This window comes from Sarcophilus harrisii, chromosome 3 (genome assembly GCF_902635505.1).
Source record: "Sarcophilus harrisii chromosome 3, mSarHar1.11, whole genome shotgun sequence".
Classification (NCBI taxonomy): Eukaryota; Metazoa; Chordata; class Mammalia; order Dasyuromorphia; family Dasyuridae; genus Sarcophilus; species Sarcophilus harrisii.
The window spans coordinates 248,639,778-248,781,140 of record NC_045428.1 but is presented as its reverse complement, the minus strand read 5'-3'; the positions used below and the strand labels follow the sequence as shown (position 1 = coordinate 248,781,140).

The 141,363-nt window shown below is 33.2% G+C and overlaps 1 protein-coding gene across 4 annotated transcripts; it reads right to left on the bottom strand.

The window, feature by feature from the left end:
* Positions 1–20,053: 20,053 nt before the first annotated feature.
* Positions 20,054–107,164, bottom strand: LOC100919856 (amine oxidase [flavin-containing] B). 4 transcript variants are annotated; one of them, XM_031959381.1, is made up of 16 exons: positions 106,962–107,164; positions 90,027–90,103; positions 78,420–78,514; positions 76,211–76,348; positions 49,622–49,726; positions 46,738–46,829; positions 41,299–41,440; positions 39,327–39,476; positions 36,721–36,880; positions 34,315–34,411; positions 33,414–33,467; positions 31,227–31,284; positions 28,409–28,506; positions 24,077–24,188; positions 21,707–21,769; positions 20,054–20,936 (listed from the first exon to the last, which is right to left on the bottom strand). In XM_031959381.1, exons 3-16 carry the CDS (start codon positions 78,510–78,512, stop codon positions 20,787–20,789), a joined length of 1,512 nt encoding a protein of 503 aa, XP_031815241.1. In that variant the 5' UTR covers positions 78,513–78,514; positions 90,027–90,103; positions 106,962–107,164; the 3' UTR covers positions 20,054–20,786. The 4 variants fall into 4 exon arrangements, with proteins under 4 accessions (XP_031815241.1, XP_031815242.1, XP_031815240.1 ...); XM_031959382.1 differs by lacking the exon at positions 106,962–107,164 and adding an exon at positions 106,789–106,924; XM_031959380.1 differs by lacking the exon at positions 90,027–90,103.
* Positions 107,165–141,363: the final 34,199 nt, after the last annotated feature.

The window sequence follows — 141,363 nt, the reverse complement described above, 5'->3', positions numbered from 1 at the left end:
CTGAAAAATGATGCTCACTCTTACTGGATAATTAATTCTTGGTTGCAACCCAAGGTCCTTTGCCTTCCAGAATATGGTATTTCAGGTCCTCCAATATTTTATTGTAGAAGCTGCCAGATTCTGGATAATCCTGACTTGCTCCTTGTTGTTGTCTGAAACCCCCAATTAAATACCAAATCAGAATTTCTGAAACTCAAAGAAGAAATTAATAAAATTGGAATTAAGAAAACTATTATGAAGAGTTGGTTTTTTTGAGAAAATAAATACAATAGCTAAATCTTTGGTTAATTTGATGAGAAAAAAGGAAAGAAAAAAAAAAAACAAATCACCAGGATCACAAATGAAAAGGATGAAATTGCCATCATGAAAAAGAAATTAAAGCAATAATTAAGAGCTATTTTGCCCAGCTGTGTGACAGCAAATTAGACAATCTAACCAAAATGGATGAATATTTACAAAAAGTGTAAATTAACAGAAAAAGAATTAAATCACTTAAATAGTCCCATTTTAGAAAAAGCAATTGAAGAAGACATTAATGAACTCCCTAAAAAAAAAATTCCAGGGCTGTTGGATCCACAAGTGAATTCTACTAAATCATTTAAAGAAAGATTAATTCCAATACTATGTAAACTATTTGAAAAAATAAAGAATCTTGCCAAAATTCCTTCTATGACACAAATATGGTACTGATACCTAAACCAGGAATAGCCAAAACAGAAATAAAATTACAGACTGATCTCCCTAGTATATTGATACAAAAATTTTAAATAAAATATTAGCAAAGAAACTATATCGACTTGTCATCAGGATAATTCTTTAATTCCAAATGGGATTTATAGCAGAAATACAGAGCTGGTTCAATTTCAGGAAAACTGTTACCATAATTGACCATATCAATAACAAAGCCAACAATAATTATATGATAATCTCTATAGATGCAGAAAAAGCTTTTGACAAAATAAAGCATTCATTCCTTTAAAAAAAATACTAACGAGCATAAGGATAAAGTGATCTTTCCTTTAAATAATTAGCAGTATCTATCTAAAACAGGTTGGATGCATTCCCACCTAAAAGATCAGGGGTGAAACAAGAATGCCATTATCACTACGATTATTCATACTAAAAATGTTGGTTTTAGCAATAAGAAAAGAAAAAGAAATTAAAGGAATTAGAATAGGCAATGAGGAAATAAAAGTATCACTTTGCATCTGATATGATGATACAGAGAATCCTAGAAAATCATCCATAAATCTACTTGAAACAATAATAGCTTTGGCAAAGTTACAAGATATAAAATAAACTCACACAAATCATCAGCATTTCTATTTATTACTGACAAAGCCCATCAGCAAGCAACAAGAGAAATTCCATCGTAGACAAACTAAAATATTTGGTTGTCTACCTGTCAAGGCAAAACCAAGGAACTATAGGAACACTATTATAAAAATTTTCATACAAAGTCAGATCTAAACTGTTGGACAAATATTAATTTTCCATAGATAGGCCAAGCTAATATAATAAAAAACAACAATTATACCTAAATTGGTCTGCTAGTTCAAAACTGCCAAAAAATTTTTTTCATTTTTTTTTTTTAATTTAATAGCCTTTTATTTACAGGTTATATGCATGGGTAACTTTACAGCATTAACAATTGCCAAACCTCTTGTTCCAATTTTTCACCTCTTACCCTCCCACCCCCTCCCCTAGATGGCAGGATGACCAGTAGATGTTAAATACATTAAAATATAAATTAGATACACAATAAATATACATGACCAAACCGCAAAAATTATTTTATTGAATTAGAAAAAATAATAACACAATTTATCTGGAAAAACAAAAAGTCAAGAATATCAAGGGAATTAATGAAAAAAGTAAAAATTGGCTTAGCAGTACCAAGCTTAAAACTATATTATAAAGCAAAAACCAATTGGTGCTGGCTAAGAAATATAGTGCTGGATCTGTGGAGTAGATCAGAGACCCCGACAATAATCAAGACCTATATAGTCTAGTGTTTGATAACCCCCCCAAACTCCAGATTCGGAAATACATCGCTATTTGACCAAAATTTCTGGGAAAACTAAAATATGTCAGAAACTTGACATAGATCTGCATCTCATACTATACCAAAATAAGATCAAAATGACTACATGATTTGGGCATAAAAGATGATGTCATACGTTAATTAGGAGAGCAAGGTAATTTACCTACAAGATTTTTAGAGAAGGGAGGAATTTATGAACAAAGAAGAACTAGAGAACATTATGAAAGGAAAAATGGCTAACATTTCTGAACTACTGAATTTGAGCTTCCTTTCATAACTACATTCCTAATTTTTATTAGGGTTTTTATGGGTTCTGTCTCATCATCCTGATTTTTTGCTGATCCTTGCTCTTCAAGGAATTGGTTAAAGAAGCACCTGTTACAGAGAAATAATGCCATGTGATAGAAATAACTCTGTTCTCTAAATTATTTTAGGCCCACCCTCCCATTCTAAACAGCATAATTTTATTTCCCAAAAACTGTGGCATCCCTTCTTTGGGTTTAGTTTTCTCCATCTCACCCTCACCACCATTCTATCTTCTGTTTTTGGCAATTTATCCTAAAAACTATTAATACTCTTTTAAGGATTGTAGCCTCCCACTCCACCAGTACTTCCTTCCCACTCCCTGTACTTTCATATGAAATTCTTAATGAAGTCTTTATCTCCCAATATAGACATATATTTCTCTTTATGAGCATGGTGGTCAGTAGGATTATCTCTACTGCTCATAGTAAAGTAAAAACTTTTTTCCCTTCAGTCCTTTAATTTCAAACTCTCCATTCTTCAATCTCCTATTCTCCCAAATTTTATTTTCTGATAGAAATCAAACTGTTACTATTTACCTACAGACTTTATAGAGGTTGATCATCCATTGTCATATACCTCACAATTTCCCTCTCTCCATTTATGTACTTCCCTACTTTGCTTTTCTGTTCCATAAAATACCATGACACTTTTGAGGTAGAGTAGGAGACACCTTAAAGAAGGGATTTAATAATGTGGAAAGCAAAAAATATATCCAATTAGTAAATAACACTAGGAGCCACTATTTAAAAAAAAAAAAAACTAATGAAATGAAGTTACTTAATCTGATTCTAAAAAAAAAAAAAAGAGGAAAACTAAATATCAAAAATTTTAAAACTCATAACAATTGAGAAAAAGTAAATTATTAGAAACTACTTTTCCTGATTATATATTATCAAAAATAATAAAATAGAATATATGGAATAATACTTGCCAAAATATAAAATTCCCATATTAGACTATTTAATACAGTATCTAAAAAATGAAATTAAATAATCCAAGAACTAATTCCCAAAGAAAAACTCCAGAACCAAATGGATTTGCAAATGAATTATAGCAAATATTCAAAGAACTAATTCCAATATTGCATCAACTGTTTGCAGTAATAAGAAAAAAAGTGGGGGAAGGATTCTGGGAGGATGGCAAATGTCAGAGTAGGCCAGAATATTCTAAGCTTTTCAGATTTCCCTCAGAAACAGGACAAAATTTTTCTCAGGGCAAACATAGAGCATTAAATACAAATAAGAATTGAGGCAGAATAGATGTCTTCCTGGGAAAATCAGTAATCTGAAGAAAGATACCAGCAAATTGTTCTTTTAGTTCTATTCACTTCACCCTGCATCAGTTTATTTAAGCCTTCCTAGATTTCTTGAAATCATCCTTTTTATCATTTCTTATAGTACAATACTAAGCCATTAAATTTATATATCATAATGTTCAATTTTGATACTTTGCTACCTCAAAAAGATGCTAGAAATAGTTTGGTACATTCTCAGAATTTGTTTACCTATTTGCTTTTATAAGCATTAGACCTACTCAGCCAAAAATGACTCCATATTGGTGTTCTATTACAATATGTTTATAATTTTATGTTTTATTTCATTTTCCCTCTCTTCTTTTTAATCAGATTGTCTAGAGGAATCAATTTTAATCATCTTTTCAAAGAACTGTCTTTTAGTTTTTATAATTATTTTGGTTTCCAGTTTGCTTATTTCTCCTTTAAGTTTTTAATAATAGAGTTTATTTGTTAGCTTTCTAGATGCATATTCAGTTCTCTCCTTTTATATTTTTTAAAATGTATATTAGTAGAGAGATGCATATTTCCCCTTGCTGATTGTTTCAGCTAAATCCCACAAATTTTGATATGTTGTTTCATCATTATTATTTTCTTTCAGATAATTGTTCATTGTTTGTATGATTTATTCTGTAATCCACTTATTCTTCAGAACTTTCATAACTAAGCCTCCATTTGAGCCTGTGCTTCTTTTGCTTGTGCATCTTCAAGTGAATCTTGTTTTTATTGTATTAAGTTCTGAAAATTACGTTTTTATTAATTTTTGCCCCTTTGCATTTATTTGCAATATCTTTGTACCCTCATATGTGACAAATAAAAATTCCATGTGATATTGTGAAACATGTATATTCTTTTGCAGTTCAATTTCGAAAATAGCATTAGTCTTTTAACTCTTATTATTCCAGCAAGGGATAGGTGAGCATCACATACAATAAAATGGATACATTTTATTATTTAAATTTAAAAAAAATATTTGCAAAGTAAATTAAACATCACAGAAATTATAGTGGAAATAGTTAACTAAGAAAATCTTTGCAACAAGTTTTTCTGATAAAAGCCTCATTTTCAAGATAGTTAACAAATTGATTCAAATTTCTAAGAATAAAAGCTATTCCCCAAATAGATGGTAAGAAAGATTATGAAGAGGTAATTTTTAAGGTAAGAAATTTAAGATATTCACAACTATATAAAAATGCACCAAGTTACTCATAATTAGAGAAATGAAAATTAAAACATTTCTGAGGTTCTATATCATACTCATCAGAATAACATGATGACAAAAAATAAATGTATTGCTATTGGAGGGACTAGGGAAAAATAGAAGAGTAATGGGAGGGAGAGATTAATAAAAAGAAAAAAAAATATTATCAGGCACCAGAGCTTAAGTGATTCAAAGGCCATGCTTTTCACATCAACCTCAATATTAACACTTGTCTAGTATTCAGTAACAGAACAATAACCATTCAACAAATGTATAAATATGAAAATGTTCTATACATCACCAAAAAACCCCGTGCATTTGCAGATTTACAAGTTAAAACAAAGAGAAAAAATAATATGCAAAATCTTCTTTACTGGATCCCAAATTAAGAAATCCTAATAACTGATTGGTATGCTTTAAAGGTTTCACAGATGATTCTTCAAAAACAAAAAGAAAAAATGCATAGTACCTTTTTAAGTTTAATTTACATTAAAATTTTTTTCTACTTTCTCAGTCAACAAAACAATAAATTAAGCCCTGATTTTGTAGCATTTGCTAATTTCTAATCATTAATGTACACACTGAAATTTAACATTTGTCTGTTCTACAAAATCTTTCAATAACTCAGGTACTGGATGAATATCTCTTTGCAAATGTGAAGAGTGTAAGATAAGCATTCCACATGGAATATATTTACACAAAGATGCACCATGAAGGCAGTAGCAGGGAGAATTATCCTTGGAAGACATGATGTTCCAGCCATCTTAGCAATGTTTTAAACTTATTAATGTCTGTATGACCCACCATTCTCCATGAGACACTGACATTTTTATTTTGAGGGGAGTAGGAAAAGGTTTCTAGGTGGATATCTATTTTTTCTCTTGGTTATCTTCCAGTAGTGTAGTTACATTTATATCAGTTTCCCTCAAATATCTCTGATCTCAGGGTTCCTTTTATTGGAGGGTGTTCAAAACAAAATTGCTTTCCTGATCACTCTAAAGAGGAAAGATGCCCCTTAGCTTACTCTGACTAGTTCAGCTCTTTTATATCAAATGTTAGTTATGTAAGACCATATTGCTAGACTATAGCAAAGAGGTGTTGTATGGTTTGGGCAGAGGCAGAATAGATATGTATAGCCTCTTCTTCCTCCACAATTTTGTAAGGAAGATTCCTTCTAGATGGGGAATCAGGAAGCCAGAGGCCGCCACTGTGCTTTCCTCAGAGAGAAAGGATAATGACCTAGAATTATACTCATTTGCTCCTTTGAATATTATTAGTCTAGAGGATGTGATTTTCAAGTTCAATCTAACTCTGATCATTATTTCACCAATGGGGAAAGCAGGACCCCAAGATTTATCCTAAAGGCTTGATTTGTTTTCCATTAGATACCAGTTCCACATGAAGACACACAGAACAATTAGACAAGAAATCCATTTATCCAAATTGGTAACAAAAACAGAAATCTGAGAAAGTGTACTTGTTAGAATAAGACAGGCAAAAGAGGATAAAGGAGCCCTACCATTAGGAGCAAGGTAGCTCAGCTCAACAAAAAGATATAGAGACAGTGAGAGACAGAGACAGAGAAAAAGAAAGAAAGAGACGGAGAGACAGAGACACACATACACAGAAAGAGAGAGAGACAGAGACAGAAAGAGAAAAACAGAAAGACAGAGAGATAGAAGGAGAGAGACAGAGAAAGAGACACAGAGAGAGACAGAGAGACAGGAGAGAGATAGAGACAGAGACAGAGAGAGACACAAGGAGAAAGACAGAGAGAAAGAGAGACAGAAGGAGAGAGAGACAGACAGACAGAGAGAGAGAGAAGCGCTACATTTCACTCAAAGAAAAGTTTCCTGAGGTCTCCAGTATAGCAAGTTGGCATTAGGAGCACAATGGAAACTTCCAGCGTCTCTCAAGTCTTCCCACTATTTTTTCCTTCAGTATTCTGAGATGGGATTGTCCTTTTCTACTTTCTCTTCCAAATCTGGAAACCAGAACGTCTGAAGTCCAAAAAGAATCTTAAAAAGACTGAAAGACTTTCCTCTCTCCTCATCTTGCCAACTCCTCCCAATCCTTGTCTCATACCAATGGGCTTTGGAACTGAGATTATACAAGTAAAACCACTGACCCAAACAAAAAGCTTAAGCGGAAAAGAAATGATACAGATTAAACATGCCAGTCACAAGAGTAACTATGTTCTTTAGAGAGAAGCAGGATAAGATTTCAGTTCAACTGAGAATTCTCAATCTCACTTAAAAGACATCCCTGGGAATATACCACCAGGGATATTATCCAAATGGCTCCTTGAAAGTTTTACAGTATGGTGATTTGTGTAAAAATGTAAAACTTTCAAGGAGCCATTTGGATAATATCCCTGGTGGTATATTCTCAGGGAAGTCAATGCAAGCATTGCATTAGTCCTGGAAGTTAAATATGTTGTCAAATGTGGTCAATCATTTGATTTGTTTTGCTTAACTGTTTTTTGTTTCAAAGTACAAAGTACAAACTAAGTTCTATTCAGATCTATTCAGTGTAGTCAAAATAGTTTTTTAAAAGCATTAATAAAAATTATTTTTAAAATGCTATTTTTGGATACTTTTCTTAGTTTCCTGAAATATCCTGTGTATATCATTGTATTTCTCTTTATTAAAGCTTTTTATTTTCAAAATATATACATAGTTTTCAACATTCCCCCTTGCAAAACCTTGTGTTGCAATTTTTCCCCCTCCCTTTCCTTCACTCTCTCCCCTGGACAGTAAGTAATCCAATATATGTTAAAGATATCATTGCATTTCTAAGGATGGACAAGATCCACATTGATTTAGAAAGATGTTGTTATGGAGTTTTGTGTCTTCTAATAAATATTGGTTGAATAAATTAAACAAAAAAAATAAGAAGCCTGACTCCAAAGGTAGAGATGAATTGATCTTTATTGCTTGTAAAATCCAATTTGGATGTTCATTGTTGTTATCAGTTCCATCAACCTTATGCTGTTTTTCCATCTTCTTTGGCTTTTTCTAGATGACTTTCTTCCTGCTAATCTAAAAACCTATTTTCAAATTAGCCTACATCATTGTATTTGGAATCCTCCAACAAGAATAAATCTACCAAATATTTGTTAAACAGAGCACCATCTACTGGTTAAAGAATATAATTTCTTTGTTCATTTAAATTTGTTCAAATCCTGTTTTTAAGGTTTACTACTCATATAAATTTAACTCTCCTTAGCCCTTATTTTCCTTATCTATAAAATCATGGAGTTAGATGAACTGGCCTAGGTTTCTTGTAGCTCTCAACAAATGATTCTGTTACCTTGACTGAAGATAACTTTTTACCTTTTCCTTATTTGTAGTGTACTTTCTAGAGCCCCCAAATTGGTCTTAGTGGAGAAGTGATGGGGCAAGATTCAGGTGGATGCTCAAAGATGGAGTCTTTTTATTTCAAGTCCTCTCAGCCCCTAAATACTTTGGTACGCATCCCTTACTTCAAGTAGAACATAGATGATCACACCCTTCCTGACTTCTCAGGAAAGGAGAAAGCACCAAAGGGGGGTGGGGAGCCAAACCAGACGTTGTCAGCAGGTTCCCTCTGGGCTAAAGGGTCTTATACCTCACCCAAAGTTCCCCCACTATCTGTGGCCCTCTATGCTTATTGTTCTCACATTGTAGTGGAGACCAAAACTTAAGTCGGAGCTTTAATTGCATTTAGGGAATAAAAGTAGTATACATAATATGTACTGATTCACATTGATAAGACTATTGTGCAAAGTCCATTCAACTGTTCAACTCAAATAGTAACACTGATCAAACTCAACAACCATTCTTCACCTTTAAATGTGAATTCTTGTCAAGGAATGTTAAGGATTTCCCTGAACTTGTCTTTTTGAATTGCCCTATTTTCCAGAAATATTAGCCCCAAAGTATACAGGAGGTCTTGACTGTGTCATGGATGAAGGCCATCCTAAGCTGACATAATGTGTTGTTTGCATCCCAGGTTGGACCCTCCCTGATCTTTGGTAGTTAAGGCAGACACCAGTCAGTCTGCACTAGGCTGAGAAATTGTATAGCTGGGTCTCTTGTAGATAAGCAGACCCTTCTATCTTCCTGGTCTCACAGTTCCTAAGGGAAAAGAATGTGGCTCCTGCTGTTACCTTGTTCCTTCCCTGTGGGAGGGGCTTTATCTTTTCCCCACCTTTACTGCACCTTTATTACCTTTTCTCTCCCTTTAGGTGGAGATTTGTGTTATATATTCTATCCTTTTTCCTACTATCATAAATGTGCGAACTTACCTATGGATTGTCAACTCTTTGGGTCCCACATTCAAGTTTGTTATTGCTTGTAATAAACCTAGTCCTCAATTGTTTTTTGAAATTATTCTTCCCTGTTTATACTCTTCAAGGACAAACACCATTTTTCTTTCTGTATCACAGGATTCAGTGCTTGTATATATATATATATATATATATATATATATATATATATATATATATATATAAAGCTCATTGCAGATGATGGGAATTTTTGAGTTATTTTAGGAGAGAGAGAAAACAGGTAAGAGGATCAAGGTTGGTTTTTTTTTTGCCTTTGGTATAATAAAACATTATTTTAAATTTTCATTTATTTAATTTTTAATTTAGGGAATAAAACAAGCATTTCCATAATATGGTATAATAAAAAAAGATGATTGCACATGACACCGCAAATCTATTTGTTAAGGACCACGCCTAAGTGAAGGAACAGGTCAATTCTTTGAGAGCCTCCACAGCTGTGGATCATAACATCTGTACTTATGCAGATGTTCCTTGTGAATTGGGAATGAAATAAATTAAAGGCAAGAGTGAAGAAGAGGGAGGTTAGAGAACAACAACTGCCTCTCAATCTCTTCCTATCCTCCTCCTCCTCCTCCTCTTCCTCCTCTTCCTCCTCCTCCTCCTCCTCCTCCACCTCCTCCCACATGAAGAGATCCATTCTACAGGTCTGAGTTAGACCTCCAGTAGCCACTGGCAGTGGCTCCCTTATCACAACATATTGTGTACAACTATCTTTCTCTTTTAAATATATAATACAGTTGTCATGTAAATTTCCTTTTTTCTTTTAAAATCTATGTGTTCTAAAATATTTATAGTAGCTCTCTTGGTAATGGCAAAGACTTGGAAAATGTAGGAATGCTTATTAATTAGGAATGGCCAAACAAGTTGAGATATATGATTGTAATAGAATATTACTGTGCTATAAGAAATGATAAGCTCAACGAGCTTATAAAAACATGGGTAGATTTCATGAAGTAATGAAGAATTAAATGAGCAGAACCAAGAGATTATTGTATACTGAAGCAATAATGTTGTTTTAAGAACAACTTTGAGTTAACAAATTATTTTGACTCTTATAAATACCCAAATTTGTATCCAAAGAAAGAACTGATAAATACAAGTATGAGTAGAATTTTACACACACACACACACACACACACACTTATGTTAAACATATTTACACATTAGTCATGCTATGAAATAAGAATCATAATAAAAGAGAAAAACCGACAAAGAAAAAACAAAAAAATGAATTTTTGACAAGTAAAAACAGTATGCTTCATCTGCATTCAAACTCCATATTTCATTCTCTGAATGTAGATGGAATTTTCTATCATAAGAAACTGATTTTCATGAGAGCAAGGATTGTCTCTTTCATGGTTTTGTTTTGTTTGTATCCCCAGCTCTTAGCACAGTATAACACATATATAAATACATTTCTTTCATTTCTGTAAAAAAATTAAGATCTGATGGCAACCAGCTTCTTGAAGGCAAAGACTATGTTTCTTTCTTTCCATGCCCAGTAGCTCCACAAAGTTAAATGTCAGGAATTTAATAAATATTTGTTGATTTAAATTAAATTATATAATTCTGCACTATATAAAGAAAATCAACCCAAGGTATAAAAAGGGGACCAATTAAAAAAAAAAACACCTTTCTTTTCATAAAGTTGAACCAGTTCTGCTGGCTGGAAAAATGACTGAGTCTGAGCCAAGAGCATGAGAGGACAGGTCATATTGACTTTTTATTCAGATCTGGAAAAAAAAAAAAAAGTATCTACAATGAAGATAATAGCTCAAATCACCACTTGCTTTTTTGAAATAGTCTTTTTTTCCTTTCTTTTTCCTCCATTTAGACACTTTTGTCTACTCACACTTCTTTTCCTCTCTTAATCCCTAGTTATCTTCTTTGTTTCTGCTTCACATACCCTGCAGAAGAAAGCAATGGTGAAAAGAGACAGGGAATTCTTCCATATCCCAGTCATGTCATATGGGACTGAATCTCCCAAGGTAATTCCAATAAATTTTCATTATCAGAAATACATTATAACTTTTTTCCAGTAAGAGAATTGATATTGCATCTAGAAAGAATGTGAAAATTGTAAGAGCTTTTCCTATGGTTTCACTTAATCATTCCTGTGACTCCCCAGATCCAAACTCACTTCATTAACTACCACTGCCCTACATATGTGGTTCTTTCTCCCTTTCTCTTTATAGATATACTGTAATATATGCTCCTTCACGGCTTATTTTTATATATATTTTATATTTATAGTTATATCACTTTTATATTTGACTCTCTAGTTCCTAGTACAGGGCCTGACATTTAATAGGTGCTTAATAAATGCTTTTTCATTCATTCACTCATCTATCTATTCATTCATTTATTCTGCCATTTTACTGTAGGCTAGAGTTTAAACAAGGCTCTCAGAGCATATTATGCTCAGAAGAAGTTTAGGGGACAGAAAGTTAATACAGTCCAATGTTCCAGTGTCAAGGCCTATGAATTGTGAGACATTCAAGCTAAAGAGCAAAAGCATCAGTGCCACTCAGTGTTTTGCCTTCCAGGGAAATAGATTGTCAAGGAAAATAAACAAGCCAGAGTGCTCAGGAAGAAAAGGTTAAAGATTAGAATGTCAATAAAACCAGAGGAACAGGCCAAAGTGATCACAGCTGGAGGCTAAAACCTGTAATCTCATTTTGCTAGAATGATATATGGCTTGTCAGTGATGTTTCTTATTCCTGGTAGATAAGATAACACTGCTAAGTGATAGTCATAAAAAGAAGGCAAACTTGGGTAACAAGAATACAAGCTTGCATATAGTAGAATTGCATTGAGATCATTGGTGTGAAAGGAAAATGTCAAATTCAGTAAATTCTTCACAATACATGTTTTAAATAGAATACTTCATTGACTAAGATTCTAGTCTTTTTTCCTCACTCCCATGTAAGGTACATTGAATCATTCTATCTGACCAGAATAAACATTTTCTATATTGTTAATATTAGGAAAAGAGGAAAATACTCTTAGTCTTTCAATGAATTTAATTAAGCCTAACAGAAGAGGTAGAAAACTGGCTTTGAAATCATTGACCTTTCAATAGCTTATAAATCTCACAATCTTTAAGTTGTAGAGGAATTAAGGAATTGCCTTGGTTGATTTACCTAGGGGAAGCATGGTGCAGTGGGAAGAGAATTGAGGTTGGAAGGAGAACCTGGAATCTGAGAAGCTGGATTCAAATCTATCTTTTGATGTTTACTACCTGTGTGACCTTAGACAAATTAGTCAATCTCTCTCAGCCTCAGTTTCTTCATCTGTAAAATGAAAAGATTGGAAGAACTGGCTTCTCGGGATGGTTTTATGTCTCCATCTATGATACTATCCTAGGATTAAGTCAGAACCAAAAAACAGAGCAATAAAAATAGGACAATACATCATGTTAGATCCTGATTAGTATCATAGATGGTAGTATCATAGGATACTATCCTATGTTTCCTCCATGTTAGATTCTGAGATCAGGGAGCTTAACTTTGTTTACAGATTACTTCAGAGCTATGTTCTATTTACAGTCATTTTGTTTAAGAAGAGAAAAAAGAACTTGTTGATTGGTAAGTGTTGATCTGTTGATTGCAGTCTTAGGGAACAGGTAATGATAAGGGGTTAAGTTATGAGTTGGAAGGTGGGAAAAGGTTAGACATTTTTAGTAAAGTATAAAGAAAGAAGAGAGATTGAGTTGTGTGGAACCAGTCCCTGATCCCCTTTTAGAACTTTCTCTAGTTGACAAATAAGTTTTTCCCATTGAAGCTGGGTCTAAGCAAATGTCTTATTCAGAGATAGTCTGTTCTTTATTTATTTCTCTTAGGAAGGTATTGAAATTTGTGCTGCATTATTTGAATGAGCCCATTGTTTACAATCTTTCTTGTCTTCTGATAAGTGTCAACCTGTCTGTTTGGAAAGGTGACATGGACTTTTAAAGTGAAAATATGGAGCAGAAATATGAAGTAGTTTTAGGAGAGCATAATAATAAAAGAAAATTATAAAAAGAATTTAGGATATGTTATAAAATTATAAATTGATCTGAAGAAGTCATAACATAGACATCCATCACAATTTACAGAGGTTTGCCATTTATGTGAAATAGCTCACGGGCTCAAACAAATATAATTAGGCAAGGCAGAGTCATACTGATTGAGCAACTTGATTTTGGGGGAACATGACTTTTGAAGTCTTAAGGGAACAGAGGACTGATGAAAGGGACAGGATCTAGAGAATAAGGGGAGGAATTAGGAAGGAGTTTGATTATCTAAAAATATGCTGCAGGAATAAATGAAGTTTTTCTTAAAATGATCAGTAGCATCTATCTAAATTCATCACCAACCATCATATGTAATGGGGATACCAATAAGATCAGCAATGAAATAAGGTTGCCCAATATCACCATTACTATTTTTGCATCATTACTACTTTGCAGATAATATGATAGTATACTTAGAGAATCAACTAAAAAACTAGTAGAAGAAATTAATAACTTTAGCAAAGACTCAGTATACTAAATGAATCCACATAAATCATCAGCATTTATATATGTTATCAACAAAGTCCAGCAGCAAGAGATAGAATGAAAAATCCCATTGAAAATAACTGTAGTGGGGCAGCTATGTAGCATAGTAGATAGAGCACTGACCCTGGAATCAAGAGGACCTAAGTTGAAATCCAGAAAAGTCTGAAATCAGACACTTAATGCTTCTTAGCTGTGTGACCCTGGACAAGTCACTTAACCCCAATTGCCTTGCGGAAAGGAGAGGAGAGGAGAGGAGAGGAGAGGAGAGGAGAGGAGAGGAGAGGAGAGGAGAGGAGAGGAGAGGAAAAAAAGAAATTTAAAAAATAATTACATATAACATAAAATATTTGGGAGTCTACCTGCCAAGACAAAGCCAGGAACTATATGAACACAATTATAAGCATGCAAATAAAGTTAAACCTAAACAACTGGAAGAATAACAACTGCTCATGGGTAAGCCGAGCTAATATAATAAAGATGTCACATTTACCTAAATTAATCTATTTATTCAGTGCCATACTAATCAAAGTGCCAAGAAATTACTTTATAGAACTAGAAAAAATAATAACAAAATTCATCTGGAAGAACGAAAGGTTAAGAATTTCAAGGGATTAATGAAAAAAAAAAAATGCAAACAAAGATGGCCTAGCAGTACCAGACCTAAAACTATATTATAAAATAGTCATCATCAAAAATATTTAGTACTACTATTGTCTAAGAAGTAGAAGAGTGGATCAGTGGAATAGATTAAGTTTACAGGACACAATAGTTGACTATAATAATCTATTGCTTGATAACTCTAAAGACTTCTTCTAGGATAAGAACTCACAATTTGATAAAAATTACTGGGAAAATTAGAAAACAATATGGCAGAAACTACACATTGATCCATACCTAACATCCTATATCAAGATTAGGTAGAAATAGGTTCATGATTTAGACATACAGAGTGATACTCTAAGCAAATTAGGAGAATAAGGAATAGTCTACTCTTAGATCTGTGGAGAAGAAAGGGATTTATGGCCAAAGAAGAATTAGAAAACATGAAATGCCAAAAGAATAATTTTTATTATATTAAATTAAATTTTTTTATGCAAACAAAGCCAATGCAACCAAGATTAGAAGGAAAGCAGAAGACTGGGAATTTTTTTTCATCTAAGGGTTCTGATAAAGGCCTCATTTCTAAAAAATAGTGAGAATTGACTCAATTTATAAGAATATAAACCATTCTCCAATCAATAAATGTTCAAAAGTTATTAACAGATAATTTTCAGATGAAGAAATTAAAGCCATTTCTAGTCATATGAAAAAATGCTACAAATTACTAGGCTTTTTATTAAAACTTTTTATTTTCAAAATATATGGATGGATAATTTTTCAACACTGACTCTTGCAAAACCTGTGTTCCAAATTTCCCCCTCTTCCTTTAACCCCTCCCCAAATGGCAAGTAATATAATATATATTAAACATGTTAAAAATATAGGTTAAATGCAATATATGTATACATATTTACAATTATCTTGCTGCACAAGAAAAATCAGACTAGAAAGGGGAAAAAATGAGAAAGAAACCAAAAGGCAAGCAAACAACAACAGAAAGAGAGAGAATGCTGTGTTGTGGTCACACTCTGTTCCCACAGTCCTCTCTCTGGGTATAGATGACTGTCTTCATCACTGAACTATTGGAATTGGTTTGAATCATCTTATTGTTGAAAAGAGCCAAGTCCATCAGAATTGATCATCTTGTAATCTTGTTGTCATGTACAATGCAAATCAATATTGTCTAGAGAAATCAAATTGAGACAACCCTGAGATACCTCTGAATTGTACTTCTTCACAGCTCTCACATGGACTAAGATGACAGGAAAAGATAATGAAAAATATCGGAGGAAATGTGGAAAACCTGGGACACTACAACATTGTTGGTGGAGTTGTAAACTATTAAACTGTGCATACCCTTTGTCTTTTCTTTCTCATTTTTTTCCTTTTTGATCTGATTTGTCTTTTGTAGCATGATAAATATAGAAATATGTTTAGAAGAATTATACTTGTTTAACCTATATTAGATTACTTACTGTTTAATGTAGAGGGAAGGTAAGGAAAGAGGGAGAAAAATTTGGAACACAATGTTTTTCAAGGGTGAATGTTGAAATGTTGAAAACTATTTTTGAATAGCTTGAAAAAATTATTATAAAAATTAAAAGAAGTTGGAATAGAAAAAATAAAGAATGCTAACCAATACAAGCTTCAGGGGTTGGAGACAGGATGGATGGATTAGAATTTCTAACAATAGGAAGGCAGATGAGCTCCAGTTTGTTATCATTATTCCTTATTAGAAGGATCCAATGAATTATATTAGAGTTCACATCATTTTGATCCCATCTTCTTGTCCTTTGCACTAGCTGGTAACCACACATGCTTTCATCCCCATTTCTTAACTCTAAACTCATTTCCCTATGATGTGGCTATGGGGGAGGAGCTAAGATGCAAGGGTTCATACCTTTTTGGAAATGTGTACTCTTCAAAAATGTCTTGCTCATGTTACAAAAAGTTGTCTCTAAAAGCAGTAGGTAATTTGAAATTGTATCTTAGCTTCTCTCAATTCCTTGTGGCCTTGAGGTGCTTAATAAAATCATTTAATTTTCTCTATCTGAGTTTGCTTCTTTATTGAGGGCAAATAAAAAGGCCATGTTGTTAAAAGAAACTTTAAAAAAAAGAGCAGAAAAAGGAAAATTTGTCCAGTTAAGGGATGGGACCTTGAAAACGAAGATGTGCATTAGTACATATATCTTGACTGATCTTTCTGAAGAGACCTCAAGTAAAAATGCAATGATTCAAAATTGGAATGAGAAGATTTACTATTTACCCACTTCACAAAAGGGAAATCACAATCATTCCGCATTCAGAGGACAATGTTCAAATTTTCTTTCTATTTAGAATTGAAATAGAAACTCTGAAGAGTATTTTGACTAAGTCAAATAAGTCTAGCCATGGTCACAAAGATTCAAAAGGCAAAATGGTATAAAAAAAGTCAATGGAATATTTCATTTTTTCTCTGTCTCTATGGTTTCTAAAGATATTTGAAGACACATGTCATTGTAAATTGGGTACATTTCTGAAATTTAATTATTTTCTCTCTCATAAATACAATGAATTTTATAGTGATTTGAAATCATTGACTATAGGTTTAAAATTTACTTTTTTTCAAAACTGACCTTTGCAATCACAAAATATGGACATTACAAAAAGGTAACCTCTTTTTGAAAAAAAAAATATATATATAATGAGATTCAATGTGCTATAGAATAGGAGGCTTAAATTAATATTTTATTGAAATACTTTATGGTAAAAAGGGCAATTGTGATAACATATATGTCTCCAGTATCCTTAAATTGTAGTATATACTGTGATGTCTGCAAGCTACCATCCTAAATCTTTTCTCACTTTCTCAACCAAACTTCTTTTAAAAAATGTTCTCCCTTAGACCCAGTAAAATCTGGCTTTTGACTTTATCTGAAGTTACTTTATCTTTGACTGAAATTCCTCTCTACACAGTTGCTTTAAAAAAATCTCTATTACCTAATCTAATAATTTCTTTTTAATCCTCTTCAATTTTTTTTTGATCTCTCTGAAACATTTGATACTGCTGGCCGCAACTATTTCTCCTGGATACTTTCTTTGGATTTTCATGAATGGTTCTGTCCTGGTTTTCTTCTTACCTGTTTATCTGAGGTTGCTTAGTTTCCTTTACTGGATTATCATTCATATCATGCTCCCTAACTCTGGTTGTGACAAAGCTGTGTATTGGGCCATCCTTTGTTTTCTTTGTATAGTCTCATTGGGTGAGTTCATTAGATTTAATGTGTTCAATTATCAAGTGTATGGAGATGACTTCTAGACTCATGTCCAGAGTCTTTTTTGGCCTATCCCTGAACCTATACTACCAATTCTTCCTTGTTCTTGTTGTTGTTGTTGTTCTTCTTCTCTTCCTTATCCTTTTCTTTTTCCTCTTCCTTTTTTTGGCAAGACATTTGAGGTTTAATGACTTGTTTAGTGTCACACAACTACTTTTTTCAAGTGTGTGAAGCTAGATTTAAACTCAGATTCTCCTGATTCCAAAACCAGTGCTCTATTCACTGTACCCCTAGCTGTCCCTTCCCCAACTGATTCTTGAATATTTTAATCTAATATCTTAGAGTCATTTCAAATGCCATTACCTTGACCTTCATTCTATCCCTTTTCCACACTTCCTAATGACTGTTGAGATCACTACTATCCTTCTAGTATTGCTAACTCAGTGTTGAGATCCTCAAGCCATTTCAGTGGCCAGATAGTGCCAATATTATCTCCATAACATCTCTCTAAATTGCTTCTCCTCTCTACTTACATTATCTGGGAACTGGTACAGGTCCCCCTCATGCCTGGACTATTGCAACAAGTCTCCCCTCCATTCTCCACACAGTTATTAAAATGTTTTTCTTAAATTACAGGCCTCGTTATGCTACTCCCTACCTAATTAACTTCAGTGACTCCCTAATGCCTTTAGGGTCTTTGTTGCTTTCCTTGGTATGTAAAACCCTTCAAAACTTGGTCCTAACCTTTATTTCAGTCTCATATATTAGTCCTGCAAAGCTCACTGTGGTCTAGCCAAACTATTCCTCATATACAACATTCCATGTTCCATTAGAATGCTAATTCATTAATATGAATTATTTCATTTTTTGTACTTGTATTTTCATCTAGCATATAATATAGAGACTTGCACATTTTCAATCGTGTCTCTTTATGACCTTTTCTTGGCAGAGATACTGCAGTGATTTGCTATTTCTTTTTTCAGCTCATTTTACAGATGAGGGAACTGAGGCAAAGAGGATTAAGTGATTACCATAATTTATTCAGCCATTTCCCAACTGATGAGTCTTCTTGACTTCAGACCTGGTACTTTTCCCATTGCACCCATTGTTCATCTGAACTCAATAAATACTTGACTAACTGCACTAACTATCCTCCATGCTTAGAATGCATGTCATTTTTTTTTAAAGTCCTTGCTTTCCTTCAAGCTCAGCATAAGAACCATTAGAACTTTTTCCCAACCCTGCTTCTCCTCCACCCCAATGATTAATGCCCTGTCTCCCAAAACTACCTTGTACTTATTTTATATGTCTGCATATATATACATATATGATATGTATATACATATATGTGTGTTTATATTACATATATTATATATAAGCCTTTTATTTTCAAAATGCATAAAAAGATAGTTTTTAATATTTACCCTTGCAAAATCCTGTATTCCAAATTATTCCCCTTTCCTCCCATCCACCCCCTTTCCTTAAAAAACATGTGCAATTTTTTTAAAGAAATTTCTACATTTCCATGCTGCACAAGAAAAATCAGATGAAAAAGGAAAAAAAATGAAACAGAAAAAAGCAAGCAAACAACAACATAAAAATGAAAATACTATGTTGTGATTTGAATTCATTCCCTATAGTCTCTTTTTAGATGCATAGCTTTCTCCATCACAAATCTATTAGAATTGATCTGAATCACCTCATTTGTTGAAAAGAATCGAGTCCATCACAGTGGATCATCACATAATCTTGTTGCCATGTACAATATTCTCTTGGTTCTACTCAGTTCACTTAGCATCAGTTCATATAAATCTTTCCAGGCCTTTCTGGAATCCTGATGATTGTTTCTCATAGAACAATAATATTCCATTATATTCATATACCATAACTTATTCCCCAATTAATGAACATCCCGTTTCCAGTTTTCTACTACAAAAAAGGTTACTGCAAACATTTTTGCACATGTGAGTTCTTTTCCTTTTTTATGATCTTTTTGGGATACAGACCCAGTAGAGACATTCCCGATCAAAGGGTAGGTACAGTTTGATAGCCCTTTGATCATAGTTGCAAATGGCTGTCTAGAATGATTGGATCAGTTCACACACACACACACACACACATATATATATATATATATATACCTCTTATTTTCCTAGTCAGAATTTAAACTATTTAAAATCAGGGATATATTTATATCCCCAACACTTGGCACAATGCTGGCACATAATAAACAAGTAATAAAGGCTGGCTGATTGACTGATTTGCTAGCTTAATATTTGTGTTGTGGCAAATAGTTCAATCATTGATTAGTTGGGAAAAACCTAGATGATAGCATTATTTAGTATCCTGTGGAAACTCAACAAAAATAATCTTTTAGGTGTTTACACCAACACTCATGGCCTTAGGATACTTCTGATTTGAAAGAATAAGAGAAATTTACGATTCTTATGTACATCATGTATATAAAAGAAAAGAAAAAATAGCACATGTATGCAGTGAGCACTTTTTATTGAATGACCTAATTAGCATTGATGATTACAATAAACATTTCATAAATCGAAAGAAATAGAAAGCAATGTATCCACTCTCAGCCTGGAGAGTACACAGAGGAAAATTAGAGGCAAATACAGAGAATAACATTTAAGTAGTATGAATCAATACAGTACACAGTATATAGGCACCCACTGAACATATGAAAGAGTATACTAGTTAATTGGGATTATTTACTGATAATGTTTTAAGTCAAAGGTTTCACAGAATGAGGACTGAATGTAGAAATCAGGAGAGATTTCTCACTGTAGGAGATCACCTTTTTGGGCCTCAGTTTCTCAGAATAAAGTAGTTCATTAGATGTAGTCTACTATTCCTTTCCATTCTATGGTTCTTTGAGAGAAGGTGGGAAAAGAAGGAAGAATTAAGAATTAAGCAATTAAGAAATTGCTTTTAAGAAATTAAGCGATTAAGAAAATCACAATGGTCAGAGATAGTGAGAAGCAGCACAGTAAGTGAATTTTCTTGGCTAAAGTGTGAGAATAGTAAGCAAAGAAACTGATGAGATAGATTTGATGGGAGGCTTTAAAAGTCAGATAGAAGACTTGATAGTATGACAGATTTTGCAATTAAAACAATAACCACCACCCACTAATTCACTTTCTGAAATGGGGAGTCTAAGTGTTCTAAGTTTCCTCAAAAAAGTATGCAACATTATCTGGGGGCTTCTTCATTTTCTGAAGAAGAACCCTTTATAGGAAGAGATAAGAGCAGCTGCTGAAGAGAAGGCTAAAGAAAATCCAATCAGCTTTAAAAGTCCTGGCACAGAAGGCAAGTTCCTTTCCAAGAAGGTGGTGGTGATTGGCAGAGTTGGCACATCCTACATGAAAGAATATGAAAGTTACTGCTAGCATCAAGAAAATTATTTCAGGAAGGTAGAGTTCTTCTCTTTAATATAAAACTAAAACTTGTTTTTCTTAGTTGTCTCTAATAGAACTTTGTTATCAATGCATTTTATCTAGGATCAGTGGTCCTCAAAATGTAGTCCAAAGAATTGTTGGGGTCTCTGAAACTCTTTCAGAGGGTCTACAAATTCAAAATTATTTTTTATTTCTAATATAGTAAATAACTATAAATATAACCCATGTGAACAAAAACTCTTTGAACAGATCGATTGTTTTTTAACAACATGAAGATACTGAGAACAAAAGTTTGAGAACCACTGATCTAGGTGCTCTTGTGCTTGATTATGTTTCAGACTGTACCACTTCCTGAGGCAGATTTAGACAAGTATATGAGTATTTTTACTTTTTCATACTTCAAAATCTGCCTCTGGGTCTTGATAAATAAGTCTTATTTCCTTATTCATGCTTTGAATGATTGTACAAGCACATACTGATGGTTCCTTTCTTCACATTTACCAAAAGATGTCCATTTATTATGGGAAAAGGAATCTTTTTCAGTAAAACTCTTCCCAACTCTAAAATTCTGTGAATTTTCTGTGCATGAATAATTTTGTGGTTTTCATAATATTTTCTATGTGGTATTCTTAATTATTCTTTTTTTTTAAATAAATGAGATTTATATTAATGTCATCAGACATTATCTGAAGCTACTGGTACTAACTGTTCACTATGAAAAATCACCTACCTCAGATTCTGGTTCTGACTGCCAGATTTCATCTTCTGGAATTTTCCCCATAGCATGTAGAACCTGAAATTTACAGAGAGCATTTCCTGGTAAATCCTACTAATTTAAATTTAACTTGTAAATTTGCATTAGAGGGGAAAAATGAACTTTCCACTCTTCCTTATCCATCCTCTTTTCTTTCTCTCCTCCACAGTAAAATGAAAGAGAGCCATCAGGTGGTCAGCTAAGCACTGAGTAATATGTATCTTTCTACTTTCCTTAGTAAAGCAGAGAAATGATGTTCATCTTAGTTGCATCTTACTATTTCAAAGGCAGGACCTCAATAAAATGCACAGATAATGCAACTCTACAGATAAACTATAAATAATTGTGTGATTTATGAAATGATTGTAGTTTCCTCCCCCCAAGAGTGAGGACTTAAATTACTCTTCATTTCCCATTACTCTTTCTTTTTCTTTTTTGAAAAACATGTCTTAAACTGGAGACCAATGTTATCTGTGCATTTAATTAGTCATTTCCTGGCAGAAATTGAATTTCCTTGGCTGTTGGTCTGGTTTTCTTTCTTTTCTACTCCAAACAGGTACCTTCTTTGATTGGGGCCTGCCTGGGCAGTAATCAAGACAGAGGAGGAAACATATATTGTAGAAAGAACTCCGGATGTGTAGTATTAAAAGACACAGGGCTTCAAATCCTATCTCTGTTATAAACTTTGTGACTTTTGGAACTCAACTGAACTTCTCTGGGCCTTAGTTTCCTTATTTGTAAACTGAGTTAAGTTGATTATTTCCAAAATCCTTTTAAATTCTAAATTCATATGAGCTAATGCTTCATGTATGAGTTACATGTCTTAATGATGGACAGAGTTGTGAGTCTTGGTCCAGAAAGTTACCTGTAACCATTTAACTGCTTCTGTTCCCTTCCCTACTTGTTCCCACAGGTGCTAGGAAAGGAACATACTTGTGTATTCAGAATTCTGGAGAATGTGTCTGTGGATTTGCCTTCCATATTCTGGGGCTGGGTTTTTAACAGTGTTACAATCTGCTAGCTTTTGGCAATATAATACAGAAAAAAGATACATTTGTGTTAATGCATACACACATATTTGCGGGACTAGATCTATGATTTCACTAGTTAGGGGATTCTTGGGAAGGAAATGCCTTCCAACAATGCAAATCAGCAACTATTATGTAACTAAGTCTTAAACAGTTGCCTAGATAGCTACGTGGGATAGTGGATAGAACACTGCACCTGGAATCAGGAAGACAAGGCTCAAATTGGGCAAATCATTTAACTTCTGTTTGCCTCATTTTCCTCATCTGTAAAATGGATATTATAATAGCACCTGCTTCTCAGGGCTGTAGGAAATATCAAGTATGATAGAATTTGCAAAGCACTAAGCATAGTGACTGGCACATACTATGAAGTATATAAATGTTAGCTGTGATTATTATTTTATGACTTTCTCAAAGTCACATGTTATGTGTCAGATGAGGAACTTGAACAAAGATATTGCTCACTTGAGACCAATTCTCTATCTATTAATCTGTACTGTTCTCTGCCCCATAAGTGACGTTTTTAGATGACAAAAAATACCTTTTACCCTACATTGTGACTTAAAAATATGAATATGAGAATTTGGTACATCACATTTTGAAAGCTTCCACCACCTTTTTTATTTGTGGAAGATAAAAAGTTGTGTGGTATGTTCAGGGTCATTTTTTAGAATTTTCAATCATGCTGAGACCAGAATGAGTACTAGAATAAGTACTAAAAGGAAGTGTGCAAATGAAGCTATAACTTTTTCAAAAATGAAGAAAAGTTTAAATTTTGAAATTTTGGGCCCTTCAGATCTTTCATTACTTTGGCCTCTTATTTTTAGCATTTTCTTGTGGATAGTTTAGTTCTAGTTTATAGATTTTTTTCATCTCAGGAATTTATTATAAATAGTGTGGCTTATCTCTAAAAGGTATAAAAGCATGATATGATTCTTTCTGTAGTTACCTCATGATACTTGGAAATTATTGACTTACTTTTAAATCTCTTATGCATTCTGCTCATATGAAAGTTGAGGCTCTGGTTAAAAAAAAATCCGGTGGCCATGGGATTAAACAGAGAGTTTTGGATACATACATGTATGTGTGTGTATATATGTCTATGTGTGTGTATACATATAGTTAAAGTTGATACAACTTTAAAAATGTAAAATGTCTTCAAAAAAGTAAAATGTAAAAATTGAGCTTATTGTTTTTGTCTGATATTTAAAGGTTTTTGTTTGTGTGTGTGAATGTTTGTTATTGCTGATAAGTTGTTTAGAAAAAAAAACTAAAATTAATTTAGTTTTAAAAATAGACATTGGGTTCCTTCCCATACCTCTCTGGCTGCCCTCTCTCCTGCTTGCACTGCTCCTTCCATGTATCCACTCCAGTGGGTAGCGGTCTCTGTTCCAGCAAAATAAATCTTGCCAACTGACTGGCGGAGAACCCTTGAAACCAAATTAGAGAGAGAGAGAGAGAGAAGAAAAAATTACATTAGAATTCCAAAATAAATCTTCTTCTTATAGAATAAACTACATTTTAAGTTCATTTTCTTTCCTCCTTCTCTTCCTTCTTCCCTCCCTCTTTTCTTCCCTCCTTCCTTTGAAAGTGGTGATTAGTTAACATTAGCCTCAGTCTCCTAAAAATCAAAGAAAATATATCAGCATGCATTTAATAGCCAGTGAAAGTCAAACTCTTGATAGCTTTTGAATCTATAAGCAAATAATGTTCAGATCCAACTCTGTCATTTAGAGGACATTGCTCTAAATTTGAAGCCTGGATATTCTGGGCTTTCCATTTAAGCTCCTATCTCTCTGTGGCTTAGCAAGTTAATAAACCACTTTATATTTTGGTTTCTCCATTAGTGAAAATGCAATATAAATCAGGCCTGACAATTTCAAGAGGATGTTTTTAATATTGAAAGTGAATTATCTGTGGACTCTCTGTGTTCAATTGATCTCTTTCTACCAAAGAACATGTAAATAAGAGAGAAAAATTACTTTCTAGTTTATTCTGCTGGTGAGCTATACTTTGTTGGCCTAACACACCCAGTTAGGCCCCATTCATGTTTCCTTATGGTAGAATGAAAGTGAATGACCCCATCTTTGACTCAAGGGAACCAGGAACATATTGACAGCAGAGTTGCACTATCAGCCTTTGACTAGAAGTTTCCAGATGCTCAGATGAGGCCCTAGGTTCTTGCCTATACAACTTAACAGTAACTCACATCTGTCCCTTTCTTTCAACCTTTTTGGTGGCCACTCTGGTCTGAATTTTCATTACCTTTTGCCTGGTCTATTGCAATAGCATCTTAACCATTATTCAATTCTATTCTCTCTCCTCTCTAATCTCTCTCACACACAATTATAGAGTAATCTGTCTGATACACAGGTCTCTAAATTATCCTGGGTCTCATCTCTTACCTGAACTTCTGCCATATATCATCAACTACTTACAGGTCAGTTTTGGCTACATGTCCCATAGACACATCCAAAATGGATCTCATTGTCTTCCCTCTGAAATGTGGCCCTCTTCCTTGAGTTCCCTCTTTCTTTCAAGGGTATCACCATAGTCCCGGGATAACCTCAATCATTCTCAACTCTACTCTCTGTCATCCCTTCCCCATCCAATTAGTTGTTATGTCTTATCAGTTTGATCTTACATTTCTTAAATCCATCCCATTCCTCTACCATAATACCAACACCCTAGCCTAAGCCCCCCTCACACCACATCTCACCGGTGAATGCTCCTCAGATTATAGAAATACTTGCCTGTCTCCATTCTCTCATTTCTCCAATCTATTTTTTCTCTTTGTCTCTCTCTCTCTTTCTCTGTCTCTGTCTTTCTTTTTCTCTATCTCTCTGTCTCTCTGTCTCTCTCTCCCTGTCTCTCTGTCTCTCTCTCTGTCTCTCTGTTTCTCTCTCTCTCTCTCTCTCTCTCTCTCTCTCTCTCTCTCTCTCTCTCTGTGTGTGTGTGTGTGTGTGTGTATAAGATCAGTAAACTGATATTTCTGAACACAGAACTGACCATGCCATTCACTTGCTCAAGAAATTTTAACTAGCTTTTTGTTGCTCCTTGGATCACTACAAACTCCTCTGACTAACATTTAAAGTTCTCCAACTTATCTTTTCTAATTTATTTCACATTATTTCCTTAGGCAACTAGGTGGTACTATAGATAGAATGCTGGACCTAGAATCAAAAAAATTTGAGTTTAAAAATTCCCTCAGACATTCAGTAGCTGGGCAAGTCACCTTTGATGAGGTCAGAGCAGCAATTTCTAGTCTGAAATAAACATGTACAAAATTCACAGTGGCTATTTTCTTTGTCAAAAGGGACATTTATTTAGAAGAAGATGTAAAAGAAGAAGAAATAAAAAGAAGAGGTAAAAATGAGGAGGTAAAAAAAGTACCAGGAGTGGTAAATATGAAATAGATTTGGGAGAGCAATCAAGGAAGGAGTTTGGAAGAATCTATTAAAGGAATATGCCATTCATTTGGTTAAAACCAAAGAGAAATTTAACAGGCTAATCAGAGTTAGTTATAGTAAGGAGAAAGATGCCATTAAAGGGAAAATGTTATAAGAGAAAGAGAGGCAAGAGAGACAGAGACAGAGAGAGACATAGACAGAGAGAGAGAGAGAGAGAGAGAGAGAGAGAGAGAGAGAGAGAGAGAGAGAGAGAGAGAGAGAGAGAGAAAGAGACAGAGAGAGACAGGGACAGAGAGACAGAGAGAGACAGAGAGACAGAGAGAGACAGAGAGACAGAGATGGAGACAGAGACGGAGACGAAGACAGAGACAGAGAGAGTCTCAGAGAAGACTTGGTCATACCTAATAATATCTAGATGGGGTTTTCTCAGATATGGGGGAAAAATAGGCTCAAAGTCCATATCAACTTAACTTCAATTTGCCTCAGTTTTCTCAGCTTTAAAGTGAGAAAAAGAATAGCACCCAACTCCCCAAAGGTGATTGTATCAAATGAAATATTTGTAAAGCTTTTAAAACATTGATTGGCACAAAACGGCCTTATATAAATGCTATCAGTATTATTATTTTACAAACTTATATTTGAAACAATATTCTTGGTACATGAAATTGGTACATGCTCTTACAATGCATTACACAGAGAAGGCTCTGCTAAATGCTTGTTGAATGTAAAGCAAAAACAAACAAAATCACCCTTCAATGGTTTACCAGTGATTCCCAGAGTGTTCCATATTCTGACTCCAATCTTCTAGCTTTATTTTTTATGATTTTCCTTCATGAACATGAATCCTGTTCTATTGTTCATCATCCCTTAGTCTCCACCCTTTTGTGCTTTTATACATGTTATCTCTCAAGCCTGAAATGGAAATTCTTACCTTCCTTTAAGATTTGATTTAAACAGCACATTTTCCAGGAAACCTTTCTTGAAACCTTCATCTATACTTGATCCATTCCTTCTGGAAACTTATAGTCTCCCTTATAACATTATCTGTTTGTTCCCCTTATAACATTATTTGTTTTATCTCATCTGTTAGATTATAAACTTCCCAAGGGCAAAGATGACTTTTTATTTAATTTTAAAAATTCCCTTCACTTAACACAGTGCATTCGCATGTAATAGGTGCATCATTTGTTGAAGTGAAAATAGACAGTTGTATCCTGTAAGTAAGTAGCAAATTAAAAACTAAGAAGTCTTCACGTCATAAATCATTGAGTTTCTTTTCATATTAATATTCATGTGGACATTTTAATATATGCCATTTTGAAGCTACTTGCTAATTATGGGAATTATTATTCTTGCAATATCATGTTGGCCTGAGAACCATCCTTGTAAATAAGAATACATGCTGCCATTTGACAGAACTCAATTCCTCACCAGCCCCCCAAAACATAACATGGGGAAGTTTTATTTAAAAGAAAAAAAAACTCACTTTGAGATCTGATTAGCTTCAGTTTCCCTGACCTAACTTCCTTTCCTGCTTTGCAACCTACTCCATACCCTCTGATCCTTAGCCAACATGAATAAGGTCCAGGACAAAGCTGTTTGGGGTTGTGATTAACAATGGTTTCTTTGATGTACTTCCCTAGTCATCTAGCTGCAAGAAAAATCCCAGGCACATGGAGTCTGGGGCCTCCCACACTTACTATGTGCTTAAGACCATGCAAGTCACCATAGGCTCATGACTTACTGACCAGAGGTATTTCCAGAGGGAAAGAAGGGGGGCCATATCCAGAGAATCTAAGAATACTGGATTTTTCTTGCTATGTATGAGGACAAAGTAAACTTCCTTTGTTAAATTTTCAAAACCTTATGACAGTACCTCATTCTGTCCCAATCATCAAACATCAATTAAGGATGCTGTAGTTAGAACTATACTTTTGAACATGGGACACATGAGCAAGGTACAGAGAGATGTCATCTATTTTAGTGAAGAAATTCCCATATAATGATGAGATTGGGTATAGAACCCACCATCTCCTCAATAAAAAAGACAGAGACTGAGATATTATTGCTTTTTATAATAAAAACACATCAATAGAAATATAATGGTGCTGAATTCCATTTACTTAATGTAGAAAAATAGAACTTAAGACACTGAATATTTATACCAACCAAAAGAGATTTTTTCTTAATTCATCCCAAGTTTCTACAGTTACAGCTTTGTATAAATTCACATACAGTACCTCCCATACTGAGTCATTATCCCTGGTGGGAAATAAGTGGTGTAGCAGCCTCCGGAGTATTGTTCCTCACACCAGTTCTTTTCTTCGTAATGCACTGGCTGTAAGACAATTAGGGCAACTTGAAAGAAAGTCAAAGGAAGACAATACCAAATGCTACATTAGCTTCTTTCCTAAACAACCTCATCTTAGAATCTCAGAGCTGCTATTAGCCTGCTGTTATAGGATTTGACTTAGAGGACACCAATCAGCAATGTCCGAGTATAGGGAAAAACAAAAACAAAAAACTTATTAAGAATTCTAACTTTGTAAATTAGAAAACATGTAATGCACTTATATTTGATACATTCATAGATTATAATTCCTATTTAGATCTCCTAAATTTCCATATCTCTTTTTACAAGTTTTCACTTTTAGTGCCTATTTTCTTGGAAAAATGGATTCTTTAAGAGGTGTTTACTCTTTAGCAGATCTGGATCTGAAAGCTCAGAAAACTGGGTCAATCTGGGGAAAAGGTATATCCACTTATGGGTATGTGAATAAAGATTAGAGAGAATTCTGCCCTGGTTATGAAGTGACACAGCCTCTTTGTGTGGAGCTTAGTTGGAAAGAAATATGAAAACAAAACATCACATTTCTTCTGGAGACAGAGGCCATTCATATTTTGAATCTATCTTACCATTATAAATGATATTTGTAACACAGTGTGGCATTATTGTGTTCACTTTATCAGTTTCATTTGGCAAGTTTTACACAAAATTTGTTTCAGAGAGAAGTTAGAATAAGCTGCCACCAAAAGCTGACAGAATCTTGTGCAAAACCAAAGTCATAGTTCACACTTAAATCTAATTCATGTGCATGTCAAGACATTATCCTCATGATGTCATTGGTGTTCTTCCAGAATGAAGGATGAACAACAAACAAAAGTAGTTTACAGTAGATCTATTCCATGGCTGTGATTTATTGGAACATAAAGATGAGACTGTTCTTTTTCTTTTTATAAAAATAAAATGTTGTATGAAAATGGGAAGAACAATGAGATTAGAGCCAAGGAGCCTCAGGTTTGAGTCGTGAATTTGTCACTAACCACCCAACTGACTATGGAGAAGTCATTTTCTCTACTTAGATATCAGTTTTCTCATCTGTAAAATGAGAGATTTATATGAGATAATCTCTAAGATACCTTCTAGCTCCAGATCCCATGCTGTTAGAGTACTTTTGGGAAGGCACATCTGAATATTTTGTTTATATTATTATTATATGATAATATTACATATAATATTATGTTTATATGCTAATTCTTGGATTTATAGTCTGACAGAAACTAAACTTAAAAAGATTAAAAATGGCATATTATTTATAAAATAATTAAGCCTAGTTCAAATTCATAAAGCTTATTAAGTTTGGTAAAATTCTTTCCCTATGATAATTCTGGTAAAGTGTCAAACTCAAGACTTATCCTTTGACTCTCTGACTCCTGATCTAATGGTCCTCTCATCAGACCACATGTAGGCTTTTGCTATAGGTCTTACCTGTGTCAAAAAAAGCAAAAAAAAAAATCCCCTAGTACACATCTAATGGATATAAAAGCTGCTTGTTATCAGTATCTAAACTAATTTGTTAGTTCCATAAGACCAGGTAAATATCCCATTCTTTTTTGATTCCCCCTTAGAACTTATCATAGTTCCTTGCAAATAGTTGACCTAAATAAAGATTTGTTGAATGAATAAATGAATGAATGGACTGGATTGTATATAGGGTACTTTGGTTAAATTTTTTTCCCATGGTTTATTTTTATGTTAATCTCTATGTTTATTTATTTAAAACTTCACAGACAAATGGCTTTTGTAATCACTTTCAAAAGGTGATAAAAGACACGTCAAAACTTTTCAAGATGAATGGTCTGGTGAATATACCCAGAACACTAATTAATACTTAAAAGCTATAGAAAGTGAACAAAGAAGATGTTTTTGCTGTTGCTTATGAACTCTACATTAGGGCCTTTTGGCTTATAATAAAATGTACTAAAAAAGAAGGCAGAACCTAAGAGCCTTTGAATTTTAAAAAGGGAAAAAAATCCTCTCTTTGAATTGTTTCCATGGTTACTCAAAACACAGCTTTCTAAAGCTGCTTCAAAGGAAAAAAAATGAGGGAAGCTGAGACAAAGGTAGTTAAGCAGGACCACCCTCTAGGTAGATAGACTGGGTAAAACACATTTTGTGTTTTGCTGCTTCTCCCACCTTTTTATGCCGGTAAAATTAGGATAAAATAAACACAGAGATTGTTTTAGAAAAGGAAAAAAAAATCACAAAAATATCAAAAGTCTTTATATATGGAAGCTGGGTAAGGGCAACCATCTTATCTGTTTTACCTGGGTGGCAATGGCTTTGCTGGAAATTGGAAGTTTATAGCCTTATTTATAGACTTATTAAGTGTGATCTTCAGGTTATCTACTTTTCCTAGTGTTACCAACTCCTTTCTTGTTATTTCTTGTTAGCTACTTCCTTAAGGACCTCTTTATTTGAAAAGAGTAAGGTCCGCCTGAAACTGAGGGTTTTGGGCAATTGTCTCATTTACCAAACCTGGCATGAACAGTAAATATATGTGTGTGAGATCACCAGCCATCCAGGAACTCATTCAAGAAATACATCATTTGTTAGTCCTGATGGACAAATCACACATATAATGGAAGAAATCACATTTTCTTTTAACTTGTTCCTTTCATAGGACATAGTTAATCATATCAACATTGGCTTACTGCATCCCTTTTATAAGGGAGGGAAGAGGATTTGGTTAATTTTGTAGGAAGTATTGGACTTACTTTGAGTGCTTCTTTTGATCCCAAAACCTTTGCATAGAGTTCACAGATTTTCCTCTTCCTTCAAAGGAAAAAAAAACAATCAAAAAAGCACTACCTTAAATTTTATTTCCCTTCTCTTATCTTTCATTCGGTTTTCTTATTCATTGTTATTTTATCCTAATTTGGCCAAAAGGGTCATGAAATGACTTTTATTTTTGTTGATTATTATTAATAATAATGAAATGAATTTTATTTTTGTTAATTATTATTAATAATAATAAGCTACTAATAAAGAAAATGAAATGCTCAAACATTATAAAGGCAAGTTTTCAGGTCGCTGGAATCATTAAACAGGTAAATTGATCACTTAAAGTTGGCTATCAACCAATTCAATAGTCATACAGTACAATATTAAGGAAGGGATAATGGACTGGGACTCAGAAGACACTGCTTTCCATCCTAGTCCTTCTACTTACTAGAAGTGATTATTTCCTCATCATTGGGAAAAATAAGGACAAGTCTTTAATAGTCTTTAACTCATTGCTGAAAGGATTAAATACAATTATGTAACTAAAGTGCTTTGTAACCATAAGCATTAGATAAATATAAATAATATAGAACCTTAGAATTGGTCTAGTTTTCCTATTTCACTAGGGAGGAAAATGAACCCAGAGAGATGAAGTAAGTACGTCTCTTGATTTCCAGCTCATTATACTTTCCATGACATATTGCCTCTTAGAGAAAAGAAATGTCACTTCTTTTACATGGCAAGAAAGTGGAAATTATTAGACCTTTTTGTTCTCTATTATTAAATATTATCTTATTATTACAAAACTCCTCAAAGGAGGGAATTATTACCACTTCCATTTTATAGTTGAGGAAACAGACAGAAGTTAAGTTTCTGGCCCAAAATCACACAGCTAGGTAAGATTTGAACTCATGTCTTCTTGACTCTAGTGGCAATGTTCTATTCACTGTGTCACTTAGCTGCTTTTAAGTGACATACATCCTGCTATAATGTATATGCTGTGGATAATTTGTTCTTTGAATAGTGTCAGTATTGACAAGTTTGGGAAAAGACTTTGACCAGAAGAATTTTTCTGATCAAGAATATTTGAGATAATACAGGGTGTTATGCTTTCTTTACCTACTTGGATAAATCTTATAAGAGTAGCAATTGCCTCCAATAAATTTAAAGAGTATAACATAGTAAATGTTCATGAAGTATCTGTCCCCTTAGAAATGGAAATGAAGAACATTCTTATTTAGGTGAGAATAAGAAAAGAATAGCTAGGAAAAAAAGTACCTGATATGTATTTTTTAAAATTACTCATTGGCTTAAATTTTATTAAGTTAGATGAAAAGGCTCATACTTAAATACAATTTTAAGAGATATTTCTATACTTGAAAGTACTAGTCAATGTGTAGCACTAGAAATTATGGAAAAACAAATTGAAAAGGGGAAGATATAAATGAATATAACTTAAGGATCACTGATTAACAAATTATTTATCAGCAGCAATGTACAAATAATACTTCAGTAATAAATTAGATTTCCAGAATAAAATCCCAACATCAGGTTTTATAAGTTTCTATCATCCTGATAATATTACTGTTGTTATGAGGGGCAGCAAGGTAGTACAGTGTATAAGAGTGTCAGGCTGGGAGTTAGGAAGATTAATCTTCCTGAATTCAAATCTGACTTCAGACATTTACTAACTGTTTGATCCTGGACAAGTCACTTACCCCTGTTTGTCAGTTTCATCATCTATAAAATGAGCTGAAGATGGAAATGGCAAATCACTGTTTCTTTGCATCAGAAAATGCAAAATAGGGTCATAAAGAATTGGACATGACTGAATGACAACAAAAATCATCCCATTAATAAACATATTCTTGTGCTATTTATTCTGTATTTGTCACATTGCTTTGTATTATCCAGTGTTTTGGTTTTATCTTCCTCACTATAGTATAATTTAATTAGGGTCAAGGATAATTGACTCATTAATACCTTAAATTTTTTTAAGGTAACTTCTGTAGAATGAATTGGAAGATCCATTTTTTAATGTTATTTTCTTAAAGTGACTTCTTTGAACTCAGTAATTAATAGACAACTAGTATTTGTTGGATGTTGTGCACATTAACTTTAAAATTCACAATAATTCACAAAAATCCATAGGCTATTAAATAACAAGCTTTATTTCTTACCTTTCTTCTTTGGTAAGATGTGCCAGTTTTCTTGCTTTGTGGGCAAGAATAAATCTAGAACATTAAAAAATAGAAAAATAGTATGAAATAATCTTTTCTCTTGCCTTGTTCACATAACTTTAAACATTCATAAGCATTCTGATTTAAAAGACTGACAAGAATGTGCCAAATTAATTTATTTTGTTTCCATGTCTCTCTTATTTTCAAGTTGTTCCAATTCTAGACACTGAATGCCACTTTCAATCTTGAGAAATTCTGAAGGATAAATAAAATTACCAATTTGTCAGCAGTCTAGGTCAGTGTAATATTGTTTTCCTCCAATTGTCATGGAATGATAATTTCTTATCAAAATTCCCCATCTAGTACAGTTAGTATTTTCTATCTTTAAAGCAAATCATTATTCTAATACTTTCAACTAGAAAACCTTCCTATAAACTTTCCTATGTCTTTCTAAACCCAAACCAAAATAGTAAGTTACAGACGTAATTTCAAAATGTTAATAGAATTCTACTTTTAAAAAAATACTAATTTAGTGGACATTTTGAAAAAGTAATAATGCCGATTTATGTAATGTTACATTTGAGGAATCATTTTCTTGGGTAATAAAACATTTCAAAATTATTTTTATTATTATCAATCATTTAGATATAAAGAGTAATATTAGGGAAGTAAATCAGGAGAGGATAGAAAAAAATGTAGCAATCAGATCTATGAATAAAGGAATATTTTGTGACCCATAAAATACAAAGGGAATTACATAAAGTAAAAAAAAGCTATTTTTGATTACATGAAGTGAAAAGGTTTTTCTACAAATAAAAAGTGAAGAAAATAAAATTAAAATATCCTTCATTACCATAAATGATTGGACATTATAAAGAAATGTCTTATACTTCATTCTTACCCTGTTATGGCAGCATAAGAACCATCAGGCTTGGTTTCATCTAAAGTGTAAGCAATTGGAGCTTCTTCATCTTCAATGATCATGGTTCCACAGTAATCTTGGCAAGCCAAAAAGAGTAGAAAGAACTGAATTTTCCCATCAAATCATTTGTAGGATCAATAATACAACACTACTATCACCATCTGAGTAAAATTGTAGTTTATTGTTTGCACTATAAAAGTAGAAAGGTCAGATATATGCTTTGAAAGGAAAATAACCGACAGATCATTTTCCTTTTTTATTTCTGAAAATGAGGCTACAGACTTGAGCAAAAAAAGAGGATAAAAGAATATAGCACTGTGAATAGATGTAGGACTGCATTTAATAAAATCTTGTTATTAATTCTGTTTCAAACATAATTTTGGTTCTTTTTTATGTACATGATAAAACTAAAATAAAAATGAAGATTAAAGGAAAAGCATTTTAAGAGTACTGCAAAATGGAAACAGTATAGTGTATCTAAAATCACTCAGACAATTTGCAGGCTTTAAATTTAATGGTTATTTTCTTTGCAATTTCCCTCCAAGAAATAAATGACAAGTATTTGTACTAATTTTTTCAATGAATTCTCAATTATCTGAGAGACATTGAAAATATAGATAATAGAAATCTACCAGTAGTATAAATCTTCATAGTGATGGATCTCCCCTGACAGTTCACAAAATAGATGTCAGATCTATAAAGTGGTGATACTGAGATGTGGTGAAGATACAATTTTAGAATCTGAAAATTCTAGAATATGTGCTAGAGATAAGCTCATGATGAAAGCTCTACTTTATTCAACAAATTGAAGTAAAAGAAATGAGAAAAATATAACAATAACTAATATTTTATAGTACTTTGTGATTTTCAGAGGGCTTTAAACATCCATTATATCCTTACAACAATCCTGAAGGTAGTTTTATTAATATAACAACATTACAGATGAGGAAACTGAGACACAGAGAGGTTTAAGAAAGTAATGAAGAAAATATTAATAAGTTAATTAAACTTAAAATTGTAATGTATAGGCATTTTTTCAAAGTTAGTTGTTAAACATTTTTACCAGCACACCTTGGTATATTAAGTATATATGTATGTAAAATATATTCAAAATTAAGACAAAATGGGAAGAAATGTTATTAATTAGAAGATGAGGAAAAATCTGATATAGGAGGAAGAATTTGGACTGAGTTTTAGAGGGTGAACTAGATTGTCTCTAAGGTCCTTTCCTTACCTGTCATTATAGGATTCTACTAAATGAAAAGACTAGTTTTATTCCCACACTCCCCTCTCTATCTACACCTTGTCTTTAGCTGGTCACTTTAGAAACCAGTTCCTTATTATAGAATCACTTTTAATCTTCCTCACCATACTTTCTGCTAGAATGCCACTTGTAAGTAAAAATGCTGATTAATAGGATTTGTTTCTTTTCTTCTCACTTATCCATTGAAGTGAATTAATTAACAGATGAATAAAAGAAAAGGAAAACTAAGGAATACAGGTAACTGCTTCTCAGTTAATGGAGCTAACTACTTTTTTTTTAATAATATTTTTATTTTTCCTCAATTTTACATGAAATAATTTTCTCATAGACCCACCATGCTTTAATGAACTAGTTCCAGGCAGTAACTCTCAAGAATTATTCTAAATACTAGTTTTGAAAACAAGACCTGGGTTAAAATCCTGAATGCCTCTTAACAGCTGTGTAATCTTGGACAAACAACTTTTCTTTTACAGATCTAAGTTTCCTCATCTGCGAAATGAATGCATTGGATTAAGTGATTTCGAAGTTCTCTTACAGTTTTAATGATACTAAATTCCATTTCCCTCAATCAGTCTTGGACATCATCTTATCTATTTAGGTAAGTCAGGGTGTTCCCTAACTCATTAAAATTAAAGATAATGAATAACCATAAACTACTGCCCTCCTTTCCCTCCTAATATCTCAGAGTACAAAAAGATATTAGAAATTGTTTAGACCATCCTCTTCCCAAGTGTGAAGGTGGTAAAAGTGAAATTCAGTCTTTGAATTGAATTAATTGGTTAATTGACTTGCCCAAGATCACACAGATTTTAAATCAAACTCAGATCCCCTGACTCCAAATTCAATATTGTTCTATTAATACCACAATGTAACAAAACAGACTACTTTAAAAATCTAGCATATTTATCATGTTAGTTATGCATTGAGTAGCAGTTACTTTCAAGGAGTGTTTCATTTTATTTTCATAAATGAATTAACACTCTCAGTTCAAAGTTCTAACATTTAATTGATTTTCAATTCCATTCAACAAATATTTATTGACCACTTATTTTGTGCAAGACATTATATTCTTAGTCTTAGCTAATCTCTGGAACATTACTTCATACAAATAAGATACCTACCCTTTTTCCTCCAAAAAGGTTCTTGGTAATATACCATACATTTGATGACTGAACCCATAGGAACACGACTAATCAATTGGTTTCTCATCATTGGTAAAGGTGGTTTAAAATGAATCTTCATACCCAATGGTGCAGGAACAGCACTAATGACATATTTGGCCTGTAAGGAAACAAATAACAAAATAATAATAATAAACTCTAATTTTTATAGGGTCATAGATTTGGAGTTGGAAGAAACCTTAGAATAAATTGAATCAAATCTTCTTATCTTAAAGACAAGAAAACTGAAATCCAAAGATATTTATTGACTTGTCTAGGATCACAAAGTTTTAGTCTTTGACATGATTTGAACTCGGGATTAATTCCAATCTAGCACCAGACTAACCATCACCATATTCATAGAACTCAGATTATTATAGATTTTTGAATGTTAAAAAGTACCCAATACCATTGGTCTGTAATTGCATTTAAGAATACATTTTTCATTAGAAAACATTTTTTCTTTCTTCATTACAAAAGGTACCATATCTGAAATTGAATAAATTCTTGTTCATATTTAAGCATTAGGTACTGGTGAAATTCTGACATAAAATTTTATCAACAGAAGGATCTTAAACCAATCAATCAACAATTAAGCACTTACTATGGGGTAGGCATTCCACAAGGCAACAAGGATACAAAATTAATTTAAAAATATTTTCTTCCAAAGAGCTTACATTTTTAAAAGGGAGAAATCTTCTTTTGCCCCATTCTTATTTCATGATCTTTTGGGCTTTCATTGATGGTTTTTGGGAAAAAGAATTTCACTATTTTTTCTGTATTCCAGTTTATAAGAAATTTACAAAGTGAATTTCATTTTTGATAGTTCTAGTAACTAAATAGTTATTTCTTGTAATGAGCTGAAATATCTTGTGTTTTTAAATTTTAAGTTTGTGTTAAATCTTAAAAATCTGAAATTTCCAACCATTCGACCCTATTTTTAGCTCCTTCCTCTATTGTGGAATTACTTGAAATAAATCTAATCTATTTTATTTAATTCATCAAATATTTGAAGACAATTATGATTTCTCTCTCTTTTCTTCTTCAGGATAAATATATTCATTTCCTTCTAATGTTACTCATAAAATATGGTTTCTAGCTCCTTCATTATTCAGGTTACTTTTATATCAGAATTTAGAATATCTCCAATGTGTACTAAACAGTTCAAAGTATAGTGACCAAAGATTTTACCTCTCACATTTACAGAAACTTCATTTTCATTGCATAGTTACAGTATGGCAGTCTATAAGTACACTAATATTTCTGTTTACAACAGTTGGAATGTTAACTCATTTTGATATTATGGACCACTCACTAGCTTCCAGTTTTTTGTCTCCCCCATCCTATGAATTACTCTTAATATACTTCTTTGTTTAGAGCTTCTTTGCTTGTTTTTTTAAAAGCTCGATCAAAGAATTCTGCCCTGTATCCTATTAGTTTTAGCCCAATTATTACTATAGATTAACATCTTTCAAAAATCCAAATTTTTCTGTTTCAAGAATTAGTTATTTCTTCCTGCAATAGGGCATTTTAAAATTTGCTAAGGGATCCATCTATATCTTCATCCAAGATATTGATAAAAATGTTGGGTAATACAGAGACAATCCTTTGGTAGGGGTCTAGGAATCTTGCTTTAGCTTAAATTCATTATCAATGTTCTTAAGTGCTTCAACCAGCTAAAAATCAATTTTAATATATATATTTATATATATTAAATTTTTTGTTAAATGCTTTGTGAAATTCAGAAATATGTTTATAATATTCCCCTTAATCTTCTAGTCTAATAATAATTTTAAAAGTATTGTATTCATTTGGCATTATTTTATTTTTAAAATTTATGAAACAAAATAAGCATTTCTATAACACAGTATAACAAAAAGATGATTTCACATGAAAATGCAAATCTGATTAGTACAAATTGCTATTCTTTTTAAACATGTAAAGTTAGAATGTAAATTGTTTTCTTCCTCCCCTCACCCTCAACTTAGAGATACCTACTATTACATGCAAATATGTATATATGTGAAAAACTATTCTATACATATTTTTAGTTATCAGCTTTTTCTCTGGATGCAAATTCTGTCACTTTCATTAGTTAATATATTTAATTTGGGTATTTATAATAGTCAAAATAACTTTTTTGCTCAAAGTTGTTCTTAAAAAATATTTTTGTTACTGTATACAATGTTCTTTTAGTTCTGCTCATTTTTCTCTTTATTATTTTGTGCTAGTTTTTCCATGTTTTTTTAGTGAAGAAATCAAAACAACTGATAATCATATGAAAAAATGCTCTAAATCATTACAAATTAGAGAAATACAAATTCAAACAATCTTGAGATGTCATTTTACACTTAATAAATTGGCTAAAATGACTGATGGGGAAAGTGACAAATTTTAGAGGGCATGTGGAAAAACTGGGACACATTCATTGTTGGTGAAACTATGAATTGATTCAAACATTTTGGCATAGCTTGTTCTTAGTGAATACATTCTAGCTCTTAGAAATCATTTTTACAACTCTGAATCACATAAATAAATTATTAAATAAATATAAGTGCTTAAATTACCTCATATATCTCATGGTTCAGAGTCTCCACAATAACATCATCACCTGACTGATCAATGTGAACTACAGGACGTTCCAATTTTACTCGGTCTCCAAGAAGTTCCATTATCTTCTCACTAACTTGACTAGAACCTCCAATAAACTTCCGTTCCTGTAAAAGAAAGGCATGGTAAGTCTTAAGTAAGTAAGAAGTGAGACAGAAGGAAAAGGAAATGAAATATTTAGCTTCTTACTCTCAATAATTGCTCTTATTACCATCCTTTCAACTTTCATTTTGTTCTCTTCTCCTACCCTCCAGTGGTGTGTTTAAATATTTATTGACTGACTGACTGACAATGTGTCGGATGCAAGATAGGGAGGAAAATAATGAACTGCTATATTTTTCCTGGACATCAAACTTTATAATGCAGACAAAGGAATAGAGAGGTGTTGAGGAAAGAAATGAACATAAAATGAGAAGATATTCAAAGTTATGGTTTTCCCAGAAGCAATATATATGTTTGTGAAAGTTGGATTAAAAAGAAAATCTGGGCACTGTAGAATCAATGCTTTTGAATTGTGGTACTGGAGAAGACCTTTGAGAGTCCCTTTATCAGCGAGAAGATGAAATCAATCAATACTGAAAGAAATTAATTCAGGCTATTCATTGGAAGGCCAAATACTGAAGCTGAAGCCTGAATATTTTGGTCATATAATGAGAAGACAATACTCATTGGAGAAAACCTGATGTTGGGAAAAATTGAAGGAAAAGAGGATGTCAGAGGATGAGATGGAAAGATAGTTTCATGGAGACCACAAATGAGTTGGGAAAGACTTCAGGAGATAGTGGAGGATAGAAAAAGTTGTGGTTCATTGGATTACAAAGAGCTGAACATAACTGAATGATTCTTCATAATCATTATTGTCAAGAACAACAATACAACGGCCACAAACAACAACAACAACAAATCTTGACACCTATGAGGCCCCAGAATTCTAATTTGGGATAGTTAATTTACAAAAACATGCAATAGTTCCAACTATTCTAGACCCTGAAAAAGAAAACAATAAGGTTAAAAAAAACTCCTCAATATTTGACGTTATCTGAAGGACAATTCTATAAAAATGTGTTCATAGGAATTTTTATATTTTAAATTGTACAAATTTCTTAACTTAAAAAAACCCTTAGTAAAAATGCACTCAGTGTGTCTACATTTTTCGTTCTTACTGTCATTCTGCTCTAAACCTTCATAAATATTCTACATTTTTCTTAAAACCTTTGGTGGCATTAAATCATTTCCAATGGAGCAGTAATGAACTGAATCAGCTATGCCCAGCGAAAGAGTTCTGGGAGATGACTAAAAACCATTACATTGAATTCCCAATCCCTATATTTTTGCCCACCTGCATTTTGGATTTCCTTCACAGGCTAATTCTACAATATTTCAGAGTCCAATTCTTTTTGTACAGCAAAATAATGGTTTGGTCATGTATACTTATTGTGTATCTAATTTATATTTTAATATATTTAACATCTACTGGTCATCCTGCCATCTGGGGGAGGAGGTAGGGGGAAAGAGGGGAAAAATTGAAACAAGAGGTTTGAGAATTGTCAATGCTGTAAAGTTACCCATACATATAACCTGTAAATAAAAGGCTATTAAATAAAATAAAAATAAAAATAAAACTTTGGTTGCATTGATTCCAAATGTGTAGTTGCAAAAATTAATGCATTTATATACATATATATGTGTGTGTGTATTTTAAGATTATACTTCCAGTTTATTATTTTGAATGCCTATCAACAAATGATGACTTTCTAAAATTAAGATAGCTCAAATTATTATAGTACCCAGTTCCTTGTTTCTGTTTATGTCTCTGTGTGTCTGTCTCCTCTATTTCTCTCTTTTTCTTCTTCTGGCTCTGTGTATGCTCTCCTCTTTCATGTTGAAGCGCCTTTTTAACTAGAAATATCTGTTGATAATTGTAGGTACCTGTCCTCCATTGGTAGTTGACATAATCCTGGTTGTGCCCCCACACTGTTTCACATACCACAGGAACCATAGGGCAGAGATTTCATGTGGCTCAGCAGTGACACAGAGGTTCACAACGAGAATAGCAAGCTGTTTGGCAGATCTGTATAGGAAACAAAAGTGGAGTCATCACTCCAATCATTCTATTGTCTATAAGCAAGAAGACCAAAATCAGGAAAAGTTATGTGATTTGAGAAGCATCATAGTGTAATGGACGGAATAATAGACTACTTAGTATGACAATTCTTTTTCTTTTATCTTTCTTTATTTTGGTAGGACACTTAATACTTATTTGCACCAAAAAATAATAATACCTAGCATTTATATAACACATTAATATAATTACTTAGCATGTACATAAAGGATGTACTATGACCATTTTGCTCTACTGAATCAAATGTTTGGTTCTTTTAATCAATAAACAACAATCAGAGTAGAATCTCATATTTTTCATATATCTCAAGAATTATAAGGCTGGGAAGGTAGAATGTTACAGAAAATTATTTGTAAAAACACCACACCCTTGGTATATTTTCATCAAGGATGTCTAGACCTACAGATACAGACTATACTCATAAAGATTAATAAATATAAAACAGAAGGCATTCAGTCCAGTACTTGGTAATGTCTCCTTTAATCATTTTTTAATATTAAAAGTACTTGATCAAGTATTTGATCTTTTTCGTTCTTTTGGAGTGCCAACAGAGAAGTATGTTTCATACATACAGTTAAAATTTGATCGTACAAAATCCTTTGGCAGACAGAACTAGAGGTAACTCTGTTCAGTAATTTGCATGCATCAACATTAAGTTAGGAATATTGCCTAGACTATGTCACACAACTAGATGGGCTACCATAATCTTAATTTGCTAAAGCAAGTAGGTCATTAGAAAAACCCCAAACCCCAAACTAAAAAGAGAGTAGGTCATAGATGTTTCCTTCAAGAACTGAGGAAAAGTCAAGTCATTGGTACTTTCTGGATTCTCTTTTTATTCTTATTTTTATTTTATTTCCTTCCTATAAGGCCATTTTCACAGGCTGATTCTTTAGTCTTTTTGATTTGGATCATCTTATTCTGTGTTCTCTCCAAGATCTGTTTTTTGTTTATTTTTCTTCCCTTTATCTTTTCATAGTTCCGTTGAATACTGATCCACAAGAATAATGTATATATAAGCCCAAATATTTATTATTGTCTGCCCTCTTTTGCTATCCCCATTATGGGTTAAGAATATAGAATATAGTTATGGATTACTATATTCCCTTATTAGAGATTCATAGTATCACTGTTAAAATAAGTAATCCTCTGAATCACTCCAAATTTCCTCTTAGAGACAAAAGACAGACCTGTAATCTCATATCTTCAGATTCTTTCTCCTCTGATGTACATGACAATTCTACCATGCCTTATTATCTTTCGTGCTTTTAGTGGTGTCTTTCTGTAACTTGCCAGATATACACTCATCATCCTGCAAACTTCCCCTGCCTTTTTTAATATATCAGGGGTATGTATCATTGTATGTATCACCTCAGGCTGTCTATCTGTAGTTTATCATTCTTATTACATTACCAACCCATCTCCTTTGCTGGTCACCTATGTCCTGCCTGTTTTCTCTTACAAATTATAAAATACTGACGATCACCATTCGTCCACATCTATTCACACTTATCCTCTGTGATGAAACAGTCAACAGTGATTTATTAAGCATTTACTATTTGAGAGGCACTGTGCTAAGTGTGGGGCTAAAAAGAAAAGCAGAATCATGGTCTCTGTCCTCAGAGAGCTCAAATGAAGAGACCCACATCTGAAAAATAGAAAGTAGACCTAATATTGATGAAGGCCACTTACAAAATGGAATTAGTTTGGGGTGAGAATAGAGAGAACCAATGAGATTTTATCTCACTCCATTTTGACTCCACATGTATTATTCTCCATCTTGTTTTTCTGTAAATCCATGAGAAACTATATAATAAAAGCCATTTATTGTTTCAAACAACTTAACTGAAATTCACTCTTCCCCCCTCCCAACTTGGAAAATCTTTCCTCCAATTAGAAATCCCACTTGTATTCTGGTTTGTATTGTGTTAATTGCTTTCCTTTAATTAACTGGTCTTAATACATAAAAATCTGTCTAATTCTGTATCCAGCGTCTTTGGACTGACTAAGGAATCTGATGACTTTTTTTGTTGTTGTTTTTTTGTTACGTCTGTTTTGTTAATGTATCTTAGAGCTCAGATTGTGTTTTCTTGGTTATTATAAATTACTCTCGACAACAGTCACCTATAAATTCCTAAAATGGAGCACTTCTCACTCAAGACAAATGAAAGAATGGGAAAACATTATAGAAGCTACTTTGCAATATGAATCTTTCCTCATTCTCTTTTCTCTGTATGACTTGTTGGTTTTTCTTCAAGAAAAATCCTACACATCAAATCCACTGTGGAGCTGAGGATGGGCTTATACACTGCCTCTGTTTCTTATCAAACCTATCACAATGCTATCAAATGAGCAACTGCTATGACTGCAAATGTTGTGATTCTTAACAGTATTACCTGCATTGCTAACTGTGTTCTCCTTATTTATTGCTCCCCTTAAATGATACCTCAGGATCTGCCAGTGCAATAAGTGATGAGAACACTATAGCAAATGCTATTTTTACTTCGCTGCAATATTCCAATGAATGTTTGGGTATTTTCTTTTGATGGATGACAAGCTTTTTTCTTTGACAAGAGAATGCTCAGCAATTACTAATTCTCATTTACTTCAAGGGAGATTGAAAAATTCTCATGATAAAATTAATTTAAAATCAATTAAATTAAAAATTTAAAAATATCTGCTATCTAGCAATATTTTTGGTTTGGAGTAGAGAGGTAATAATAAAAAAAATCAAACATGACAACCTGTCAGTTTGTCACAACTCCATAAATATCAGCAATTATGGATACATCTGTTAATTCTAGTCCCATATACACACAAGATCAAGTTTCAGTACACTAAAAAGAGACCCTTTGCCAATGGAATCATTAATTAGCTGAAAATACTTTTAAGGTAGTCACTTTGTTTTTTCTATGCTTCAGTTTCCTAATCTATAAAAACAAAAGTTGTTCTAGATGAAGCCCAAAGTTCACTTTCACTCTTAAAGCCACCTAATCTAATTTGTCAGATTTCTAATCTAATCTCATAAACTACCTGTTCTTTGCCTTTTACAAATATTGATATGAAATGGAGAATGCAAAATAGGAAGCCAGAGGGCAAAGGGTACATGAGAAGTGATGGGGTAGCTGTCTAGCTCTATGTCTTCCCAGATTTACTTCCCTACTTTTGGGGAAAGCCGGTCAAATAGCATTATCCTCATTTTAATATCATCATTCATATTTGGGCATCTAGGTGATGCTGTGGGTATAGCACTGGATCTGCAATCAGAAAGACCTGAATTCTAATCTGGACAAAGACATTAGCTGGGCAAATCACTCTGTTTGCCTCAGTTACTTTAAGTGTAAAATGGGATAATAATAGCAAACCCCAGTGTTGTGAGGATCAAATGAGATAATAATTGTAAAACACTTTATTATAGTGCCTCACATGTAGCAGGCACCACATTAATGTGAATTTCCCAAAGTTATACAGCTAGAAAGTAATTCGGGCACAAAAATCCTGATTGCAAACCTGGTGCTTCTCTCACTGTAACTAGCTAAATAACACTAAAGGAGGAACAGGTGATTGATTAAGGAAATAATGTTTTTGAATTGTGCCTTCAGACTTAGAAGCTATTTTTTTTATAAAAAGTCTCATAACTAAGATTCTATAAGAAACTGATTAAAATTTATAAGAGAGCTATTAGATAGATAGATAGATAGATCTAGATCAGTAGATAGAAAGAAAGGTTAGGAATACACAGTTTTCAAAGGAAGCAACTTAAGTTATTAACACAACTATTGGAAAAAAAAAAGTTCTTAGGGGTAGCTAGGGAGTGCAGTAGATAGTAGAGCACCAGCCCTGAAGTCAGGAGCATTTGAGTTCAAATCTGGTCTCAGACACATGTTAATACTTCTTAGCTGTGTGACTCTGGGCAAGTCATTTAACCCCAATTGCCTGAACAACAACAACAAAAAAAAAGTTCTTAAGTCACTTCTAATTATAGAAATGAAATTAAAGCAGTTGTGAGGCTTACCTCACAGACATCAAATTGGGAAAAGGATAGGTGCTGGGAAAACCATCAAACAACCACATTGTTGCTAGACTTTTTAATTTGTCCAATCTTCTGGAAAGTAACTTGAAATTAGGCTTCAAAAGTTGCATGCATGCATTTACTGGTCTGTGGAGGACTTTTTGTCATTAGCAGCATTGGTTGTAGTGAAAAGAAGCATTACATCTGAAGTCAAAGGATCTATATTCAAATTCTTTTTGTATCTTTTTTTGGTATTAGTTTTTCCAACTTTAAAATTGTTTTATATGAGAAAAATAAAAGTTCATTTGTCTTCATTTAAAGCTATGCTTGCTTTGGGTATATATCTTTATGTCTTTGTCCAGATTTACATCTAGATCTAAATATTTTTCTTCAAACACAAAATACTTACTAAATTTCAATATAAAAAGAATTTTATCTATTGGGTAAGATACAAAAGGTCAGCTTAGGCCAAATCAATTCATTGACCTGAGTGAGGTTTCTCCCAACTTGACCTTTGTCCCCACCCAATACCACATATAAAATTTCTATATACTTATGTGTAAACATGTTGTCTTTCTTGATAGAATGGAAGCCTTTTGAGTCAAGGACTGTTTCATTTTTATTTGCAGATCCCTACATCTCAGTACATGCCTGATATAGTATAAGTGCTTAATAGATACTTGATGATGGGTTACAAGAAGTCTCCATGTCTGAAATGTGTGATTTTCTGAGAATAATTATCATTTATTTTATCTCACCAACAGTTGTGGGTTAAAATTAAAGAAAAAAAGACAAAAAAAAATGGAAAATTATTTTTATCAGTGTAACTTTTTTTTCTAATAAACTTTCATGGAAAAAAATCAATGCAATTCTGACTTGTTCCAAGCACTTTTCTTATTATAACTTAGAAAAGTTATATATATATATATATATATATATATATATATATATATATATATATATATACATATATGTCTGTATTTATATACATATAATTTTATACATATATAATTCCATTATATTAAAAGTTTTAATAGTTTAAAATAGCACTAAGACTTTTGGGACATCCTGTATCATATAGATCAATTGATCTCCATAATAAAATTGTAATCTTCTTAAGGACAGGCAACATATCTTTTAGTATTCTATATAATGACTATGTCCAGGATATAACAGATGCATGTTGAATTAAATTGCTATATAAAAATGTATTATTTGGGACGTTATTACTTACTCAGTCCAGCAGATCTTATCCAATAGCTCCTTCATTGTCATGGAGTCCCATTCTTCTGCAAGCGGTGCTTTCCAGGGAGCATCACTTGGAATCTATGCAGAAAAGTATAAAAATCTTCTTTTATTTGGGGCCAACAGTTAAAAATTTTAACTTACAGGACACAAATGAAATTATATATCTGTCCTATGCAATGCCATAAAATTCAACTAGATAGGAGGGAGACCTCCTAAATAAATGACCTACAATGTTTTTTAATATGAAGGTAGATAGCAGATAGATAGCTGGATAGCTAGCTAGCTAGATGGATGGATGGATGGATGAATAGATAGATAGATAGATAGATAGATAGAGAAAGGTAGAAAGAAAAAAGAAATAAAAGAAAAAGAAAGAAAGGGAGGAAGAGGGAGGGAGCAAGGAAGGAAGAAGAAAAAAAAAGAAAGAAAAGGGAAAGAAAGAAAGAGTAAGAAAAAGAAAGGAAGGAAGAAGAAATAGAGAAAGAAAGGAAAAAGGAAGGAAAGGGAAAGAAAGAGAGAGAAAGAAAAAGAGAAAAGGAAAAAAAGGAAGGAAGAAGAAAGAAAGACATTTATTAGCTGTATGACATTAGACAAGTCACTTAATCCTGTTTGCCAAAGTCCCTCATCTGTTAAATGAGAGGGAGAAAGAAATGTCAAAACACTCCAGTATCTCTACTGAGAAAACCCCAAATAGCGTCTCAGAATATCAGACATGACTGAAAAATGATGTAAAGCAATTTTGTAAAACTATTCTTAAGGGGTGGCACAGTGGGTCAAATCCAGCCTAATGGGCCACTGTTTGCCAAAGTTTTAATTATATCATACTTCCCTTTTTATGAAATGTTTTTGTTGTTCTTATTAGACTTATTTAAATTGTTGCCTACACTATTATGATTTTATTTGTTTTGCATTCATTTCTAATTTTACTTATTGAACTCTATAAATTGAACTCTCAAATTCATGATGAAACTTCTTTCTTATAATAAATCTTGTCTTTAAATGGATTGTCCCCAGACGTCTATTATGTCTAATTCTAATTGAAAATCAGCCTCTATTGGATTAGACTAATAAAGACGTGATTGGTAGAAAGGAAATATACAAAGCTTCCCTACATATGCCCAGACAAGGGCCAAATTTGCCCCTGAAAACGTCAACTTAAATGAGTTTTGTTTAGTCATTTTTCAATTATGTTTAACTCTTCATGATCCCATTTGGGGTTTTCTTGACAAAGATTCTGGAGTGGTTTGCCATTTCCTTCAGCAGCTTCTTTTACAGATGAGAAAACTGAGGCAAATGGGTCAGGTAAATTCTCCAAGGTCATACAGCTAATAAGTGTCTGAAGCTGGATTTGAATGGTGCTCTATCCACTGTGCCATCTCCTCAATTTGGTCCAATCTACATTTCAAGTTTAATTTAATTTAATTCTCTTTACTTATTCTACCTACATATTAGACCAAATGAGAGTACTATCTGTTTACTGAAGGCAAATTTCCATCTCTGGGTTCCCGTTACAGTCTATACTCCATACTGAGAAAGTAAGTCTTTTTCATGGCCTCCATGAACACTCCCCTCTTCTGATTTTTTAAAGTATTTTTTGGGGAACTCTCTTTTGTCTCTCTCTCATTTTATCTTTGTTTGTCTCTTATGTATTATTAATCATGTCATAGACCCTACTAGGATGTAAATGCCTTAATGAAAAGAAGTTTCTCCTGTTTTTATTCCCAGGACTTAGTATAGCACTTAGTATATGATGGACATTATGTACGTGCTTCTTGATATGCTGGAGATGTCTAAAAATCAGGACATATTTATTGTACAATTGGTGGAGTTGTGAATGGATCTAATGGTTCTAGAGAGCAATTTGGAACTATGCACAAATGGCTACAAAATTGTGCATACCCTTTGATCCTATCACTGCTAGGTCACATTTTTGTACTTATAGATCCTGTTTTTCTTGAAAAAACAGGATCTATAAGTACAAAAAATATTTATAGCAGTTCTTTTTTGTGGTGGCAAAGAATTGGAAATTGAAGACATATCCATCAGCTGGGGGAATGGCTGAACAAATTGTGGCATAGGATTATAATGGGAAACTGTGCTATAAGAAATGATGAGCAGGATGATTTCAGAAAAACTTGGACTTGTATAAACTGATGATGAGTGAGGCAAAAGTAGGAGACAATCGTACCCAGTAACAGCAATATTGTATGATGATCAATTGGGAATTAATGATTCAAGGCAATTTCAAAGTACTCCTGATGAAAACTGCCATCCATCTTCAAAAAAAGGACTAATATAATCTGAATGCAAGACATTTTTTCTTTACTTTCTTTATTTTTAGGGGATTTTTTTGTCTGTCTTCTTTCCCAACTTAAATATGGAAACATATTTTGCATAATTGCACATGTATAACCTATATCAAATTGCTTACTGTGTGAAAAGGATGAGAAAGGGAAGGAAGGGAAATAATTCATAATGCAACATTTTAAAAAATGAATGTTACTTTTTTGTATCCATAATTGGGAAAAATAAAATATTATTAAGAAGAATAAGAAAAATGTCTTTTGAATTGAAAATAAGCTCTGTATAGAGATATGTAATTATAGCCTATAAGGAGAATAAAGTTTTGGTGAAGTATCTGGGTCTGGCTTGTCCTGAATCAGTGACATTCTGCTAGCACCACAGGAACAGAGAATTTTAAATAATTTTAAAAAGAAATGAACTTTTTATAATAGTTATTGTGCATTAAATTTTTTCTTTTCTTTTTTTTGGAATTCTATAAAGAATGGAAAGGAAATAAAATAACATAAAAAGGAACATAGTTGATTTTTGTGTTTTCCCTTTAGCTACCCAAGTGCAAACATCCATACCTGTTTTCCCATTTCATCCATTGTTCTCCATAGGTTATTATGATCCAAGATTGCAATAGGGTTCCATACAGGAGGAAATGGACCTTTGAAGGGATAACTTTTGCCCTGTAACACATAAGAAAAAAAAAAAGACCACTTTGTCAAAATGTTCTATAATCTTTCATTCCTTTGTATATGTTTATATTAATGAAATCTTTCTATTTTGTTAGTAAACATGTTACATAAAGTTTTTTTTTTCCTATTGTCTCTCTGATATTATACTAGCATAATTCCTTGCACATAATAAGGGCTTTATAAAAGTTTACTTAATTGAATTTTTTGCTGATTTTAAATTTTCTAAAGAGAGATGCTGTGTCTCATGATTCCATTTTGCTGTCTTACCCTAATGTTTTGTACTACTACTCAATAAACAGGTGCAAATATACTTTCATAGAACTCTTTGGACAGGCTGAAGGGAACAAAATTTAGTGGGAGAATATAGTATTGGATTAGTAGCCAGTCCTGCTCTGCCACTACTAATTAGTTGTAAAATATCAATTTAAGTTACCTTTCTGGATCTTAATTTTTTTTATCTATACAATGAGGGTTGAGTTTTTCACTCTCCTAGTTACCCTACTTTGGAGATTCCATTTGGGTGGGGTTTTTATGCCCTTAGGTGGCCAATAAACTTTGCCAATAATGGAGGACAGGTGAGATCCAGAGTATAATAAATCCTAGTTGAAGGAGAAGGTATAAGCCTGAGATATGAGTCCTATCATAGTTTTTAAGAAAAGCCTTGAATGTATAGTAAGAACAGTGCTTGTATTGGGCAAGTAACTTCACTCTTTTGTAAAAACAGGAAAAATAATAGTTTATTACCTACTTTTCAGGGTTGTTTCGTGAGGAAAGAAGTACTTTATAATTCCCATTGTTGTGCCTCAATTCTCTTTAACTGTTCTGACTTGGTTTCCCCTGAACTAGTTTCCTTTGTCTCAGTTTCCTTAGCTGTTCTGTCAAATCCCCTTAGTCGTAAAAACCCACTCTAGTCCATTAAGACTGGGAACGGAACCGTTTACTCTAAGGTTATATATTGCTAGCAAGATAAACAAGAGAGCAGAACTCCTGACCCTCCCCTGTCCTTTACAATATCCCTCTAAAATATTCCAAGATACCTCACTGACATCTTTATCTCTGGGTATTCAGACATCCTGTCTCTGGGCTTTTAGGAGTTATGGTCTCCCCCCAACCTGACAGAAGCCTTCCTGCCTTTTTTGGGGGTCTTTGTCTCTAGGGTTATTTAAAGGACGGGGCCGCTCTCATTCGGGGCTGCTGCATTCTTTGAGATGACAGCCCTGGGACCAACATGGATTCCTTGGTCCCAGTATATCTTTATCTCTATCTGACTGGATAATTTGAGACAAGAGTCCTGTCCAGTCAATTATACTCTCCAATTAATAAACTATTGAAAACTCTCTAATCTCTCTCCTGCCTCAGTTTCTCCAGCATTACACCATCCATGAAAATGATTATTGTTATTATTCATTAGAGATGATTTACATTAAGTTCTCTGTGCAAAAAAATCTCTCAACTTATCCTTTCTAGCACAATTTGTAGCCATGGACTAATATGGGGGGCAGAGAGAGACTCACAAATTCATGAAGAGAGGGTAAGATTTGATAATTGATTAGATATATGAGGTAAGGAAGATTGAGAAATCAAGGTGGACTCCAAAGGTTGTGAAAGGATGTGGAAGATATTGGAAGGATAGTGGTACCCCTGACAAAAATAGGTAAAAATGGGATTTTAGGAACAAATAATGAATTCTGGTTTAGCCATAATAAATCTGTAATGCTTGCATGACATCTGACTCAAAATGCTCACTAAATAGCCTTGAATATAGCATTAGATCTCAAAAGAAAGACCCAAACTTCATGTAGTTCTGTGACTGATTGGCATAGAGATATAGTTAAATCCATAGAGGCTGATGAGATAACCAAGAGTTAATATAAACAGAGAAGCCCCAGATCAGAGATTTGGGATATGATATGAATGATGTATCAGCAAAGGATAATGAAAAAGAGCATTTAGGTAGGTATGAAGAGAATCAGTCTTGAAAACCCAAAAAGGAGAGATTATTCAGAAGAGTTATCAAGTATAACAAAGACATCAAGAAGGATGAAGTCAGAGAAACTGCATTATATTGGCAGTTGTTTGGTTTTGGCAAATTTTGGCAATTGTTTAGATTGCTCATAATTTTGGAAAAAGGACTTTAACAGATGACATCAGAATCCAATTTGCAAAGCAAGAGAAGTTATTATTTTTCTATTTTATTAATAACCAATCATTAAATTACAATAAGGCTTTTTATCTGTATTTCCTCTTTCAGGAACCAGCTTCTGTATGCCAGTCACCTAGTATCTGAAGGACAAGGCTGATAGATTTGCTGGAAATTTGCCCCAGTCGTCTAGGAATATGTTCTTTGATCTTGGGTGGGACTTCAATCAACTAGGAGATCTTATTTCTGTTTAGAGTGTAAACAGAATTTAGATGAATTCAAATCCATGTTCTTGTACCCTTCTTTGGAGTTTAGAATAATTCAGCTTATAAAAACAAACAAACAAATAGAATGGTCTAGGTAGAGATAGATTCCTTTGTCCAAATTGCTGGAGGTGACTGAGCCTCATGATTAAGATGTTCTCAGCAGGAGACTTTAATATAACTCCTCATTAATTGTTTGCCCACCTTGGTTGATTTCTCCTGTTAAGGACAATCACTTTCAAAATAATATTTAAGGCATTCAGTGTCTCCATTAGGTATCTTTGTTACTAAGAGAAAACACTGACCATCAGTATATTGATTGATAGTTATCCTAATTAATAAATTGATTAAATTAAGAAAAAAAGAGAACTTCTTGGCCAGAAGACAACACTGTTTATAATATGCTATAGAAGAAGGATTCCTAACTTTTTTTGTGACATAAACCACTTTGGAAATCTAGTAAAAAGTCTATGAAATACTTCTCAGAATAAAGTTTAAATGCAGGAAGTGCATATATAGGATCACAAAGGAAAGTGTTTATATAAAAATATAGTTAAGACAGGAAAAAGAAATTGAAGCAATAAAAACAGGCAATGAAGAAACAAATATCACTTTGAGCAGATGATATGCTGTTATACTTGGCAAAATCTAGAGAATCAACTTAAAAACCAGTTGAAATAGTAAACAACTTCTGTAAAGTTGCAGGATGCAAAACAAACCCCCATAAATAGTTTGCCTTTCTATATACTTATCAACAAAACTCAGCAAGAAATGTAAATTTTAAAAAGTAAAAAGAGCAAATAAGAACAAAAAAATTGTAGACAAAATGTTTAGAAGCCTACCTGCCAAGACAAACTCAGAATTATATGAGTACAATTGGAAAATACTTTTCACCCAAATAAAAACAGAAGAAATATTGGTTTCTTATGGGTAGGCTGAGCCAATATAATAACAATTCTATTTAAATTAACTTACTTATTCAATGCCATATTAATCAAACTATCAAAAATTATTTTATACAGCTAAAAAATTAGTAACAGAATTGATCTTGAAGAACAAAAAGTCAAGAATATCAAGGAAATCAATGAAAAAAATGTAAAAGAAGATGGTTTAGTAATTTCAGATTTCAAACTTTATTACAAAGTGGTAACAAAGAAAACAATCTGGTACTGGCTAAGAAATAGAATGGTGGACCAGTGAAATAGATTAGATATATAATACTGAATGGTAAAAGATCATAATAATCTAGTCTTTGATAAATCCAGAGATACAAGCTTTGGGGAGTAAATACTTGTTATTTGACAAAAATTGGAAAGTAGTTTGGCAGACTCTAGACATAGACCAACATGTCGCACCATATTTCAAGATAAGGTGAAAATGGATTAATCATTTAGATCTAAAGAGTAATATTAGGGGAATAAATCAGGAGAGGATAGAAAAAAATTTATCAATCAGATCTATGAATAGAGGAATATTTTATGATCCATAAAATACAAAGGGGATTACATAAAGTAAAAAAAAAAAGATAATTTTAATTGTATGAAGTGAAAAGGTTTTTCTACAAATAAACTAATACAGCCAAAATTAGAAGGAAAATAAAAAAAAATTGCAGCAAGTTTCTCTGATAAAGGCCTCACTTCTCTAATATATAGGGAACTGTGCCAAACTGATAAAATAAGTCTTTCTCTCGTTGATAAATGGCCAAGGGATAGACACAGGCAGTTTTCAGAAAAAATCAAAGCTATCAATAATTACATGAAAAAATGCTCTAAGTCACAAATGATTAGAGAAATATAAATTAAAATAATTCTGAGATTAACTAAATTAATTAGTCAGACTGATTAACATGACAGAAAAATAAAATGAGAAATTTTCTAAATCATTTGCCTTCCACTGCCACTTCTGTTACTAGAGAACTCCCATCATCTGTTATCCACCTCATTCTTGTTACTTAACTATTAATTGTCTAGGAATAACCCACCTCTAACTCTTGTCTTCTCTTCTTCTAGTCTAATCTTTCTCAATAATCTTTCTCAATCCTTTCTCTTTCATTTTGCATTCAAACTCTGTGGATCACTTCTATTGTACCTTCTGGAATTCCTATTCCATAAAAAAAATTCTTTCATTTTGGACTTTTTCCTTTTATATACTTTCCATTGATTTGCTTTTACTGAGACCTCAGTTTCTTCCAAATTATATTGCCTTCCTGACTATACTCTCCAGTATGGAGTGCATCTTCTTCCCTATACACATCATCAGTCTTTGAGAGTGATTCAAAATATTCTTGCTTTCTACTGTCACTTCCAGACCATCTTCTTGCCAACTTCACTCAGCAAGCACACATCCTTTGTTATCCAAACAGTCATAAGCATTTCCTAAGTATCTATTGTGTGCTGGATATCCTATTGTATAGTATAGTATACTACATTTGTCCCCTTTGAGACTCATAGCAAAGGCAATTATGACTTTTGAGTGAATTTAAAAACATTATTTCAGAAAACTAGAAAGTCATTGAATTGGGAGATATTGAACTTGTCTATTAGAAAACATGATATTTCTTTTGGGAAGAAGTAGCAGGAGAGTCATTGAATTTATTTATTTATTGATATTTAGAAGACTGCTTAAGAATAGGCTGCTATGGCGAAAGAACTCTGGGAGATGATAAGAACCATTTTTTTTTTTACTTTATACTTTATTTTATTTTATTTTTTATTTAATAGCCTTTTATTTACAGGATATATACATGGGTAACTTTACAGCATTAACAATTGCCAAACCTCTTGTTCCAATTTCTCACCTCTTACCCCCCCCACCCTCTCCCCTAGATGGCAGGATGACCAGTAGATGTTAAATATATTAAAATATAAATTAGATACACAATAAGTATACCTGACCAAAACATTATTTTGCTGTAGAAAAAGAATCAGACTCTGAAATATTGTACAATTAGCTTGTGAAGGAAATCCAAAATGCAGGTGGACAAAAATATAGGGATTGGGAATTCAATGTAATGGTTTTTAGTCATCTCCCAGAGTTCTTTTTCTGGGCATAGCTAGTTCAGTTCATTACTGCTCCATTAGAAATGATTTGGTTGATCTCGTTGCTGAGGATGGCCTGATCCATCAGAACTGGTCATCATCTAGTATTGTTGTTGAAGTATATAATGATCTCCTGGTCCTGCTCATTTCACTCAGCATCAGTTCATGTAAGTCTCTCCAGGCCTTTCTGAAATCATCCTGTTGGTCATTTCTTACAGAACAGTAATATTCCATAATATTCATATACCACAATTTATTCAGCCATTCTCCAACTGATGGACATCCATTCAGTTTCCAGTTTCTAGCCACTACAAAAAGGGCTGCCACAAACATTCGTGCACATACAGGTCCCTTTCCCTTCTTTATAATCTCTTTGGGATATAATCCCAGTAGTAACACTGCTGGATCAAAGGGTATGCACAGTTTGATAACTTTTTGAGCATAGTTCCAAACTACTCTCCAAAATGGTTGGATTCGTTCACAACTCCACCAACAATGAATCAATGTCCCAGTTTTCCCACATCCCCTCCAACAATCATCATTATTTTTTCCTGTCATCTTAGCCAATCTGACAGGTGTGTAGTGGTATCTTAGAGTTGTCTTAATTTGCATTTCTCTGATTAATAATGACTTGGAGCATCTTTTCATATGACTAGAAATAGTTTCAATTTCTTCATCTGAGAATTGTCTGTTCATATCCTTTGACCATTTTTCAATTGGAGAATGGCTTGATTTTTTATAAATTAGAGTTAATTCTCTATATATTTTGGAAATGAGGCCTTTATCAGAACCTTTGACTGTAAAAATATTTTCCCAGTTTATTGCTTCCCTTCTAATCTTGTCTGCATTAGTTTTGTTTGTACAAAAACTTTTCAGTTTGGTATAATCGAAATTTTCTATTTTGTGATCAGTAATGATCTCTAGTTCTGCTTTGGTCATAAAGACCTTCCCCTTCCACAGGTCTGAGAGGTAAACTATCCTATGTTCCTCTAATTTATTAATAATTTCATTCTTTATGCCTAGGTCATGAACCCATTTTGACCTTATCTTGGTGTACGGCGTTAAGTATGGATCAATGCCTAGTTTCTGCCATATTAGTTTCCAATTTTCCCAGCAATTTTTATCAAACAGTAAGTTCTTATCCCAAAAGCTGGGATCTTTGGGTTTGTCAAAGACTAGGTTGCTATATTTGTTGCCTGTTTTATCCCTTGAACCTAATCTATTCCACTGATCAACTAATCTATTCCTTAGCCAATACCAAATAGTTTTGGTAACTGCTGCTCTATAATATAATTTTAGATCTGGTACAGCTAAGCCACCATCATTTGATTTTTTTTTCATTAATTCCCTTGAAATTCTTGACCTTTTGTTTTTCCATATGAACTTTGTTGTTATTTTTTCTAGGTCATTAAAATAGTTTTTTGGGAGTCTGATTGGTATAGCGCTAAATAAATAGATTAGTTTAGGTAATATTGTCATCTTTATTATATTTGCTCGCCCTATCCAAGAGCATTTAATATTTTTCCAATTGGTTAGATCAGACTTAATTTGTGTGAAAAGTGGTCTGTAATTTTGCTCATAAAGTTTCTGATTTTCCCTTGGCAGATAGATTCCTAAATATTTTATATTATCAGTAGTTACTTTAAATGGAATTTCTCTTTGTAACTCTGACTGTTGGATTTTGTTAGTGATATATAAGAATGCTGATGACTTATGTGGGTTTATTTTATAACCAGCAACTTTGCTAAAGTTGTGGATTATTTCTAATAACTTTTTAGCAGAATCTCTGGGGTTCTCTAAGTATACCATCATGTCATCGGCAAAGAGTGATAATTTGGCTTCCTCATTGCCTATTCTTATTCCTTTAATCTCTTTCTCAGCTCTTATTGCTATAGCTAGCGTTTCTAATACAATATTAAATAGTAACGGTGATAGTGGGCAACCTTGTTTCACTCCAGATCTTATTGGGAATGGTTGCAGTTTGTCTCCATTACATATGATGCTTACTGATGGTTTTAAATAGATGCTGCTGATTATTTTAAGGAAAAGTCCATTTATTCCTATACTCTCAAGTGTTTTTAATAGGAATGGATGTTGGATTTTATCAAATGCTTTTTCTGCATCTATTGAGATGATCATATGGTTTTTGTTAATTTGGTTATTAACATGGCCAATTATATTGATAGTTTTCCTAATATTGAACCAGCCCTGCATTCCTGGTATAAATCCTACTTGATCATAGTGTATTATCTTGGAGATGATTTTCTGTAGTCTTTTTGCTAATATCTTATTTAAGATTTTAGCATCAATATTCATTAGGGAGATTGGTCTATAATTTTCTTTCTCTGTTTTCAGCCTACCTGGTTTAGGTATCAGTACCATGTCTGTGTCATAGAAGGAATTTGGTAGGACTCCTTCATTCCCTATTTTATCAAATAATTTATATAGCATTGGGGCCAATTGTTCTTTAAATGTTTGGTAAAATTCACATGTAAATCCATCTGGTCCTGGGGATTTTTTCTTAGGGAGTTGTTTAATTGCCTGTTCTATTTCTTTTTCTGAAATGGGACTATTCAAGCAATTTACTTCCTCCTCTGTTAGTCTGGGAAGTCTGTATTTTTGGAGGTAGTCATCCATTTCACTTAGGTTATCAAATTTATTGGCATAAAGTTGAGCAAAATAACTCCTTATTATTTCTCTAATTTCCTCTTCATTGGTGGAAAGTTCTCCCTTTTCATTTTTAAGACTACTAATTTCATTTTCCTCCCTCCTTTTTCTAATCAGATTTACCAAAGGCTTATCTATTTTATTGGCTTTTTCATAGAACCAACTCTTAGTTTTATTAATTAGTTCAATAGTTTTTTTACTTTCAATATTTTTAATTTCTCCTTTTAATTTTAGAATTTCCAATTTAGTATTTGATTGGGGGTTTTTAATTTGGTCTTTTTTTAGTTTTTTTAGTTGCAAGCCCAATTCATTAATCTTTTCTTTCTCTGTTTTATTCAAGTAAGCCTCTAAGGATATAAAATTCCCTCTTATTACCGCTTTGGCTGCATCCCACAAATTTTGGTATGATGTCTCATCATTGTCATTATCTTGAGTGAAATTATTAATTGTATCTATAATTTGCTGCTTCACCCAATCATTCTTTAAGATGAGATTGTTTAGTTTCCAATTACTTTTTGGTCTATTTCCCCCTAACTTTTTGTTGAATGTAGTTTTTATTGCATCATGATCTGAAAAGAAAGCATTTACTATTTCTGCTTTCTTGCATTTAATTTTGAGGTCTTTATGTCCTAATATATGATCAATTTTTGAATAGGTTCCATGAACTGCTGAGAAGAAAGTATATTCCCTTCTATCTCCATTCAATTTTCTCCAAAGATCCAACATACCTAATTTTTCTAATATTCTATTTACTTCTTTAATTTCTTTAAGAACCATTACATTGAATTCCCAATCCCTATATTTTTGCCCGCCTGCATTTTTGATTTCCTTCACAGGCTAACTATAATATTTCAGAGTCCGATTCTTTTTGTACAGCAAAATAATGGTTTGGACGTGTACATTTATTTTGTATTTAATTTATCCTCTAATATATTTAGCAAGTATTGTCATCCTGCCATCTAGGGGAGGGGTTGGGGGGAAGGAGGGGAAAAATTGGAACAAAAGGTTTGGCAATTGTCAGTGCTGTAAAATTGCCCATGCATATAACTTGTAAATAAAAAGCTATTAAATTTTTTAAAAAATTACAAAAAAACAAAACAAAACAAAACAAAAAACAAACAAACAAACAAAAAGAATAGGCTGCTTTGCTGTGTGACCCTGGACAAGTCACTTAACCCCAATTGCCTCAGCAAAAAAATAAAAGAGAATAGGCTGCTATGTCTAGAATTTTGAGTATCCCAAGGGAATGTTTATCTCCTACTAGAAAATAAATGGGAGCAGTTAGGTGGTACAACAGATAAAGTGCTAGGCTTCGAGTCAAGAAGACTTTATTGAATTCAAATCTGGCTTCAGACACTTAATGGATATGTGACCTTGAGCAAGTCACTTAATCCTATTTGCCTCAGTTTCCTCATTTGTAGAACTAGCTGGAGAAGGGAATGGCCAACCACCCTAGTTATCTCTGTTAAGAAAATTCCAAATGGGATCATGATGAGTTGAACATTACTCAAGTGACTGAACAACAAATAAAAGAGGATAAATGGCTGGAAAAATTGAGACATAGATCTAGCCTCAAGTTCACCCTTACTTCTTCTATGGGAATGTATCACTGAATAGAAGGTGTAACATATATATATATGCACCATGAAGGTTAGGGATGGAAGAAGATAAAACAATACTGTTGAATATCAGAAAACACAAGAAAATCCAAAAACATTTTGCAAAATAATTTTTGCTCTCAGAAAGTTGTTAAGTCATGGACAGTTTGACACCTTTGGAAGAGATGGAAAGAAGTCATCAGGAAGATAGGATCTATCCTTTTACAGAGTTTGTGAATTGATTAAAAACTTGATTGGTAATTATTACCAAAATGAAACTCCACTGTGATGTTTTACAAATAATCTGAAATTGAATATTTCATATCAGAAGAAACCTTGTGAGGGAAATATATTTAAAATTACAAAGAGAAAACGCTTCAGGCAATTCCTTTAACTTTAGCTAGACATATGATGACACTTTGTAATGTAATGTAATGTAATCATCATTACTCAAAATACTTTTCTTTCCTACTTATTCTTTTCTTTCTATTTTCAGCCACGTCTTTCTTGGTCTGACCTATTCTCTTGAGTTAGTTTCTTGACTAAAGCATCTGAATCTGGTATGATATTTGGACTATTATTTTTTGTTCCTTTGATTCCCAGAACTCCATTTTGGGGCACACTCAACTCCACTTCCCACTGAGTTTTTCTACTCTTTCCTCTAGTTTCCTCTAAAGAACAAGAAATTCTGTTAATCTAAAATTAAAAAAAAATAGTTTGGGGTGGTGTTTAAAAAGAGGAATGTTGCATGCACTTTCATTTGAGTTCCCTGTTTTGCTCATTTTGCTTAACTAATTTACTTTGTTACAAAATACTTCTCACATAGTTGGGGATGGGTAAAAGTATCTATTTGTACTATAGAAAGAAGACACATCAACATAACTTTTTTTTTAAAGTTTTGATTTGTGTCCTAAAAGAGCTCTATTAAGTAGAGACATGTCTAAAGGAACATATTTCATAAATATATGTAAGTGACTAGTTCCTTTAGGAAGACTATAATATTAATGAGACTAAGGTCACTTTCTGGATCCCTGAATGGCCCAATTTTTTTTCTCCTTCCATGGCTAGAGATTGTCAAGCTCACTTCTTTCCGCTGATCTTAGCCCCCAGGAACTACAAATACTTTTAAAACATCTTTTTTTCCTTCAGTATTTGAAGCCAGCTATTTTCTTTCTTCTTACCCCCAAAAAGACTTTAATCTACATGTCTGAAATCCTTATTTAGCTTTACAAAAATTGCAGCAAATTTCTTTTTTTTAAAGAAAGAATTAGCAGTAGTTCTTCATAATTGTCTTCAAGAATTCTTTGTTTTTAGGAATTCACCTTATTTGGTACTTATTTGGTACTTCTGAGGTTATTAGGGAAAAAGTCAGTTCTGAGTTAACCTCTGGAGACTAAGGTCACACATTTCCCAGACCTCAATTTTAAGAGGACCACAACCTTGAAGTTTTTCCTTCTGAAGAATTTTTAAAAATAGATTAATACTTATATGAGCTTAGTTGAGGCTTTCTCAACATTCTATTTTTTAAATCTGTGAATCTATTTAAAAAATCTGTGAAAGTTTTTTTTTAAAAAAAACCACAAATCATACCCTCCTTCCCCTTTTTTTTGAAGAAAGGTATATGACTATATTCTCTCATAGCTGGATATCTCCTCCTGCTGAACAACTGCTTACTCTTTTCTGAAAACTTAGGATAACCTCTATTTCTCAAACTTGATCAGTGAATGCTTTTCAAGATTAATCTCCTCAGTCTCCTTGTCTATGTCCACCAGGAATGTGCCTGGGGAACAAACTGCCACCTCTCTTTAAAAACAACAGTCCTCATCTGATTCAGTGTTGAGATGATGGACCCATCAATTAAAAATAATGCAACCTGTTTGAACTAATGGTAGTTTCTTACAGAACTACCCCCTTTTATTTCCTCCTCCTTCAGGGACCTGACAACTTCTGAACTTAACATTCTATTTTTTTATTTATTTTATTTTTATTATTATTATTTTGCTGAGGCAATTGGGGTTAAGTGACTTGCGCAAGGTCATACAGCCAGGAAGTGTTAAGTGTCAGAGGTCAGATTTGAACTCAGGTCTTCCTGACTACAAGGCTGGTACTCTATCCACTGCATCAAATAGCTACCCCTGAATTTAACATTACAACAGCCTCCTTGGGCTTATCCTTGTTTGACCATGCGTCTTCCCCATAGCATGAAAATATCATAGGATACTTTATATATACAATCCAGCTGGAAGGGACCTCAAAAGGCCATCAAGTCAAAGCCTCTTATTTTACAGATGAGGAAACTTAAGTTTCAAATTAGGTCTTCAGACTTCTTGTGTGAGTGTATCATAAAAATGATTTATGATGTTAGATATTACTGGTCTGGAAGATTTTTGGGAAAATATTCCTAAACCTTAAAACCAGGAAGCTGGGTGATACAATGGATAGATCTCAGAATTTAAAGCTAGGAAAACAATCACTTTAAATCCTATTCCAGACACTTGCTATATGATGGTAGGTAAATTACTTATTTACCTCTATTTGTTTCTATTTTCTCATCCGAGGATGATAATAGTACCTACCTCTCAGGTTATTATAAGAATAAAGTGAGATAACATGCATAATGTGCTTTGTAAACTTTAATATAATCTATAAATGTTGGTTATGATGATTATTTATCATTTAGCTGTTTACTTATAGTTTATTCTGTTAATAAGGGCACTGTGGTGTTGCCACAGAGGAGAAATAAAGTTAATGTTTGCTTTATATGTCTGTCTGTCTGTCTCTCTCTCTCTCTCTCTCTCTCTCTCTCTCTTTCTCTGTCTTCCTCTATATGTCTCTCTTTGTACATACACATACACACACACCATTTCAAAGTTTGGAAAATTTTCATATACACAACAATTAACTTTCTTGATAATGCATTGTCAGTAGAAGGGAAACTAAAAATGACAATTTTGTTTCCTCTTAAACCATCAAGCAACAGAATGAAACTTAATTTAACTACATCTACTGGAACACCTTAAAATATAATGCCTCAAACATGAATGATTGCTTATTAATGCAATAATCAAACAAGAATCATCCTTTAAATCCATCTATTGGATTTTTCTTAGTTCAAGACTTTGATACACTCAGTATTTCTTTCTTTTTCATAAGCATTACTGTCAACTTCCTACTCCTTTCCACAAACACCACAGAGAGTGACTACTAATACTTTCTACAAATATCACAAAGCCTCATATGTGACTAATGGGAATCCATTTGATTGAATATTCCCTTGCTAACAAAGGGATTAATTGGAAATCCAGAGAACACCATTCCAGAGACATTGGATAACTGAGAATTTATATTCAGAAAAATAATATCACATTGCAAAGAAAAAAGTATTTTTGTCATAAAGGGTTCTCACCTATTCTAAGGATTTTAAAAACAATTTCTAAGTCATAAATGACATGATAATAAGAACTTATTGTCTTTCGTCATTACCAAACTGTCTGACTAATCCATAACAACTGGAACATCTACTGCAAATCAGTTATGCTTCTAACATAGAGCTAGAGATCTAGTTATCTAGAGATCTAGAGATCTTTAGATCTATGTTAGAGATGTCTAGAGATCAGTTGTTCTCCTCCTCTTCTTCTTTTTTTGAATGCAAGAAAGATTTATTTTGCATTGTTGCAAGAATGGATGCCTAGTGAGTAGAATACCATTGAAACTCCAAAGAAGAATTTTATTTCCCATCCTGAAGCACAAGTCCCTCCTCAGATTCCCTATTAATTGGATGTTACAGAAGTTTGTACATGAATCTCCACACCTCATTACATAGTCAGTCCCTATTCCAAAGGAGCTTCTATCCTAGGAGGGGGAAGGAACAGAGGAGGGTTGAGGACAGAAAACAAAAGATTTTTTTAAACCTCAGGCCATCACTCCAAATTAGTCCCTGCCCCCAAGAAGATCACATTCTTTTGGGGGAAGATAACTAATCTCCACCCTTGATTATTCTTTGATAGCCTTGTGGTTTCAGTTTTCTAATTTAAATTCCATTTTTCCAAATTAGTTTTCATAACTGTGGAAGCCAAATAAATGTTCATCCATTTCTCATAATTCCCCACTTTATGTTTTTAATAATTTGGTTTCCAAATCCTTTTCTAAGCTCTCAAAAATGGCTAATAATTTTTTACATCCCACTTCAAAAAGCCCCTTCACAAATTTCCTTACCCAGAATGGATAATTAATCCCTGAGTTCTCTGGTAATTCTTCTGACAGGGCTGTATTAGGAATGAAACTATCTCTAATTGTGACACATTTTCTTCTTTTTGCCAATAACCTTTCTAGAATTGTTCTATTTTCCTATACCATCCTCATAGTGCTATCTAATTACTCTGCTATTCTCTTCACTGCTTCTCTGGTGTAATTTATCCAATAATTTATTCACCAGAATAAAAATGACCTGAATCCAGAACTGTATTTCTAGACTTGAATTTACCAATTATTATCCTTGACTTAATTCTTCCTGATTCAGTCATGTTCTTTATCAAATGCCAGAGTAAAAGTAAAAGCCAATTGGGTCGGGGCACAGATGCTCACTCAGTTCCTGGGCAAAGCAGGTTTGAAAGTGATGCTTCCACAATACCACCCAAGGTCTACTTGGGGTTTGCTCATCCCTGAGAAACTGCCAGAGCTGCTCTCAGACTTACATTCCAGACTCATCTTCTTCTTTCAAAAATATTATCTGAATGCATTTGATGTCCCTGATAGATAGGACACTCTTGTGAATATACTTTGATGGAATAAAATGAATAATTGATTTGGGAAAGAGGGCAAGAGATTATTAAAATGATTACTTTACTGCATCCATCTGGATTTGTTCCTCAAATTACTGAGTTTTCTCCAAAAGGCAACAACTTTTTTTGACTATCATATAATCTTTAAAAGACTATATAGCCTAAATCTGTATAAATCTATATAGTCTAAATCTTTCTTAGGCTGAACTCTATGGCTGATACAATATAACAGAAGAAATTTTGGGGATCCAGAACAGGGAAGACTGCTTTCAGAGTGAGACTGTGCAAACTTGGAAGATTTGGCCACCATGCCACTTGCCAATCTCACCTTGTAAACTGCTTCACACTCCTAAGTATTCATGTATACTCTTTGTGGAGCCAAAGGGAAACATGAAATATTGACTTCTACCTGGGCTGACATGCACAAATCTCTTAGGAGTCCCCATAATTGGAACAAATTCAATTAAACACCATGCTCAAAATTATTTACAATACCACAAGCTAAAGAGGTGGGCGAGAAGGATAAAGACAGGGTTGAAGTGATTGGAGGCCAGAGAAGTTAGTCAGAAGCAGCTTTAATGAGTTAGTAAATACTGAATAAAATTTTGAAGGAAGAGAAAGGCATAGTTGGGAAATGGGATGGGCAACTGTTTAAAAGGGAGAAACCATAAATGGATAGCTGAGAACTGGATGTGAATATTTCTTTCATTTATTTATTTTGCTTCATAATTGATTTTGTTTCAATTCTTTCCTTTCTCCAATTCATTTTCCACAAAGCTGCCTAATTGTTATTCTTTAAGCATAGATCAAAAATCCCAATGTCTTCCTATTGTCTCTTTGAAAAAAAAATTAAAGTCCTTATTGGATCATTTAAATGCCATCACAATCTGGCTCCTAACCTCCTTTCCAGATTTATAACCCACTCTTCCCAATTTAATGCCTGACCTTAATTCTATTTGTTGTCTTCATATGCAATGTTCTACCACTTATCTCTTAGTGTCTGTTCTTTATGCTCAAAAAGCTTTTCCTCTTCAATCAACCAGCAAGAATTTTCAAAGTTATTATTTTGAGCTAAATACTATGTTAGGTGCTGGGAATAAGTTTCTCTTTTTGAATTCCAAACTTCTCTCAAAGATCAGTTCCAAGTGCTTCCTAAGAGATGAAACTTTTCCTGATTCCTCAAGCACATAGATAGTGACCTCCCCTCACTTTCAAAATATCTTGTGTTGTAAATAATGAATATAATGTATTTATTATATTTATATTTAATTTTCTTACATGAGTAAATATACCCTTCCATCCCAATAAAATGTATGCTTTTGCAGCCCTGGTATATAGTATGCACTTGATGCCAATAAATTATAATTTTAATTTGTTACAGTCAGATAAAAGTCACAGATGGTAAAATACTAACCATCAAAGTACTGGAATGATAATAGTAAGAAAAGTAAAGAAAATAAACAAAACATACTGGAGCTTATCTTGTCTCTGGCAGCTGTATAATCACATACAAATTACTGAATTTCTTTAGGCCTTTGGGGCATAAAGCTAGGTAGTAAGGTGCATAATGCACCTTCAAATCCAGCCTCAGATATTTAATGGCTGTGTCACTCTAGGCAAGTCCTGTTTGCCTCAGTTTGCTCATCTGTAAAATGAACTGCAGAAAGAAATGGCAAATCTCCACAATTCTTTGCCAAGAAAACCCCAAATGGGGTTCCAAAGAGTGAGATGTGACTGAAAAATGACTGAACAACAACTGAACTATACCTCAGTTTACTCATTTGTAAAATGGTGACAATACTATCTGTAATGCCTACCTATTAGAATTTTTTTTGAAAATCAAATTAAGTAATGGATATAAAATGCTTTGTAAATCTTAAAGTAACAATTCAGGGGTTTCCAAACAAGGTGTACATACCTTTTGGAGTATGAGAAGCTTGTCAAGAGAACTATGAATTTGATTTTGTTCTATTAAACATTTAACAACTTTATGATTCTAAATGTTTTGCATGCTGAATAAAATTTTCTTCATGAAAGATTAATGTAAGGCCATATAAAACTCTCTTTATATATAATTATTTTTATTTACTTTTTACATGCATATGAAGGAGAAATTATAGAAAATTTACTGAAATTCAAGGGTACATGAACTACAGAAGTTTGGGAACCTTGTGCTTTATTCATATCTGTTGCTAATCTTTTTATTATTTAATCCAAAGCATATTTGATCAAAAGCAAATCTAATCCAAGACTCTTGAGCACTGGAATGACATCCAAGGTGGCCTTCTAATTGTATATGATTCTCTCTTTTGTGTAGTACTGAATCAGTTTTCTCACAACTGATGATAATCAACTTTAGCACAAAGCTTTTTCTTTTTGTTTTTTAACTCATGGTTTAAATGTCATTAATTTGGGATCCATGGCCAAATTTTTTTAAAAGTCCTGTTTAATCACTGCCAACTGAAAAATAAACAGATCTCCATGGGGTGAGTCAGCTTCTCTTTCCGTTGGCACATCATACTCTAAAATACAAAGGTCATTTGCTTGGTATTTATACCTATGGTAGTGCTGTTGAGAAATCCTAGCAGTTTTGCACAAGGCTTAAAAAGGAGGACAAAATCGATTTGCACAGCTAGTTTTGCAATCAGTGAAGCTGAATTTTCTCATGTTTTGGTCCTCCTTTATAATCTCTAAACCACCTCACACTATTCACTCTCCAAACTGCCTCCTTCCTCACTCTATTCATCATTAATTTTTATCTATACACTGATTGTGTTTGTTGAGCTTACTTGTTTATTGTGCTTATTTCTTCACTTCAATTTGAAATCCTTTCCCAAGAATTACCATATTTTACCTAGTAGAGTCCTTGAGAGCAGGAACTGAATAGTTTGCCATTCTTACTTCTTTAGCATTCAGCATAATGCTCTGAGTATACAAGGTACTTAAAGATGAATTGAATCAAACTGAGTTAAATTGAATCTTGAAGATGGTTCCCAAATAAAACACCAAATTCTGTGAGCAATGAAAAAGTATTTACAGACTCACATAGAAAGACTATTACAGATTCAGTCATAGTAAATGTAATTTCAGCCAATTGGTCTGACACTTTGTATGAGCATTATGAAGTCCTAAGGATTTCATCCATCATTTTTCAGAATTACGTGAATTTGAGATATGATTTATATCAAATGAGTCTATGTTTGAAGGGGAAACATTATTTTTCTGAAATATTTATCATCTCTGGAAAGCGTGTTTATTTTTGTAAAACAAGAAACACCATGGAGAGAAAGTAGTGGTGAGGGGACTATTAAGTCCATTTCAGAAATTTCTAAACTCTTGAATGTGTCAAACAGATAGATTTCCTGATGCCAGATTAGCTCTAAATGGTATATGTGAAGCTCATGTGAAACAAGCAGCTGTTTCTCTGTGAAACAAAAGCATTTGCCTAACTTTTTCTTATGGATTTCAATCATAATGAGTAAAAAATCAAAACTATGATTACAAGCAAGCACAATGTGTACTTTGATCCAAGGCATCTTCCTTCTGGTTAATGGTGAATTCCGCCAGAAAACTTAGCCCAAGTATTCTCCCTTGTTAATCATTAACAACCTTTTGGAACTTAACCCACTGGTCAGTCAATGGTATAATAAAAATTTTGCCTCTTGATTTGGAGAAGGTCTAAGCTAACAAGTTCTTTTGAGATACCTCATGACCCTTGCCTGAAACACCATTTTGTTTTTGGGATCAACCTCTGCTCCCCAACACCCAAACAACAGCATTTGGTGGACCATAAGAAACAAAATATCTTACCAAGAATTCCATTGATTCACTGATGAATGCAGGAAAGATTTATTTTACCTTTCTGCAAGAATAGGTGCCTAGATTAGTAGACACATCTTTGAAATTCCAAAGGCAGCATTTTATTTTCTATCCTGAAATTCAAGTTCATCCCCTAATTCCCCATTAATTGGATGTTACAAAAGTTATGGGACATGACTCTCCATCCCTCATTACATAGTCAATACCTACCCCAAAGGAGCTTACATTTAAAAGGGGGAACATAACAGAGAAGGACTAAGAGCAAAGAACAAAATATTCCTTTCAAATGTCAGGCCATTACTCCTGATTATAAAAACTTACATTCTTTTGGGGGAAGGTAACCTTCACCCTTGATTATTTTTTGATTATTCTTGTGGTTTCAGTTTTCTAATTTGTTTCATTTCTTCAATTTAAATTTCATAACAGTGTAAACCAAATAAATGCCCATCCATTTCTCACATGGATCATATGGGGAGAGTCCTGAAACTACAATATATTCTAGGCTTCAAGCCCCCATATCCCATCAGTGACTGCTAGCCAAATTCTATATAAATCTTTGAGCTCTTACTGACATCATTCTGATCAACACTAAATCAAGCCCCTCAACTTGTTTTGGAGTAACAGAACCCACAAATGTTTGAAGTGCAACAAATTTCCAGCAGAAGATATTTTGGAAAAACTTCAGAAAAGGCCTGTTTCAATCAGCCATTGGGAAGGCAGCTGAGCAAAAGTGCAGTTCAGGAGCCCAGGGAAGTTTGTTGTTCATGTGCTGAGAGAATCTACCTGGAGGCTCTTAGCCAAAATACAGCGGCACTGGCTATTCCATCTTGGTTTAAAAGCCAATGGATCAACAGATTAGCTGTGAGACACCCAATGCATATACAAAAGACAAATACTGAGCTTCTGAATACCAGAATAATGCAGATTTGACCACACCTACCCAGCACCAGAAGGAAGTCAGCAGCACCAGTCTAGGGCAGCATAAAGCCACTGTTGCCTATAGAGGAAGCTGAGAACAATCTCCCCTTTTCTCTAAGAGAAGACTTTAACCTTTAAAAATGAGCAAAAAAGCAAAAAGAACTCTAACTATAGATAACATTTATGGAGACAGAGAAGAACAGATCTTAAACCCTGAGGACACTAAAGGCAAATTATCTTCAGATGAAGCCCCAAAGGGTAGTATGAGTTGGTCCCCATTTCACAAGGCTCTCTTGGAAGAATTCAAAAAGGATATTAAAAGAAAGTTAGAAGAAAAATGGGGAAAGGAAATGAGAACTTTGCAGGAGAGTTTGGAAAAGGAAACAGAAATTATCTGAAGAAAAATCCTTAAAAATAACTTTGATGAAATGGAAAAACATATAACTCCTTACAAAATAGATTTAAACTAGAAATCAACTTATTGAAAAACAGAACTTGTGAAATGGAAAAAATAATCCAATGAACAAAATATCTCATTTATAAAGTTCAATTGATCAATGCAACAAAAAGAAATAAAATAATTCACTAAAATTTATAATTTAACAAATGAATGTGAATGATTCATTGAGACATCAAGAATCAATCAAAGAAAACCAAAAAAAAAAAAAAAAAAAAAAAAAAAAAAAAAAAAAAAAAAAAAAAGAAAAATTAACAAAATAGAAGAAAATGGAAAATATCCCATTGCAAAAACAATTGATTTGGAAAATAGATCCAGGAATGGAAATCTAAGAATTATTGGACTATCTGAAAACCATGATACAAAAAAGAGTCTAGACATCATCTTTCAGGAAATCATCAAGGAAAATTGCCCTGGTATCTTAGAACCAGAAGATAAAATAGCCGTTGAAAAAATTCACAATTTACCTTCTGAAAGAGAGCCCAAAGTGAAAACTCCAAGGAACTTCATAGTTAAATAGCAAATTGGATCAAAAGCCAGAATCCTACAACATATTCTTTACAAGAAACCCATTTAAAACAGAGTGATACATTTAGAGTAAACACAAAAGGCTGGAACAGAATCTATTATGCTTCAGCTGAAGTAAAAAAAGTAAAAAAAAAAATTGATCTCAGATTAAGCAAAAGCAAAAATAGCTCCAATTAAAAGAGAGAAGGAAGGAAACTACCTTGCTAATAGATAATATTATATAAATAATAGATAATGAGGTAATAGCAATATTAAACATATTCACTAAGTAACATAGCATCTAAGAATTAGCAAAACTATACTAATGGGGGATCTCAACCTTGCTGTCCCAAAACTAGATAAATTGAACCACAAAATAAATAAGAAAGAAGTTAAGAAGGTAAATAGAATTTTAGACCAAGTAGAATTTATAATAGGAATGTGGGGCTGGTTCAATATTTAGAAAAGTTAGTTACGATAGACCTTTCAAGAGGTAGAAGGAAGAAGGGAAGGAAGGGAGGGAGGAAAGGAGGAACAGAAGTGGGGAGGAAAGAGGAAGAAGGGAGAGAGGAAGAAGTAGGAAGGGGGTAAGGAAGGGAGGAAAAAAAAAGAGAAGGATGGGGAAAGCAGTGTTGCCTAACTGACCACTTCAGTTGGGTTCTCAGTAGGGCAGCTATAATCACAGAGTTTGTTGTTTAAACCCAGATCATTCTGGGTCTCATGAATTGGTTGACAAGTCCCAGGCCAAGTCCCAGTTAGTCATTGTTTGGGGCCTGGTTGACTCAGAGTGAATATATATATATGGCAATTGAAATCTATTTTGACCAGAAACCCTGAGGATCTTTCTCCTCCCAGATTATTATTATTATTATCATTGACTAGGTAAAAGAGGCCATTCTTAGCCTTGAATCTTTCTTAGCCTTTAATCACTGAATGGGTACAGCCTCAGTCAAACTGAAACCTGTTAAAGACCTTAGCTTAAAAAGGCTGAAATTTCCCATTGCATCCAGGGTTATCTCCAGTCATCCTGATCTATATCTGATCATTGGACCTAGATGGCTCTGGAGGGGAAAGTAAATCTGATCATCTTGCACAGCCCTACCTCACTTAAATCCAACTCACATGTCACTTAATGTCATGATCCTCTGAGAATGAAGGACAAACAGCAACACCAGATATGATTAATCCCATTTTATAGATGGGGAAACTGAGATCAGGGGGCATAAATGACATGCCCATGGTCAACACAGCAGCTCTTGGAGATACCAGAAGGAAAATTTTAACTACTTCCCACCTGACTGTCCACAAGGTGGCGCTATAGTGCTTACAGTGCAACTATGTGGCTGAAGACGGGAAGACTCATTTTCCAGAGTTCAAATCTGACTTCAGATACTAATTGTGTGACTCTGGGCAAGTCTCTTAATCCAATTTGCCCTGATTTCCACAGCTGTAAAATGAGCTGAAAAACCACTCTAGTATCTCTGTCAAGAAAACCTCAGGTGAGGTCACAAAAAGTTAGATATGATTGAAATAATTGAATAGTAATAACAACCTACTGAACTCTACATCTAACATTTCTCCCATTACACCAAGCTGTACCACATTGGGAAAAAACACATTTTTCCTTTTTCTTTCTTTCTTTCTTTCTTTCTTTCTTTCTTTCTTTCTTTCTTTCTTTCTTTCTTTCTTTTTTTCTTTCTTTCTTTCTTTTTTTTTTCTTTCTTTCTTTCTTTCTTTTTTTTGACAAAGCGTATTCAATACTACTGTATTATGAGAAAATGCAGCCTGGGCAGAAAGGTTCTGCTATGATATGAGAGACAGAATTGATGCAGAGGTATAAGAAATGGCTTTCCTCTTATCCACTGATTCACATATAAGTGGTACAGTTTTAAGTACTCATTAGGACCATACAAAAAATAAAAAGAATGTTCTAAGAGTAATATAAACCAGTCCACAGTTAAACCCATCAAACTGTGCCTGTGATATCCACAATGAGAGAAAAAATTTGTAAATAACAGTTTGGTCAGAAAAGATCTTGAGATTTTAGTAAACTGAAAATCAAGTCAGTAAACATTTAAGTGTCAACTTTATGCCAGGCACTGTGCCAAGTAAGCATTGTGGCACTGTAAATTCAATAAGAATTAATATTGTGACACACGCTTCACAAATAATAAGTACTTAATAAATGCTCATTCATTCATTCAGTCAAAAACTGGCTTCAAGCATGTAAAGTATTGTTGTGTAGCAGGAGGATTAGCCTTATTCTATTCAATCTCAAAGAAGAGAATGAGGAATGATTGGTGAAAATTGCATAGAAAAATGCTCCAATAAGAATAAACTTCTTAATAATTAGTTATACAAAAATGGATGGGTTGCCCTAGTGCTAGTGGATTAGTTCACTCTTCAGAGTAGGATTTCAAATTAAAACTGGGATAATTACTTGTTAGGAATATTTTTAAAGAGAGTCTTGGTGCTTCACATCCCATCTAACTCCGAGAGTATAATTATGTGAAAGTTTAGCAAAAATTATCAGTCACTAGAGACTAAACATAAACAATGCTATTGATTGCCCTGTTGATTTTGGAGCTAAAGTAATTCCTATCCCTTGACAAATTGAAAATAGTTAAGTCCTCTGTGTCTAAGAGGGTTTCTTTACCTACAAGTTTTGGTTTCAAATAATAAATTGGTACAAAACTTCTTTAATAGATATTGTGGGAGTTTTTTTGTCATTTGTTAATTACCTAATTCCTATCAATAACCAAAGTCCACCTACAAAAACTGGATGAAAGAGTCAAGTCACAACATTTCCTAATCTTTTCTTTTAATTAGATCATCCCAAGAAGAAAAAGGAAAGCAATTTTACTTTAGCAAACAATTGTACAGTAAACTGTACTAAATGAAATTGTTGGTTTTAAAATTTTTATTTTTAATTTATGGAAAACAAGAATTTCTGTAAAAAAACATATAATAAAAAGATGATTTATTGCACGTGAAACTGAAAATCCATTATACACAACTTACTAGTATGTATTTTTTTTTCTTCTCTTCCTTCCCCTCACCCTAGAGGTTGCTACCACTAGACATAAATATCTATATCATTTTTCTGGATACACATATCATCTTTGTTACCACCACTAGATCTATATCTAAAGATGATTAAGGAAAAAGAAAAGAAACTATATGTTCTAAAATGTTTATTGTTCTCTTTGTGGTGTCAAAGAACTGGAAATTGCACAGATATCCATCAATTTGAGAATGGCTGATGTTTTCTGAATCAAATTCAATTTGAATAGATAATGTTTTTCACTAGTAACAAAGGAATCATTGAGAAAGTGAGGAAAACACCCTCTGCATTATAGTGCTTCAAGTGGAAATCACTGTTAGACATGCTGAAAATTAAATCTTAATTAAGCTGTGATATTTTATTCATGAACAAAGTCCTAAAAATATTAGATGTTAAGAAAAGTTATAGCAGTACTAAAAGTAAATGACACCCTGGAGGATCGTAAATATTTCCAAAAGAGATCATAGTCAGAATGCTGGGTGGGGGAAGTAGTGGTAATATGTTCATATAGGGACAGTTAGTTCATTTAAAAAATTTTTAGGGATAAGAAAAAATATCCCTCATATCTTAGAAGGTGATCACAATAGCATAGTACAGCATAGATTCCAGCTCAAAACAATGTCACCAGATTAAACAAATTTATGAGTATGGTATTTAGATCTGTGATCAGAATGTTTTTAGTTGGAAAATTGTCCAAGGATGAGCTGTCCTATAATTTCTCCTTCTTGAGTGCCTTTCATTCTCTCCATGAAAAAGCCAGATGGTAAATACACTTAGAGTGCTCAGATTGGGATCAGGAAGACCTGAGTTCAAATTTGACCTCAGACACTTGGCAAATCATTTAACTTATGCCTACTTCAGTTTTCTCAACTTAAAAAAATACATATTATATTTGTTCTAAGGATCAAATGAGATAATAACGCTAATGTGCAGGGCTCATAGTAGGCACCTAATAAATTTTTCCTATTTTTCCTCTTAAGGTGCTTTGGTAGCATTTCCCATTCAACAGCCCTCAATTTCCTGGTATACTAGTTTTTTATTAAATCTCTTCCTAAAACTTGCAATATAGCATTAAACTAGATGAAATTAATAGTTCCAATCCTTGTTATATAAAGAATTTTCCAAATATTTCTTGCTAAAAATAATAAATTATTTATGTTAAATGAAATTTATTAAGAAATAAAGAAGTTAAGCCACTTAAGTTAAATCAGCATTTCTCAAAGAGGTATCTAGGTGCTTTTAGGAATCCCTGAGACTCTTTTAGGTGATTTATGAGGTCAAAACTTTTCATAAAAATATTAAGATGTTTAAATTTGTTATATGTCAATTTTTGATTGATATAACTCATATAAATAAAAGCTCTTTGGCATGCTCAGTATTTTTTAAGAGACGAAAATATCTGAGCACTACTCTACCAAATAATTATTTAGTGGGGAGGAGGGAGAGGATGGAGAAGAGGAAGTGATAGCAGATTTTATTGCTATTTTTGTTTTAAAAACATATTCTTTATAACTGATTTTTTGTGAAGCATTTTAAATTTCAGAAAACAAGACATACATGTAAATCTTTCTGGAAATATTTGCACATCACAGATGGTTCTCAGTAATAACCAAATTATTTAGAAGGGAACACAGGGCAGAAAGGTGGGCCAGATTCTACAAAACAATGACAAAAGAAGTTGTTCTTTTATATAAACAGACGAGCTTTCTACTACAGCTGTAAAGTGAAGGAGAACTTGGATGTGTTAAAGTCTTATGACTAACACCAACATAAATATACATGGAACATAAGCCAAGAAAGAGAGATATCAAGTAGGGGGGAGGACCCAGAAACCCAGACCAAGTGTTCAATTTTGAAAACTCTTAGAATAATAATATATTTATCACAAAAGCTTTTATGGAGAAGATCCATCAGATCTTGTAGTCAAACTCCCAAAGAAATTTTTCTTTTGTAATTGAAGTGAAAAAAACCCCAACAAAATAAAAATCCAAAACACTAACCTAAGCTTCAAATCTCTTCACTTAGATGACAGAAAATATCAGTACTATGAAAGAAGTATGAGTCCAAATAGTCTTTGAACTTTCAGCACCTGATAGTGCCAGAACAATGAAAAGAGGCTAAGTGTACCACATTGTTTCTTAATCCCTATAACAATTTATGGTGGAATTGGAGTAACATTGCTTAGTTAGTATAGCCAGTTTTCCATTCATCAACAGTAATAGGTTGAACAAAATATTAAGAAAAAGATCATCTAATGCATAGTTTTTACAAGCACAAAGTTAAAGTAATATTTCACTGGCAAATTCTTTGACTTTTGCCAAGAACATGTCATCTCTTTTTTATGGATAATATCCAAGAAAAATAATCTTGGGTAAGACAAAAAATTATACAAACATTTTAAAACCAGGGTTAATTAAGTCTAAACAAGGGAGCTTAGGAGAAGATGAGGTAAAGTATGTAGATTAACAGGAATGGGATAAAGAGAGAGGAAAAAGACAGGGGAAAATAAGGGAGAGGTTGCCTGTGAAGAGATTAATAACATCAAGGCAGAATAATAGGGATATTATATCATAAAGTAGAAGAGTAGGCAGGGATAAGAAATAAGAGATATTCACAAACATAATAATGATCAGTAATAGAATTTAATAGGAAAAAAAGTAGGGGTAGTAATCATTCATCATAAACAAATTCAGATTTTAAAGGATTCAGTCAAGAGAGCTATACATATTATTATAGCCATATTAATAATTTTAGATGTATGTGCATATATCTGCATATACATATGTCTATATAATTGTGTATTTATATTTGTAAATGTATGGATGTAAGTTTATATGTGTATACATGTGTATATGTATGTACATATACACACATATTCACACACATAAATACATCTCTGCTTAACTGCAACCTGCTTTGGGGAGGAAAGGGGAAAAAAAATTAGTAAAGTAGAAAGTACATAGCTGAGAGCAAAAGAAAACCCATAAGGAATCAATGAAAAGATGTACGGTAATGAATATAATGTTACTATAATGACACTAGAAAGAGTTAAATAGTCAGAGTTAGAATAATAATTATTTGATTAAACAAATTTTTATTAAGTAGGTATTGCTAAGTTAATGCTTTCTCTCTTTAGGGTCAAGATTACATTCAATTCCACTAAGGGATGTAGAGATAGAGATCAGGGATTATCAGATGGCCCTTATAAGAAGAAACAACTTACCTTGACATGGTGGATGAGACGCTGTACTTCATTCACTTTGTAGGTCTCTAATCCCAGTTCTTTAGACAATCTCAATATACGATTCTGGGTTGGTCCAACATAGGATCCTCCAAGGTCTACATATTTAACATGTTTATTCTGGTTTTCCAATAAAAAAAAAAAGATAAAAAAGCTGTATTATTGAAAATAGCAGATAGAAGAAATTAATCAATATGCTGAAATATAATATTTTACCCCTCATTATTACTTTGAGTGAACCTTTGAAACACTTAGGCACTAATGTGCCTAATTCATGTTTATATTTATTTGAAATTTTTCAATATCATCAAATACTATTATTTTTTGCTATTTCTTAAGTAACAAATGGTTCTCTCTCTCTCTTTTTATTTCTCTGTCTCTGTCTCTCTCCCCCTGTATATATAAATACATATATATGTATATATATATATATAAATGTAATATAAAGACATAAATGTTTATATGTGAACATAAAACATTACTGTAATATATAAAATAAAATATCTATTATATTATATATTTGATAAAACTATAGAAATATACATATATGAGAAAAGCTATTATTGTATTTAGACAACCTTTCTCTGGATAAGAAGATTGCTTAAAATGAATAACATGATCTATGGTGTTTACTCTTTTTGGGGGGGAGATCTATACACTAAATCTGGATTACTGACTTTTTAAATAAGAAATAAAATATTATGGATTTTCTTAGCTCAGTTTTTCAACTTTGCTTAGAAAAAGTATCTATACATCTGGATGCCAAAGAGAAAAGCATGGGAAAAAAGTAAATAAAATCCAAACCACTCAAAGTATGGTTGGTTAGTCTATCATTTGGGAAGTCATAACTGAACAGGGAAGATACAATTGTAATTTAGCTTGTTAAAAATCTCCACATCCTTAGAAGATTGAAATTTGATAATTGTTTTGACTTAGCTACTTAAAAATAAACTTCTAGGAATTAGACCTGATCAATAATATTACAGATGACCTTACAAGATGAGATGCTCTTCTTTAAGTATTGAGGTATTTCCATGAGCTATTGTAAAAGAGATTTTGGCAATTAGAAGAAGTTAGACAAAATATTCTCTAAATTCTTCATTTATTGAATAAATATTTGTTAAGATATCTACTATGGGCAAACCATTGTATTAAGTGCAATGAAGAATGCAAATATGTATAACACATGTTCCTATATTCATTAACCTTATAATCCAATAGATTTGATTTTTAAATGTATAAATAAAATAATAGAAAATACCATTTAATAAATGAATATAAAAGAAAAATGCTATTAATGCAATCAAAAGATATAAAAAAATTCTATCAGACTTCAGAGGAGAGAGCCCTCACCTTTGACTCAGAAGTTAAAAGAATGCTTAAAAACAAGCTCATTCAACCAAGGATTGTTTCATTCTTTGCTTTCGTAACCTTAGTGCCTAACACAATGTGAATATGTAGTAAGTGCGTAAAGCATAATTGTTGATTGATTGATGGAAAAATTATCATATGAAGTAGGTTTTGAATATTGATAGAAGTTTGATGGATAGAAATGCATAATAAATCCAATTCAGTCATGAGAAATACAATGTCTATGATATATCAAATAAGAACTATATGAATTCAGGGAAGGAAGGGCCCACTTATAGCTGCTGTGTTGAGGGATGGTATCATGGAAGTTAGACTTTAGCCTGGGTAAGACAAATTGTATGCTTTAGCTAAGAGTTTCATAAGCAGAAATAACAGCGTATTCATGGCAGAGAGAATAGCCTAAGTAAAGATATAGAAGTGGGAAAACACGGTATCTCATTTATGAAATGACAAGGAGTACAGATTACATTAATAAGGGAGGCTGAGAGCAAATAATGGAAGGTATTCAATGCCAAACTAATGGGCTTTAATTTTACTAAGTGGTAAATGGAAAAAACAAGAGTTATTGAACATCATGATCAAAGATAGACTTTTAGAATATGAAATCTTACTTGAATTACTGGGAATTCTGAATTTCCTAAATCTTTAAAGAACCAACAAATTTTGTGTAGAAATTATTAGAAATAACATGTAAACTAATCCACAAAAAGGAAAACAATATTATAAAATGTTTTAACTAATATTTTTGAAATATGTGTGTGTGTGGATGTTAAAAGGAGGATCTTATATGAATTCCTCCTCTCAAGTACTAATTACTTACTCGTACAGTATAAGTTCTTCCACCTACTCGATCCCGGGCCTCTAGAACTACAACACTCAGTCCAGATTCATGAAGCAGCTTGGCTGCTGCCATACCTGAAGGAGAAATGAGAACAGAATCATCAGATTCAGATACTCTAAAATTTTACAATTATTCCAGAGTGCATTGCCATAGTTTCCAGATCCTTTTTGTACCATATTACCTAGTGAATCTTCTGGTGTCTAAACCTTGTATACACATGGGACTAAATGGTTCCCTAATAGATATTTTTAATAAGAAAAAAGAACTAAAAAAAAATTTCACATCTGGTAAAGAATCAATTTTTCAATGCTCTGTCTGACTATACAAATTAAAGTTTAGCTGCATTGTTTTAAGTAATTGTTTTAAGAAATATGTTGACCAGACTTCAGGCAACATACAGAGTTAATGATTATGATAACATATGTATATATTTTTTATAGATTTAACATTAATCTAGTCTAAAAGAGATAAATAATATTTATATATATTATATGCATATATTATTTATATATCCCAGAAAACATAAAGTATATATGAAATAGAAATAAGATATGTGTATATTATTTTCATATATTACATCATTATTATTTCTATGTAATACAGATAACAAAATATTTGATGATATTCTGTGTGTTTGTGCATGCATTCACATGAAGACAAAGACCCAGGAAGACTTGGTATTTGCCCCCCTAAAATCACTTCAGAGTCCATATCACCTTGTTCAATATAATTTACATTAAAACCTTCACTCTTCATAAATTCCTCTTCCCTGACTGTGGAGTCTGTAAAGTCTATGATGAGAGAACAAAAACCTTGGTTTTCATATTCTTGGATGAGAAAGCCTTTATGAATGAATTTTGTTATTTAATTAAATGCATTCTATTTAATTTACAAATTTTATTTAGTAACATCTTGAAAAAAATGCTGTGAAAAAACTTAAACAAAGTAGACTGTGGATGATAGGTCCCAAACTACCTTATAATAGTAAGAAAAGGCAACTGAAAGAACCTTCATCTGTTTTTACTCCGGTAAAATGAAATGAAATGATTAATGAATAAATGAATAAAAAATAGTTGGATAACATATTTGTTAGTCTTAGCCAGAGAAAATGACCTCTGATGGTCTTTTGTTGGAAGAGCTCCAATTGGATGAAAAATCATTTTACAGGAGAAAAAAATGAACTATCTGCATTCCCATAGGACAACATCTCTACTTTCATCATTGATCTCACCACCTGACTTCATACTTTTTCACTATGAAGAACAGCAATTAAAACAGGCACTTTTCAATTTCTTTTGATCAACTTGTTTCTAATTCACATTTTATTTTTTATCTTTATCAGGTAGTTAGATAATATTTGAACTTGGTGTAAAACTAGAGTTCTTTTCAAAAGTTAAAATGAAAACATAAGTTAGCTAACTGCAGTAATTTATTTCGGTTGTTTTTAACAAAGATATACAAAATTTTAAAAGATGCACAGTTTTCCTTCTGGAAACAGATGGGTTTGGTTCTTTTGTTTTTCCACATAAGTATTCTATGAACTCTGTTCTCGGATGTTAGACTATTTTAAAAAATTATACTCTAGACTCCATTATAGAGAACTAGGTGCCAAAAAGAACATCTAAACTACACCTCCCCCATAACACACGTGGGGGTTAAAAGTGAAAAAAAATGAAAATGAGTATATGAACAAGAAAATTTAGAAGACAGGTAGATGATAATTAGCTCAGGGCTTATTAATTCATCTCTCTGGGTCAATGTTCTTAAAAAAAAAAACTTTATGATTTGGAAACGGTAAATAATTCGCTTAAGATCTACATTTTACATTTTTAGTAGAATAATACAATGATATGAATGCACAATGATATAACTCTGTAACCAATAAACTCTTTCTCTCTCTTTGGCAACAGCTAAACAAAGAATGAGCCCAGAATACCCTCCTAACTGTTCTTTAAAATGTTATTCTAAATTTGAAAAACATGAATTGAGCATTTCTATGTAAAAAGAACAACAACAAAGATTACATATGAAAGTATATATCATCACTATGTCTAGGTTATTTTTTAAAAATATATAATTAATTTAATTCATTAGTTTTAAAGATACTTTGCTCATCTTTGTTTTCCTCTGAATCTCCTTTTCTTTTCTGGGTGCTCTATTAAACACTGGTCAAGTCCCTCCATAGTCCCTTATTACCACCTTGTAAAAAGCCCTCTCTTATTACATACAAGCATAAGCAAAATCAATCTAAACATTGGCCATATTTGAAAATGTATACTTCATCCTTTATCTTAATTTATTATCTTTCTACCAAGAAGTGAGAAGCATACTTCATTATTTCTTTAGAGAACTGATTAGTCAGTATTATTGTTGTTTTTTTAAAAACAGTATTATAGTTATTGCATAAATTATTTTCCTGGTTCTGCTCATTTCATTCTGAATCAGATCATAAAAGTCTTCATAATTTCCTTACAAAACAAATAGAACATTGTGAATGTTTTTGTTCACTGAAGTCCTTTCCCTCTCTATTTTATTTTTCTGAAGAATATGCCTAGTAGACATATTTCTTGGTCAAAAGAGACATGTTATTTAGTTACTTTTTAGGAACAGTTCCAAGTTTCTTTGGAAATGAGTCAGACCACTTCCCAATTCTGCCAACTGTTCCTGTCTTCCCACTTCCCCTCCATCAATTATTCTTTTTTATTTTTTTTTTGATTCTCTTTGCAAATATGTAAGGTGGAATTGGGATCATTTTAATTTGCATTTAATGGTTTGGAATAATTTTTTCATATCAAGTTTTAAGGATAGTTGGCCTTTCTTTTAAGAACTGCTTGTTCTTATCTGTTAACCACTTATTTACTGGGAAATGATTCCTGGTCTTATATACAATATTTGAATCAATACTCTATATAGTTTGGATAACAGACTTTTATCAACAAAGCTTATTACAAAGATTTTACCCTTTAACAGTTTCCCTTCTGATTTTTAACTCCATTAATTTACTTTCTGCAAATGATTTTCAATTTTTCAAGAATTCAACTAACATTTACTAATATGCCAGAAATTGTGATATGTTCTGGGAATATACAGAAAAGTCTAACCAAAGGATGAGGATAAAACAGTGTGATTCAGGGAAAAACATTCTGATCCATGATTCAGGACATCTGAGTTCTGTGGCTGAATAACTTGTGGTATACATAATTGTGATGGAATGCTACTGTGCTATAAGAAATTTTAATCTCCCAAGTAACTTGCATCAATAGAAAGAATTTTGAAGAAATCAGAGTTCCTTAAACATTGATGAATATATATATATATATATATATATATATATATATATATATATTTATGAGCTATATGATTATAGACCAGTCATTTAACTTCTCTCAGACTCACACAACTCTCATATTGTCATCTGTATTGGTGAAAGGAATTTCTACCCCCAGAGTTCCCCAAAGTTCTTAATATAGTAGAGTTTACTTGCATATAATCTTAAGCCATGTATATATTAAAATCTGCTCCATGCTTCAAAATCTAGTTCACATTTAGATAGCCCTTTATAGTTAAGAAAAAAACTTTCTCTTCAAAAACTTAGTTGAATTAGATAGTACAATGTAATTATCTCAAATTTACAGATAATTAAACTGAAGCTTATGGGTATCTACGCATCTTGTATCCATGGCAGAGTTAATCCTCAAAACAGGGATCCTGATCTTCCATGTAATTGTCTATACCACAATGTCTGTCAATTAAGGGAGTAGTGGAGTGGTTGAATCTAAAAAGTAAAATGTTTAAATATAGACAACCTTTCTGTGAAAATTCAATGATTATGATTTTTTTTAATTAGACAAATTTTTCTTGCCTAGCTTTTTTTAAGAATGGGATGAAGCAAGTTGAGGAAATTGAGGCAGAGAGTGGGTAAGTGACTTGCCTAGGATCACATAGCTAGTAAGTAAATGAAGGTGGATTTTAATCATGTCTTTCCTGACTACAGGATCTGTGCTCTATCTACTGTACCACTTAGCTGCCTTTAGATAGCAAAGTTATTTATGATTAACCATCCACTTCTCCATTCATATTTCCAGTCTTGTTGCAATATTGTTGATTTGTGGACAAAATGTAGACTTATGTTATTCATGTTAAAACGACATAATAGAAAAGTCAAATCCCAAAGCTCTCTAGGGAGCAGAAGAGCTTCTGTTTTCCTTAATCTTTCTAATCTTCTAAACGGATCAACGTCTAAAATATAAAAATACTAATGACAAAGTACATAGGATTATGTAGGGTTTTGTTGAAGCCTCAAGCTGTAGGAAGACCTGTTTTGATCAAGTTGGCTGAGGGTAAAAAACAACCAGCTTTCATTAAGTTACTATAGCAACCTGATACCCCAGATGCAGCTACTTCAAGATGCTAAGATGAGACTGCTTTCACAGGCTATGCTTAAAACCATAAAAAATTGCTATTCCCTCAAATATTACATGCAAATGACTGTATTTTATTGAAATAATAGCAACCATCACAATTCTTTTTTAAAAATGTTGTAACCTTTATCCTTTCCATTTTATTGTTTACCCAGAGTTGACTATCTACGTTTGCAGCAGTTTAGCAGGTAAAATAGCTTTCCTCTTACTTCACCATAGGCTCCAAAGACAAAAGAAAAAAAGAATGAACATGAAAACATGAAGCTTTTTCTAAGTTGGGTGTCTAGGCACCTTTATTTCCCTTTTACATATGTGGAATAGATATATAGCAAAACTTTCATTCTGACACATCTATTCAGCAAACACTTGTGAAAAATATAATGCAGAATATGGCAAAATATTGTTCTCTGAAATATGGGTTTTGAAGATTTAAATCAAGCAGCTATCTTAATTGCTTTAAGAAATATTTTTGTGAGATAGAAAGCATAACTATCAATATCATTAAAGCAGAATATAAAATTAGTTGCTTTCCCTCCAAGCAAAAGATTGGATTTCTCCCCTAAAATATCTTTGTTCTAGACAAAGATGATTAAGTATGAAACAGAAAGAGGAGATTCTTTTTTGATAAGAGATTCTTAAAAGACAGAATTTCTATCGATAAACTACAGCTTAAGCTATGAAAAATGGATGGATGAAGAAGGAAAGAGAGAGAAAGAGAGAGAGAGAGAGAAAGAGAGAGAGAGAGAGAGAGAGAGAGAGAGAGAGAAAGGGAAGGAAAGAGGGAGAGAGAGAGGTAGAGGGAGGGGAAAAGAAGAGGGAGAAGCAGAGGAGGGAGACAGAGATAGAGAGACAAAATTGAGACAGAAACAGAAAGACAGAAATGAGATAGAGATAGAGAGATAGAGACAGAATCAGATCAGCTCACCCTTCATGACAATTTTATGAAAATGCATAGATAGATAGGTCATGGCAATGTGACCAAAAAAAAAAAAAAACCAAAACCCAAAACCACAAAGCAAACAAACACAAATTAGAAACAAAATCCAAAATGGGAGGAATAATTTTTTTAGGGGAGGAAGGACAGGATAGGGAAGGAGGAGGGAATGGAAGGGGAAAAGTCCAATAAAAGAATGAGGCTAAAATAGTGTAATGTGAAAAAAAAATGTTCTGATCTGTGAGTCAGGGCATTTGACTCTAAATCTAGATTCTGATATTAACTAGCTGTAAGATCATGGGCAAAAGTCCCTTCACTTCTTTGGGACTGAGTTTTTTCCTCTGTAAAATGAGGGAATTTTCATTTAATAAAATTATATCAATATCACCTTTAATCCAAGATCTTACTTCTCTGATCAATCTGAATTGTGGATGAAGAAAACCTTTCTTTTTCAGGAGGGAAGCTGAAATTTGAAGATGTAATTTGTTGCAATGGATATGGCGGTAGAACTTAAAGTCAAGAAGGGGAGGGTACCATTTCTGCTTCAGACATCTGCTTTCTAAGGAACTATGTTTAAGTCACTTAACATCTCTGAACTTAGCTTCCTTATCTGTAGAATGGAAACAAAACATATTTACCTTATCTGCCTCACAAGTTTGTTGTGAGACTCAATCAAAATAATGCATTATTTGCTAAGTAAACTTCAAAGTTGTTACTTAAGTGCTATTGTTGTTGTTGATGATGATGATGAAGATGATAATGAGGAGGAGGAAGGTGGTGGTGATGGGAAGTTTACTAGAAGATAATTGATTACTTTAGATAATTAGGAAAAAAAATTCTTAATTAAGGGGGATGTGTGTCTTCCAGTAATGGCCTTCTGGACATTAGATAGACTCCTTAAATTCTTTTATACCTGCAAAACATTCACTTTATTATAATCAATCAATAATAACATTTATTTAAGCACTTACTATGTAACTATGTGGCACAGTATCTAGAACCCTGGACTTGAAGTCATCAAAACTTGGTTCCACAGCCTTCCTCAAATATAGCGGTTATATAATTTCTCTTACCCTTAGTTTCTTTATCTGTGAAATATCTGTGAAATAATTAACAATTGCACCTACCTCACAAGGTTGTTTATGAATCAAGTGAGATAATATATGTCTGGAGAGAGGTATAAGATGAAGTATTGTATACAAGGCAAGTAAAAGCAGTATAACTGGAATATTAAGTAAATGGAGGTGAATAAAGTATAAAACTGGATAAGCAGGAAAAAAAGAGATTATAGAAAGTTTGAGCTTACATTAGCTCTGAATACAACAGGGAGTCAATGGATTTTATTGAGTAAATGTTGTTGTTGTCTGTCCTTTTCCCTCCTATGTAGACTCATGCTAAATTTGTATTAGTAATCTGCAGGCCAGCATCAGTGGTCTCTAAGGATGTGCTCTTCTCAATAGTAAAATGTAGCAGTATTTTCCAACTGTTAACAGTGAAAAAACAGAAGACCAATTGAATTGTTAAGAGAACAAAATAATTTAGCAAAGCATTTGGGACAGAAGAAAGAAAATGATAATCTTATGAAATAACTATCAGTTAATATTTTGATATATGTACTTTAAACAGATCTAGAAATACTCTGCTTAGAATGGGCACTCTAACAACATAAAATATAAAAAGCAAACAAAACTTTCTTTTTTAAGGAAACTATGTTCTATTATTAGGCAAAAGGTGACGGTTATGATAACAGACACCAGCTTGCAAAATTTTAAGGAATCTTAAGATATGGTTATTGCATAAAAGCTTAATGAAAAGAATATACTTCTGCATGAATATTGACAAGTTGATTCTGGTGCTCTAGTGAATGTGAAAAATGGCAAAAACGTGTATACTATTTACTTGTTCCAAAATTTGCAAAAATATTTTTAATCTTTAGTAACAATATACTAAAAAGTGACAAAGTAGTCACATCACTCCACAGAAATCTTGATTTTGTTTTGTTTTTTCTCCTCTTTTTCTCTGCATGTTTATCTAGTAAATGGTCTACAACCAGATCCAGGAGGAATCACAGATTTAGAGAGACTGACTTCAAAGCTAGAAGAGGGACAACATAAGGATATCACAAAAAGACAATCATTATCAGGACCTTGTAGCACTAAAAGCAGTCTTAAATGGTCCCTATATTTGTCTTGCTACCAGTCAACTCTATGATTTTGCCTACTCTTCAGAGGGGCAAGAATGATACTCTGTTTATGAGGGAAATACTTTGTAGCAATTGTTCTTCTGAGGCTTTCTAAGTAAATATGTTGCTTTAAGCTAATTATGTCAATGGACATCTAGGTAGTGTAGTAGAAAGAACTCTAGGCTTGGAATCAGAAAGACATATCTTTATGAGCTTGAATTTAGACTCAAAAATTTACTATCTGTGGGATCCTGGGCAAGTCACTTAATCTATGACTATCTGACTAAAGGGTCCACTGCAGAAGCAAATGCAAAACCTTTCCAGTATCTTTTTAATAAAACCCCATGGATCCCAATAGTCCATGGGGTTTTGAAGAGTCATATACGACTAAACAACTAAGTAACAAAAGAGACTACTCATCCTACAATATTGTGAGAACCAAATTGGAGGATCAACCAGCTACATTTGTAAAACACTTGCACTCCAGAAAGTTTAAAAAAAAAAAGTAACTACCAGCCCCTGTGCAAACTTTCTGATGCCTACAAAATCTTTGTGAGAATAATCTATATACATTTTTTTTATTTAATAGCCTTTTATTTACATGATATATACATGGGTAACTTTACAGCATTAACAATTGCCAAACCTCTTGTTCCAATTTTTCACCTCTTACCCCCCCCCACCCCCCCCTAGATGGCAGGATGACCAGTAGATGTTAAATATATTAAAATATAAATTAGATACACAATAAGTATACATGACCAAAACGTTATTTTGCTGTACAAAAAGAATCAGACTCTGAAATATTGTACAATTAGCTTGTGAAGGAAATCAAAAATGCAGGTGTGCATAAATATAGGGATTGGGAATTCAATGTAATGGTTTTTAGTCATCTCCCAGAGTTCTTTTTCTGGGCATAGCTGGTTCAGTTCATTACTGCTCCATTAGAAATGATTTGGTTGATCTCGTTGCTGAGGATGGCCTGGTCCATCAGAACTGGTCATCATATAGTATTGTTGTTGAAGTATATAATGATCTCCTGGTCCTGCTCATTTCACTCAGCGTCAGTTCGTGTAAGTCTCTCCAGGCCTTTCTGAAATCATCCTGTTGGTCATTTCTTACAGAACAGTAATATTCCATAATATTCATATACCACAATTTATTCAGCCATTCTCCAACTGATGGACATCCATTCAGTTTCCAGTTTTTAGCCACTACAAAAAGGGCTGCCACAAACATTCGTGCACTCTATATACATTTTAATGGCTCTCTGCTGTGGATATGAAAAGGGAACAGAAGATTTTTTCACATCTTTACAATGGTCCTGTAATACATTATTTTACAATAGTGTAAATTGTGAAGGGCAAATAGTGTATTGTTCTATTTTAAAAGGCATTTGATGATACAGTTAAATGCTGTTTTTCAGGCTTTTTTCCAACAGGGTTTTACATGTCTATACAACAGAATCATAGAAGATTGCTTCTAAGTGGAACAGATAATCTTGTTAAATTACTCTATAATTAGTAATATCAACTGAGGTATAAGATTGCAAAACATATGTTCACTAAAAGTGTTTGCATCACTATGGTCAGTATAGGCCTAATACCAGAATTCCTCTAGATGCTCTTGTTTTCAACTGATTTGTTCAAACCCTTTACCATTTCAGAACTCTCTCAATAAGGCCCACAATCATTCCAAAGTGTTCAGACTAACTTTTGACATGGAAAAAAATTGAAAATCACCTATGGTCTAGATTATTATAAAGAGTTGAAAAGATGACTTATTGACCTATTTGGGAGTACTAGGCATTGCAATTGGTCAGTGAGCTAATTGAAAAGGAAAAGAAGAGAGCTAAATTTCCTTTGCAAAACTATTTGTGTTTTCCTAATAATTAAAAAAACATTGTTCACTGATAGTATCTACTTGTGAATATTTAGCTTTTCTTAATAAACCCACCAAAGTATTATCCTTTTTAACAAAGAATTCTTTTTTTAAAAGGCCATCAAAACTATATTATATACTGTGTCACTGGATTCAATCTTGTACTTTTGTAAAGAAGGGAAGATCTTGCCCTATCATTTTTTTTTGTGGTCAGACTTTGTCATTTTGCTCCCAGAATTCAGTTTTGATATATTTTGTTGTAGTCATTGGATTTATTTTTTCTTGTTTCTGTTTATTTCACATTAATTACACAAAGGTCTATATTTTTGGCTTGTGCACTCTATATTGATTACAGTTTTAATTAAATTATGGCCTGTGGGGGATATATTTAATATTTCTTCTTTTAAACATTTATTTGTAATTTCTCAATATTCAAGTATATGGTCTATTTTTTAAAAGTACTGGAAATATATATATATATATATATAATATACACATACATGCAAACATAAATATATGCATATATTTACATTTAGAATATATTTCAGCTTTTTCTCATGCTTTTCTATATTTATTTTATTCATTATTTTATTCAGCAAAATAATATTCCATTACATCTGTGAATTGTTTCCCAGTTAATAATTATCTATTTAATTTCCAGCTCTTTGCTACAAAATTGCTAAAAATAGCCTGATGAATATGAGACTGAACTCCTTGATTAATAGCTAAGGAGATCTATATAGTAGAAGGTGTGGAAATTTAAATCACTTTCTTCTTATATTTCTAGATTATTTTTAAAGAGTTGGACCAATTTCACAGCTTTGCCAATAGTATATTATTGTGGCTGTTTTCCCATAACTTCACTAACATTAATTATTCCCATCTTTTGTCATTTTTGATTCTCTGCTAATTTTAAACCATTGAGTATAAGATAAACTCTCAGAGTTGGTTTAGTATACATTTCTTTTACTACTAGTGACCAGAAAATTGTTTCATATGTTGTCAATAATTTTAGTTCTTTTGAAAGCCATTTGCTTGAATCCTTTAGGGAATGACTTTTAGTTGTATATGGTTGTGTGTATATATGCATATGTATACATACATATACACACACATATGTTTGTATTTACATATATATATGCAAAGATATATTCTTTATCCTACATGTATTAATTTTTTCTGTTTTTAAGTTTTCCAATGTAATATAATTGAGAGATTTGATTCTATCTTTTGTGATCATTTCTATTGCTTAATTGATTAATAATATGCCTCCTGCTTGTAGCTGTGAAAAGTAATTATTCTGATTCTCTTCTAAATTTTTTATGGTTATGATCTGTAATATTCAAATCACATGTCCATTCTGAGTTTATTGTAATAATGTAAAATGTAAAGTAAAATGTTGGTCTAAATTTATTTTCTTTTAGAATGCTTTCAAGTTTTTGCAGAAATTTTTGTCAAATAAGGAGTTCTTCCTAAGTAATTTATGGTCTCAGTTTCATGAACACTGAATTTTATCTAGTATGTTTCATTGAACTACTTAGTCTCTTGCAAACATCTAAATTTCTATTTTAAAAGTACCTAATATAACTTTAATGATTACTAATTTATCGTATGATTTGACATCTAGAGGGTCTTACTTCTCCACTCTCACTCTCCCCCACCATTTCCTTTGAAGATCTATTTTTTTACAAATTAATTGTTATTATTTTGTTTAACTGTATAAAAGATTTCCTTGATAGTACTATTGGCATATTGCTAAAACTGTAAAGTGATTTAGATAATATAATTTTCATTATAGTAATATGGCCCAATCATGATCACCGAATATAATTTTATTTATTTAGACTATTCTGTATGTGTGTGTGTGTATGTGTTTGTGTGTGACATTTATTCTGGGGATAAGTTATAATCTCTTTGCTAATATTTAAGATTTTTGCTATATATTAATTAATAAAGTATTCTGGATTTCATATAGCTTTTCTTTAGTGCTTGAATATATATCCCTATAAAAATAGGGCCCTGGAAGGAGGAGGCATCTTAGATCACGAGAAAGATCTGAGGACTACTTCATTAGAGGGAACCATGAACCTTTCAATAAAGTGGGTTAGGTAATTTTAATCCTCACGAGGTCAAAGATGAGAGCTAAGTCAATGTTTTAAGCAGAATACCTTATTCAGTGATTGTACTTTTGATTGAAATGAGGATCATTGGAAGTTCCCTGGTTTGGAGGATAAGTATTTAGAATCTGGTGAAAAAAAAAACATAATTAAAAACTGGAATAAAAGTTACAAATTATAGACTTTAGATGAAGAAAATAAAATATAGGGAGATTAACTGACTTACCTACTGCTAGCAAAGTTAAGTGATGAAATGATACCTGAAGTGATGATAGAATATTCAAATTGAAATAACTAGTAGGTTATTAGAAATACATCATATACAGGAAAGAGGTCAGGGTTTTAGATATAATTTTTAAAATTACCTAGTTAAAGCTACTAGAGATTTAATCAAAAGAGAAAAATTGAAAAACTGCACTATATGGCAGCCATATTAATCAAGATCATTTTAGACTATTTAAAATAACTAGACTTTGTAAGGTTGAAATATTGTATGGTACAGGAAATGATAAGTTGGTGGATTTGGAAAAATATGGCAAATATAATGAAGGAAGATGTTATCCACTTTCAGAGAAACAGAGGCCAAACAAACATAGTATAATGTTACATAAATATATATGCATAATTGTAGATATGTATATATATGTATATACATCTATTTATGTGTATATGTAATTTTTACATATATGTATATAAATCCATGCTTACTTGTAGCTTTATTGGATAGGGGAAAGAAAGGAGGCAGAAAGGAATAAAGTAAAAAGTGCACAGTAGAGGACAAAAGAAAATCCAAAAGGAAGCAAAGAAAAAATGGACATCTTTGAAAAAATATGTAGTCTTTATTATATAGGTTTTCTTGAAGTGGAAATTGTTTTATATTTTTAATCTTCTCATGTACTGCTGTGCATATGGCAATGTTTTCATTTTCTATTTGTTTTAATTCTATTAATTAAAAGAAAAAATAATTATTTGGCACAAAAAAGAGTTGAAGCCACAAAAGTACAAGAGTTCTCTAAGGATTGAGAATGGAGAAAAGAAATTTAAGGTAGGAATCTTGGCTTAAGAGAGTGGAAAGAGTGATTAGAGCCAGGAAAGAATTTATTTTTGCTTTTTTTCTTATATGGATGTTGTCAGGGCTTGGGAAATATAAAATCATTTATATTCAAAAGCCTGGATATTATATAATTTAGTCCAACAATCATTTATTAAATGCCTTAATTAAATGTGTTGATTACATACAAAGTCTTATGTTAGAAAATGAGCACACAAAGATATTATTATCACGAAGATTAAAGATCTGGCCCAGGGTCAGGACGAGAGAATTTGAACAGGAGCAGTTCTTGGGGTCTCATATCCAAATCATTCTGGTCATCAAGAATTCTGCTTAGCCCATATAGTTAGTCCCACTGAATATTTCTAATTTCTAGAAGGTATCTGTCTTTGGATTTATGTTAGAAAAGAACAACAAGGAAAATGTAGAATAGAGAGCCTCCTAAGGGCCTCTAAATGAGAATGGATCAAGATTCAGTGTCCCAGGAGATCCTCATTTAGCTGTTGGGTACAAGAATAAAATGCAACTAATTATCTGAGTGAGTGCTGCAGGTGAAGCAAGCTCAGATAACATCATAGTCTCTGGCTGATCTCATCTCTGTCCTTCAGTAGACTTCTAGGCTACCCCTACTGAATCTGGCTACACAGCAAAATATCATTTTGGGTTTTTGTCTCTCCTTCATGTTATCAGAACTTAGTAAATTGCCTTCTAGAAAGAATTATCTTTCAGCTTTCTCCTGACCATTCTTCAGAAAAGTGCTTTATTGTAAGAGTAAATAAAATAAAATTCTTTTGCATTATACTGTGCTATTGTATCACAAAAAATTTCCATATTACAGCCCATTTTGGGAAGCTCAGTCCCATCTGGATGCCCTTCAGTTATGTGAAATGACAAGTATTACAACAACATACATGTGGAGATTAAAACTATATGAAAGGCATTTCAAAAGAGGTCCACTTATCCGATTAGATCATTCAGTTCCATTCCACAAGCCTTTAATTACAGTATCAGAATCAACACATGACTATTGCTGACACACCTGAGAAGTAAGGACTCCTGTATAAGGTGAGATTTGAGCTGACCTTAAAAGAAGGAAGGGAAGCTAAAAGTATGAAGTAGGGATGGAGAGAATTCCAAACACTGGGGCAGTTGATTTAAGGGAATGAACAAAGGAGACAGAGTGTCATGTATGAAGAAAAGCATGTAGCCCAGGGGATCTTTTTATAGAGTGTGTGAGGAGACAGTGAAATCCAAGAATACTAGAAAGATAGGAAGGGCTTTCAAGGCTACGAATGGATTTAAATAACAAATAGGATTATATATTTGATCCAAGAAGTAATTGAGAACAATCTGAATTTATTGGGAAAGGGGCAGCAACTAAAGTTTTGGAAAATCACTTAGGCAGTTGAATGAAGGATAGACTGTAGCAGATAGAAATTTGAGCCAGAAAGATCTATTAAAAGGCCACTGCAAAAGTCTAGGCAAGAGGTGATAAAAGGTCTGAACTAGGATAATGGCTGCATAAATGGAGAGGGTATTCACAAGAGTTGTTGTGAAACTGAAGTGAAAAGATTTGACAACAGACTAGGTATGTGAACATAGCAAGTCTGTGAAAGGAAGAATATATGTTTTCTTCAGCTATGCTGAAGAAAAGTAAAAGAAAATAAATTTGAAATAATTCTTACTCATAAAGCAAGTCCAAAATGTAACTTCATGAAGCTATATATACATATATATGTATATATAACAGCTATATAGCATATATATGTATATATATATATATATATATATATATATATATATGTGTGTGTGTGTGTGTTATTCTTCCCACTGAATGGAATCTGAACTCCTTAGGACAGAGACTTTCATTTTTGTTCTTGTATTCTAATATTGTTCCTGGAGTATAGTAGCTTATTAATAAATGCTTATTAATTAATTTTTTAGACAAAACAGAATTCATGACCGGGCAAGATGAGGGTAGAGATGAAGAAAGGTGAGTTAAAGGGATAAGACAGCAAATTTCTAAACCTCTGAGATCCATTCTGTGTCTCTAATGGTAAATTTATGGGTTTATGATTATAAAGAATTATATGTGCCACATAAGCAACTTTATTCATTTCCTTAAAGAAAACAGGATGAATACTTTCAACCTTTCCCTCTAAAAAAATTTAGACACTTAAAATGTAGTTGAAAGAAATCTCAAAATATCATATAATTGGTTTATCCTCCTTCCAGCATTAACCATCCCTTTTAGGACAATATATATAAATAACAAAATACTAATAATTTTGTTAAATATCAATTTTTTTGTATTTTCCAGAATGCAAATGTATATTAAATTCTTACAATAATTTCAAATTTAATTTATTTTTTTCAATATCAAACCTAAACTGGGAATGAATGTTGCTCTTTAATTTTTTTTTTCTAAAGCTAGGTGGCTCTTTTGTTTAATTTACTTTTCTTTGAACATCACCCATGTATTTTTGTTGTTTTATCTTTATTTTATTATGGTGTTAGCAATTAGAATCCAGTAACCTAGTTACTATTGTGCTTTCTACACTAATGAACTAAATCTGATTATTGTTCTTTAATTGAGGGATTGAATTTGGCATTACCAATCTTTAACTCAACTTCCATTAATCAACTGAAATCCCTAAACTTACAGGAATGGAAAAAGTGACTTGTGAAAATATACACCCAGGTAATATGATTTACTAAGTCAGTTTCACATTTGCTTTCATTCATTCATTAATGTTTAGCTCATTCAAATGGTATTGAGTGGTATCAGTCAATAAGCATTTATTAAGCACCTACTATGTGCCAGATACTGTGCTAAGTGTTGGGGAAATAAAGGCAAGTCACTCCCTTTCCTCAATCCCTTCATCTATAAAACAGTAATGACAATATTTGCATTACCTATCTCACAGGGTTATGAAGAAAGTATTTTGTAATCCTTAAAATACTACATATATGTGCTATTATTTTTATTGTTATTATTAAGGATATGTGTGTATACACACAATTATGTAAAATGTAGGAAGTATCCAGATTAAATGTGTCAATTCTTGATTATTCGTTCTAATGGTATGAAACAATCAAGAGCAATGTATAATACAAAAATAACTTTCATTTGACTTCATAATGCAGTGAAAGACTTTTTGGAGGTGAGGAGGAATGGGGAACAAGAACACATTTAATCCACATGAGCAACTAAGCAACTTATTTGTAAGTCTTGTGGTGTGTATGTGCATTTATGTGTGTGTATGTGTGTCTGTGTGTGTGTGTATTTTGAGAGGCAATTGGGATTAAATTACTGACCCAGTGTCAAACAGCCAGCAAGTGTCAAATGTCTAAGGCCCTGATTTGAACTTAGGTATTCTTGATTCCTAGGCCAGTGCTCTATCCACATTCAAAGGATAAATTTATTTTATTTTAGGATAAATAAACAAAGTCCTTAAAGGACTGCTTGAAGAGGGTGAGAAGTTAAATAACACACATGTTCACACAGCAAGAATAATTCTAAAGCTAGCCTATTGTCCTTTACCATGCTCATTCTTTATTTGATTCTCATGGTTCCTGTGCAAAAAAGAATAATGAACAAATCTGTAAGTTAAGTTCTTATTTCTACTTCATTGTAGAAGTTAATATTTTCTATTTTCAATATTATTCTATCTTCATTAGATCATAAAAAGGAAAAAGAACACGTGTACAAAAATGTTTGTGGCAGCCCTTTTTGTAGTGGCAAGGAACTGGAAATTGAGTGAATGCCCATTAGTTGGGGAATGGCTGAATAAGTTACAGAATATGACTGTAATAGAATATTATTGTTCTATAAGAAATGCTCAGCAAGCTGATTTCAGAAAGATCTGGAGAGACTTACATGATTTTATGCTGAGTAAAGTGAGTAGAAGCAAGAGAACATAGTACACAAAACAACAAAATTGTGTGATGATCAATTGTGATGGATGTGGTTCTTTTCAACAATGAGGTGATTCAGGCCAATTCCAACAGATTAGTGATGGAGAGAACCATTTGCATCCAGAGAGAATTCTATTAGAACTGAATGTGGTTCACAATATAGTACTTTCAACTTTGTTGTTGTTGTTGTTGTTTGCTTGCTTGCTTGTTTTTTCTCTCTCTCATTGTTTTCCTTTTTAATCAGATTTTTCTTGTGCAGCATGATAAATGAGGAAATATGTTTAGAAAAATTGCACATATTTAATCTGTAATTAGATTACTTTTTTCAGTTCAAATATACAGTTCTCCCAACCATCCAAGAGAGAATGAATGTCATTGATAGGTATATTAACTTGCATTTGGTGGGATCCTGGGAGGAGTGGCCATGGTTGCATTTGAAAAGAATAGGTTTTCTTGGAATACAGTATTCTATAAGGTGTTCTTCCCTCACTTATCTACTTTAGTTTCTGTGTACATGAATTACCACAAGCTTTCTTCCATTAACAGTGTCCTTTTCAGGTTTTTTCAGCCTTAAAGTAGGGTTATTTCTGGGCAACACTGTAAAATACCCAGCTTGCTGTGGAATCATAGAACAAAACTGGCAAGCAGATTTTGTCACAGGACTAGTGGATTTAGAATTTGGGCAGGACCTTGGAGAGCGTGCTATATAAATGCTTATTCTCTTCCCATTCTCCAAATCCAAATCTCTAACTAGGAACCTTCACTTGATTAGAGTATAACCTCCTTGAAGGCACAGCTGGCATTTGCTTGTATTTCCAGATCTTAATATTTATTGTTAACAATATGCTGATCTTTACATCTCTTTTAAATTTAGTTTTTCTTTTTATTTCGAACTTAATCAACAAACACTGGAAGGTGAATATAAAGTCAAGGTTGACACTAAGACCAGAGATCTGAAAGACTGAGAGGATGGTGGTGCCTTTGACAATATTAGAGGAAACTGAGAGTTATTTGGGAGGAAAAATAATGAATTTTGCATTGGACCTGTTGAGTTTGAGATCCCTATGGAAGCTACAGTTCAAAATATCTACAATGCCTTCAGTAAATAATCTCATCATCTCACCTTCTCTCTGAATGCAAATTTCAGATTTCTATTTTTTATATCTAGTCTCTCTGCTGAGCTCCAGTTTCACTTCACCAACCATTTTTGTAGATATTTTCACTCCAGGTCCAGTAATCTTATCAACTAAGCTACCTTTCTCTAAATATAAATTATACTCCCTGCTGAATCCATGGTCGTTTAAAACCTGAATGTAGTTGTACCCTTAGTTTTATACATTTTTTAAATTAACTTCTCCATCCTCCTGTATCTTTGTGGCAACTGAAAAGTAAGAAGTGGTGATAAAATTGAATAAAACCAATTCTTTTGGACTGAAGTTTAAAAATACTTTTTACAATAAACATATTTACAGTAATTTTAGGTAATTCCTTTTAGTGCACATACAAACACATTTTTTTTCTCTCAAAGAAATCTCATTTTAATAATGCAATCTATCTCCTCTTTTCCCCAGACAAATACAGTATAGTTCCTGGACTGTTTTAATGAAAAGGAAATGTTAGCCTCAACCCAACATCCTGTGAGAAGCATAAACCTGAATAATATCCATCTTAAAGGAAACAGAGCTACACTGAAAGTCCTGGTGCCCTGAGTACACTTTAGCAAGTTGTTTGAATTTCATCCATTTGGATTTGTTTTGAAAGGAAGAAAGTTTGAACAGTTAGTTTACCTTTCTCCCAGACTCATTATGACAGTCTTGTTTGCTTTCCCTTACAGAAAACAACTGTTACACAGGCTATGCTACATTTCATAAAAGAAGGTATGGTTCATTTGGATCATAAGACCTCTTTTTTGTGGGTATTCATTATTAATACCATACCTCTGATCATAATAATGGGTCAGATTTCAGTTAATTGGCACTACATAAAAAAGTTTATCTCGATTAAGCAATCAATATTTTCCTTCAATATCCCTAAAGCTAATCAGACATAAGACAGGTTTTGTATACAAGCTACAGATGACACCTACAATTCAAGAGGAGCATTGTTGTTTGATTAGCAGCTATAGTGTGCGGCAAAAGGTTCTCCTTAGTTAGATGACTTATCTAAATGGTTTTAACATCAGCTTTTAAATGTTTGTTTGGAAGATCACTTTATTTTTCTAAGAATCTTGGGATTTTAAGGCTGAAACTGAACTGCAAGATATTTTGGTTCAACCTTCCCATCTAGAGAAAAATGGTGTAATGGTGAAGGGGCTTTCACATGAAGTAAATCATATATGTAATTCAATGAAGGTCTTACAGAAACAGTATTGGATCAAAATGTCTTCTTACTATTATTCTTTTGCTTGTTATATTAAATGGAGAAATAACAACAATAGCTAGCTATTTCTCATGTAGTACTTTCATTTTTTTTTTTATTTAATAGCCTTTTATTTACAGGATATATGCATGGGTAGGTAACTTTACAGCATTAACAATTGCCAAACCTCTTGTTCCAATTTTTCACCTCTTACCCCCCACCCTCTCCCCCAGATGGCAAGATGACCAGTAGATGTTAAGTACATTAAAATATAACTTAGATACACAGTAAGTATACATGACCAAAACGTTATTTTGCTGTACAAAAAGAATCAGACTCTGAAATACTGTACAATTAGCTTGTGAAGGAAATCAAAAATGCAGGTGGGCAAAAATATAGGGATTGGGAATTCAATGTAATGGTTTTTAGTCATCTCCCAGAGTTCTTTCTCTGGGCATAGCTGGTTCAGTTCATTATTGCTCCATTGGAAATGATTTGGTTGATCTCGTTGCTGAGGATGGCCAGGTCCCTCAGAACTGGTCATCATATAGTATTGTTGTTGAAGTATATAATGATCTCCTGGTCCTGCTCATTTCACTCAGCATCAGTTCGTGTAAGTCTCTCTAGGCCTTTCTGAAATCATCCTGTTGGTCATTTCTTACAGAACAGTAATATTCCATAATATTCATATACCACAATTTATTCAGCCATTCTCCAACTGATGGACATCCATTCAGTTTCCAGTTTCTAGCCACTACAAAAAGGGCTGCCACAAACATTCGTGCACATACAGGTCCCTTTCCCTTCTTTATAATCTCTTTGGGATATAATCCCAATAGTACTTTAAATTTTACAAAGCTCTTTGCAAATAAATATCTCACTAGGTTCTCACAGCAGCCATGTGCTATTATTATCCCCAATTGACAAATGAAGAAAATGAGGCTGAAAGAAATTAAGGAACTTGTTCAGGGTCACATAGTTAGAAGTAAATACCTGAGGCAGAATCTAAACTCAGATCTTCTTAACCCCAATTCTAGCATTCTATCTAGTACTTTTTGTAGATGAATAAAAGAATGTAAGACTTAGAACCAAATATGGAACAACTGATAGATTTAAGATGAGAAAATGAGTATAACAAGGTTGTATATTGTCACCTTCTTTATTTAATTTATACATAGAGTATATCATGTGAAGTGTCAGGCCAGATAAATCAACAGCCAGAATTAAGATTACCAGGAGAAAAAAACAACAATCTCAGATATATAAATAATATCTCTCTGATGACAGAAATTGAAGAAAAATTAAGACCCCCCCCATGGGGGTAAAAGAGGAGAGTGTCAAAGCTGGCTTGAAGCTTAATATTAAAAAAAATAAAACCTGATATCTTGGCAACTGGTCCCATCACTTCCTGGCAAATAAAGACGAAAGAAATGACAGATATGTCAGATTTTATATTCTTGGGCTCAAAGATCAAAGCAGATGTGATTATAGCCATAAAATTAAAAGATATGTGTTCCTTAGAACAAATCTGTACTGTATACTGAAAAGCAGTGACATCACATGTTGACAAAGGTTCATAGTTAAAGCTATGGTTTTTCCAAGAGCAATGAATGGCTGCAAGAGATGGGCCGAAAGGAAAACTCAGCATCAGAAAACTGACACCTTTGAATTGTGGTGCTGGAAAAGACTATTGACATGTCCTTTTGACAGCAAGGAAATCAAAATAGCCAATATTTAAAGAAATTAATTCAGGCTATCCACTGGAAGGCCAAAGACTGAAGCTGTATTTCTCAAGGATCATTGCTGTTGTGCTCCTTGCCTGTCCTTTAGCACTGGATAAAACTGAAGTTTCCCTCAGAGGTTGAGAGTAGCCAGTTCAGACGTTGTGAAAAGGAAAGTCTAAGAGACTGTTGTAGTTAGAACTATTCTCCCCTTTTCTCAGTGGTACCCATCTGAACAATATTTTGCTTTCTGTTATTGACTTTCTTTGTACAAAGGCTGATCTCAAAGATGTTGAGATGAGGGAGACTAAGTCTGAGAAGCATTTAAATTGGTTTTCTTTTCCACTTTTTCCTCACTCGTTCTGTAGGTTGTATGTTCAACCCTATAAAGTATTAAGTAATTATCACCAGCATTGCATTTCTAGGAACCTCCTTTCTCTTCAATCTTCTCTCTTGTATTATATCTCTATTATATTACTTTTCTTGTTTTATTACATAATACTGTACTGGTAATTGTTTTCCTTTTGATCTTCAAGACTGTTTTATTCATGAACCTCAACCAGTCCATGAACCAATCCAGACCTGTTTGGTTTAACTCCAAAAGTCAATGCCCCAAATTGCAGTTGCCTGAGAAATACATGACAACAGACACAAGCAATAAATGAGACACTAATGACAGAAATGCCAAGAGTTTGGTTTGCTTTTGAAGCATATTTCAATTTATTATTTCTATAAGAATCGTTTTATGATAAGTACCTTCATTTTTCTTCCTCTTGCATTATTTTTGCTTCATCTGGAGCCATTTTCTAGCACTCTTAGGGGGAAGGAAAAGAAGCTGTAACCCTGAATTATCTCTCACTCCCTTGTCTTCCAAGGATTCTGCCCTTAAACAATTCTACTAAGTTGTAGAAAGGTTGTGACGCACACTGATGGAAGCATTACCCCACTGATGAAATTGCAAATTCTTAAAGTATTAAAATACTCAATTCCTTTTAAGTATAATTCTCCTTTCATGCAAAATAGAAGAGAAAACTTGAATATTTCTGCCTTCTCTCCATTATACATCACTACCACTTCTTCAGTGGTACCTGCAGTCCATATCCCCCAAATATTTTAAAGCTCTTCTATCTATTTATCTAAATATATATATATACCTTTATATCTATAACTCTATATCTATCTAATATCTCTTACAGGATCTCTTTTTTGTTCATTTTTAGTTAGTTCCTCTCATTTTCATTTTCTATATACATCTAGTTTTTGACTTTTTCTTATATATAGGTTGTTTCTCTATTACTACTGGGCATGTGCCCAGATCTCCCTCATTCAAAAACCAAAACCAAACCAAACCAAAACAAACAAACAAAAAACATCTTTTACCATCCCTCAAATTATAATCCTATATCCAAACTTTTAGAAAAAGCTATCTATACTCATTGCTTCTTCATTTTCACTTCCTACTCACTTTTGAACATTTTACAGTCTAGTTTTCCATGTCTTCCATTTGATTGAAATTGGTCCCTCCAATGCCTTATTGACCTCTCTACAACATTTGACACTGTTGATCACCTCTACCTTCTGAGATTCTCATCCTAGGATCTTTTCTGACACAACTTTTATTATGGTTTTCCTATATGTGAAGCCAAGAAGAATCAGATGAATAACTGAAATCAGTACACAATAGCAAAAAAAGTTGGGGAAAGAGGAATATAGTTTGGCAAAAACTAGATATAAACCAATATCTTGTACTGTTTACCAAGATAAAGTCAAACTGGATATCCCATCTAGATATAAAGAGTGATAAAGTAAATAAATTAAAAGAACATGGAACATATTGCTTGTCTATTATAGCAAGGAGGAGTATTTATGAATTAATATGAAATATTAATCCACAGAAATCTCCATTATCTCCACAGAAAGAATGGATATATGGAAGCATATATATATATATATATATATATATATATATATATATATATATATATGTAGGAGGGAGGGAAGAGGGGGGAGAGAGATTCAAATTCTAACAAAAAAATTAATTAAAAATAAATTTAAAAAGAGATGGGCAAAGATGAAAAAATTCACAAAATTGATCATTTTTTTCCTTAAACTGATTCCTCTTCTTAATTTCAGTATTTCTGTTAAGGGTACCTTCAATCACCCTATTTGTTAACTTTGCTTCCATTAGGACACATAGGTGTTATAAAAGTAAAATACATTAATATTTTTTTTACAAAAGATTATTTAATCCCTCATTATGTAACTTTCTTGGACTATAAAATTCCACCTAACCCTTCTTTGAATTTTTTGAAATTTAATTTTCCCAAGTCTATTGAATCCATGAATGTAAGATTATCATTTCCTTATCTTTTTATAGATAACAAGATAACTTATGTTACACATTATCTGATGAATGTTTATTAAACTGATGAAGAGACTGAGACAGTTAGTGGTGAAGTGATTTTTTTTTTTCCAGAGTCAAGTATCTAGTGAATATGCAAAGCCAGATTTAAACATTAGTTTTCCTGGCTCTCAGCCCTACGCTCTATCCACTGTGAGACCAAAATGTTCCTGAATATCTTTTTTAAAAAAATTTTAATGCTCCTGAATATCTTTAAAAAATTTTTTTTAAAGCTTTTTATTTTCAAAACATATGCATGGATAATTTGACAACATTGACCCTTGCATAGCCTTGTGTTTCAGATTTTCTCCTCCTTCCCCCACATCTTCTCTAGATGGCAAGTAATCTAATATATGTTAAACACCATTTTTTAAACAAGTTCTTTATTTTCCGTTCAGAAAAGAATTCTTGCTTCCTCTTTCTTAAGGACAAAATATTTAGTATGAGTCTGTTATTTCTCAGCTGCTCTCTAGGCATTCCAGATGTCTAAATAACCTTAGTTTTCTATTACTCCTAATGAACTGACAGATTTGTGATGTTCTTCAGTAACTTATCATCTGATTTTTCTTTCTGACTACATGGTCTATATTACTCTCCTGCCACAACATTCTACCTTTGCTTCCACTTATTTTTGTCCAAATACTCTCTAATTGGTAACTACAACAGCTTCTTAAATGACAATCTCTTGCTCTAGGCTAGAGATTTTCAACCTAGGTTCTATGAACTTGGGCTTTTTTTTTAAAGTAATAATACTACTTAGTTTTTGGGATTGGTTTAGAAGTATAAAAACTGCATTCAATGTAACTATTTTACTTAATAATTCTATGCATTTTATACATAAATTTAAAAGCATTATTCTGAAAATAGATCCAAAAGATTCACAAGACTACTATTGACTAGTTGCCCCAAACACCACTTTTTTCATGCTCAAGAAGCTTTAGACCTCTTATTTTCTAAAACATAAAATTCAATCTTCTTTGATTGGCCTTAAAGACTCTCCATAATCTTGACTTAACCTACCTATAAAACTTTGCATGTTTCTACTATTTATTGCAAACTCTCTATTCTAATTATGCCCATTTTCTCGTCTTCTTACAAATGTAGTTCAAAACTGACAAATCCTCATCATTATGAGAATTTTCCCTAAAAGCACAAACTGGAATCCATTCTTGTCTTTTCATGTGGACAAATCTTGTCCAACTGCTCCTGAAATGGATCAAGTTAACAGAACAATAACCATGACTTATCCGAGACTCCCAATTCCCTCTCACTCTATGTTTCCAATCAGTTGCCAAACTTTGATATTTCTAACTTCACAATATATCTCTCATCCATTCCTTCTTCTCCCTTTACAGTAATTGCTTCAGTTCAGGTCTTAATCCATTCTAATCTAGATTATTACCACATCTTCTTTACTGGTCTCCCACTCCAGTCCATTTTACATTCTGCTACCAAAGGAATCTTTCTTAAACAAAGACCTAATTGACTTTCCTACTCAATCAGCTCCAAACCTTCATATCTTACCTCCAGGATAAAACATAAGCTCTTCTTTTCTTAGCTTTTGAAGCCCCATACAACCTGCCCATAATTTACCTTTATATCTTCTTTGAGCAATACTTCCCTCCCTATATGTAGAGATCCAGCCAAGTTCTCCACACATGATACTACATCTCTCATCCTCATGTCTTTGCACAAACTTGTCTTCCCATGCCTAGAATATATTCCCTCCTTATTCCTGCCTTACAGAGGCACCTTTTTCCCTTAAGATACAGTTCAAACACCCTCTGCATAATACTTTCTAAATATCACCAAAATCTCCCATCCAAAATAAATTGCATTTAACTACTTTACATATATATGTATTTGTTCACTTTAAATTTAAGTTTTACATATTATTATGTGTATTTGTTTTGTACCCATTTAACATGTAAATTCTTTGCAATTTGGGATAGTCTCATTATTTATCAGATCATGTTGACTTCACTGATTTGGGGGATGACTGCTAAATCTAAAAGTCCACTTCTACTTAGGTGGCTTTCTTTATGTTCTCAAGTGACAAAGAAACCTTATCAATATACCTAGAGCTTGACCCAGGATGCTGAGCTCAAGCGAGGAGCAGTCTCAGGATTCTAAGTCAATCAAAGCTCTTTGCCAATTTTGTAACCTTTCTGGAAAAACCCCAAAACAAACAAAATAATAGCCCATACTAGCTCATCCAGGTGGTCAACCAGAGTATGCAATTATCTCATTATAAAGGCAATTAGCTCAATACAAAGGCATTTACTGAAAAGAAATAATTAAAAAAATAAGGATAAAGTGTTTTCCCCATGAACTTGGGACACATAGTATCAATGGGAAGAGTGCACACATGTGGAAAAAGTAATAAACATTTATACAGTGTCCACCATAGTTCTAAGTGTCTTATAAATATTGTTATTTTATTCTTGAAACAACCCTGGGAGATAGGTTTTATCATTCCATTTACAATTGAAGAAACCAAGACGGAGTCACATTTGAACTCAGGTCTTTCTGATTTCAGATTCAGGACTCTATCCAATGCATTATCTGGCTGCCTATATAAGCACGTGCAGCCAATATAGAGAGGCATTCTTAAGGATATACAAATGGCAACTCATGTCTTTGCTCTTGTGGGACCACCAATGTCTATTGGTAAAGTCATTGCACAGTTACCCTCTGGGGTTGGTAAGGTGGTCTGACATGGGGGACTACTTGACATAGAGGACTATTTGACAAAACTCCTCTGATCTTCTGAGTGCTTCCAGACATTACACTGGCCAAAGTTAGGAAGCTTCTCTACTGCAGGCTTCAATTGGAGTCATCAGAGAAATGATCTGTTCTTCTTCAATTGCAAATATAGGAAGCATTAAAACAAATACTTTGCATGTGATAAATAAGCAGAGTAAAGATAGGACTGATCCTATGAGGAAAATAATGACCATATCTCCTTAACTTAGTTTCAGTTCTGTCTCAATTCGTGTGAGACTAAAACTGGAAATATCTAACCCTAAATTAGATCATTATCTGGGACAGAGGACTTTATTCTGCAGACTATGGGTAAAAAGGTCTTATTTTAGCCCAAATTCTGTCTTCTGTTAGTTGAAATAGCTATGACTAAAAAGTTACCTTAGGGAGAAGTACTAGCTTCTGCACTCTAGCAATCCTTAGCAGATTGGAATGAAATGGATTGCTTGAGAGGGAGAAATGACTAAGAAAGACATGCTAGGTATTCAGCAGCACCACTCAGGTGATACTTCTCAGCCACCAAAGTGATATTCCTAAAGAACAAGTTTCCCTATGCTCCCTCCCTGCTCAACAAAGTTCAGTTGCTTCCTAGAATCATTTATCAAAGCACCTGTTGATGATTTTTAAAAGTCTTTTTTAAAGGTTTTAAGGTTTTAAAGGATTTTTTAAACTTTTAAAACTTTTAACAACCTTATCCCCTTCTAATTTTCTAATCTTCTTATACTCTCTCTTATACTCTACTCTGCAACCCCAGTGACACTGTTCTTGCTGCTCCTCATACATAATGTTCCATATTCTGACTTGGTCTCCTTTCTCCCCTCCGCCTTCTAGCTTTCTTCAACTCTTCCTTCAAGTCAAAAATCCCATCTTCTTCAAGAAACCTTTCCTGGTCCTTCTTTCTGAGGAACATTTCCTCTGTCACTGTCAATTCTTCCAATACAGCACCTTTGTTTCAGGAGTTATAATAATCTTCAAAAGTTTTCTTTTTTCTTTACTTGTCATTTAAAGGCTTTCTTAAAGCTATTCACTTCACCTGCCAATCAAACTGTATGATAATTCCTTCCTCCCTTTCTCCTTGGTTTTTCTCCTCTTCTCCCTACTTTTTAGATATTGTCTTCAATTCCACTGGTCATCAAAGAAAAAACATATTTTTGATTTCTGTCAAATACAAGCTGTTAGACAGTAGGCTGCAGGATGAAACCTTACCCCGCCCCCTCCCCAGTTCCCTGAGTAACAAAATTCTTTCAGATTGACTAGAAAAAACTTTCTGATAGCAATGCAGAGAGGAAAACCCTTAGAAAATACTGAGTGTCTTAGATGGTGTTCCCCAAACATCTATTTCTGTGTCCTCTTAATGTTTTCAGCTGAGTACTGCTCAGCATTTCCTACCAGAAAGAGCTTACCACAGTGCCAGGCACATAGTATGCTAGTAAAAAGTTTGATTGATCTATTTAAAAGACCTTTCCCTTAGGACCTTACACTGAACTTTGTGTCAAACCTCTTTAGTACTCATATCAGGTGATATGTATTGCACAACTATGATATTTAAGACCAATGCATCTAAAACTAAATGGTATCTTACAGAAACTTTATATCTATCCTGAACAGTGTTCTGAATACAACAGATGTTTAATAGATTTGCTGACTTGAACAGTAATTTAGTAAAATTCTAAGATTTCACAATGCTCCCATTTTATTCGTACCTCATTCAAAGGTTTAATCTTTTGCCCACAGTTTTGCTTTTGAGTCACACTGTGTAAATCACACACGCTTGCTTAAAACATACAAAACCGACAAACAAGATCTAAGCAAAGACACACTCTAGGTTTGGTAACAAGGCGCTTTTCCATTCATTTGATCATCCCTACAACCCTATAAGATATTATTAACCCCATTTCAAAGATGGAGAAATTGAGTTTCAAAGCCGTTATTGGGACTTGAACTGGGACTCGATCTTTTGACTCCAAGTTGAGCTTTCTCTGTACTAAAGACCTCTCCACCATTCCTCTAAATCATACAGCTTCTCACTACAAATATCTCAGCATATTTACATCATAAATTGCAGATTTGCTTCTAGTGTGGGAACTCTGAATTTACTAATCTGTTCCCTCTTACACCTCAAACTAATTTTTAAACCTCCAAACAATCAGAAGAAACAAGGAATACCAAGTTTGGCTCTGGAATCCTAACTTTCTGGCACAACTAGCAATACAGTTTTTCTCCCTCCCTCTCCATTAAAATTCAGGAGCCACAACTGGAGGGAAGTGCCACCGATTGGTGCGAAGGGAGAAAGTGGAGCACAGGGTAATAGGCCAGCTGATTTATCTGTTTCTAGCTGAGCTTGTAGGATATCGGAGTTGCGTTATTCGTCACTCTCCCTAGTAGAGGACTCCAGAGGAGTTGGCAAAAACTCTGGCCAGAAGATTTTGCACTCCAGTTTCCTAATCCCTAATTGGCCTAATTAGTCTTTCCCAGGAGTGGAAGAGAAGAGTAAGACACAGTGAGATCAAGTCACAGAATTATGGGGTCTCAAAAGTTAGAAAGGACTTCCCGGAACCTCCCCCAGTTCAATTATTCAATTGTAGGATCTTTACTCAGTACCTCAGCTCGCCAGAGCGCTGCATGTCTGAAAAAAATCTCTAAGGCAATCCTTCAGTCTTCACCCCCTCATCCTCTTCGCTTCCTCCCATTGCCCTTTCCTCCTTCCAACGGGTTCGACTCACCCTCAGCCTCAGAGCCAAAAAGAACGCGCAAAAAATTCTCGAGATACTGACCTGAGATTCCTCCGCCCACCACGATCACATCATATTTGTTGCTCATGGTGCACGCTCACCCAACGGAGCTATGACCTCCTGTTTCTATGTCTTTCTCCGATCTTTGTCTCAAGTTTCTCTCCACAAGATCGTGGTGTCCGTGCTCCGTGGCTCCGACCTATATATAACTGGAAAAGACTCGGAAACTGCTCCGCCCGCTAATACGCCAAGTGCTGGGGGAGGAGAAGTAGGGTTAGTATAAAAGAGGTGGTGCTACAGCCACCTCCTCTTATTCCCTCCCCTCCTATCCGGATCCCAAATCTGTGACCGAGTTCAAAGACCATCCCCATCCTCATTCTCACCCATCACTATACACACATCCCAAAACTTCTTGGTGCTAGACTACAGGAAGGGGAATTCGGCCCTGGGCTGATATTACACAAGTCAGTTAGAGGTAAGCAGAAGAGGCTATAAGGTTTGAATCATCTCAACCTTAATGCTCTTCTATGGGCAGTTAACTCTGGACCAGTTTGCTTCCTTTAATAGTCTATTGAGATGGGGGACACTTGAAAGAATGGGGAAGCTTAACCACAATTTAGGATTGTACCGATTTGCTTGTAGCTGTCTTTATAGTGGAGACACAAGGTGGAAAATGATGAGATATAAGCTCCCAAGGTCTTCTTGGGATCAGAACCATAACCCATTCCTTTCTTCCTAGCTCCTTATTTCTAAATTCTAACTTCGCGTTCTAAATCTCTTCTGAAATCCACTATCATCAGCTTTCTCTTGGACATCCCCTGAATATCCCCAGAGCATCTTAAATTCAAAAATCCTCTTCCTCTCCATCTTCCAAATTTGTTTTCTTTTGGGGGAACCCTTATGTTCTCGGGTACTCAAGTTTGTGAGTTCAGGATTATCCTCAATTCTTCTCTATTCCCTACTTGTAGTGATTGTTTAGTTGTCTTTCAGTATTGTCTGATTTCTTCTGACACTTTGGGGGTTTTCTTAGAAAAGATACTGAAGTATTCCTTCTCCTGCTCATTTCACAGATGAGGAAACTGAGGCAAATCGAGTTTAGGGACTTGCCCACGTCAGTATCTGAGGTTGGATTTGAACTGAAGATGAATCTGACTCCAAGTTCAGGACTTTATCCACTGGGACACCTAGCTGCCTTAGCTTTCCTACTTATGCCTTCTACCATCTAATCATATATCAATTCAAACTCCACAACATAGCTCAATTCAGTCTTCTTCCTTCTACTCTCATAGTACCCTCTCCACAAATTCATCACCTTGGGCATGGATTACTGTTAATGATCCTGCTATATGATCTTTCTTTGCCCTCTCACTATCTCCAATTTATGTGCCAAAATAATCTTCCTAAGGCATGCTTGATCATAATCTTCCCTCCTTCAAAGATTTTTAGTAGTAAATCACTGTTTAAAAAAAAAATGATAATTTTTATTTTTTTTATTTTTATTTTTTATTATTTTAAAAATCTAATTTAATTAATTTATTATTATTAATTAATTAAATTAATTAGTTAATTAAATTTTAATTTAATAAATAAAAATTATTTATTGTTTTTTATTAAAAATAAACATTTATTAAGTGCCTATTATGTGCCTTTTAAAGTCTGGGGATTCAAATAAAGGGCTGGATCTGTGATTTCATTTGGTATAGGTAACTCCTAGGTAACCAAACTCCTTCTACCAAGGCAGCTTGACACTTCCACAAATTATAATCTTAGGGAGCTGTCTAGAGCACTGGGAAATTAAATGAATTATCTAGAAGTTAAACTTGTGCAGCTAGGTGATTTAATGGATAGAGGACCAGGCTTTGAGTCAGTAAGACTCCCTGAATTCAAATGTGGCTTCAGATACTTCCTACCTATGACCCCAGGCAAGTCTCTTAACCTTATTTGCCTCAATTTCCTCAACTATAAAATAAAAAGAAGGAAATGTCAAACTAGTGCAGTATTTTTGCCAAGAAAAACTTCAAAAAGGATTATGAAGAGTCAGACATGACTGAAAAATGATTAAATAAAAAGATGTTAAACTAGTTATATAGATATCATAAAGCCAGTAGGTATCATAGGTAGGATTTGAACTCAGATTTCCTAACTCCAAAGGCAGATCTCTGTTTAACATATATTGCCTATAATAGCTGATGGCATAGATTGTATCATTTAGTCACATAGCCTCATGAGGAAAGTGTTGTTATTATACTCATTTGTAGGTGATGAAACTGAGTCTAAGAGGAGTTAACTTATCCAAATCACAACAATATTGTGTTCCAGCCAGGTTTAGAAGTAAAGCCTTGATTTCACAAACTCCCCAACCTGATGTTCAAGTTCATCCATAATCTGGCTCCCATTGACCTTTCTGGCCTTATTTTCATGAACACTATACTTTAGACAAAGAGAACCAATAATCCCAAACCTGATAATTGTGACCCACCCCTATGCTTTTGCACATACTGTGCAGTAGATCTGGAGTGTACTTTTTACCTGTTTTTTCTACTTGGCAGAATACTTATCTTTTTTCAAGACTAAGCTCAGATACAGCCTCCTCCCAGAAACCTTCTCTTATTCTCTACTTAGCAGTTTTTCTTCCCATCTCAGATTTACTAGTACTACACACATTACCGTTCTGTACTAGTAGAATATAAGATCTTTGAAGGAAGATATTTTTCCTTCCTCCCTCTGTCTCTCTCCTTTTCCCTCCCTCTCTTCTTTTTTCCCTTCCTCCCTCCTTTTTTCTTTCCTTTCTCTCTTCCTTCCTCTCTCCTTTTTTCTCCCTTTCTCCATACTTCTCTTTTTCTTTCCTCCCTTCCTCTCTCCCTTCTTTCCTTCCTTCTTTTTCTTGCTTCCTTTCTTGCAGTTTCTTTGTTTCTCTCTTCTTTCCTTTTTTCTTCCTTCCTTTCTTTCTTCCTTCCTCCTTTCCTCCTTCCTTCCTCTTCTTCTTCCTTTCTTCTTTGAAAACCCATGATCTAGCACACACCTTTCTTAATAAATTATTCATTTAATGTAATAGAAGGCCCAGTTCTAATTCTAATACCTCAAGAAGCCTTCTGTGAATACCCAATACAGTAACATCCTGTCTTCACTTAAGTCTATCTAGTCTAGTATTGTACATCATTTTTAATTATATTCTCACTCTACAATAAGACAGTGGCTATATTTTCTCTACTTTTTTTCTCTTTCATTATTTAGCATGGTACTCTGTATAAGAGGTGCTGAATAAGTGGAAGCAACTAAGTGGCGAAGTGAATAGAGTACTGGACCTGCAATCAGAAAAACATGAATTTGAGTCTAGCCTCAGAAATTATCTAGATAACTCTGGGAAAATCACTTAATCTCTAATTTGCCTCAGTTTTCTCAACTGTAAACAAGGGGAGAATAATTGCATCAACCTCCATCTACCAAAAGTTGTTGTGCATATTAAATGGGATAAATTTTATAAAATATGTAGCATAGTGTCTGACACATAGTAAGTTCTATAAAAATACTTATTCTTTATCCTTTTTTTACTGCTCCCCCATTTTGGATGAATGAATTGGATGAATAAAAGAATAAACATGTCCCAGAGGGTTTGAATCAATCTTGCTAAGTATAGTAAAGCCAAGAATAAGATCTGAGGATTTTAATATATTTAATTTAATCTTAAGGCATTATATAGTGACAGGTTATGACCATTTTCTAGGCATTTCAAATAGCTTTAGTGGAGATATACAAGGCTCACATTAGACTAAGAGTAAAGGATAGTAACTGAGCATACAGAATCTTGAGATTAAGAACTCTTAGGGATCTTATTTATCATTAGTCTAACCTCATTTTATAATTAGGGTAACTGAAGCTTGGGGAATGAGAAGTGAAGTTATTTGCCCAAGGTAACAGATTCAAACCCAGACTCTCTTCTGCCCTAAACATAATACTTCTTCCAATATGTCATGTAGTCTTCCTGTCACTTGATAACTTTGTCAGCTTTCTCTCCTTTACCCAAATATCCTTCAGGCTGAGAACTGTTTACTTGTGACATCCCCTCTTTCACCTGCCAAGGCTGCTTTTGTGACTTAATTTAGTTAGATTATTACAACAAAAATCACTAAGAAGAGTGATTTATATGATGTGATATGAGCCAGGCTTGACATCAAGGCAAGTACATTCTTGATTGTACTTGCCAGATAGATATATTGCTTCATGGAACATTCCAAACTTATACATTTACTCAAGTTTATATAGGTGGGGATGGGGTGGAACTAGCCTTGCCCATGACTTGATATGCCTTGCCTTTAGCCTATCAATGTGAAAACCTACTTTACTTGTATGTGACAGAGATATTTTTCCTTCTGCCATTCAGAACATATGTAAGTATCCTGAGATACTTCCTGTTGGTGACTATGGTGCTAAAAATTTTCTTAACTAACTACTAAACCAGAATTGAATGAACATACCAAAGACCTGAAGAACCAAAATCTCTCTTTTTCTCTCACTAGCAATTTTCAAGTGAAGAGAAAGAAATCTCATGATTTCATCCTTTATCTTTACTCCTTTTGTGGTTAAACTCCCTGTGAAGACTGTCTACACTTTTTATCTTTCCATGCTTTCCTTAACTCTTTTATAATCTGACTTCCAAATTCATTATCTAATCAGAACAGCTGTTTATAGAACTATCAATGATCCTTCAATTACCAAATTTAATGGCCTTTTAAAAATTCTTATTTTTCTGAACTTCTGAAAAGTTTCTTAAACTGCTGCACCCTCTTCTCCAGAAAGTAGAATATTCATTTCTCTCTAGATTTTCATGGCTGCTATGCTTTAGTTCTTTTTCTACCTGACTGACCATTTGTCTTTTAATGGATCTTCATTCAGGTCATTTTTGCTAACCATGAGTGTGTCTCTAAGGGTCTGTCCAAAGCTTTCTTCTCTTCTTCTAGACTATTTCAAAAACCATCCACATACTTTAATATCTCATCAGTTCCCATAAGTTACATTATTATACCTGTAAAGATGGTCTTTGGATCTATTTATTCAGCCTTAACTTCTTTCCTGACTTCCAGTCTCAAATTTCTATCTGCTTAATTGACATCTTAAATGGAGTATCCCAGCAACATCCTAAATTCAATCTATTCAAAACTGAACTCATTATTTTTTTCCTGCAAACCCTCTCCTGATGAGGAGTAATCTTGCAATTACTATCAAGAACATCACTATTTTCCCAATAAATCAGATTTATCTCATAGTCAAATTTGGATCCTGGAATCCTCAATCTCTTTCACTGGATATCTCCAATCTATTTCTAAGTGTTGTCAATTCTACCTTTATTATATCTCAAGTAATGATCCCTTTTCTCTTCTCGTGTTGCAAACACTCTACTGTAGGTCCTCATCATGTCATACTTAGACTAAGGCAATGAACTTCTGGTTAATGTCTCTTGTCCCACCTTCTTCAAGAAACCTTTCTTTGTATTTCTTAATATTAGCACCTTTCCTCTGAGATTATCTCTAATTTATCTTGTATAAATCTTGTTTGTACATAACTATTTGTTTACTTGTTGCTTCTCTGTTAAACTGTAAGCTTCAAATTAAGAGAGCAAGGAAGAGTCTACCTCTCAGATCTGTGGAGAAAGAAGGAATTTATGGCCAAAGAACTGGAGAACAATATAAAATCCAAAATGGAAAATTTTGATTATGTTAAATTAAAAAGATTTTGTACAAACAAAATCAATGCAGCCAAAACTAAAAGGGAAGCAGAAAACTGGAAGAAAAATTTTACATCCAATGTTTCTGATAAAAACATTATTTCTAAAATATATAGAAAATTGACTTGAATTTATAAGAATTCAAGCCATTTTCCATTGATAAACTGTAAAGGATATGAACAATTTTCAGATGAAGAAATTAAATCCATTTCTAATCATATGAAAAAATGTTCTAAATCTCTATTGATTAGAGAAATACAAATTCAGACAATTCCGTTGTACCACTTCACAACTTACAGATTGGTTAAGATAACAGGAAAAGATAATGATAAATGATAAAAGGGAATAAGGGAAAACTGGGACACCAATACATTATTGGTGAAGTTGTAAACTGATCCAAACATTCTGGAGAACAATTTTGAATTATACCCAAAGGGCTATCAAACTGTGCATACCCTTTGATCCAGCAGCATCTCTACTGAGTCTGTATCCTGAGGAGATCATAAAAAAGGGAGAAGGACCCACATATGCAAGAATGTTTGTAGCAGATCTTTTTGTAGAAGCAAGGAACTGGAAACTGAGTGGTTGCCCATCAATTGAGGAATAGCTAAATAAGTTATGGTATAAAAATGTAATGAAATATTATTGTGCTAAGCAATCATCAGGTTGATTTCATAAAGACTAGTATAGTCTTACATGATCTGATACTAAGTGAAGAGAGATTGTATGCAGCAACAACAAGATTATGTGGTAATCAATTGTGATGAACTTGTCTTCTTTCAGCAATGAGGTGATTCAGGCTAATTTCAATAGACTTGTGATAGAGAGAGCCATCTGCATATAGAGAGAAGACTATGGGAACTAAATGTAAATCACCACATAGTATTTTCATCTTTGCTGTTGTTTCTTTTCTTGTTTTTTTCTTTCTCATTTTTCCTCTTTTTGATTTGATTTTTCTTGTGCAGGATAATAAATGTGGATATATGTTTAGAAGAATTGCATGTTTAATCTATATCATATTGCTTGCTGTCTAGGGGAAGGGGAAGGTGGGGGAGGAGGGAAAAAATTTTGGAACACAAAATTTTGCAGGAGTGAATGTTGAAAACTATATTTGCATGTATTTGGAAAATAAAAAGCTATTATAGACTGTAAGCCTCTTTCCCCCCAATAGTAGCTTATTTTTTCCAAATAAAGATAATTTTCAACATTCACTGTTATATTCTTTATACTGTGTCTCCACAAGAAATCTGATATAAATTAAATATGTGCAATCCTTTTAAACATATTTCCATGTTTTTCATGTAGTGTGAGAAAAATCAGATCAAAAGAGAAAAAAAAACTTAAAAGAGAAAAAAAGCAAAGAAAAAGTGAAAGTACTTTGTTTTGATCCATAATCATAAAGTATAAACTTCTTGAAAGTGAGGACTATTTTTTACTTTTCTATGTTTGAATAGTACTTATTCTAGAATATAATAGGTGTTTGATAATACTTGTTGATTTCACTTCACTTGACCTCTGAGTGAGGAGAGAGGTAGTGTCAGTATGTGCAAAAGGGCTATCTCCCCATCCAGACCTCCAAGAGACCATGGTACTTATGTCTCCATTATGTCTTTTAGTTTTTGATCTTAGAAAAATGGAGATCAGAGATGGATGAAGAACATTCTGACAATTTAATCTTCAAAAGTTTGGAAGAGTATATAGAAGTCCAGTAATTGTAGGTTACAACAGTTATCTGGCAAACTTACTAGCTGGGCCTGGATAGGAACCAGGCTTGAGGTCCAAATTGCTTGAACCAAAAAGCAGGGAATCAATCAGATAACTGAAACAACATATACTACAAGCAAGAGAGTGATTCATCCATTGACTATACCACATCTAGAAGTGAATTCTTCTCAGGAACTGAAGTATGTAAAGAAAAGAATGTTCCTCATTTCAGGGGAATATGTTTGTACTTCAGTCTTTGCTGTGTTTTTTCAGCAAATATTTATTTGAAAAAGTATTTAGTTTTCATTCATTTTTCAGTTGTGGCCAATTCTTTGCGATCCTTTTAGGATTTTCTTGGCAAAGATGCTACAGTACTTTGTCATTTCCAGCTCATTTGGAAATTGAGGCAAACAGGGTTAAGTGACTTATCCAGAATCCCATAGCCAGTTAGTATCTGAAATCAGATTTGTATTCAGGAATTTGAATTTTCTTGACTCCAGGATGGGTGCTCAATCTACTGCACACCTAATTGGAAGTTTGGTTAAATAAAGCTAATTTTTAAACTGATACTGAGGAGAAAGCAACTGATATTGGGGCAATAATTATTGTTTAGATGATTTTGAGGCAATTATAACTATAATTGACATTAGAGCAATATGATAAAGTAGGGATGGAGGGGAGGAGTAGCTAAGCCATAGAAAAACTTATGAGAAATTGTATTACAAAAAACCCTCTAGCTTCCAGAGGTTCCGTACTTTGGAGACTGACCAGCCAGTACAAATGGGAATTGGGATTATGGCCTCAGAGCCTATGTGCTATATAAAGTTTTTGAAGTACTTTCCATATACTAATCCTGCATAAAAGGTTGTATTAATATCATCCTCAATTACATATGATAAAACTGAGGTTTAAAGAGTTTACATGACATAAGACCACAGTTAGCATTATAACCTGAACTGGAGTTCAAATTGTCTAAGATGGACAATTTTTCTACTTCCACACACAAATTAGCAAAGCTTATAAATGTGTCCATCACTGTAACTGATTTAAATGACTCTACTAGGGAAGAACATATGAGGTAACCTACTATGTCAATTTCAAGTCAATCCTATATTATCTGTGGAAGATACAGATTTTTCCAAAAATCAGAATCACTTGCAAAGTGTCAGGTACTAGATAAATATAAAATATTATTAGTTATTACTGTTACTTAAAGTCATTTCATGTTGTTCTGTAAGAAAAAATAATCATAGAAATAATGTCACAGAACCTGACAGCTGCAAGGAGCCTCAATGGTTACTTAGTTAAAGACATGGAAAAAAAATCCACTATAAAAAAGTATATGTGAAACTTTAAGTGGAAGGAAACCCACCCCCTACTAAGGTAGTCTATTCCATTTTTAGACAGCTGTTTTTTATTTTTTTTGGCAGTTCTTTTTCCCAACATCATCTGAATTGGGACTTTTGCAGCTTCTATCCATTTATCTTAGGTAACATGATGGCTTACTGATTTGAGTGCTGGGTGTGGAGTAAGGAAGAGCTGAGTCCAAATCTAATCTCAGATACTTCAATAGTTGTGTGACCCTGACATAGCCATTTAACCTCTGTTTGCCTTAATAATTCTTTGAAGAAGAAAATGGCAAACCAGTGTAGTAACTTTGCCAAGAAAACCCATACAAGGTCAGGAAAAGTGAGATACAATTGAAATGACTAAACAAGAACAAAAAACCCTTTTATCTCGGTTCTGCCTGCTGGAGACAAACCGAACAAGCTTAATCTTTTACCTTAAGATCTAAAAATATTTGAACACAAATGTGAAGTTTTATTTTGATAAGTTAACATAGTCAGTTTCTTAATCATTCCTCATATAACAAGAACTTGAAGCCCTTCACTATTCTAATTGATGTTCATTCTCTGCTTTGAATCGTTTTAATGTCCTTTCAGTGAGAATACAATCCTGTGGTCCTGATGCCCACTCAGATTACTGCAGGTTTTGCATCTCTTACTGAGGAAGGCTCAGATTGACTTATTTTTCTTGGCTTTTGGGTCACACTGTTGATTCATAGGGAGCTTTCAATTCACTAAATCTCTTTTATCTTTTAAAATCAACTCTTCTTTAACCAGACCTCCATCATATAGTGTTTGTGAATTTTTTTTTGAGCCTAAGCATAAAACTTTATATTTATGTCCACTGAATATATTTTATTAAATTTCAGCCCAGTGATCTGAACTTTTTCAATTATAACTCAGTCACCTTTTATACTACTGATTTCTCCTGGGTTTAGGCTATCTGCAGATTTGATAAACATGTCATCTATGCCTTTATCCAACACACATATACACACCGAATTTCCTAGTAATTTATATATGATTGTTATGGTACACATATATGTGCATATATATAAAATACATTTAAATGAATGTATTTGTATATATACATATTACATATGTTTATATGTAATTTATACAGTAGGTAAATATATGTACATAAATGTATAATATGTATACCATATATATGTATATATACATATAACATATATGTGTGATGTGCATGATGTATAATGTGTGATTTATAGGTAATATACATATATGTGTGCATGTATAAAATATATTTATATATTATATTTATGTGTATGTGTTTGTGTGTGTGTGTGTGTGTGTGTTTATTAAGCTACATTGGCCAATTGAAGGTCACTTAGGAAACTGAATCTAGTTGTTAAGCTTAACCTGCTAAACTGTGAGATATGAAACCATTAATGACTATTCTTTTAGCATTGACATCCATCTATTTCAGAAGCCATCAACTGCATTATTATCTAGGTTAGGTCTCTTTTGCACATAATAATATTAGGTATTTAAGCAAATGCTTTGTTAAAGCACAACTAAATTATATGTAACATTCTCTGATTTATTATTTTAGTAATTCTGCTTTTTAAAAAAGGGGAATAAGGTTGATTTTTCATGGCCTTGATGAAACCATACTGGTTGTTTGCAATTATTTCTTGTTTTCATAGATAACCATAATTTTAATGATCCATTTTAGTTTTAGGTTTTCCCCAGGCAATAAATTCAAATTCACTGTCTTAGTGATAGTAGACTATTTTCTTCCCTCTTTTGAAAATCAAGATAATATTTGCTTTTCTTTCATTTCATATAATCATTCAAAGTTTACTAATAGTGGCTTAGGAGAAACACTTACGTTACTTCTTCCAGTACCCAAGGATGTAGAGTTGCTCTACTTTGGGTGACTTGAATTCATGAAATTTCTTCCTATTTTAGATGTATCCCTTTTAGATGTAAACAGAATTGAAAGTCATAAAAGATAAGATTAGAAGAAATGAGATATAAAGATGAAACTCTTTTAGATATAATCTAATCATACTACACCTCTTTTAGGATATGAAACTTTGAACAGCTCAGCTGTATGTGAAAAAAACATCAGAAATAATGAGTACTTTAGTACCTATTCCTTAGTCACTTTCTTGCATAGGAGGCTGAAGTATACCAGGTGGGATCCATAAGTCTGGGTGAAATCCCCCACTGATAGAACCAAATTCTGAATCAGGAAGAGTATTCAACAAGACAGATTTCCCCCCCTTGCCCCGGAATGCTTTAAACCTCAGAGCCAAATCTCTGAAAAAGTAGAATCACCAAAGCTTCTGCCAAATGTAGACTAAGGGATTTTTCTTTTTTACAAATCTCAGTTCTCTTTTATCCCAGCTAAAAGAGTCCAATTGCACATCATTGAAATCTAAGGATAAGTCAAGTTAAGTCAAGTCTAAACTAGAACTGTCAATTAGAGATTGAAACCAGTGAGTCCAATGGATTAACCCATACAGCACATCTCATTTCCTATGAGTAACAAGTTCAACTCAGTGACCTATCCCACAGAGCTGCAAAGGATTATGAATAGTAAGCCCACCCAAATCATTCATCCACATTCTCTCTGGGGAGATACTTTTGACCTAGCAACAGAATGACACACTCATCATTCATTCACGCTTTGCAGTTGGACTCCATGAGAGCCTATTAGTGTACAATTGTCAGTTTGGCCACATATCCTCCTTACACATTTGCCTAACTTCTATTTAAGTTTGTGTCTTCCATCCCTCATAAGATGAGTGTGTCTGTGAAAGATCAAGTCCCAAAGTTTGGGGGGAAGGAAGGAGGAATCTTTAGCAATAATGTTTTCGTTTTGCCAGGTGAAAACATGCCTTTGTTAACAGAAAATGAATCTGTTGTCTGTTATTGGGAAACACACTGGTGGGGCCTCTTGAGTAGCAATGTTATGAATACAGCCCTTCAGTATTACCTAGAAACTGAGGTAGCAGTCACCTCTTGGATGCTCAATTTTGCCAACATGAGTACAATTTATAACTTAGAGGAGGATGCTTATACTTTGACTTCCCTTCAATATCAACTTTTCTTCTGTCATTTCAAAGGCAAGGGACATCAATTCTCTTTGGTTTTGTTTGTTTATTTGTTTTTACTATTTTTTGCTTGGTGTGTGTGCGTGGGGTGGGGGGGCAATTGGGCTTGAGTGACTTGCCCAGGATCAGAGTTGAGCACCTCTGTCTTCAGACATTATTTTTTAACATGCCAGACAAACAACAGTCCTAAATTTTCATAGATCTTTCACTTTTTTTAAAGACCATTTTGTTATTCTTGGCTTTCCTTGCTAACCCTCTGAAGCTCTGTCTTAGCTTTAACACTCCTAACATTAATTTTTTCTTTCTTTTTCTTTCCCACCATTGTCTAAGATCATTAACACTCAAATTCATACTTTGTTACTAGCCCTTAATTCCATCTTCTCTACATACATAAAAAAACAAGTATCTGAGGAAACCAGTAAGAGTGATGAAATAGGACAAGCTGTAAAGCAAACCACCTCTCCCCTATTTCAATTACTTAAAAACAGCTCATAAGAACATCACCAGATGAAGGAGTGATGAGGAAATCTTAAGAAGAAATCACAGTGGAATATATTTTTGGCATAAGAACACAAATTTGACCCATAGGTAAATAACTGAGGCCAGAAGTGTGAAACATGGATAGGCTGGGATCAGGAATCCAGACCTGGGTGTATTTCAGGGGTCCTCAAACTATGGCCCATAGGCCAGATGCAGCAGCTGAGGACGTCACCCAGGGCTATGAAGTTTCTTTATTTAAAGGCCCACAAAACAAAGTTTTTGTTTTTACTATAGTCGGGCCCTCTAACAGTCTGAGGGACAGTGAACTGAGCCCCTATTTAAAAAGTTGAGGACCCCTGTAAGTAGAACAAGAGTGCAGTTCTATTTTTCTAACCCCAGGAGGAGATTGAACACAGCCTCCAGGCTTAGGATAGAGAAAGAGAAGAAAAGAAGTAATAGATCATTTGCACTGAATCGCTGACATAGGGGAAACAAATAGAACTCTTAATCAAAACCACTAAGTTTGTTTTTGTTCCCTGTGCCCACAGGTAGAGAGGGTTGAGGGCAGGAGAAGGAATTTGTCCTGAATGGACCTGAAAGTATGTAGAAGTGATTGGATTGCATTTCATTTGAGAAATTGTGTACTGATTTTAATGATCTAAAACTTTTTCTTGACATAAAAACCCATTAAAAATCAAACAACTGTATTGAGAACTTGTCTTTGGAGTATGTTGTCATGTCAATTAACACAGAATTATCCTGAGGGGCTTGTCTTAGAATATGTTCATATCTTTAAAGATGGAGTCATTTTCCATTCTACAGTATAGGTCACAGTAACCTTCTTTGATTGGCTACATAACCACAACAATCCATGATGGTCACTTTTCTGCTGTTCTTTTTGACTTGCATTCTTTCCTATCCTCATTCCTGCTGTATCAAAAGGGTGCATCCCAGGCCACCCACCACCCATCCAGGTCACTATAAACTAGTGAGAGGGGAAGGACTTCCTTTACCTGCTTCCTTTCTCCAGGATATGGACCCGGGCTTATTTGTTACTATTTAGTGTTGTGTGACTTCATTTTCAGGTGTCTGAGGTGATTCCCCACTGGATTTTAGTTCTAGTCATGGTAACATTGAAACCAGAATTCTTCTCCCCCTCCCTCGTTTCTAAAACCAACATCAAGCATTATTTGTAATGGAGAGAAGCTGCTTGGAGTCTCAATAAGATAGAGGTAAAAAGGGATGCTCATTATCACAAGGATTATTGAACATTGTACTGGAAATGTTGGCGTTAGCAATAAAAAAAAGAAATTAAGGGAATTAGTAGACAATGAGGAAATAAAACTATGACTCTTTGCAGATAATATGTATATGAAGAAAATGGTAAATAATAATTACTCTCATGTCTATAATGCTTTAAATTTTACAATGTACCTTTCTCACTACATTCCTGGGAAATAGTACAAACATTTCCTTTACCCTGCCCCTTTTTTTTTTTTTTTGGTCTTGATCTATGTTGTTGTTTCTGTAGGACATGCCAGAGATGGAAATTCCTTCTGCTAATAAAGATTAATAACTCATGTATAATTTACAGTCATATAGAGTTGCCTCAGGAACCAAGGAATTAAATGACTTGTTGATGATTAGATGACTAATATGTAAAACTTGTCCAATGTATCTTTGTGACTTTAGCCTTTTACAAACTATACCATCCTGCCTCCAACTTATTTTATAGATAAGGATACTGACATAAATTACTATATCTTCTTTATATTTATTTGCTACCTAGTAAACAATAGGAAATAAAATTGGATAACTGGGGTGGAGTCATAATAGGAAGGGTTTGAAATTTAGGGAAAATGGATTAGGATTGGTGTAGAAAGCAACTTATAGCCATTGAAATTTCTTGAGATGGGTGTGACAAGAAAAAAGTAGTGTTTTAGGAAAATTTGTATCAGATATAGAATGGGATTGGAAAGCAAAGAAAAAGGGACTATTAGAAGTTATTTCAGAAGTCAAGATCCCTAGAATAGGATTATTTAATAGGAATTAAGATAAAGACAAATCTGAGAGATAGGTAAAATGAAAAAATATTAAAATCTGATGACATATTAGATAACAGAATGAGGAAGGAAAAAAGAATGAAAAAATGAATTCAAAAGATTGAAAGAATAATCATAAAATGACTCCACAAAGTGGCAAATTAGAGAAGTAGATATGGCAGAATCCAAGAAATATGATTTCAAAGAAAGCCATTCTTTCCCCCTCCTCTGTCCTCAAACAAGCAAACTGTAAAACATAGATCATATATAATGAATTCTATACAGCCCTTGTCTTTATTAAAAATTCCTATGGCAATAAACTTGTAGAAATGTGCTTCTCTAAGGAATGAGGCAATAGAGATACTATCTCTTTGCCAATCTTCTAATAAAGAATAAAATAAACATATAATCTGATCTTAAAAGACACACGAGTTAGTTTCATTCAATGCCAAGTAACTTAAGTTAAAGGAAAACTGAATTTGTTGTTATAACAAATAAAAGAAACAAGACAAAGAGTGAAAACAGAGAAAAGGCCTTGCTATGTGACCTTAGGTAATTCATTATTCTTTTCTTAACTTCAGTTTTCTAGTCTATAAGCTGAGTGCCTCAGTGATTTCTTAGGTCCTGTCCAAACATCATATTCTACATAAAAGAAGAGCCCTCAAGGCAGATATCAGGAAAAATGCAGGGAATCATGACCATCTGCAAAACTATATTACCTGAATATTGTGTATTATATAATTTATATTCATTCATTCAAAAATGAGCATACTTAATCATGATCACATAGCTAGAGTGCTAAGTATATGGATGCAATGCTCTGTGAAGGAAAAAAAGAGAACAAATAAGTACATGTTCCAGTTCTCAAAGAGCTCACATATATTTTGTGAGGTGACTTACTTTAATACTGAAGCTCATCAATATGGACAGTCCTTGCAGCAAGGCAAATCACAATGTCCATTCCATGTTCCATTCCTGTTCTATGTCTTTCTTGTCCACAAAGCATCCAAAAAGGATATACTGAACTTTTTTTTATTTTAAAAGTGACAGAATTTATTTTTTCCAATATATACTTATATATTTATACAACTATCAGTTTCCAGTTTGTGGCTACTACAAAAAGGGCTGCCAAAAACATTTTTGCACATGTGGGTCCTTTTCCCTCCTTTAAGATTGCTTCAGGATATAATCCCAGTAGAAACACTGCTAGATCAAAGGGTATGCGCAGTTTGATAACTTTTTAAGCATAGTTCCAAATTGCTCTCCAGAATGTTTGGATCTCTTCACAGTTCCACCAACAATGTATCAGTGTCCCAATTTTCCCACATCCTCTCCAACATTTGTCATTCTCTTTTCCTGTCTTCTTAGACAATCTGAGAGTTGTAAGATAAAATTAATGCACGAAAAGTAATCTCTTTAACATTTCATGAGTACCAACTGCAATTATCTGTCATTCTCCCTACATAAATTTTCCTTCTAATTTTCCTTTCTAATAATATACTTCCTGGATGATATCTATTATGTTGTTTCCTGAATTGTAGCCCATTATTGATCTGGTCAACTAGCACTTATTTGGTGCTTACTCTCTACCAAACATTGTACTAAGCACTTGGAATACAAATAGAAGTAGAAACAAGGACAGCCATTACCCTCAAGGAACTTACATGAAAGTAAGCTGAAAGGGAAGGGAAACAAAACTAGGGAATGTCCAGAGTTCATTCTGAAGAGAAAGAGATGTAGATGGCCTGGGTACCCTCCTTAACTGGAACTTCTGGGAAATCAAACACACAGAGAGGGTGCAGGGTCTAGGTATTTTCAATGCATTAATTCTAGGGCAGAGTGAAGGTTCAGGATGAAGAGTTGTAACATAGTGGAGTTCTAGAGTACAGTCTGGAGAGTAAAGTGTTCCCAGTGTTTAAAGAATTGCAGCCATATAGTATCACTGATGTTAAAAATTAATATTAATCTTTAACCTTAACTACAATCCTCTCTGGCTGGAAGAGCAGACAAATAGGTTAGATTTCACCTTTTTCACCAGGATTCTTTAATACTTTTAAGGGGGTTTAAGATATATAGCCTTTCTGAAAATGGTTCCACCCCCTTACTTGTTATGTTCCTTCAAATACCCAGGAATTCTTCTGAACGCTTTTCATTTAAACACTAATAATCAAGGCAGCTTTTGTATGGCAGAAACTGGGCATAAATCTTACAGTACTTACTAAGATAAAGTCAAAATAGATACATGAGTTATATAGAGAGATTTTTAAGAAAATTAAAATAATATAGAACATATTACATATCAGATTTATGGATATGTGAATCATCTACAAGTAAAGAAGAAAAGAAAAATTAGATATAAAATAATTTATGTACATTTCAGTAGTCATTGTGTCTTTTACTCTGCTTTTCAGTGTATGTAATTTCATATATGTGTTTTGATGTTTTTGAATTCTTCATATTCATCATTGGTTATGGCACAATAATATTTCATTATATTTGTATGCTATAATTTATGGCACCTTTTTGATTATTTAGACGCATAATTTGGTTTTATATTTCATTATAAAAAAATGATCCTGCTGTGAATCTTTTGTGTGGATGTCTTTTCTTGTTGTCATTGATTTCCATGAAGTATAAATTCAATAGTGGTATCCCTGTATTAAAGAATATACAAAAAAACTGTATACTTTCTTACATGATTAGAAGTTTTATAGAATGGTTGGAAATAGAAATAGTAAAGACAGTTATAATTCTTCCTTCACTTTTGATCCGTTCAGGAAAGTTTGTCAAGTTTCTACATTTCGAATGATAATAACTCTTTGTTTTAGATAAATGTTTTAATCATCATTTTCATGCCTATGATTTTTTAGCAATAGGAATTTTATTTACTTATTTATTTACTTATTTATTAGTAGTAGCTACTTATTTTCAAAATATATGCAAAGATAATTTTCAGCATTCATCATTGCAAAATTTTGTATTCCAAATTTTTCTCTTTCTTCTCCTCTTATCCCTCTTCCCCAGACAGCAAGTAATCCAATATATGTTAAATATGCGCAATTCTTCTGTATATATATTTCCACATTTATCATGTTGCACATGAAAAATCAGATCAAAAAGGAAAAATTACAAAAGGAAAAAGAAAGCAAGTAAACAACAACAAAAGGGTGAAAATGGCTCTCTTTATCACAAATCTATTGGAATTAGCCTGAATTATCTCCTTGTTGAAAAGAGCCGTGTCCACCAGAGTTGATCATCACATAATCTTGTTGCTTTATGCAATGTTCTTTTGGTTCTCTCATTTCACTTAGTCTCTCCAGGATTTTCTGAAATAATCCTATTATTTGTTTCTTATTCAACAATAATGTTCCATAGCATTCATATACTATAACTTATTCAACCTTTCCCCAGTTGATGGGCATCCACTAAGTTTCCACTTCCTTGCCACTACCAAAAGTACTGCTACAAACATGTTTGCATATATGGGTCATTTTCCCTTTTTTGTGATCTCTTGGAAATACAGAATCAATAGACATTGATGCATCAAAGGGTATATCCAGTTTTATAGTCCTTTGGGTATACTTCTAAATTGCTCTCCAGAATGGTTGGATCACTTTACAACTTCACTAATAATGTATTAGTGTCCCAGTTTTTCTACATTCTCTAGGACACTTATCATTATCTTTTCCTGTCCTTAGTCAATCTGAGAGGGGTGTAGTGGTACCTCAGAGTTGTCTTAATTTGTGTTTCTCCAATCAAAAGTGATTTAGAACTTTTTCATATGAATAGAATGTTTTAAATTCTTCATCTGAAAGTTGTTTGTTCATATCTTTTGACCATCTATCAGTTAGAGAATGGCTTGTATTGTTATAAATTTGAGTCAATTCTTTATATATTTGAGAAATGAGGTTTTTATTAGAACTCTCAGATGTAAAATTTATTTTTACCAATTAATCTTGTCTATATTGGTTTTGTTTGTAGAAAACATTTGTTAATATAATCAGAATTACCACTTTGCATTCCATAATGTACTCTAGTTCTTCTTTGGCCTTAATTTCCTTCTTTCTCTACAGATCTAAGAATAGACTATTCTTTGTTCTACTAATTTGCTTATAGTATTACTCTTTATGATACTAAATCATGAACCCATTTTACTTTATCTTGGTATACGGTGTTAGGTGTTGGTCAATGCCTAATTTCTGCCATATTATTTTCCCATTTTCTCAGCAATTTTTGTCAAATAGTGAGTTCTTATTTCAGAATCTGAAGTGGAGTTTATCAAACACCAGATTACTATAGCCATTGACTGTTGTGTCTTGTGAACCTAACCTATTCCACTGATCCACTACTCTATTTTTAATTCAGTACCAAATGGTTTTGAAAACTGCTGCTTTATAATATAGTTTTAGGTTTGGTACAAGTAGGCCCTCTTCATTTATGTTTTTTTTTTTTTTATTAATTCCCTTGAAATTCTTGACCTTTTGTTCTCCACATGAATTTTGTTATTATATATATAATGCTATCATATACATTATAATTATATCATTTATATAATAATATTATATAACATATATATTATTATTATTCACCATAGTGAACTGATTAGGAGAGTATAAAATAATGATTATGCCACATTGAGGACCTAGTTGACTTTATGAACCATACATTTTCAGTGAACCTAATCAACATAGTTCCATCATTTAAATTAATTTTTTAAATTTTAATCAGCAACATAGGAATAGGAATGAGGACATGTAACTGGATGGAGAGAGAAATCTAAGGCTGAGGCTTGGCAGAACAAGATCTGCAATATGATAAAGAACTTAAAAATTCAAGACAAAGAATAGTATAGAACCAAACTGGTTCACTAAGAGGTAAATGCAGAAAAAGGAATGTAGAAAAGCCTGTATGAAGATGATAACCATGAAATGAAATAATTAGAGATGATAGCAAGGATAAAAACAGGGTTAAAGGTCACATGGCAGATGGGGTAGTGAATGACAACAAATTGTGATGAAATAAAGAAATTTAAGAGTTTCTGAGCATTGATTGACACATTTGTAGGTGATTGCAAAATCAAGTTTATGAATTATATCTGTAACTGAGTTGGGAGAAATCACAAGAAACAAATAATTTGATAGTGAAGGGTTTCATTGTGAGTGAGATCATGCAGTGCTTCAGCAAAAGCAGCATAATATTTACCAAATGTATAGAAATCAGCAAATCCTAGAAAAGTCCTTAGATCTTGAGGTCTTTTGGCTGTGACTGAACTAAAAGCATGATGAGACACATACATTATCAAAACTGCAAGATTGTACTTGTCAACTGAAAGCTTCAGATCATCTTCTTCTAACTTATTTATCATTTTTATCAGGAATTCCTCAGGTTATTTCACTATCTTCTCAAAATAATATTGAATTCAAATACACCAATATTGAATATAGTTCATAGTTCCAACTACTTTCTCTAACAGTATTGGACAATGGCAGGTACCTTCAAGATGCCTTAAGGCATAAACTAACACTGGTAAAATACAACGGAGCACATGAAAGCAGTCTACTCTTTGTATTCATCCACAAAAATCTGGCAAGTGCCACTTGGCAAGTTCAACACTAAAAATCTCTGACTGTAACAGACTATTCCAGACACTTTGAGCTCTGGGTATGATATACTCATTTTCTTTGGTTATCTTATTAAAAATCTTGTAATCTATATATATGTGTGTGTCTCACTACCATTCTGTGATGATGACATCAACAATCAGATCTTTAAAATAGTCTCTAAGTCTATCCATCTTAATCAATTTATTAAGTGGTTCGTATTTTCCAGAAGAATCTTTTGATAATATTCCCACAATGGTCAAGGCCAGTGTGGTAGATTTTGTGATTTTTTTTCTTGGATATATCTCTCATCCCATTTGTACTTTGAATCTGTCCTCTTGCTGAGCTTTCACCTGAAATATTTTTTCCATTTTTTATGTAAGAGAGGACATATTAAAATTTATGAAATTAAATGGTAAGTGCCTTTTTCAGGTTCAGCTTTGAGGTTCACCTGACTCTGTTTTCCTGTTTGGCTTCCATATAGATGATGAAAGCATGCAGGTCTTGAAACCCAACTTGTTTTGACCAGACTAGATCAAGAATAAAATTTATTCCAATTGATAGGAATTTGAATTGGTTCCAATTAGAGTTAATGTGTTGCTAAGAGCTGATAGGTCTGGACACACTAGAGATAATGTCCTATTGACATCAAATTCTTTGGGAAATTTCAAGGTCATCCCAATCTATCCCAAATATGTAAGTCAATTAAGATCAAATCTTTTCAAAGTGTGTAAATATATTTTTCTTAACTATACCTCAAAATATGACTGAGAAAATGATAAGTCTCATGTGTTCTAATGTTCATAACATGAAGATGGTCCATATGCTTCAACTTCACTATTAACTCAATGACCTTGGATAAGATCTAGGCCATATTACATATAAATGCAAAAATAGAAAAAAAAAAGAGTCAGAAAGTGGCATGAAAGCAAAAAAGGACAGTAGTGTTGCTTTCTTGTTAAAATTAATAGACATTAGTATTTTGTATCAAGTTGTAAATAATAGAAATATAATCCCCTCTGCACCCAGGTGGTAGATCCTCTACTAGATAGCCCTGTGATGCTGAATATGTTATGTGTGAGGGAAAGAGATATGACTTCTGATTGGCTGAATAGCTTATGCAAAAGAGAAGTAAAGATGAGAAAAAAAAAGTCAAAGGGTAGACTTTGAATGACTAATAGTAGAACTCAGTGCCTTAACCAAGCATGGGAATAAATTTGGCACCTCAACATGTACCTTGATTTGCAGTGATTCCATCTTGCTAAGAGCAGACTTCTCAGGTGAAATAGTTTTCTTATTACCTGATCTAAGATTCCATTTTTAACTGAGTTTCAGAGTTCCTTTGCTCTTATGTATTCTTGATTCTAAACTAATCAGTTCAACTTCCCCCATAACTTTTGTACTATATGCTTCAGAAGAAATACCTTTGCTCAATATCCACAGTTATCACTTGTGCAAAATCTTTTGGTGGCATGGGAACTAAGGTGGCTGAGAGTGAATTGTCATTCAGTCTGTGGTGGGACTACTTTCTATCGAGTAATTTTTTTTGGTTTAAAACCCCTCATGAATTCTAGATAGTAAATGTCTGAAACATTAAAATAGATATAATTCTAACCTAAATACATCTGAAGATAGTAGCAGGAGAAATTGTCTAACCATGGTATATCTTCCTTGGAGAAATAACTTAGGTCAGTCTAGATCAGTGGTTCTCAAACTTTTGTTTTCAGTATCTTTATCCTATTAAAAATTATTAAGGATCTCTCCAAAGCGTTTTTGTTTATCTGAATTATATTTATAGACATTTACAATATTGGAAATAAAAACTATTTTTGAATTTGAATTTGAATTTGAATTTGAATTTTTGAATTAGACCCTCTAAAAGGGTTTCAGAGATCCCCAGGATTCTCTAGGCCATATTTTGAGAACCACTGGTCTAGATCATAGATCTAGATAAATAGATATATCTAGATAAATCCTGTGATACTTTAACTACCTTATGTCCTTGTGGTTCAGTCCCTGCTATAGAAGTTTGCACTTTCATATGCAATCTTTAAAAACATTATTTATGAATTTGAATGAATTTGTCAATAGTTATTAAATGTATAGTATATTTATGAAAAATATATGTAAGTTAGTACCTGCAAAAAATAAGAACAAAATGCCTAAAACATGTGGAAAGTTGTAATATAAAAGTATTATACAAGGAGTGGCGTCCCTATTTATATAAAATTTATTTGTTGTTCAGACTTATCCTAGTAACTATCATTTAGTAGAATATTTTCATTGTTAGAAAGTAATTCCTAGAAATAGACATTATGCAATAAAACCTTGAATAATATATCATAAATTTTTAAAGACATAGATTATCTAACAAGTCCTTCTGTGTTAAAATTCATATTTTTATTTACTTAATTAGATTTACTTAATTAGAGCTGGGATTTCCGAGTGAGTTCCACATTAAGCTCACATAGAATTTTTATTCTTACCTTTCACTTTTAAGACACCACAGAAAACACAATAATCAAGCTGTGAGACCAAACAAAACATCTTGAAAAAAACCACTCTGGTGAATTCTACAAAAAATATTTAGACAATCACTTAGACAAAGTAGTTAGCGGACCTTTGGTTTTGGATGGGTGCCTCTCAATATTTTTTATTTAATCCTTCAGCCTAATAAGGACTAGAATGAAAACAAAGAGAAAAGGAGTCAGAGCGCAACAGAAGGAGAAAGGGAAGGAAGGAAAAAAAGGAAGAAAAAAGGGAAATAACAAAGAAAGAAGATTATAAAGAAAGGAAAAAATGGGAGAAAGGACAAAGAAAATTTGGCCATCTCTTCCAATGACACTTTAAGGTATACATTTTGAGGGGCAGCTAGCTAACACAATGGATAAAGTACTGACCTTGGACTAGGGAGGTTTTCAGTTCAATTCTGACCTCTGATACTTAATTAGTTTTGTGACCCTCAGGCAAATCACTTAATACCAATTATCTAAAAAAAGAAAAAAAAACATATGTACATCTCAAATTCTGATTCTTATGCTCCTATTATATTCTGCTGATTTTACCCTTCTTTGACTCAACCTCTAATAAATTGCTTATTTTCCCATTTTTATAATTGGGATAATGCATGTTTGTCACCTATCAAGGAAATATACTTAAGATGAATGAGGAATCCAGTCCTGTGCTAGATTCCATGGAAAGTACAAAAGAAGTATCAGAATCACTTACCTCAAAGAGTTCACAAAGCTAATTTACAAGCCTTCCCTTCCCTTCCCTCAGGTAAGACTAAAACATATTGAATTAATAGTAATTAACAATTAGTAAATTATAGTATTACAGGCAGCATGATCTATTGGGTGGAGGGTTGTGGGGGGAATCAGAAGTGTATGAATTCCAGTCCATCCTTTCATACATGTTAACTTTACCATTGTGGACAAGTTGCTTAACTTTTTAGAAGCCCCAGGGATCTACAAGCTATGAGTTAGTTACTAATTTGCATTAAGCAGAGAAGTTTCCATATAGAGATTCTTCAGTGATAATAAAATTCCACAACTCCAGAACAATATATGTATACTTGTATGTATTTTATAAACAAATCTATAATATGTAACAATAATAAACAGAATATAGCTAAATTCCAACTGATATGGTTCAGACTATAAGCACAATATAGCATAAGCTCAGAGAAGAACAGTATCATTAGAAGTCAGAGTTCTCAAGGAAATGCTAATGGTATTATGCTTGCATTGGGCTTAGAAAGACAGGTAAAATTAAATAGAAATAGAGAAATGGGAAAAGAATGATAATAAGAAACTGAGAAAACTCAGAAATAATTGTCATTTATAGATTCTATCACAGTAAAATTTCTAGATTTAATAAAAGAGAACTTTTGGGGTCCTCAATAGTTTATAGAATATGATTTTTAATATTATAGACTCTAGCCTGTAGAACTTTAAAGAGCCAATAGAAAATAATTTCAACATCTTGAAGAAAATCCTTTAAAAATGGGGGGGAAAGTTATCCCACCTATATCCCATCCCTCTACACAATAGAGACGAGGCAGAGCTCTGAGACAATGGCAATTTATTGAAGAGTCCTTGGTCTCCAAAGAAGTAGACCTCAGATCCTCCTCATGATCTGAGATACCTCCTGCTCCCAGAGCTTAATTTTATAGGGCTAGATGTCTAGTTACCTCAAAACAGCTAAGCCAAATACAGAATAATTCCTTTAATTGACATGTGACAAATAAGCTAAAATAAATGAAATAACATAAGCAAGGACATAAGTTGGGTGACATAAGAAATAACTCTGCATAAGATAGACAGGATTCTCTTTAATTTGGGCAGGAGGAAATGGCACAAGCTATCATAGTCTGTGACTGAAATGGTTATGAGATGGTCATCTGCTCTTGTAGGACAAGTGATTGAATCAGAGATACAAAAATATTTTGGGGGGACTTTTCATGTAGTTGTAACTTCTAATATTCTTTAGTCACCATGACAAGGAAAAACAAAGGTGGAGAGGTTTTAGTTCACTTTCTACAGTTAAGCAAGTGAATTGAGAATCCAAAACTCGCAGGTCTAAGAACTTATATGCAGAAATTTTAAATAATCCTGGCAAATTGATTAATACTAATTCGAATAGAGTAGAAGTCCAAATGAATTACTCCTCATGAAAAAAGTAAAAAACCTATAGTCATATAAAATAATTGCACTTATATATAGTTAGATGAGATCTTAAGTGACATCTCATCCAACCTCCTTACTTTACAGGTGAAGAAAGTAAAGTTCTCCTGGGTGAATCACTGGTGAATTAGAGATTAGAATCTAGGCCTTTTTGTTCCAAATTTAATGGTGAGTCCCACCCAAGTGGAATTTGATGCTTCAGTTAGAAGTCAATTGAGAATGTCATTCAATTCCTCTATTTGAGAAAAAGAGGAATAATCTTGGGCAAACAAAACTTTTTTTTTTATTTATGAAACTCACTTCTAAGACAAATAGTTTACCTGAAGAAAGAAAAGAATAATGAAAAGAACAGGAGTATGTTCTATTAAAATCACAGTAGGTCACTTCTAACTAAGTACAGTGTTCAATGGGGCCCATGCCAAATTTAGGAATTAAATTGCCCAATGAAGATAAATTGCGCTTTTATAATGAACATCCAAAGGTTAAGTGCAGGAATAATAGTTTTGAATGGGTTATTCTATGCTTGCAATTTTTTACCGGAACACTAAAGTGTTTGGAAAGAGTAGGAACCAGTCTTTGAAAAGAATTGAACTCCTGATCTGAGGTGTCTTATTCTAGAAAATGAAAATGTCAATTTGGCTGCTCTTTGAAATCAGTATGCAGAACGTTAGTCTATAACCCAAAATGCATATTGCAATCAGTTCTGCTATAATGATACATGTTCCCAAAAATCACTATGCAAAATCACACACCAAAGCTCCCAGAGCTTATGAGAAAATTGTAGTTAGGATAATACTCAATAACTTCTTGAGTGACACATGAAGAAACTAATAAAATTGGTAACACAAATTTATACATGTTAAACGATCAAGAAATACATAAGTACTACAATATACAACTTTAGGGTACTATCTACCTGGTTCCCATAAGTCTGGGCTGGCAAAAGACTATCTGGAAAGTGTTGGGTAATAGGACCAGCCTTGCTCCATCCAAAGTGTCTATTGTACCAGAAGATAGATAATAAATACAGAACTTCTTGGAAAAAAAGACCTGATGTTTCCCACTTTCCCACAAATACACATTGAGAAGGGTAACCTCAAACTCATATAGTACAATATTAATGAGACACATGTCATAAGGTCCCTATCTAACAAAAGCATTTCAAAATTCCTTGTACTGAAGGGCTTTCTTTGTAGAGTTCTTGTGTAGCTTCTTTTGGGGCTAGCATCCTCTCACATTGTTCAGCTGAGTTCCTAGGATCTGCATCTTTCCCTTAGCTTGATCTCTTCTATGATGCCATAGATCATCACATTATTTAAAGAAGTTTTCCTTGTCTACTGACCACATTTTTCTATTTGTCTAGAATGTGTTTCTATTTATTTAGTTGTATTTTGAATTCTCTTAAAGTGATAAACTCTAAAACTGTGTGATGGAGAGCTCCCACTTTGCTACTAGAGAGTATTGTTAATGTCATAGGAAAGAGAAAGTAATCTCTTCCTCATCTCCATAAGAAGCTCCCAATTCTGGACTATTTACTACTCTGGAACTGCTGAAATTCATTTAGAGTGTAACTATCCATTCATTCATGCATGCATTCAGAGTGTAGCTACTTTAAGCCCTCAGACACCTGGCTAATTTGTTTGCTCAGCCAATAATATTGATTCATTCTTGACTCAATTAGAGGGTTGTTCCCATATCATAACAACATATTATATCTTTTTAACATATGAAAACCTTATCATGTGTTGCTACTCCATATAACTACATCCACTGATCTGGATAGGTGTGTAAAGATCACATCTCCAGCCCATTAAAAAAGCAAGTATAGGAAGTGAAATTATTTAATTCTAGCTATATAGTAAATTAAGGACATTGTTACAATGTTAATCTTTTTACTTTGTTAATTAGTTTGTTGTTTAGTGTTGGATAATTTTGGGGAGTTGGGAAATAAAAATCATTAGTAGAGATACATCTTTTTATGAATGCGTTTGCAAAAGTTAGGATTCATAATACTGGTAAATAATAAGATTAATAAAATTAATATAGTAAAAACAATGGAAGACACTAAGTTCATACAGTGAGTTTTCCTTACTGGTCAAATCCATCCATTACTTCCTTACATCTGTGATTCTTGTCCACATGCTTCTAAAACTTCTCATCTAAATTTTTCAGAAGAAATCAATCCTTTGATAAATTTTCAAAGAAGTTCTCTCAACTCATCTACTTGTTCTACAAGTCATTGATAACGTCTAACATGCTGTTCCTTGCCCTCAAGTCATTGTTAGTAATGTGCTGTAGTCAACTGATTTGTGCATCTCTCGCCTAGTCTGGAGGTCATGTCTAATTTTTATTCTTCTTGGAATAAATGAGTATATATACTGTCAAGGAAATCTGGTACAAATGAATTAAAAAGCCCAAAACAACAACAGCAACCAAAAACCTCCTCCAACTTTAATAGTTTGAACTCTTGTCTTGTGAATAAACATTTTCTCTTCCTTATCATAAAATCTCAAAAAAAAAAAAAAAAAAAGAGACACTATTTCTTTATCTGGATTATGTATTTTAGAATTATATGGTCCCACTACCAGGCTAAACACAGATTATTAAAAAGAACCAAAGGAGTTCTCCAATACATGGTTGCAGATAATCAGTGGAAGAATTATTAAAACTAAAGTTGGGAATTGGGCAGAACTAGAAAGTTTTGATTGGGTTGCTGCCTTTAAGAGTAGTAGTAGAACCCATATTGATGAGATTATAGACCTACTGAAATATTGAACCTAGAAATAAATAAGCTGGAGGAAGTTAGGGTTAATCTTATACAAACAACCAGACACTCTCCAGCAACTGTCTCAACATGAACAGGAGTCCTCCCTAGCAACCATTAGCTCTTTCTGTTTGTTCTTTTCTTGCCTCCTTTTTGGTCTAGCTCTAAAGATAAGGGCTAGAAGACATTTGCCTAATTATCTCTTAAACAGGCAGAACTGATTAGAGCCATTTTTTTAGTATTTCAAGGATATTATTTAATTTTTATATAAAGGAAAATGTAAGAAATGGCAGATCCTCTTGCCTTCTTTAGATCATGATAACCCTTGATCTGAGTGTTTGTTATCCAATGCATCCATTTCTAAGTCTTCTTCATTGATATTCTTCTCTCTTCTTTCCTACTTCCTCCTCCCTCTATCCACAGAGGGAGTCATATCCCTATATCTGCTTTTGATAGGTTATATTTTGCAAAATACCTTGGAGTTTGGAGTTACATTTTTCCTTTCCCTTTCATTCTACCTTTCTTTTTATTAAAAAAAAAAAAAAAAAAACATGCTGGGACAATCGACTCTTGCCTCATGTAGTTTTCATTCATAATTTCTTGAAATATAGCTTTTGTAAACCAGACTTTGATAAAGCTCATTGAGATTCAAATGGACTATTAGACTATGCCTTTAAACCCAAAACACTTGGATCTCAGTGACTGGCAAATAATAAGTCCCAGTACAAGCCTCTCTGGGCCATTTGGGGTGGGGGGGAGGCATTGATGACTCAGAATGATTATAAATAACAAATGTTTCTTTTCTGGACAGTATCCCTGAGGATCTTCCCCTCTCAGAATGATTTTTTTTGGGAAGTCAAAGAAGGACATTTTTTGCCTCAATTCTTACCTAGCCTCTAATTATTGACTCAGACCTAGGAAAGACCTTAGTTTTGAAAAGGTCATGGTCTGCCAGTGCATCCCAGGCCATCACCAATTGTCCTGACCTATGTTTTGCCACTGGACTCTGATTACATTGGAAAAGAGAGTGAGGCTGAAGACTCCACACAGCCCTACTTCATTTAAATCCAATTCATTTGCAAATTCAAAATATCATCCTCCCTACACCATTGATCTTTGAGAAGGAAGGACCACCACCAATATAGATATCTACCTGTTTGAATTTTATATCCCTCTATGTGGCTGTAAATTTCTTGAGGTCAGAGACTATTTTTTTGTTTTATCTTTCTTTCTCTAACTTCTAGCAAAATGCTCTGCACATATCTAATGATTCTAACAAATGATTATTTGATTGAGACTATTCAATATTCTGTCCCCTTTAAGTTTTCTCCTGGTGATAGTGAAAGGTAAGCTTATTAGAATCAATTCCTTATTTCTCTTGCAAACTTTATCAGAAAAAATTGCTACAAAGAAAAAATTTAGTTAATTATTTCCCTTGCAATATTAGCTTTATCATATTTGTTTATATAAAAACCATATGATTGTATATAATCAAAATTATTTTATTTTCTATAATCCTATTTACCTACTTGGTCATGAACTTTTCTCCTATTCATAGTTCTGTTATATAATTTTTCCAAGTTTCCCTAATTTGTTTAGGATGTGACCTTTTTATATTTAGGTGACATAGATTTGGATCTATCTCTGTGTAAGGTGTGAAATGTTGCTATAAATTTAATTTCTCTCATACTACTATTCAATTTTCCCAGCAGTTTTATAATGAATCAAATATTGAGTCCTTATTATTTTGGTCTTTTTACAAATATTGTAGGAAATTTTTCTGCTTGGCATTTGATCATTCATCCATTTTCATTCCTAGACAAAAATTTATTGAGCACCCATTATGTCAAGATCCTACTCTTGCTTACAATATCGGCAAAACATCATCAGAAAGACAAGTTATATTGTGAGAAGTGCTAAAGCCACCAGAAGTACTTCATATAAATACATTGGTTTGTGGCTCATGAAAAGCCTCAGAGAAAGAACTAGAATCAATTTTCCTAATTCTAAATTCAGTGTCTTACTTACCTTTGGAATATTGGGTAAATTGAGTTACCAATCTAGATATTAATTTCCCTATCTCAATGAACTGTAAGGGCATTTACTATCACTTATGAAATTGGGGAGCCTTTTTTTAACCTTTATCCTGAGTATATCTTCTCCCCATGCTGCTTCCTAGAACTGCAGGAGACTTGAAGTACCTGCTGAGTGATGACTTTTATATAAAGCTTTGTTCTTTGCAAAGCACTTTTCTCTCAGTCACCTTGTGAGATAAATAGTGCAAAAATAATTACCCACATTTTAGATATGAACAAGAGTTTATTCTGGGGAGGTGGGTCACACTAAACAATATTCCCACTGAATTCTACTTCCACCCACTTCTAGCCCACACCCTCTTTATCTTAGTCCTGCTGATTTTGGATGTCCTACTGTGATATAGTTGTCCAATTACACCCAATTTCAGTGTAATTGGGAAGCAAGAAGGTAGCCCTAGAAAAGAAGTGTGAAGATCAATTCATTAAATCCTTTGGATAAATTGTGTCTGAATTATAAGAAAAAAAGAGTGTCATAATATAGTGAATATTCAATAAATAGTTATTTGTTGAATAAAAATTGATGAGTGATCAAATATCAGTGTCAGCTCAGACCAAGTAAGAAAATGTCATCTGTGCAAATTCCCCAGATATTTTCAAATCAAACGTGTAAATAAAAATGACAATAAAATTATAGGTTGCAGAAAATAATTGAAAGCTTCTAGTCTCATCTTTTCTATTCCTTTGATCTTAGGTCATCTCTTTGGTGTTCAGCCATTCACAGGCTCATCAATTTCTTAATATTATAAATATCTTGCCATATGCTTGGCACTAATCATCTCTTTTCACCAGTTATAGACCCAGCTCTGTAGAGATCTGGCTTCCCTATCCTCGGGGAGTTAATCCATTCATCTTGAGGACTTGTCATAGATCAAAAAAGTTGTGGATTAGAGAAAGGATCAGTGCTTACCTCTGTCTTCTATATCTAATAATCCCAACCCATATTTCATCTCCAATAGCTATTTACCATAACATCAAGGTGTAGCCAGCATGGGGATCATACCATCCGACTTGCCTCTGTACACTACAAAATGTGTGGCAACCTACTTGGTCTATAATTACACTGACTTTCTCATCATCACCACTACCACTACAAGCATCCAAACTGTTTGCATAGTGCAAAACTCTCCTCCCTAGACACTTTTCCCCAATCAATGTTATATAGTTATTCCTTTCATATCACAGGGGATATAGGTTTGGCACCCCGGTGATCTGGAAAAATCTCCATAAATTTTTTTGGCTCTCCTTCATATAAAAGGAAAAGTCTGAATATTTTCCTTCTTTCTTTTTAATGGGGGTGTTTATAGTACATTATTGTACTATATTATTGTATATATTTACATTATTGTATTGTATATATTTACATTATTGTAAAATTTGTATACAAATAATGTATAGTATATTATTTGTAAAATTTGGATAAAGTATTTGATTATAGTTTCTGTGTTGTCCACCGGCTTTTGTTAGTTATTTATATCTTTCACAAAACTACCCCCCTCCCAATTCCCATTTATTTTCTTATGCTGACCCACAACATGTCTCAACTACAATAGGAAAAGTTGTGATATGGAAAGAATAACTATATTGTCAAAAGAATGGAAGCTCCTTGAGAATATGGACTATATTATTTATTGATTAATTTAGTCAGGAATGCATATTCAATATCCCTCTACTACCATCCTTACCCTCGTGAAAAACAATTCATTTGGATTCTATTATATTACAATTAATATTGATCAATTTGTTGGAAAAAATATCAAAGTTCTGTATATAAAGCCCCAAGGCTATGAGCTATAGATTCTTAGTTCATTTGCTTAACTATAGGAAATTAACTAAAGGCTCTCTACCCTTGTTTTGCCTTGTCATGGTGATCAAGCCCAGCATGGAAGAAATTATAATTACATGGAAAGTCTTCCAAAAATATTCTTGGACCTTTGATTCAATCACTTGACTAATAGGAGGGGCAGATGACCATCTGACTATTTAGGTCTTTAATGGCTTATAGCATAGTAGAGAGAACTAAGGAGAAACCTGTGCATCTTGTGTGGAATTACTCCTTATGAAACCAACTTATGACCTTGCTGACATAACAAAAATGTTAAGTTATGTTAAGCTTATTTTAGCTTATCTGTTACATGTCAATTAAAGGAATTATTTTGTAATTAGTGTAGCTGTCCTTGGAAGACTGAACATCTAGCCCTATAAAAAATAGTGTCCTGGAAGGAAGAAGCATATCAGATCTGAGAAAGATCTGAGGTCTATTTCATTAGAGGGACCATGGACCCTTCAATAAAATGCCATTGGCTCAGAGCTCTCCCTTAGTCTCTTTTGTTATGGATGGCATAAATTTAATTATTATCCCCTGTCTGGTTCAATTTTCCAGGATAACCCATATTGTTGTTAAATAATCTTAGTTGTCAAGAAAATTTTCTTATATTTATCTAAATCCTTTCTTTATGGCTAAGTCCTTTATTTCTTGCTGTTCTGTCAGTGAAAATGGAAAATAACTAGATATCAACCTCTTTATAGCGTTACACACATACCCACACACATACATACACACCTATGTACACACACATATATTTGCTCAATATGTATGCTCATATACACATTTATGTATATATGTATATGCATTATATATACAAATTTATGTACACATATGTATGCAATATACATATTTATATAAATGTATGAACATATAGATTTTTCTTTAACTTTTCTTTTTCTCTAGGCTTAAATAACAAAGAAAAGTAGTTATTTTATTATGCTTAGATCTTCCTTTTCTGATATTTATGGCTTTCCTAGAAGCAGCTAAGTGCCAGGGAGGAATGAACTCTAGGCCTAGATTTAGGAAGACTTGAATTCAAATTCAGCCTTAGGTATTTAGTAGCTGTGTGACTCTGAGCAAGTCACTTAACCTACCTGCCTCAATTTACTCAACTGTAAAATGAGGATAATAATAGCACTTACCTGCCAAGGTTGTTGTGAGGATCAAATGCGAAATTTATAAAGCATGTAGCACAATTTTTAGTACAGAATAGGTATTTAATCAATAATAATTTATTATCTCCTTCCTTCTCCTCACCTCCAAGGTGATTTAGGCCCTTCCTTCTTCACTGGGGCACAGCTGAACATATTCTGCCCAGTGAAGCTATGATGATATAGTAGAAAAAATGTGGTATTATAAGAGTTCTACTCAAGTGTTGGGTCTGCAACTAAATAGCTAGGCAAATCAATCTCTCTAAAATAGTTTCTATTTCTATAAGATGAGCATAAAACAATTTATTCCATCAACCTCACAGACTAATTCATAGATGGGACTACTGCTATTAGTGGAAGGGATCTCTGAGGTTATCTAATCTAAACCACTAATTTTCCAAATTTATAAACTGAGGGCCAACTATTGTAACCTAAGGTCACACAGGTAGGTAATAATTGGCAGAGAGAATACCAATAAGGGTTGACTCCAAATTGGTTTATTTATTATTATTAAACACCTTCTATGTTCCAGTTGCTGTGTTGAGTACTAGGAACATAAAAAGAAGGAGGAAGAGAATCCATCATCCTCCAGGAGCTCATAAAGAGAGAACAAGCAAAAAAAATGTTTAAATAGTCTAGGAACAGGATAAAGAGAAAATAATTCAAAGAAAAGGCACAAGAATTAAGAGGAACTCCCTAACTGATAAATGATTAAAGGATGTGAGCATCAATGTTCAGATGATGAATCTAAAGCTATCTCTAATTGTATGAAAAATACTCTAAATCACTATTGGTTAGAGAAATGAAAATTTAAAAAATCTCTGAGGTACCACCTCACACCTCTCAGATTGGCTAAGATGATAGGAAAAGATAATGATAAATGTTGGGATGTGGGAAAATTGGGTCACTAATGTCTTGTTGATGGAGTTGTAAAATGATCCAGCCATTCTGAAAAGCAATCTGGAACTCTGTCCAAATGCCTATAAAACTGTGAATACCCTTTGACCCAGCAATGCCATTACTGGGGATGTATCTCAAGGACATTATAACAGAGAGAAAAGGCCTCACATGTGCAAAAATATTTGTATAAGCTCTTTTTGTGGTAACAAAGAATTGGAAAAATGAGTAAATGCCCATTAATTAGAGGATGGCTGAAAAAGCTGTAGTATTTGAAGATAATGGAATATTATTATTCTATAAAAATGATGAACAAGATGATTATAGAAAGGCCTGGAAAGATTTACATGAACCAAAACTGAGTGAAACAAGCAGAACCAGGAATATGTTGTACACAATAACAGCAAGAATGTGAGATGATCAACTATAAAAAACATGTTTCTTCTCAGTGGTTCAATGATCCAAAGCAATCCCAATAGACTTTGGGCAGAAAATGCCATCTGCATCTAGAAAAAGAACTAGAGAGACTGAATGTAAAGCAACACATGCTATGTTCATTTCTTTTTTCTGTGTTTTTTTTCAAACCCATGGTTCTTTCTTTTTATTCTCTTCCCAACATGATTCATAAAGCATTGTGTATTAAAATAAATAAATAAATTTAAACGGGGGTAAAAAGAATTAAAAGGAGTTGGGGAAGGCTTAAGTGTAAGTGTAAGATAAGGAAGTCAGGGGAACTGGTAGTCAGAGATGAGGAAGAAGAACATTCTATATGTGGGGACAAATAGAGAAAATTCAGGCCAGTTCTATTCCTGTGAAGAAACCCTACATATGTATGAGCTATTATGCTGTTATGCATCTTAAGAAAATCAAGTTATTCCTCTTGGCCAACTGCAAGCTAGTAGGAATGAATTCTATATTCAGAATTCTTTTTTAATTAATGGATTTATTCAAACCTAGTGCCTGGGCCCTCTGTAATTGATTTGAGGAGAATATAGACCTGACCCTTACAAATGTTCTGCCATTATATTACATCTGCCATTAGTAGAAGC

Coding starts and splice junctions, on each gene's coding strand:
- LOC100919856 (XM_031959380.1), bottom strand. CDS start 107,007: ATGAGCAACAAATATGATGTGATCGTGGTGGGCGGAGGAATCTCAG. Junction 49,727..76,210: donor GTCTCATCCACCATGTCAAG/GTAAGTTGTTTC, acceptor TATGTGTTACAG/GGCAAAAGTTATCCCTTCAA. Junction 36,881..39,326: donor TGAACCATGAGATATATGAG/GTAATTTAAGCA, acceptor GTTTCCTTACAG/GCCAAATATGTCATTAGTGC.